At 32.9% G+C, this 144,179-nt stretch overlaps 3 protein-coding genes and 1 long non-coding RNA gene across 4 annotated transcripts; 2 read left to right on the forward strand and 2 right to left on the reverse strand.

The window, feature by feature from the left end:
- Positions 1-3,992: 3,992 nt before the first annotated feature.
- Positions 3,993-15,868, forward strand: LOC110098526 (eukaryotic translation initiation factor 3 subunit M). The gene is made up of 10 exons (XM_020825383.2): positions 3,993-4,231; positions 4,634-4,763; positions 5,240-5,378; positions 5,460-5,672; positions 5,786-5,924; positions 13,219-13,369; positions 13,447-13,556; positions 13,630-13,727; positions 13,864-13,933; positions 15,583-15,868. The coding sequence occupies exons 1-10, from the start codon at positions 4,139-4,141 to the stop codon at positions 15,673-15,675; spliced, it is 1,236 nt and encodes a 411-aa protein (XP_020681042.1). The 5' UTR covers positions 3,993-4,138; the 3' UTR covers positions 15,676-15,868.
- A 32,193-nt stretch (positions 15,869-48,061) lies between these two features.
- LOC110098528 (transcription termination factor MTERF15, mitochondrial) lies at positions 48,062-56,298 on the forward strand. The gene is made up of 2 exons (XM_020825387.2): positions 48,062-48,668; positions 55,464-56,298. Exons 1-2 carry the CDS (start codon positions 48,099-48,101, stop codon positions 56,223-56,225), a joined length of 1,332 nt encoding a protein of 443 aa, XP_020681046.1. The 5' UTR covers positions 48,062-48,098; the 3' UTR covers positions 56,226-56,298.
- Positions 56,299-57,691: 1,393 nt separating this feature from the next.
- LOC110098524 (ABC transporter B family member 25) lies at positions 57,692-110,975 on the reverse strand. Its single transcript, XM_020825381.2, has 18 exons — positions 110,781-110,975; positions 110,473-110,564; positions 109,103-109,153; positions 108,956-108,991; positions 108,812-108,886; positions 99,024-99,148; positions 97,681-97,780; positions 97,422-97,593; positions 87,755-87,873; positions 74,125-74,235; positions 73,897-74,041; positions 73,601-73,733; positions 73,426-73,501; positions 71,229-71,294; positions 70,963-71,070; positions 58,623-58,730; positions 58,346-58,543; positions 57,692-58,264 (listed from the first exon to the last, which is right to left on the reverse strand). The coding sequence occupies exons 2-18, from the start codon at positions 110,530-110,532 to the stop codon at positions 58,061-58,063; spliced, it is 1,887 nt and encodes a 628-aa protein (XP_020681040.1). The 5' UTR covers positions 110,533-110,564; positions 110,781-110,975; the 3' UTR covers positions 57,692-58,060.
- Positions 110,976-114,366: 3,391 nt separating this feature from the next.
- LOC114580677 lies at positions 114,367-115,710 on the reverse strand. The gene is made up of 2 exons (XR_003702202.1): positions 115,421-115,710; positions 114,367-115,046 (listed from the first exon to the last, which is right to left on the reverse strand). It is a non-coding gene; the product is annotated as an uncharacterized LOC114580677 (long non-coding RNA).
- Between the last annotated feature and the right edge of the window lie 28,469 nt (positions 115,711-144,179).

The following is a 144,179-nucleotide window of genomic DNA, read 5'->3' on the forward strand; positions in this document are numbered from 1 at the left end:
TATAGAGAGATAGACTGATATATTAATTAAACTTCTTACTATTACAAATAAAATTTGATGATTAATTAATATAGAGAAAATACTTGATATACATGGTTACCTTTGTTGGTTTTCATTAAAGAAATGAGATTAGGGTCTCTAGCAGTTAACTAAGAGACAAGATGGACAATTGTTCCAAATTTAGATTTTAGGGCATTATAATGACCATAGTAGAAGGGTGACCAATGTTAGAAAGACCATAATCATGTGACAATCATTTGAGGACTATAGTGGGGCAATTGTGGTCCAAGATCATAATCAGTGGGTGATGGTGGTCTAAGGACAATATTCAGGCAACCGTGGTTTGAGAATTGTAATTGATGGGTGGTCCAGATTGGAAGGACCATAATTATGAAATGGTGGTCTGAGAGTCATAGGTAGATGGATGGTGGTTTGAGGACTATAGTTGATTGTTGACTGAGGTTAGTAAGACCGCAATCGGGCCAATGTGGTTAGATGATCATATTCGGGTGATGGTGTGTAATAACTCTAAATTTTTAAATGAATAATTATTAAATTAAAATATTCTAAAATATTATAACTTTGGCTAGGAATGTTGTAGTGATGTGCTTTCAAGCTTAATGATGTTGCCCTCTTTATATGAGAATTATGGAATAAGAGTCATTGGATTTGAGCGCTATGGCGCCAATCTCTCGAGAAAGCACTACAACGCTGAAGATTTGAGCAATGTGGCATTAAGTCAAAAGTTTTATTTTCTTATAATCTTTCTATTAAAATCATCACCTTAAGCCATTCCTCCCATTTCATAAGCATGTTGGGTGATAAAAGAGAGAGGAGAAGAAAAAATGAGGAGAATGAGGAGAGAAGAGAGAGAAAGTGTGGTTAAGGTTGGTATTTTATGTTGCTTTAGTTATGAAAAATGCTCCGATCATGATAGCAAATCTTAACCCTACATCCGTTTTCAATAATTTTGAGTTTTCTCTATTTTCTCTCTCCTAAATTAAATTAAAATATAGTATTTCCCATTCTAGTGAACTTTCATTATGTAAATTTTGATATGCGGTAGATATTATCACCCTAAATATTTTCACAAGCTCATATTAAAATTTTACCGATCATTTTTACATGTTATTTTATTTTAAAGGTGTAGAATAACACCGAGTACGAAATGATCAAGTGTCATCTTGCTAAGTGAAGTACATGATATGCATTAAGTCACTGTTCATTTAGCATAACATGCATTTTGACATAATACATATATATTGATGAGTATAATGATATGAAATGATCACAAGTCAGTATACTAAGTGTGGACATGAAATACATGATATGTATTGAGTTACTGTTCATTTAACAAAATATTCATTTTGGCATAAATACATGTATATTGATGGCATAATTGTATTTGATGTGTTGTTTACTATTATAATTTATATGATATGATGTGTGTAAAAGTAAAAAATACTTCCTAGAAATTATTGATTGATACAAATTGGCTGGAGACATATTACCCTGTATAGGAAGGTGGGCCGATAGATTTTATTTTAAGTAAGATTTGTGGTGTAATCTTGAGTGATATGAAAATGAATGTATAATTAGATTGGCTAATAAGATATGAAACGTCGACCAACAAAAAGTGATGTCTTCTTACATGAAAATTATCTATCTCCTATTAAACTATAATATCCTGTCAAATTTACATTGGATGAACTTAATAATATAATATTTGTAAAATTATTTAGCCCATATATAGAAGGCATTCATTCACGTCGAGACACCTCATTTATAATGTAAATATATAAGATTTAATTAGATTCTTCCCGAACCATAAATTCATAAAAATCCTTGAAAAAAAATTCATGGAATCCAAGGCAGTATATCTTAGGGGCTATTTGGCAGCTGTTTGGCAACAAGTGAGATTTAGTAAATCCAATATATACAGATTTACTAAATCCGAATTGTGTTAAATCCTGAAAACTGTTTGATATGACAAATGATGATTTATGTTAAATCCTAAGAAACTGTTTGGCAATATATATATCAAGATTTATGATAGTTAGGATTTAAATTTAAAGAAGATATCATTGCATAAAACATAATAAAATCAACTTAAGTTCATACAATATTACAAAAAATTCAATAAAGAGCAAATGACAAACTAATATTGAACAAACTGACAAATGAAATATTAAATAAAAGGATGCTTCAAATTTCCAGTTAGCTTCATATATATTTCTCAGGAGATTAATTTTTTCACGATGTTCGATTTCTTTTACTTACAATCTGAAATAAAGTACATGTTCAATACAAGTTACTTACTAATTATTATATATACTATTAATTATATATTTAATAATATATATTTAAGTTCTATTACTTAAACTAATTATATTAATATTTAATTACTAATTATATTACTAATTATTCAATTAAGTCAAATTAGATGATTAATTTATGAACTAATTAGACTATTAAATATTTAATTAATTTACTTAATTATTAATATTTTAAATTATATATTAATTAAGTTAATCAATAATAACGTAGAGCCGTCTAGGGTTTGCCTTTCCATCTTCTCTTTTCATCGTTGCTGTTAGGCTTCGTTGCTTCGCAGGAGGTTTAGAGTCCTTCCTGGCTGTTTGACTTCTCTCCTTCGACGATTTTCCCTTCCTGTTGGATTGGACGTTACGACATTTATATCGGAAGCAACAACGTGAGCTTGCTGGCTGTGAAGGTAACTTTCAACCTTTTTGCGCGCTTCTTCAGTCAAATCCCATAAATCCGCCGAACCGAGGGATTTAGTAAATCCGGGATTTAAGCCGTAAATCCGTAAATCCGTAAATCTGGTATTTATCCAATCCCGGATTTAACGCGTGCACAAAAACAGTTTGGCTAGATTTAGCGTAAATCCGACTTAAATCCCATGATAAATCCGATACCAAACAGCCCCTTAGGGGGTGTTTGGTATCAGATTTATTTCCTATTTTAAGTAGGATTTATGGTAAATCCAGCCAAACACAAAAAATGGCGCTGTAAATCCGACAAATCCGTAAATCCAGTATTTGTGGATTTATGCCGTAAATCAGGTAAATCCTTGTAAATCCAAATCCCGTTTCTACTCAGATTTACTGGATTTGGCTGAAGAAGCGTGCGAAAGGGAGAAAGTTACCTTCACAACGAGCGAGGGAGCTCCCGTCGTTGCTTCAGATCAAAATGTTGTAACGTCCGATCCGACAGGAAGGGAACGCCGTCAAAGGAGCGAAATCGAACAACAACGAAGTAGCGAAGTCGAACAACAACGAAGTAGTCGAAGAAGCGACTCGTGCAATCTCAACACTTCCTGCGAAGCAACGAAGCCGAACATCAAGGACGAACAAGAGAAGATTAAAAGCAAACCCTAGACGCCTCAGCTATTACTGGTTAACTTAATTAATATAATTTAAAATATTAATAACTAAGTAAATTAATTAAATAATTAATAGTAGAATTAGTGTATAAATTAATTATCTAATTTAACTTAATAAAATAGTTAGTAATATAATTAGTAATTATAAATTAGTATAATTATCTTATACATTATTAAACATATAATTAAAAATATAAATAATAGTTAAATAATTAATGAGCAGTAGAATTCTTAAGTGATTAATGAGATAATTAATAATAAAATTTATAATTAAAACTAATAAAATAATAATTAAAATATTAATTAAATAAGAAGTTATTTCAAAATAATTAGTTAATTCAATTTTAAATCTCCAACCATTTTAAATCCTGTTAACTATTGCCAAATATCTTTTTGGATTTAACAGGATTTAAAAATTGTCATACCAAACATAATTCAGAATTTAAGAGTCCAGAATTTACTAAATTCGGATTTACAGAATTTAATAAATCATACTAAAATTGAATCCAATCCTATACCAAACACCCCCTTTTGATTCTCTTAAACCTCAAAATGACGAATAATTCTAGATTTTTTATCACTTAAAGCCACATTTTGGCCGTGAAAGCCCAACCCGGCATGTTCCTAACAGAGCAGGGCGAGGCTGGTTAGGGTTTTGGGGCACCGTTCCGATTGCGCCTCTTACAAGGTTCTTGTTCCAGCTTCTTTCTAAGTCCTACCTCACCGCTCTAGATGACGACGATCGTGCCGACATCAGAGGACAATCCTGTAATCTCTGTCGTGCGCGTCACGTCTGAGCTCGCTTGGGCCGATGCAGGTCTGGAGGTATGAAACTTCTCCTTTTTTGGTAGATTTATGTTTGCGCGTTACATTGGTCTGCTAATCTTGCAGGGTTTTGTCAATTTCAGCCGAAAGGTTGTTTCTTGACAGTGAAAGGTTGTTTCTTGACAGTTTTTAACTGAGATTTTTTGTGTTTCATAAGTTTATATTGGTATGGGAGTAGGTTTTCTCTCAGAAATACGTTGCGGGTTCATTAAGTATTTCCTTTTGTTGATATCTTAAGTAACGTAATCAGCTCATGGAATTTCTGATGTGATTGTTTCTGGAACTCCCATCTAGGGTTAGAGGATATGCCATGGTTCTATTTTTGTCTTGGGGCCGATTTACTGTTTTTCGGCACTTCGTTGCAATTAATTAGAAATATTTGTCCTTTTTGTGTGTATTTAGGTGGCAGAACCTCAAGTGGCCAGGCTATGCATTGAAGCCCAAGAATGCATAATGATGGGTAGGTGGGTAGATCTGGCATCTCTCATGCTTACTTCGGCTGAACTGATTACTTCGAAAGTCTCTGAGAAAGGTACACTTTTTTAGAATTATTAATGCTAGTATGTCTAAGGCAAGCACAGTTCTTACTGATAAGGTCCAGTAGCTTGGAAGCAATTGCATTAAGTTCCTATGGGTTTTGGGTGTATAATACGCCTAATATGCAGCATAATACGCTTGTTTTATAATCTTGTTATGACAATGCTGAACTTATGGGTTCAAGCACTTGCTGTTTATGTTTGAGGTATATTTCTGCACTATTTTTGTACACTACTGAGTTCTTCCTTTCTGCCTATTAACTTTTCCATTCTTATGGTCATATAAGCTAGAGTTGACAGTTGACACCATATGAAGTTTCTAATAGAGCAAATAGCATTAAGGAATTTATTTATGCAACTGAATTCGTCATTGCCATGATATTATTATTTATTATAGAATAGGACTTTGTATCTGCCATTTCCTTTCATAATTTGTTGTGTAAAAATTGAGATATGTTATAACTTGTGCCAGATTTTGAGTGCATCTTTACTGTTATATGTTCCCTTGCAACAAGAGCTGGTAGTCCAGATGAAGCATTGGAGATTGCAAAACTTATTTCAACTAAGATTATCCAGCAACCAAGTGACAAAACTGCTTTACGCTTGAAGATGTGAGAGGAAATAGCTATTACTCTTTATAAGACAATCATATCATAATTCACTACTTATAAATCCATGCTCTTTACAAACAGTTTGTTCAATCTGTACAATCTATTGGAGGACCCTTACAACAGGTTCTTTGTTTACACAAAGGCATTAAATTTGGCAGCCAATGGAAAGATGATTGAGAGCATCATTCCTTCATTGAAAATGATAGATAGTTTTCTACAAGAATGGAATATCGAAAAAGAGGACCAGAGAGATCTTTTTTTGACTATCTCAAACATTTTGAAGGATAATAAAAGGTGCCTATGGAAAATTTGATCTTGGTTTGCTACTTTTGTTTGCATAAGTGTTTTATTTTGTTACTTTTGTTTGTATGCCTTCTAACATTAGATATGTTTTTCCTACTTTGCAGTATGAGTAAAGAATCCTTCATCTTTCTATCCAAGTACTTAACTACCTTTTCTATGGAGGAAGCTTTTTTAATGAATGAGGAAAAAGAGGAAGCTGTCCGAGCTATAATAGAGTTTGTAAAGTCTCCTGACATGTTCCAGGTACCATATAAACTATGATCTTAGTGTATGTGGTTACCCATTTTCTTAGATTCCTGAGTTGAATGCAGAGGCGCATCATTTGATACTACTAGAGTGTGGTAAACAATGCCTTTTTTCCATAGTAGGAAAGGAATAAATGACTCATCCTATAGGAAGGTTGTATGAGTCATTCAGACCATAGTTGTCATTTATTGTAGATATATTGATTGTCTTCCTGTTGTTTATTGTTCTTTGGATGATTCTTAATGCATTATTATCTAATTATGAAGATGATACATTTTCTTTGGAATGTTGAGCGGAAAGTTTGCTAGCATGGCTCTAAACTTATGCCCTCTCGAAGGGGAGTTATATCCCTAACCACGAGCAATCAAGCAGCCCGAAGATAGGACCTTTTTGTTGCCTTTTCTTGTTTTTACTTGGTTCCTATCTTAATGTAGTGTGATAAGTTTGTGATTATTTATTTCATGGAGTTGCTTTGACCTTGTGTTCATTGGAGTTGTATGAAAATGTCTATTTTTTATGGTATATTTTTTGATAAATAGTGAAAGTAAAGAGAATAGTAAAGCAAGAGATTTTCTATTGTATAAAAAATTTTGTATTCTTCCATTATAAAATCGAAACACATAAAGATGAAGAAATGTTTTATGTGGAATCCTTTAAATGTGCCTGAATATTGCTATAAAAAACAATTTGTAAATTATAAACATTTAAATGCATGAAATATATACTTAAATGCTAGCTATTTTACATAACAACTCATATCAAAGGAAAGAATGGCTCATGTCAACTCTTCCCTTAACTTTGGTGTAAATATTATATCACCCCTTTGATCAGCTGTCTCAATAAACGAACCCCTTCATGAAGATTTTTCTTTATGAAATGTTGATCTATCTTCACATTGCTTGTTATGATAATACATATAGTATGACAATGTTGGACATGGTTATGGGCTAATGCAATTGCACTTTATTATGACAATACATGCTTTTTTTTATTTAGGGGTTAACCCAATTTAATATAGTAGTTTCCTAAGCCAAAGTAGCTAACACAACCCTCTAGCAATTCCTGATACTCGACTTTATCAATGGATAAAGCCTTTACATTTTACTTCTTACTCCTAGTAACTAAACATCCGCCAACTAATGTGAAGTATTTGACTGTAGATCACCTTCTCTTCCCAATTATATCATTAAGATATCCCTCAACATTTAGGTGGCCATTTCTTCAGAACATAAGTGCCCTAATGAAGCCAATTTTAAGCACTGGATTATCTTTACCACTGCATTCATATGGTCTTTACCACGACAATGCTAAATTGATTGAGAATATTGATTGCATGGGAGATGTATGGGTGAGTATGAGATTGGTATTTAAGCTTCCCCATCGTTGATTTATAGCTCTCCTTATTTGTTAGTACTTGTTGAGTATAGTCTCCAAATATCTAGCTATGAGCCCTAGCGGTGTTGATAGGCTTATAATTGAGCATCCTAACTTTAGCCTTATGGGATGTACCTCCTCCTCAAGGTCTCCATGAAGAAAAGGGGTTCTTCATGTCAAATAGGTGTAAAGGTCAATCTTAATTTACATCTAAGTATAATAAGACCCTGATTGTGTTTAGTTTTGCTACTGTGGAAAATGACTTATTGTCCACCAAATAAGTTTGTTTAGCCCTTGGCCATCAAGCTTGCCTGTGTCATTCGATAGATCTATTTGCATCATGCTTGATGGAGCATATCTACTTGCATCCAATTGTTTTTATTCCTCTGAGTAGTGGAACAAAATCCCAGGCTATGTTCTTTTTTGGTGCTTCTATTTCTTTTTAGATTGCTTTGGTCTATTTTGGATCTGCAATAGCCACATAAAATTTATTTGGTATATTGTTTGAGGGCAACTTGTACTCATTAGAAGGTGGTGAAGTTGCATCATGGACATTCTCCAATGGTGGAATATCATTATTAGTTGGAGTAAGGAGTCTTTGTACTGGGTTAATGTGGGTCGACTCCTTGAATTAAAGTGCCGAAACTTGTTTGATTTTAGGTGTTGTGAATTGTGGTTGTTGTGCTTTTGGTTTAGTCCTTCAAGACCTTCCCATGGACTTGTGGATATTGCTGCTGATGGTTTTGCACTTGGAACTATTGTTTCTTCAGTGAAACTATCACATGGAACAACTTTTATAAAGATTTCCTTGCTCAAGCACTGCTATCACTTCTGCGCTTCCTCACAAGTCTTCCCTTGAGAAGTGGATATATTTGGGGAGTCTAAATTTTTAGATTTTAGCAATGTGGAATGCTTTGTGGTATGATGATAGAATTTATATCCCTTTTTGTTTGTAACATACAAACAAAAATAGAGCTAAGAACAAATAACTTGAGTTTTTTTCCATTATTTTGTATGCATAGTAATAAACACCGCACAACCAAATACACGTGATGAATACATAGAACTGAGGATAATATAATATATTTTTACATCAGGGCTGTTTGGTTGCCTGAAAAAGGAATACAATATAAAAGAAATATTTGGAGTTGTTTGGATGATTGTAAAATGAATGTATGATTTTATTTATTTATTTTGGTTTGAAGTAGAGTGAATGCAATGTAAAGTGTTAAAAGATTGTGCCCCAGGTGGTCTGCGGTGGATAGCGGCCTGCAGCCGGCGCTGGAGGGCGGCGGCGGGTGGTTGGCAGGGCAGGAAGGTGGTGGTGGTGGGTGGCAGGTGGCGGTGGGTAGCAATGGAGGACAGGCGGCGACAATTGGTGGTGCGCGGCGGCTGGTCGGTGGTCATCGGTGGTGCTCAAGCAAGCTTTGGAGCGGTGTAAATGATTCTTGCTCAAAATTGGGCGATAATGATTTACCTAAAAAATGAACTAGAATGGAATACACTGCATTCACTTTACTTTACCTTGGATTTGTTTTTCATCCATCCAAACAACTCTCAAAACCCCTTCATTTACTTTACGTACACTCAATTTACTTCCAACCAAAAAACTCCTTTACCTGCAGTGTAGTTTTGAATCCCAAACTTTTAGAAGGCATCTAATTCATGGGGTGGAGGAATGCGGCCACAACATCATTTGCTCTAATCAATACTGCATGTGCAATTTTCTAAAAAATGTTGATTTTTTTTTGTTTGGCTACATTTGGTTGAGGTGTCTTAATTATATTAAGATTCATTCAATAAACCATCATTTTAGAAGTATTCTAAGAATTATTGATTCATATATTCTCCCCAATTATATGAGCGAGAATTCATATTTTACTTGGAATTGGTTTTGAATCATGGTGATAACAATGTTCCAATGGTTACTAAGAATTTTTGCTCCAATCAAGAATGCATGTGCAATCTCTAAAATATGTCAAATTTTCATTTGACTACATTTTTTTTTGTTGAAGAATTTGATTATATGAAGAGCTTAAAGCGGTTCATTATTTTTAAATATTTTAAAAATTGTTGATTCATATGCTCTCCCCTATTATTTGAGCAAATAATTCAGATTTAGTTGAAAATTATTTTGAATCATGGCATGGAATACATGAAATACACTAAAAATACTGCATCCTTCCTTTTTAATATATAAAGCCATGTCATTTGAGTACAATAATCCACATAGGTCGCGAACCAATATATACCATGGATAGTTGTAGTGGGAGAAGATCCTCTAGCATCATAGTGAATTAAAATAAAAGGAACATCACTTTCATTAAGATTGCTCGGAAAATATGCATGATAACTCTTAGCTAAGGTGCTAGCTTCTCATCTAAAATTAGAACAAATTAAGCTCGAGCACATCTTCAAAAAAAAGTGCTTCATGTAATAAAATTGGTGGATCTTCTAAGTGATAGTACCAAAGTTGATTTATCATTATTTTTCACTTGAAAGTGATTGTCATTATCTGTTCTACCTAATTGAAGTCATACATATGACATACCTCTTTCTCAGTACCACGTCCAATGATTTCCTTTACAAGAATATCGTAGAAAGGGAAAAAAGTATAGGTCATTAGTACTGCACAGTTTAAATCCAGTGTTACTTTTTCAACGGATAATTGTTTAGTTCAAAGAGAATGCCCTCATAGAGTAATATACAAGGTATTTATGATGAACAATCCATGGTTCTAGCCCCTATTATGGGGTATATGACCCATTCACATTCTAGATACTTGATCATTTTGATACTATCATCTCACCTAAATTATTTTGCTACATGTCATGTGTTTCATTGCACCTGAGTCAATTGTCCGATCACCAATGCTTTGGTTAGTAGAACAAATAAGGTGTTATTGTTGATATTGTAATAGCTTTTACCTTGACCATAAGGTGAGGCTCTATTCATAGCAACAACAGGGGCCAAAGGTTGCTAGTTCAGATTCAGTAATATCTTCTTTTTGTTTTCATGCCTTGAGGATTTATTCCTTTGGCATGCACGCGGGTGCTTGTTTAACCATTGGAAAGGCTAAGTTGGCTCACATCACTCTTAATGTTGTCAAGTCTTTCATTGAATCCTTCGAGGAAGATGTAAATGATCCTCTTACAAAATAGTGTTATTTTTTTTTTATCATAAGTATGGTCTATTAGATTTGGATGCCGAAAGTCGATCTCTCCCCACAATTCTTGGATTGTGTGTTATTAATTTCTATGTTAGAGCTCCTAATCATCACACAGAAAGGCACAAATTTCTCACATCGAACTGTAAGATCGCCATCATACTGTATGCTACATGTCGATCATCATGCATTGACCCTTCATTTGAAACCAACGACTCAGATTAAATCAGTTATTGTGGTTCGTATTGTATGAATACCTGTTGTACTGTACGAATGACATGGAATAAAAATTTTTGGGACAAAATTATTGTGGTTGGTACGATCATTATTGCATATTATTCTATACGAACACTTTTAAGAGGCCCAGGGATGAATGAAAAGACAAAGATCGTATTGCACGGTCCCAGATCATACTTGACAATTTGACTAGTCTTCGCATTGTTTCGTATGGGAGGATTTGGATTATACTTATTGTACTGTACAATTGACATCGTATGGTACGATCAAACAGAGGCTATAAACAGAGGGCCAAATCTCATTTTATACAACATCACCTCTTATTCAAATCCTTCTTCCCTCTTCTTCTACTCAGTATTCTCGATGATGGCCGGAAAGCACGCCCTACTTCTTTTAGGAGTGTTCTCTAGAACTCATTTCCAGTCGATGATCATTAGACCTGAGGAGTTGTGTTGAGTAGTTAGAGACGTTTCTTCTATGTAAGAGAGCTTTAGAGAGTGAGAAATGTCTCATTGTTTGCAAGAGAGTTCAAATAACTTGGGAGAGATAGGAGGTGAGGTTGAGAGAGTGTTTTCTTGAGGGAAAAACACGATTGTTCTTGTTGGTCTGTACCTTGGGTCCTCCATGTGGTGGTTTTGGAGATCTTGGAGAAGAGCTCTAAGAAGAAGTTTTTGGGCAAAAGATTTTACTAACCAAGGGGAGCAACATCTCCATTGTGTGAGGAGCAGGAAGATACGACATCTTCGTAGTGCGAGTAGGAGGGAGCTACTTCTCCGTTGTGCTAGGAGGTTGAAAGAGAGAGTCTTTTTGGGAATAGAAGAGTATAAAAGTCATTCTCCACTTGGTGAGGGAGAAGGGCTTCTCTACTTGTCTGAGTGCCAAAGGAGCGCTTTCTAGTGGAATACCCAAAGAGAAAGACTTTTGGGGAGTTGGATGTAGGACGATTTCGACCGGACCACTATAAAAATATGGTTTGTGTTTCTTTTATGTTATTGCATTTACTCTCATGTGTTTTGGTTTATATTGCATATCTTTTTAAAATTTGTGGATGAATTTTTTAGTTAAATTCTTGCATAAAGTTTCAAAAACAAAATAAATGTTTAAAATTTAAAAACAAAAAAATTGTTTTTGTTTTAAATATTTTATTTTCTTAATTTCCACACAATACTATTTTTGAGAAAAAGTTTTAAAATTCTATTTCATTCCCCCTTTATGTGTGCTATAACACTTTCATAATATGTTTATAGCCTAATCATGTGCTTTCTGAGAGAGATCTGCAGCCACTTGATTTACTAAGAAGGAATAAATTTATCTATAATTTTTTTTGAGTTTTCAAAGATTATTAGGGGGAAAATACATGTGTAGGGCAATGTTGGGTTGGGGATGGAGGGCCAAAGCATTTTAAATAGGGGAATCAAGCAATTGAACTAAGTTATGTTACAACAACAATAACAACATTAAGCCTATGTTGGGTTGGCTATATGAATCATTTTCCTCCATTGTGTCATGTTAACACAATAGGGGAGCAAACACTGTTGTTGCAAGGTCCTAAGTCCCAAATGAGAAAAGTGAAGAGTTGCGTTAGGTAGTCGACAACCAACGTAAAACTTGTCAAATAATCATGACATGAATCAAGTTACGTTATCAATATTAAATAGAGCTCTCCTCAACTTAGGAGTGAAGGCATTTCCATGTGTGAATGAAGTGGGTCGACATATACTAATATGGTTACATTCATGCACAATTGCATAAGAATATTCATATTTGTGTACATACAAACTTATACCGATCAAGAAATATGAAGTTTCCATCATTTCATGTTTAGCCCTTTTTGTAATGAGGAATTAAGCGTAATATCTCGATCAATCATCTCATTCTACACTATTAAAACAGTAATATGCGCAAATATTCAAGATTTATATTTTCTCATTCATTAATGAAGCTGGGATGGTGATATAGTAATCTAAATAAATAAAACTTTTGGTATAAGGTTACCCAACATTAGGCAACCTCAGCATAAAAGCACAACTGAATACCAATATTGTTCATGGTGTTAAATTCTTTATATTTCTTTTCTCTATCTCATGGAACCTGCAGTAATATGGGTTCTTGAAGTTTATCTTCTGATCAGTTCTTATGTTATTGATCAAGATAAATTATTTGACCTTGTATCTTAATGCTTTGGATAAAGTAACAACAAAAGCAGCTTTTATCATGCCTTGATGAAACTACTTCTCTCCCGTACCTAAATATTACCTGCGACAAAATTGAGTTCTAATAATCAAGTAATCTATAGAGCTTTTCTTTTGACGCAATTCGTGTAGAGAAGCTCTGATCTTTTTTCTTTTACTTTATTTTGCTTTCCAAAAACATAATTCCTTTTCGGTTATATGGAATCTTATAGTTATTTATTTTAGCAGCACTCAGTTGGAATAACTCTAACAATGATATCGTTAACTATTTTACCTACAACCTTTAGCTACGGCTAATTTCATATTCATGATTTACTTGCAGTGCGACCTACCAGGTATGCCTGCCATTTCTCAATTGGAGAAAGATGAGAAGTATGCTTTGGTTTATCAGCTATTAGAGATTTTTCTCAACAGTAGGCTTGATCGCTACTTGGATTTCCATGCTCGAAATTCAGCCTTACTTAAAAGCTATGGTATAATGATATATTAGTATTTATAGACTTATTTGGAGTAACCGTATTGATCCAATTTTACTGTTGGTTTCATGTAGGTCTGGTCCATGAGGAGTGCATCACAAAGATGAGATTGTTGTCCCTGATAGATTTGAGTTGTAATGAGTCTGGTGAAATTCCTTATGCAAAAGTGACGGAGGCTCTTCAGGTAACCTTCAACCTTTTTTGTCTCATATTTAATTTGTTATTTCTTACAAATTACCAACTATTTTTTCTTGCAGATCAGAGATGATGAGGTAGAGTACTGGGTTGTTAAAGCAATAATGTCGAAAGTTCTTGACTGTAAGATGGATCAAATGAATCAAGTTGTAATTGTTAGGTACGTTAGTTGCTTATCTATATATTTAACTATTTTTAATGTGCTAGAGCTTGCAAATGAATGAGGCTAGAAAGATAAAAAACTACTTTTGTTTCCAATTTTCCTGAAATAAGGATGGCTATCCTGTCTTATGCAGTCGGCGTACTGAGCGGGTATTTGGCCTGTCACAGTGGCAAGGACTTCGATCCAAACTAGTGAATTGGAGGGTAATTTTCTTCCCTTAGATTGATTACATGCGCTTGTTTTACCTTTGTTTAGTAAGTTGTCATTACTACTTTGTATTGCATATTGCATAGATAAATGAGCCGGACAATGTTGAACCTTATGAAAACTCTTCATGTAGTTCCTATATTTTGGCAATTCATATTCTTAAATATGATAAATTAGCCATACGATGTTGGACCCTTGTAATTAAGAGAGTCTTTTCACCTATTCAATTCAGGCTCATTTTTAACACCACCTTTAAGATAATAGTCCATCACCTCCTAATAACGAGTTCTTATGTATAGCACGCCTCATTGACCAATGTGTGGAAGATGTGCTAACTTTTCAAGTACGGGAAATATTGCTCTACGATAAAATTTTCTTGAAAGTTGTGTCTGCAATGCAATCCATGGCCTCTGCTCGTGTGTTTTAGATCACGCAATTTCTCCATAAGTTAAATGAGCCATATTTTGTTGAACTTTTATGACCGGCTCGTTTAGCTAGCTCTTTATGAAAAAGTTGTCCTGTGACAATCTCGAGCTGAAGCTCATATATTAAGGTCATGCATTTGCTTTCATGGGTGTTATCGAGCTCAAGCAAATTTAACGACTTACGAAGCAAATGTGCCAAAATGTTTTATGTTCACTTGCTTATCAAGCTGAACATGAGATATTTGTGAACACAACTTGAAAGCATTTAAATAAATTACAAATTTTACCACATACATGTATGAATGGGGCCCATGCACATATATATATACACACGTGTGCACACATTTGAACAAGATCAAATAAGATTATGCTTGTGTTTGGCTTGTTGAATTAACACATATATAAGCAAGATGAATTCAAGATAATTATCAAACTAAATACAATTATAAAAAACGACTAGCTTTTTTCAAGCCCACCTTGTGATAATTGGGCTCTAAGATGTTTCTTCGTGACATAATTATCCACTTGACACAATCAGGAGCCGCAGCTTTTATATTTAGTTCTCACATATTTAGGTTATGAATTTATCACACTTAATTTGTGGTGTAAAAGAATAGAGCTTGGCGAGCTAATTATTGTTAAACTCAGTTTATTAAGAGTAAACGAGACAAAAAAAATTATTTGTTAGATGTAATAGTAATTAGTAAAATGAAGTCTATTTCATAAACTTATATAAATTATAGAATATACATGTATGAGTATGAGCGAGCATAATCTATACATGTAAATATAAAGTACAGAAGAATACCTGTGCTCTCACTCACACTTATATAAATATTATCGTATTATTATTGAGCCAAATATGATCAACGAACCCATTATATTTGGCTCGTTGAATAGACAAACTTATAAAGGAAAGTCAAATTCAAGCAAATTACAAATCGAAAATGAAAATGAGCAATTTCGACTTGTGATAAACGAGCTCTATGATGTTGGATCTTTATGATCAATTCTTCATGATAAAGTTTGTCACCTGGCTTCAACAGGGCATTCGTTTTGCTTTCCATATAACTTCAGGAAAATTCTTCCTTGGTCACAGTCTTGAGCTGCAGTTCAAATGTTTAGGCCATTCATTTGCTTCTATAGGCAATAAACTGGAACTATCTGACTATAATTTATGGCATAGCTGATTTTGCTTTATCTGAAACTGTGTTCTTCAGGCTAATATTGCAACTGCAATCAGCACTATCCAATCTAGCAAAGTAGCTGATGAGGGTGTTCAAGCCGTGCAGGAAGGTGTAATGACTCGATGAATGACATCCACCAATCACAGCGTTTTTAATTTTTTTCAGATATTAGGGTTTGCAAACTGAGCTTTGTAATCTGTTGTCAGCATTAAGTCTAGGCTTGAATCTGAGAACAATTTTAGTGTTATTTTATTTCTTTTTATTTTTAAAATTTTTGGGAGAACTTGTTTTTATGAATATCGATCTTTTCATTTTTTTATTTTGATCAGCTTATTAATTCTGAAATAGAGATACTGATTAAATCAAATTAACTTTAGAATGATGTTTCTGTAGTTGTGTTTTTTTATGGTTAATATATTTAAAATTTTGTTAAAAAGATAATTTGTTTGTTTTTTGTGAAGTATAATTAATTTTTAGTTCTTTTCAATTCATTCAAAATAGAAAGGAGCTAATGACCTGTGTTGAGGTAACTTACGAGAACTTGATTGTTTTACTTATCTTTTCTTTTTTTCCTTTAATTTCATTCTCATATCAAACAAAATTTTTCGATTTCTCTTTTTTTGTTCTGTGATTGAAGTCTTTCATTCTTCTCCTTAGATAGATGAGCAAGATTTAATATATTATAAGAAAAAGGAAAGGTTGTGAATTTGAAAAAAAAAAATATAATATAAAGTGAATTTATGTTATATGAAATTTTGTAGTTGTTTGGATGAGTGTAAATAGATTGCATGTGATTATTTTATGTTTGATTTAAAGCAAAATATATGAAATATAAATAATGGCTGTGGATAGGTGGTTGATATAGATTGTTTGTGGTGGTGGCTATTGGTTGCGCCATCAATCAATGGTAAGGGTTATGGTTGGTGGCTAGTGTTGCAATTCAGGAGTCTGATCCTATATTTTGATTATAACAAATATTATTGATATTTATTTAGTTCTGTTCTATATAGTTTCTATGTACTATTAATATTTTAGGTTTAGTACACACCAAACATCCTTTGAATCATAGCTCAATGAGTTGTATATGATTGATTTATTTAAAAGAGAAGTTTTTTTAAGACTATATGTAAAATGTGTATGCTAGTTATCAATTGTCGAAACACATACAGGGGGAGTGAAAATTTAATTTTTTTTTTAAAAGATTGTACTGGACAATCTGGATCGTGCTTTACGATATGTGTAATTAAATATTAATTAAAATGTTAATTAAGTTAAATAAATTTAAAATTAAAATTAAATTAATCGTATTGTACAATCACACAATACTAAAATTTAAATTTAAAATTATAATTAAATTAAGTAAAATTAAAATTAAATTTTAATTTTAAAAATTAAAATTAAAATTAAATTAAATTGCTTAATTTAATCTAGTGATTAATTAATCGAATCTAGCTTAGTCAAGGATTAAGATTGTATTATACGAACTTGATCGTATTGGATGATCGACGGAGATGATTTTTTATCGTCTCAGGGTTCATCTTGTTTGAACTACAATTCATTTAAATTAATCATACTATACTACTATAAATTTGTATTGGTACTGCATTATTATTAATTGCACAGTACTGACATAAGAGAATTAAACCAATCATATTGTACGATTTATACATCATATTGTACGAACAGAGTCGACAGAATTGAATTATTAGGGTTTTTGGAAGCCCGCTATTTTAACTTTCTTAATAAACTTTGTAGAAGACTTTAGTAGTCTAAGGGTTGAATCTTCTGTAGGTGAGAGCTTGAAGGGAGCGCTTTGAGCAAGGGAGATAAAAGGTAAAGTTGTGAGAGTGGGAGAAGGTTCTTATGGGTTTAAAGGTGTGTGAGAGAGAGTTTCATACGATTACTCTGGCCAACTTGCATCTGAGTTCCTCAATGTATTAAGGTTCATTTTGAGGGAAACTCCGAGAAGACCCCATTGGTGTCAAATGATGAGCAACTTCTCCACTGCATTGGGAAGGTGAAAGTGATTCAGGCTATTGTCTCACTAGGAAGGTGAAAGTGATTCCAGCTTCTCCGCTAGTCCGATAAAGTGAAAGTGATTCAGGCTACTTCATCGCACGAGGGTGAAAAGTGATTACTACTACTCCGTCACATCAAGGATGTGAAAGGGATTCAACTACTCCACTGCACTAGGTCAGTAAAAGGGATTCTGCTACTCCACCACATCGAATTGGAGAAAGTTTTTACATTAGGGCTTCTCTGCGTAGTCGTGGGGGCTAAAGGAGAATCAATAACTATTTAGTGTAATATCCAAAGAGGAGGACTTTGAAGAGTTGATATAGGTCAAGTTGACCAAACCACTATAAAATATGATTTGCTTTTTTTTTTTTTGCATTTACTTTATGCAGTTTACTTTCTTGCATATTTAATTTTACTATAATCTGATTGAGTTTGATGATCATTATAGTCATGGGTGGAGCCAGAATTTTTTTTGTATGGGGGCACAAATTAATATGTCATTAAATTACTCTTAAAATACATTATTTTATTCATTGTTAACACAAGTCATGAGTCATATTTTTAATGAAAATTTATAAAAAATACATCTAAAATTATATGCATTTCAATTAAAAAAATAGATATATCATTATATATCTTATTATTTATTAAAATGAATTGATCGTTGCTTCAAAAAGAATACTTAATAAATACTTTTTTTGTTATTTATTTTCAAAATAAAAAAATAAAATTAGTATTTATTTTTTGTTATTTGCTTTCATTTTAAGATTATGAATTTGGTTGTTTAATTCAAAATTTTCAAAAAGTTCTGAAAAAGATTTTGAAACACCAATTCACCTCTCTCTTGATGTTTCATTCCATAGTTCAATTAAACATCGGACAATGTAATTACCTGTTCGTACTGCACGACCAGTATAGTAAAAAATTTTACAGAATACCCCTCAGGACAAATGCTTTTTACAAAGATTGTCAAGTACTATGACAATTTGACCTGATATGACTCAAAATTATACATGTTATACCATGTTATATTGTGGCAAGATTGACCTCAAGACCTGGTCGGAGAAGTACTGAAATAGAATTTCCAATTTATATGCTACCAGAGCCACTGTTTAATGAAATATAAAGTGGAAGACTACTGAATCTCAACATGATTTTCTATATATATCATTCAAAACATATATAATCTAAAATCTATTTATAACAGTAGTTGACAATAGAGAGCATAACAAAAATAAAAGTTAAGCGTGCAAAAATTAAAACTAATCAAAGCATACCTACAACACAAATCGGAGCGAGCTGAGTAGAGGAGCGTGCTATCTAAACTACTCAACTCGTTTCTTATCCTTCTCTAGGCCTGAAAACAAAAGCAAAAGTAGGATGAACTAACAAGGCTCAATAGGCTATCGTAGCCTAAAATAGAAATTAATAACTAAAATTAAAAGAACTAAGAATACTATGTTGAATCATATACTGAAATTAAATACTGAAATAAACTAAATTATAAACAAACACTTCATAATAGCACCAGCATAATAGAATCTTACCTCACAACACTTCGGTAACAAAATCTCACCGGTATAAAAAAATCCCATCCCGGTCGCCCACTAGCACTAGCATAATATAATCTCACCTCAATTGCCCACTAGCACCAGCACAATATAATCCTACTTCAGTTTCTCACTGGCGTTGTCATAATAAAATCTTATCTCAGTCACCCACTAGCACAGACAAAAAAATCCCACCTTGGTCATCTACTGGCACCAACATCACATCATAATATTTTTTTAATGCATTTCATTAATTAAAGTTTAATTGGATTGAATTAAAAAAATATCAAAGTGTCCCAATGGTAGACAACATAAATACTACTAAGTAAAAATTTACAATTTTCGAACATAACCAATTTACAATAAATTGCGTAAAATATCATTTTGAAACTTTAAATAAACAGAAGAACTATTTTTAGATGTCAAAATAAATTTTTAAGTAAGCAAAAATCACTATTTTTCAAAATCGCCCAATAAAAAATTTACAGTATATACTCAAAATGTTTATAATCAGAATCTCTATAATATATAAAAAGTTATATGCTGAAAGTCTTACCAAAATAAAGTTATTCTCATTTTTCGATAATAGAAATACAATTTTGATAAAAAAAATATAAAATTATTAAAATCTAAAATATACAAAAAGTAACTCACCTTGAGACGAGGTAATTATTTGTATGGGCCGATGACGAAAATCAGTCTACTGCTGCTATAACCTAACTTTCTTTTTCTCTCTCCTCTCTTTTCATCTCATTTTCCCCAAACGTTCTATGTTAACAAAAATAGATTAGGAAATGAAATGGCTGGGGGATTTATTAAGTGGGTTTAGATATTTAGGATAAAATAATAATTTAATATAATATTCTAATGAATGTTTGATATAAAATTCATAGAAATTATTTTAGAGATTTAAAAAATTATAAGAAATATTCATAAAATAACTTATTTTATTTCAAAAATTATAATAAAATCGATTTGTAAAACTGACACCTGATGGTCTCAAAAACCCCAGTTGTACCTTTAGGTGCCAATTTTTTTTTAGAAATTTCACTAGCGCCAAAAAAATTTAAAAATATTAAGAAAACTAAAATACAATAATAAAGATGTTATTGAGAAGATAGATTATAATTTGGGCTTATAATGACTGTTGAATAAATTCGTGATTGTTGTAGTAAAAAATACAGTTTTCAAAATTTTGAGTTATAACAATTCACCCACCTTAAAAAAATACCGTCCTTTGACATTCTCAAATCAAGATACATTAAAATAAACATGGATAAAACAATCTCATCCCAAATTCCTTCTTTCAAGTAGCCTCTCTGTACTTTCATTTTACATTGACCACCAGAAGTTGTTTGCTTCTTAATTTTCTAACATCTATTAACCTAAGGATAAACAACTAAAACCAGCTCAAATCCTGGATAAAATCCCACAAAATTTGCTTAAATCAAGCATACCTCATATCCGAAGGAATCATGTAGATCCTACGTAAATCCCACAATTCAGTCTCCTCGACGCCACTGCACTCAATTGATAAAAGGATACGAGAAAGAACCTTCGTCTCTTCTTCTACAGCAGCAAACCCCTTCGACCTCCTCAACTCCTCAACCTACACCTCTTCCGAGTCACCATCTACCTTACCTCCGTCTACAACCGACATCTTCTCCTGCTTCTTCTCTACCCAACCCCAGCTCTTTTGACCTCCTCTCTCGGTTCACAAGCCCCGACTGTATCATCCCTGACCTTATAAGCTCCAATAAAGCCTTCTTTGATCCCAACTTCCACTGGCATCTTCACTGTATCGAAGACCTGGCCGACCATTTTCTTCCTCAAGCCGCTGAATCTGACGCCGAAGTTGCTAGCCCGACGGCCTGCCCTGTCCCGTCGTCTCCTTCCCTAGATTTTGTGACTTAAACCTCTAGCAGTCGTCAGCCTCCCAACGATCCCACTTGAAGAGATCAGCCCAACTCCTCTGCCCCTTGCTCTTCCTCCAGCCAATGCCTCCTCTTTACAACCCATCCTAATCCTCTTTATTTGACTGATCCCCTCTCTCCCTTCATAATAAAACCCACTCAAAAGCCCACTTAAACTAAACCTAAATAGTCTATTTAACCATACCTTTGTTGACCTCTCATTTGTTTAATCCACACCTCCACTGGACCCAATGGGTCAGACCCAACCAATTGAGTCCAGACCTGTGCCATGGGTCAACCTAGTTGACCAAGTTAACCCAAGTTGACCCATTAGACCCTGTTGAGCCCAAATCGAATCCAAATCAATTCAAACATCACTTGGACTCAAATCTTCACCCCCTTTGACCTATTTGACTGGGTTGACCAAGTCAAACTTGCTAAAACTTGTTTAATATGAATTAGATTGTTAAATTTAAGCATATGTCCCAGCGGCTAACAAAGAGGGGGGTGAATTGATAATTAAAAATTTATCCATCTTTTAAAAATTTTATACCGAAAATAACTTTAGTGAATTTTGTAGAAAATATTTTTCAACCACAAGTTAAAACAATAAAAACAAAAGAAGCGAAAAAAATAAAATAAAAGACACAAGTTTTATAGTGGTTTGGTCAAACAAGACGTATATCCACTCCCTGTAGGCATCATCTGAGTATTGCACTAATACCACTAGTGACTCTACTTTTGCACCCACACCAAGGCAGAGAAGCCTTTACAAAACTCTCTTCCACCACTACCCGGTGCGACAGAGAACCGTCATCCTTTTACACTCTCCAAGTGTTGGCAGAGAACCGTTCACACTCTCCAGGTGTTGGCAGAGAACCCTTCATCCTTTCACAATCTCCAAGTGTGGGCAGAGAACCCTTCGCCTGTTCACACTCTCTAAGTGTAGGCAGAGAACCCTTCGTCCTTTCACACTCTCCAAGTGTGGGCAGAGAACCCTTCGGCTGTTCTCACTCTCCAAGTGCAGGCAGAGAACATTTCATCTGTTCACACTCTACAAGTGTCGGCAGAGAACTGGATCTCCCTAACATATCTTCTCACAAGAAATCTAGAAGGACGAGAGAAAATAGTGAAGTAATCACAAATCATAAGTAGAGATTCTTACCTTTGAGTACCAAGTGAATCCTTCACGCTCCAGTAGTAAGAATCCTCTTTTAAACACTCACACTCTCTCATTGACTCTCCTTTTAGTTGGCACGAAGATCAGTAGGTAAAATGATTAAGAGATAGTTTTATTTGGACTTTATATATGAAAGACACGAAAATCGTCCAAAGACTGCTGATTTTCAAGTCTGTACATAGTGGATTGTCCCGTACGAATCTACTTAAATCAGTTGCATATTAACCCAATGTATATTGGTACGAACTGACTTCGTACCCAATCATCGTCCCATATGAACTATGTTCGTCCGGTACGAACAGTTATTTCATGGGTTGGTTTTGACAAACTGTAGGACATTACCAAAATTTCAAAAGACAGAGCATTTCATCCTAGGACGAATGGGAGTTCGTCTGGACGAAAATTTTTTAGAGAGCATTTCATCTTGGGATTAATAAGAGCTCGTATGGATGAAAATTTTTCAGAGAGCATTTCATCCTGGGACAAATAGGAGTTCGTCAAGACAAAAATTTTCTCACTTCCTGTTCGTTCCATTGCTTTTTCGAGGGTATTAACTGACTTGATCGTCCTGTACGAATAAGGTTCGTCCCGTACGATCAGTGTGATTTTTAAAGATCTCCCCAAGTGTGTGTGTGCTAAGCTTATTTAATTAAAATCATATTTTCTCAAACTCAATTACAATAAAAATTACAAACTTTAATTTATAAATTATCTCATGCTGAATGTTGATTTGAAGTCTTCATAGTCTGGAGTTTGATTATCCTGAAATGTTAGTCCACACACGAGCAAAAAATAATTTTTCCAAAAAGTGTTAGGTGAAAAACAAATTTTAAAATAATAATATTTGTAATCATCAAAACTATACAAGTTGCAAGAAGATAAAACATGCAAATAGCAACTCTCTTAACAATCTCCACCTTTTTGATGATGACAAAATAATTATTGTTTGTATAATTTCAAATTCTAAGAATCTCCTAAACTCCCCATGAATTGATGAACGTATGAAAATAAGGAGGTATTACATCAGAGCCCTACATTGGGTGCCCATACCCACACCCACCCACGTACCCACCCATTTATTTAAAAAAAAAATACAATACGAAACAATACGATAATAAAATACAATATAAACATACAAAAATAATAAGATAACATAAAATAATACGATAACAGAAAACAATACAAACATTATTTTCTTCCTCTTTTTGACAAGAGCAAAAAGTGAAAAAAAAGAAAAAGAACAAAAATGTAAGCAGTCATATGATAATCCTTTGATAATTGATCCTTGAAAGTGATTGAAATAAATTTTGCAAATAAAATCAAATCATTAGGTAAATAAAAATGATTCATAGAATTTAAGAAGAGATATAACATCGATAATAAAAAGAATATATCAAAAATATGAATCAATTTAGACATTAAGATAAATAATATCATTGCATAAATGATGAATATAAAATTTGTATATTTCAAATTTCAATACGAAATAGAGATGTACAGAAGATCAATTTGAATTAAGAGATTGAAAGATTGTGGAAAGAAATAACTACCACATGTGACGCTTTGCACATCTTCTTCAATAGTTTGTGACATATTTTTGTGCATCTTTTTACTTATGGGCTTATTTTGTGCATCTTTTTCAAATTGCGAACCATTGCACATTCCTTTTGATTTTTATACATTTGTACATTTTTCAAGAGTAATATTGATCTTTTCAAAATCAATAATAAAAAAATTTAAATTTTTCTAAGTACAGCAATATTTATTGATAAGTGAAATACAAAATAAGAAAATATCACAATTGTAATAATAATATTAAACATTAATATAGTCTAATAAGAGACATAAAATTGACATTCTTAATTATATCAAGTTATAAGCAAAACTTAAATTTAAAAAAATTTGATTTTTCTAATGAATTTAATTTTGTATTGCACTTCAAGGTAAAGCACTCTTATGATAAATTTTTTTAGAGATTTTCATATAGGCTAACATACATTTCAACACAAAATTAAAACCAAGACAAGAAAACTTATATTGATATCATGATAATGAATATTATAATTTTGAGAAATAATATCAATACATCATAAAACATAAATGCTAAAACATAAATGAAAACTGACACAACTAAAATATATCAGATCACAAACTATCAAAGTACAATCACATCAACTAAAGAAGATCATAAGCAAGTACATGAATCACTTTGATGGGCCCTGATCTTAAGGAGGAGGAGGAGGTACATTATTGAATAAATTAAAATAACTGCTTATCATAACCATATTTAAACTTATATCATTTATCTGTTCTCATATATATATCTCATGTCTTGATTATACTAAACATCCTACTACTATAAGTGAGTTTCAATTTGATCAAATCTTTGATCAAAATGAGACTCTAAACGATCAAATCTCTGAACCAAATCTTGATAATTTGGTTCACTAGCATGTGCAGGTTCAGGTTCCTCCTTTGAGTCACTAATAACATGTATTTTACGTGGTTCATCTTTATTGAAGATTGCTCTAAAAGAGCCATCGTTGTAGTAGAGAGGTTCTTCAAAATCTTGAACTGGATGAACCAATTCATACTTTTTCTCCAAAATATAGGCAACAAGATGTCCTAAGGCAATGTTCTTTTTTCTTTTATGGGCGACATGACCAATTTTAGAAAGTCCATAAAGATAGTCAATGATTAGTTGGGCTTCATCTATAGGTTGGTCAGTCATAATCAAGTAGGTTTATGTAGAAAGAAGAGGAGTAATGTTGAATATATCACCAGCTTTAGAAATTATGAAAGTTCGAAGAACATGCTGGATGATACGAGCATTGCGAATAAGATAGGACACTTTAGGCATATGCTCCTTAAATATAATTCCTCTAATCACTTGATTAATTTCAATCCAGTCAAAATCAGAAGTAGTGATCAAGGTATGGGCTCTAATCCCTTCAGTCCTTAAGTTCAGAAAAATTTCTAAGTCTGCCTTTGTGATTTCTACTTTCTTTTTAAAAACATATGACCTAATCACAGAATGGTCAGAATTAAAAGACATATTTGCTAGGAAGTAGTGAAAGGTCTCTTTATTGTAGAAGTAGACTAGTGTGAGAATGAGACCAAATTGAGTGGAAGCAAACAAATTCATTACCTTAAAAGTCAATCATTCTTGAAGAAGAACTCTAGAAGGGGTGATCTTAGCAGATACAAATCTAGGAAATGACTCTTCGTTGGCCTTAGACATAAAGTTATCACTAGTATTTTTGTGTGGACCCTTGGCTAGAACCTTTTATCTTTTGCTAGAACTTGCCATAAAGAAGATCTAAGAGAAAAAGGGTTTGAAAGGGATATTTGAAGTGATGACTTATGAGTTTAAAAGCCTTCAATTTAATAAAAAAACTATTTTTGTACAGACGAAAATAATTTCATCCCGTATGACTTTTAGTTCGTCCCGTACAAGAAAATTTTGTATGGACAAACGAATGAGTCCAAAAATGAGACGGCTTTTCATAACCACACAAGTAACGCTGTGTCCTTTTGTATAGACTTTTGACCAAATGATCGTACAAACGAACAAGTGTTCGTCCTGGACGATCATACATTAAAGATCATTTTGATGACAGTTTAAACCGTCCCCCACATCGAATCGCCAAATGTTCATCTGTACAAACCAAAGGTTTGTACGTACGATCATGCATATTAAAAATGACCTTATATGTTTAACTGTCCATGAATCGTACAAAGGTTTGAAAATTTTGTCCGGATGATCGTGACGATCATACAGATGAAGTGAAAAATAAAAACTAAAAAACTATACGCAAACCATTCAAATCCGACATTTATCACACTACACAATTCGTCCCGTACGAAAATTATTTCGTCCTGGAAGATTTTCATTCAATTTTTCAAAAAACATGCAATCCAAAGTCTAGATGTGAGAAATTTATAAAACTAAAACACAAACTCAATAAAAAACAATAAATAAAAACACAAACTCAAATACAGAAAATCATAAACAAAAAAAAAATACACATAAAAATACTAATTAGAAAAACACACATCAATGTTGCAGAAACATTTTAATTAAGCATTCAAATCGATTACACCAAGCCTTGTTCTTAATGCACTGAAAGTATCAAAGGCTAAATATTTTATAAAAATGTATGCAAGTTGATTTTCTATAGAAACATGACTGAGTTTAATTTCTCATTTAGATACATGATCCCTTATGAAATGATGCCTGATGTCTATATGTTTAGTTCTTGAATGTTAAATAGGATTTTTAGAAATGCAAATAGTACTAGTGTTATCACAATAAATTGGAATAGTGCCTATAGTTAATTCTAAATCAATCAACTGTTGTTTCAACCAAAGTACATGTGCCGCACAACTTCCTAATACAATGTATTCAACTTCAGTAGTAGATAGGGCTACTGAATTTTATTTTCTACAAGACCAAGAGACTAAAGAATTTTCAATAAACTGACATGTACCAGAAGTGCTCTTTCTATCCACCATACAACCTGCAAAATCAAAATTTGAATAACCAATTATTTCAAATAAAGAGCTAAACTTAGGATACCAAATTCCTAAGTTCTGAGTTCCTAACAGATATCTTAAAATCCTTTTTACTGCTGTCAAATGTGATTCTTTTGGATCTGATTGAAATCTAGCACACAAATAAACACTAAACATGATATCGGACCAGCTAGCTATCAAGTAAAGCAAAGATCCAATTATCCTTCAAAATTTCTTTTGATCAACAGATTTTCCTTTAGGGTCTTTATCCAACTGAACTAAGAAACTCATTGGTGTACTAACAAGTTTAGCATTATCCATATCATACTTTTTGAGGATGTCCTTAACATACTTTAATTGACTAAAAATGTACCATCCTCAATTTGCTTAATGCTAAAGCCAAGAAAGTAGCTTAAATCTCTCATTAGACTCATTTCAAATTCACTACTCATTATTTTAGAAAAATCATCACAAAAATTTTTATTTGAAGATCTAAAGATGATGCCATACACATAAATTTGTATAATGAGTATATCATTTCCAAATTTCTTCAAAAAAAGAGTTGTATCCACACTTCCTTTTTCAAATGATCTTTCAAGTAGAAAGGTGCTCAATCTCTCATACGAAGTCCTAGGTGCTTGTTTCAATCCATATAATACATTTTTTCAATTTAAATACATGATTTGGGTATTTAGAATTTTCAAAACCTGGAGGTTGTTATACAAAAATATCCTCTTGAATTACCTCATTTAAAAAGATACTTTTTACATCTATTTGATACAGTTTAAATCATCTAAAACAGGCAAAGGCTAATAAAACCCTAATTGCTTCAAGTCTAGCTATATGAGCAAAAGTCTCCTCAAAATCAATCCCTTCAATCTGATTATACCCCTTATCAACTAATCTTTCCTTATTTTTAATGACTACACTTGAGTTATTCATTTTATTTTTGAATACCCACTTAGTTTCAACTACACTTTGATCCTTTGACATTGCAGTCAATTCCCAAACTTTATTTCTTATAAATTAATTTAACTCTTTTTGCATAGATAAAATTCAAAATTCATCCGAAAGTGCTTGATCAATATTTATGGGTTCTATGGTTAACATGAAGGCTGAATAATTGACTTCCTTATTTAGTCAACGCCTAGTCCTTACACCCTCACTAGGTTCACCTGTTATCAACTCCTTTGGGTAGTTTTTTAAAAAATATCAAATCTCTAGGCAAAGGGTTTTCTATCTCTAAATTTTCTTCTAAATTTATTTTATCAATCTTTTGGGAGTTAATCTCAATCTCTTATTCTACAATATTTGGCTCTTCCAAAATTCCAGATTCATCAAATATAATATGTGCGATCTCCTCAATTATCAAAGTTCTTTTGTTGAATACTCTATAAGATTTTTCAACACTTGAATATCCTATAAAAATTCTTTCATCTATTTTGGATCAGATTTTCCTATGACAGATTTTCTATTGTTATGAATAAACACCTTGCAACTAAAAATATGCAAATGTGACAAATTAGGTGTTCTTCTTTTTAGCAACTCATAGGGTGTTTTATTTAATTTAGATCTCACATTCATCCTATTAAGAACATAACATGCAGTGATAACTGCCTCAGCCCAAAAATATTTAGGAAGTGAGTATTCTGCCAACATGGCTCGGGCGGCTTCTATTAATTTTCTATTTTTCCTTTCGACTACCCTATTCTGCTGAGGGGTTTTAGGTGCAGAAAAGTTGTGATCAATTCTTTTTTCATTACAAAAATCTTCAAATATTTCATTCTCAAATTCTCCTCCATGATCACTTTTTATAGTCATAATTTCACATCCTAGCTTTCTTTGAATCCAAGTCGAAAAGTTTCTGAATTCCTTAAATAGTTCACTCTTATGAAATAGAAATCTAACCCATGTGAATCATGAGTAATAATCCACAATCACAAATCCGTATACCTTCCATCATAAACTTACAGTTCTAACTGGTCCAAAAAGATCCATATGCAAAATCTCCAATGGTTTACTAGTTCTAAGATCCTTATAGGAATGAAAAGAGGACTTCACTTATTTTTCTAATTGACATGCATCACAAAGGTGGTCCTTAGTAAAGTCTAGTTTTGGTATACCTCTCACTAGATTCTTTTGGGTAATCCTCATAAGATTTTTCATGTTATAGTGACAAAGTCTCCTATGCCAAAGACATGACTCATCAGAAATAGTTTTTAAACAAAAACCAGTAGGAGTTTTAATGTAATTCAAATCTAGCATATACATGTTATTTATCCTTATACCATTCAAAACATCATTTCCATTTAGACTTATTATGCAGCTAGTGGGAAAATTTTTTACACAATATCCTTTGTCATATAGCTGGCTTATACTTAACAAATTATGCTTTAAGCCTTCTACCAATAACACATTTTTAATGTAAAAATTCTTAAGATTTCTAATCATACCTGACCCAACCATCTTCCTTGTGGTGTTATCTCCAAGTGTAACCTTGCCTCCACTCCTAGCTTCCAACGATATGAATTGTGCAGTATCTCCAGTCATATGCTTTGAGCATCCGCTATCCAGGTACCATATGCGCTCATGAGGTCTTATGTGAGAGCGACCCTACAAAATTATCAAATGTTAGACCTGGGAACCCAAACAAGTTTGGGTTCTCCTTTTGGCAATTTATAAATAGATGCATGTATGACATGTCTAGGTTTATGCATCTTAGATTTCCACACCAAATAAGTTTTCTTCTTCAAAGTACAGGTGTGAGCTATATGTCCAATCAATCCACAATTATTACATTTGACTTTTGAAAAAGTATTCATAAGTGTTCTACTATTCATTTATCTATTTAGGGATTGTATAAATTTAGGATACAAAATAGGATTAGTGAAATCTTCAAGTTTATGGGGTATCATATTATCCTCAAGAGCTTTTATCTTAAATATATAATATGAATTCATATCTTTCAAAATTTGATTTGTATAATTAGATCTATAAATTTTGCTTTTAGATTTATTTTTAAAAATTTTAAATTCTTTTTTAATTTCTGCATAGGATGATTTTAAACTTTCATGATTTTTATTTAAGTCATCATATTCATCAACTAATTTTATGTTATTGTCATCAATTAAAGCATGATCTTTCCTAAGGATTTCATGTTTTTTTTGTAGTTTCTCAAATTCTAAGCTCAGACTTGTATGCATCTTCTTTATATTTCTATATGCATCATGCATGTATTCAGAAACTTTAAAAAGTTCATTGTAAGTCAAGTCACATACCTTTTCTTGATATGACTGATCAAGATTAGTGACTTTCTCTTCCTTTTCCGTTTCTGACGAGTCTGAAGCTGAGTTTGCACAGAAAGCTTTTTGGAATTTCTTCTTGCCCTTCTTCATAATTGGTTTCTGCTCTACCTTCTCCTTGCTAGGAGTGGCTTTGAGTTTTGGGCAATCGGTCTTAATATATCCAGGTTTCCTACACTCATAGAAAATAACATCATTTGAAATATTGACATTCCTATTAAATTTACCTTGATTTCATTGCTAGCATCTCTCCTGCTTCCTCTTCAGAAAGCTTCTGAATTGTCTAGTCATTAGTGCGATGTCATCTTCATCCTCAGGTTGTGAGTGTTCACTCTATAACTTCTCCACTTTTAGTATTATGTTCTTTTTCCCTTCGTGGTTCACCTGCATCAATCTTTCTTTGACTAACTTCTTGCTCGTAAGTAATTAGCGAACCAAGAAGATTATCAATAGAGTAAATGTTTAGATCTTTAGACTCTGTAATTGCAGTAATTTTAGCATCATAAGCAGTAGGCAAACAACAAAGAATTTTATTAATCATTTAAGTATTTGTTAATTATCTATCCATTACATGTAAAGATGTGACTATTTGTGTGAATCTTGTGTACATATCAGGAATGGATTCAATTCATTTCATGCGAAACAGTTCATAATCATGCAATAAGATATTAAGTCTAGATTGCTTAACCTTATTAGTCCCCTCATAAGTTATACAAAGTCTATCCCATATATCTTTTCCACTCTTGCAAGTAGAAACTCGCATGTAGTCTTCTAATTTAATAGCATAAAAGAAACTATTCAAGCATTTGGTGTTTAGTTGTGTTAAGTCACGTTCTTCTATTGTCCAGTCCACAAAAGGTGTTTCAACTCTAACTTCGTCAATTAGTCTAGTTAGTTTTGTATACTCTTCTTGAATTAAGATCCACATACGATAATCAAGTAACTATAAAAATATAGACATGCGTGTTTTTTAAAAATCAAAAGGAATATTGTCGAACAATGGAGGTCAAGTTATAGAGTAAACCTCATGTGTATTTTGATTTCCAAATGTAGCCATCTACGTTAATAAAAAAGTAGTCTAAACTTATGATTTTGAAACAAAGCTCTGATACCACTTGTTGAAACTCGATCACTATGAATTAGGTTGTTAAACCTAAGCTTATGTCTTTTTTTTTTTTGGGGGGGGGCGGGGGGGGGGGGGGGGGGGGGGGGGGGGGGGGGGGGTAAATTGATAATTAAAAATTTATCCCTCTTTTAAAAAATTATATCAAAAATAACTTTAGTGAATTTTATAGAAAACGTTTTTCAACCACAATTTAAAATAATAAAAATAAAAGCAGCGAAAAATTTAAAAATAAAATAAAAGACACAAGTTTTATAGTGGTTCGGTCAAACACGACCTACATCCACTCCTCGGAGGCACCATCCGAGTATTGTACTAATACCACTAGTGACTCTCCTTTTGCACCTACAGCAAGATGGAGAAGCCTTTATAAAACTCTCTTCCACCACTACCCGGTGCTATAGAGAATCGTCGTCCTTTTACACTCTCCAAGTGTTGGCAAAGAATCGTCCGTCATTTCACACTCTCCCGGTGTAGGTAGAGAACCCTTCGGCTTTTTACACTCTCCAAGTGTGGGCAGAGAACCCTTCGGATGTTCACACTCTACAAGTGTAGGCAGAGAACCCTTTGTCTGTTCACACTCTCCAAGTGTCGGCAGAGAACCGAATCTTCTTGACAGATCTTCTCACAAGAAATTTAGAAAGACGAGAGAATAGAGTGAAGTAATCACAAATCACAAGTAGAGATTCTTACCTTTGAGTACCAAGTGAATCCTTCACGTTCCGGTAGTAAGAATCCTCTTTCAAACACTTTCTCACACTCTCTCCTTTACTCTCCTTTCAGTTGGCATGAATATCAGTAGGCAAAAAGATTAAGAGAGTTTTATTTAGACTTTATATAGGAAAGACACGAAAAACTGTCCAAAGAATGCTGATTTTCAAGTCTGTACATAGTGGATCGTCCCGTATGAATCTACTTAAATCAGTTGCATACAAACCCAATGTATATAGGTATGAACTGACTTCGTACCCGATCATCATCCCGTACGAATTATGTTCGTCTGGTACGAATAATTATTTCATGGGTTGGTTTCGACAAACTGCAAGACATTACCAAAATTTTAAAAGACGGAGGATTTCATCCTGGGACGAATGGGAGTTCGTTTGGACAAAAATTTTCCAGAGAGCATTTTGTCCTGAGACTAATAGGAGCTCGTCTAGATGAAAATTTTCTAGAGAGCATTTCATCCTGGGATGAATAGGATTTCGTCTAGATGAAATTTTTTGAGAGAGCATTTCGTCTTAGCACGAACAGGATGAATTGTCTGGACTATTCAGCACAAAGTGAGAATCCAGAGCAGATCGTCCCAGGACGAATTGAGAAATTCGTCTGGACGATCGGACTTAGAAAAATTTTCTCACTTCATGTTCATTCTATTGCTCTTTCGATGGGATTAACTGACTTGATCGTCCCGTACGAACAAGGTTCGTCCCGTACGATCTGCGTGATTTTTAAAGATCTCCCCAAGTGTGTGTGTGTGTGTTAAGCTTATTCAATTAAAATCATATTTTCTCAAACTCAATTACAATAAAATTACAAACTTCAATTTACAAACTATCTCATGCTGAATGTTGATTTGAAGTCTTCATTAGTCTGGAGTTCAATTATCCTGAAATGCTATTCCACACACGAGCAAAAAATAATTTTTCCAAAAAGTGTTAGGAGAAAAACAAAGCTTAAAACAATAATATTTGGAATCATCAAAACTATACAAGTTGCAAGAAGATAAAACATGCAAATAGCAACTCTCTTAACAAAACCTTGACTAGGTTAACCCAAGTCTTAAATAGGTCAATTTGACCTATTTAGGTCAAATTAAGGCTCCTTAATGAAATAAAGGCATTTCTAATGCTCCCTTGGTTCAAATCTCGTGCTAATCACCTGATTTCCCTCCTATTTAGCTTTGATTTCATCCCAACCGTTCATGATAGGTCTAGGAGCTTAAAATAGGAGAAATTAGGGTTTGTTTTGGACGTTTTGTGATTTCTCTTTCCCTAAGTCTTCTTAGCATGAGAAATTTTATTCTTGAGTTTGCATAATCCTTCTCCACATCCTTCAAGTCAAATCTCATTGCCAAACCCTCGCCGGCGGCGAGATCTCTAGCCAACCAAGGAAAAATAAGTTCCAAGTCATTTTGCGTGCGATCTAGGTGTCGAGAGCACGTGGAGTCTTCTACAACTAGGACCGTGTAGTCTACAAGTGCAACAAGCCCATAAACGAATTAATCCGTCCATAAACCGAGATGAAAACTCTAACCTTAGTTCACTACACTTAGATTTGAATAAAATTTTATAGAGGGCATTTTAGAGCTTGAAATCCCCCTCCCCCATGAATGCTCTTCATCTCTATTACTCGTGTTTAAAATTTCATGGAATTCCATTCAGCTGTTTGTGAGAACGAACCAATTATTCGTTAAGGGTTTCATTCTACCATGGGATATTATTATCGGTGATCCAGACCATTGATCCTACGATCAACGGTCAAGATCCCGCTTTACTGCTCGTCCATCCGATTGCGGATGTCCTCTGTCAGATCGAGTCCTCGTGCGGCTCGATCTTGACAGTTGAGATCATACGACATGGATCCAACGGCGGTCACAAGCCACTAACGCGGATTAGTAAAAACACGTGGGTCCCACACACTTTTTAATCATCCTGCTATGATTGTGCGGCGGCACAATCATTGGCAATGATTGCCCGTCGCCGTTACGTTTTGCTTTATCCAGTAAGAGCCCGCCGCGTGGCCTGCCCAAGAGCCACCGTTTTATTCATTTAAAAATGATTTTTTAAATTTGTTTTAATGCATTTTAATTTCATATTAATTTAAATAATTATTTAAAAATATTTTTAAACTAAAAAATTACATATTATATATCAAAAGTTCTAAAATTTAATTTTCTTTAGTTTAAAATTAAAATTATTTTAAAAAATTATATATCTTAGTTGATTATTAAACACAATTATTTTCATTATTATTATTATTATTATAATTATTATTAATAATAATATTATTATTATTATTAAGTTATTATTATTATAATTATTTTAAATTATTTTTGATCATATTATTTAATTTTTATTATTTTGACCATTTTGTTATATTTTATTAATATATTTATTATTATTATATTTATCATTCAATTTATCTAATTATTTTACGGGGCTTAATTTATCTTTACTTTTATCACTATTTTCTTATTAAATTATTTTTAGTTTGAGATTTGCTTATTTATCTTATATATTTTATTATTTATTTATTTAATAATTATTATGTATATCAATAATATTTACTGGTATTTTAAAATTATCAGAAAAATTCCTTTTTTTAAGTTAATTTGTGTAATTTAGATTATAAATATTTGGTATATTTCTATGGAAAAACCCATTTTTATTAGCTAAATTATTTAGGTGGCATTTTAATTATAAGTGAATTGAAATATCTATAGAATTAAATTTATATTTTTAATTTATTTTGTTCAATTATTATCGTATCTAAATTTAATTGGATAATATTAATGTTAGAGCTTATTTTGATATTTAATTTTATGATTAGATTTCATTAATTATATTTTTAGTATATTGAACTTTATTTTTTTAAATTATTTTTAAGAAGATCTCATTTTTGGAATTACTTAAAGTTTAAATTTATTATTATAGCTTTTCTTCGTTTCAGAATATGTGATTTTCTATAACGTATATTTGATGAGCCCATACTACAAAATATCTGTCTATTTTCAACAATATTATTTAATATTTTAAAACTTTATTTATAATTTAAATGTATTTAAATATTAATGAATTTAATAACATGGCTATGAAGGATTAATTTTGAATTCATTTAGTTATTAAAATTGATTGTAATTACTATATTTATAAATTTTTTTTGGAATAATTTATTATTTAAATAATGTATTATGATAATTATTTTAAAATTAAGTGGTCCCACGCACTTTGTTATATCATTCCTCTGGGTATTGACTTGTGTCAGGCAGGATCATTTTTGATAATTTATCTATTGTGATTTGGATGATAAAATGTCGATCGATTACGCCTTTGTTAGGTGCTGTTATTTTTGCTTAGCCATGTAAGAGCTTGCCAAAAGGCAGACACCTGCAGTCTGTGCCATTGAGCTACCGATTTACTACATTTTAAAAATTATTTTTTTAGTAGATTTACGGTTATTAAGATGCATTTTAATTTATATTGAATTATGAAATAATTATTTAAAATATTTTTAAACTAAAAATTACATACTTTAATGACTATAAAAGGACGATTTAAAATTTACATTTTTTATTTAGTCTTAAATAATTAAAATTATTTTAAAAAATTAATTATAAGTCTTAGTTGATTATTAAACCACAGATTATATTTCAGTTATTATATTATATATATATTATATATTATTATTATCCTATTCATTACTTATTATTAATTATTATTATTATTATCCAAGATTATTAATTATACATATTTTAGGATATAATTTTGATCATAATGTATTTTAGGATTATTAATTATTGAATTGACTTTTTGTTATATTTTAATTGATTATATTACATTGTTACTATTTATTATTATTATTATATTATATATTATTTAGGGATTAATTCATCCAATTATTATATTATTATTCCTAAATTATCTTATTTTCACATTTTCTTTTAATTATCTAAAAGTTGATTTCTTAACTATCTTCATTATTTATTGTATTATTTTTAAAATTATTGAATTATTATAAAGATATATATTTTGAAATAAAATTATAAATATTTTTAAATTGATGATGTAAATTTAATTATTTTCTATTTTAACCATCTTTATTAGCTAATTATTTAAGCCATTGAATTAATAATAAATAATCAAAATTAAATGATCATCATTATTTAAATTTATCTTTCAAAATTATTTCTAAATTAAATTAAATATAATTTAAAAAGCTTTGATATCTTAATTTTTAAGAGAATTTAATAATATTTTAATTGAAAAACTGACTTTTAATTTATTACTAAGATCCCTTTTTAATTACTTTAAATTTTCAAAAAAGTTCCATATCTTCTTTTTTTCAAATAATTGGATTTTACACGATATCATACACTCTTCTTTAACTAAAATATTATTATTTACTTAAAACTTACTTCAATAATAAAAACTCGCGCTTATTATTTGATTTCTCATTGATGTAATTATATTTAATATACTATTATTAACATATTAGTATTATTAACATAACTTATATATGATAATTATTTTAAAACTAAAAATTTATTTTCAAAATATTACATTAACAAAAAATCCTACAAAACTTCTTATTCGAGTGCTCTAATGGTCTCGTTATACACAAGTGAAACTGAAATAATTATTAATTGTATTGATTTATTAATTGCTAGATATACTTATAATATTTAATATATTGTATTTTAACCTATTTTAAAATTACGTATTATTAAATTACTTTAATTTGAGGATCCACTTTATGGATTATAACATGGATTGTATACCATGATAATTCATGTGGCAGTGTAGTTAGTGTGATGGTTGATGCTAATCTTATTCATAATCATTCATATAAGCCTACTTATCTTGTCTTTTATCATCTCTTTTATTTATATGTAGGATGCTGATCGATGAGTTACTTAGTCTAGGCTAAATACTATGGATCAATGGAATGAAAAAATGTTTACTATTATCTTTATTGTACTCCTTTCACTTCATCGTTCCATAATGAGTTTAGTCGTTCAAGAATTTCCTATATACATCAATCGACTCGTATCGACTGCATTACACCGAACTTGTATATTAGTCGATTAATAATTAATGTGTACTCATTCTAGGCGAATTTCAAAAAAATTCTAGGAGCTAGGATAGATCCTTGAATGACTTTAAACTCTCAAAATTTAAACTTAGTGACATCTTAAACCTCTCAAAATTTTCTAGGAATTTTTAGGGCCCTTTAGACCCCTTAATTAATAAACCCTAATTTACCTATTAATTAGGCCCCAAAAACTTCAGAAAATTGAAATAAATTCTTTTAAATCAAAAAATTCTACATAATACCTCTAACTCTTTCAAATTCATTCCTTAACCTTAGATAATTAGGGATCCTTAGTTGGACTTTAATCTGACCCTTAATTCAACTTTAATCAAAAATTACTATTTTGTCCTTATTAGATAATTAAAAATTTTAAAAAATTTCAATTTTTTCTCAAACACTTGAAAACACAATATTAGGTCATTTATGACCTTAGGGGGTGATTCCAATTAATTTAGAGTAGATTTGGATCAAAACCATAAAATCACCCTTTATTAAGCAATTTTAATAATTCATTAAGTGCCTAAAACTTTGAAAATTCATATCTTTGCTTAGGAAGCTCCAAATATAGCAAACTCAAAGCCTAATTAATCCTTATAAGCCCTAATATTTAATTAAAATGTTAGGAGCCCTAAGTTTAGCTTATTTCCTATAGTGGCCTTTTTGACCCTATTACCTTAGCACCTATGAGGACCCGGGACTTTTTAAAATTAGTTAATACAATTTAAACTTCAATATTACTATCCTAAGCATTAAATGAATAAAAAAACTAAATTAAATATAATGGATTCTAATTCATTAATATTTAAAATTTAAATAATGTTTCCTAATATTTAATTAAAATGTTAGGAGCCCTAAGTTTAGCTTATTTCCTATAGTGGCCTTTTTGACCCTATTACCTTAGCACCTATGAGGACCCGGGACTTTTTAAAATTAGTTAATACAATTTAAACTTCAATATTACTATCCTAAGCATTAAATGAATAAAAAAACTAAATTAAATATAATGGATTCTAATTCATTAATATTTAAAATTTAAATAATGTTTCATTTTCAGACCTTCAATAAACCCGAACTTTAGGTAACATGAATTAATTACCCAGCTTAAGATCTATCCTAGCCACACAGACCTTTACACACACATATAATTGTTTTATAGGGCACCACTTCTAGACCTAGACTAAGCCAGTATTTACTTTTCTGTTGTGTGCCGGGCTTTCTGAGATTTTACTGTATGTGTGAACGAAATTGATGTTGTGTTTGCTTACTTTTACTGTACTATGGGAATTGATGTGATTTTGCATTAGATTTACCCATAGGTTAGGGTCAATATTTTGATACTAACGATATTTTTTACAGGTGGTCATACTCATGTAGTGTTAAATAAAAGGGGGAAATAATCATGATTTAAATACTAATGATGGCTTATGCAGGCACTTCAAAAATTACTCAGTCTCCCTAAATAAATGAGGGCTAAATAAAAATCATAATTATAATTACTACAAGTGCTCCAGAGACTGTTTAGCCCTCAAAATAATTAAGAGCTTGGCAAAGTGTGGCTGTGATGAGTATTTTTATTTTCATATAAACTACTTGGGATGTTATAACTACTTGGGATATTTTTCATTAGGATAACATTGTAGGAGAATTTAGAATTTATTGTTTTCTATTAATGTAATTATTTGTAATATTAGTTTGAGTTGTGAAAGTGTCTTTGAGTTGGGATATCTTTATCCAACTTGAATTCCAAAAGAAGAAGGCGTCCTCAAGAGGGAGAGTCTTCTTCCATTTGGAATATTGAGTTTGGATGTTTTTTAGATATCCAAAGAGAAAAGGCAATACCCCTTTTAAGGGGTAAATTGTCTCTTCGTTTGGATATTCAAGTCACGATGAATCCAAGGAGTCTAAGGAGGAGAGATCCAAGGAGTCCAAAGAGAGGAAATCCAAGAAGGCTGAAGACATAATATCCCACTCAAAGTCATTTACATCATTCTTAGGTTTATAAATCCGAGTTATTGGTAGTGATGCCCAGCCACTTTATTTTTATACAGATCCTGATTTGTAATTAAGGGCAGTTTGCTTATGGATATTTATTAATTTATTTAATTATTTTGATGTGTTTTATTTATAAATGATTGCATCTAAGGTTGCTTGCTTTTCTTAGTTTATTGACGATTTGCATGCCGCTTTTTTTAGCCTGGATTTTGTTAGGCTCTTTATGGACTAAAAATCTTTTCTACTCATAACTAATACTTACAATTTTAAGAAATAAATAACATAGAAATCTAATGAGTTATAGAATTGCCAGAACTGTCTGGAGTCGCATGTATATTGAATTCATTCTTCTCTCTCCTTCTAATAAGACACCTCTCCTGCGAGTAGAATCCAGATAATATGGCTTATGAGGATGAAGTGCCTGACCTGGAGAGGCACAGTCTTTCTAAAAATTATTTTTCTATGAGCCTATTTTTAAAATCTCAAGCATATTTGATTTAGACTTTTCAACCAGCATGCATTGCATTAAAAAATCATTAAATTAAAATTTAATTGCATTAGCTCTATGAGTATTCACCCTACATAAGTACAAGGCCACTTAGGAGCTCTCTAGATGTCAGCCTTAATTTCCAAAACTAAACCACCCATCTATCTTTCATAAATCACTAAACAATATGGTTTTAAATCTATTAGGTGGTTAGCTGGCTCCCCAATCCAGGCATGAATAAGTCCAGGTTTTACACTGCATTAGTTAGGATATTGGTGTTAGTGTTGCGTGTAGAACACTAAACCTAATTTAAATTTAGGATTCAAGGCTATTACATTTGGTCTCGTAGTACATCTCATCGGTGGGTAAGTTTCCTATTTTCAAGGACTATAAATCCTACCTATCAGCATTACACAGATGATGCCACTTCTATCTTTATCTCCTGTATGCTTGGAGTGCTTGACTTTTTTTTTTTCCAGTTTCTCCTTAGTGCCTTAGTTCCGAATGCTGGTATGAATCATACGTGTTGACTAAGCCATTTGAACCCTTTCTTTCCTTTTGAGTAGGATTTCTTAGTCTCCACCCTGTACCAATCCCATTCAAAAGAATAATATAGAATTCATAATCGAGAGTCTTCTTAGGCTCCAGCCTAAGATGTAATTAACCATGGGGGCTTGCGCCCGTGAGAAACTGAACTCCACCATTAAATAAAATCCACTCGAGCTGATGTATTGGGTGGGGAAGCCCATGACACTGATCAGGTCGTATATATTACTACCCATCGGGGTGCGCTGGCGAGAGCCGCTATCCTCAATAATTAGTCGTATGTATGATCCATTCCGCCCTTCCATCGACCCTTTTGTGAGGAGCACGGAGGCCCGCAATCGTCTCTATCCCTCGGAGTGATGCGATCGTATACCCTTTGCACTTTGCAGCTGAGCGGTGTCCTTTCAGAGATCCACAATCTTCATAATTTTTTTTGAGTGGCAAGTCTTCATTTTTTTATTGATGTTAATTAATGTAATTACTTAGCCATTATTTTTAAATAATTCCAGTAGAATTTATATCATAATTATCATTAATATATATAAAAAAAGTAGAGAATATTAAAAAAAAGAAGAAAGTAAAAAAAAAGAGAAACGAAAAAAAATGTTTGTGCATTCGTCACCACCTCGTCAACATCGCTATAAAGGTAAAAAATTTTGAACTTAAATCCCACACTCGATGCTTGCGTCGAGCCAACGTAACTCCCTATGAGCTCACATAACATGTTGGGAGGGAAACTGGTGCAACACTTGTGGCAAGGAGGGTAAGCCTTAGAGTGCTACGTAGCGTAACGAGGTCAAAAATTAAGTACCCTTAAGCGTTAATATAGAGTAGAAGGGGAAAGAAAATAGTTGAATTTCAAAATAGGTAGTCAAATACCCTTAAGCACTCATATAGCATAGCGGGGATTGAAGAAAATGCAGTCGCAGTGTCACCTGACACCTACCTGAAGCACTCGTATAGTGTGGAAGGGAATTCTATGTCTCTTGGGTTTTCCCCTAAATGGGGGAGATGCTGAGAGGCTGCCAAAATTCAGAGCAAATGTAGGGGACTTGATTTTGATCCATAGGGAACATATTTTAAAACTCAAATGAATAATCAGAAACTTGGATCCAAACTGAATGAATAATTCAAATTGCAATCGAATGACTTTGAACCTAAGTAAATAATAACGAACAATGTTACATGGAACTCAAATATGCTTGGATTACAGGGGACTTGTTTATGAAACTGAACTTGAATGATTTGGACTGCATGGGGAATTGAATTAACTTGGAAATCTTAGCTAAACAAAGAATCCAAATTGAACTCAAAATGAATGAAATTATAAATGAATGAAAAAGAAACTAAGTAATTAGACTTGAATATGAAGGGACTCAAACTGAATGCCACTTGAACTATCAAGACAAACAACCCTCTTACAACATATCTAAGAAGATGAAAAGACAAACAAGTTTGATTTTAGAATGTGAGTTCTAATAACTTTGGTGTAAAAAAAAAAAGGTCATTACAGATATGTTGGAACCCCTTCAAATGAAGGAAAAATTATTCTGTCAGGTTACCTGACTTAGAGCTACATCAGATAGCTTATAATATGTCGCCACGTGTAATTAATCTTTACCGCATGGCCCGACGACCCGACTCGAACCGAATCCGGGATTACTATGTTCGTGTATTGCTCGGTATTTGCTCGGTATTGCTAGGTATTACTCGGTATTGCTTGGCAATAACAAGAAATACCGCTATATGAAGACCAATACCGAGCAATACCGAGTAATACCTAAAAGAACTCGGTATAGCTCGGTATTGGTCTTCACATAATAATATTTTTCATTTTTGTCGAGCAAAATCGATCAATACCTAGCAATACCGAGCTACACAAACTCCCGGGTCCGTTCCAGGTCGGGTCGTCGTGCCGCGTGGTAAATAGTAAGTGCATGTGGCGACATATTATAGGTTACCTGATGTAGCTCTACGTTAGGTAACCTGACGGAATAATTTTTCCAAATGAAGAGGACTGATTTGGAGGCACTTGATGCATCTCAAAGGCCTCTCAAGTTTGAGATAATGTCTAAGAAACTCTAACTTGTACCAAGTGACATTTGGAAGGAGAAGAAGCAAAATAAAATAACCAGGGGAGTGTGTTTGCCCCTCTGGTTCTTGGGAGCATGGGAAATAGAATCTCACTAATAATTTTGTGGGATTATGTTGCATTGATGATATCAAAAGTGATTAATAAGAAGAAATATATATTGACACTAGAAGGCTTAGAGAATGATGATTGTGTGCAGCATCCTCAACAACCCTGCATTTGTTAAAGAAGGGAACTATAATGAGTACCATAGTAAGTTAAGGCTCATTGCTAAATGGATAGTTAAGAAGCTTTCATAATCTCCATTAACGGCAAGAGTTATAGAATTCTAAGTATTAACCAAAAGATTGGAAAGTTTAAAAATTAAGTATTAACCAAGATATTTATTTTATAAATTCATTTTGGGCCTTCAAGGTCTTTGAATAATAAAAATACACAAACAAAGGCATAAAGTCTATGAAAAACTCGATCATCTGTCGAAAAGTAGACAAAGTCGACAAAGTTCAATCCATAAATAAAATAATCTCAAACACCCTGATGATGACCATGTTGAACGTGTATCACAACCAGAGGGATTTATCCATAAATATCACCCGAATGCTCGTGAAATTCAAAACTCCAAGAAACTTCTAAAATTACAAATATTTAAAAATTAAAATCAATCATCAATTATTTAAAGCAAAATCCATCCATCATCCATAATAGTTTACTGAGATAGATAAACTTGAAAATTCTTTCAGCTCACAAAAAGCTAATGTCTGGTCAAGAATATCACTAGGATTCCTTCTCAAATAGTCTCTTTCCAACAAGGACGTGGTACATGTTATCTAACCAACGATTTTGTTATCAAATGGCACCGCAGGATAAATGATTATGATCGGAGCCCTCTAAATTGGGTGATTTGCCGCCAAATGACATTGTTAAATTACAGTCATGACTAGAGCTTAAATTTATGCTCCCCAATGGCATCAAATTCTTGAGATATGAATCAATATAATATAATTGATAGGGAATAAAGCCCTATGTTAGCTAAGGTGAATTCAAATTTATCCCCTTAGATAAATACCCAATCTAGGTCTATAAGGTACCCTTGGATGAATCAACCCATGGCTACTGATAAGGATCCATCTATATCTTGCACCTATAGAAAACCAGAACTTAGATCATAAAATCTTCACAAAAATGAGGGAAAAATATCTTTGTAGTGTCTTATCTACAAACCCAATCTGTCTTCCTAAAATTTACCCCATAACCTAATCTATTAAAACTTCCTCGAGGGCGGGGGAGGCCGGGGTGCAAATTTTTTCGAGCCCACAACATCGTACGCCAAAATCCTCTCTAGATGTTCTCTGTATTGTAGACTCCGATGAACCTCCATTTCATAAACATGTAATCTCTTTCTAAAATCAGATATACACTTTCTCAAAGAAGATACATGAAATAAACTATGTATATCAAACATATGATTAAGTAACAACAATCTATAAGCATAATTACTAATCCTCTAAACAATCTCAAAATGTCTAATATATCTTAGACTCAACTTACTGATTCTTCCAAATCTACTATCACCTTTTATTGGGCTAACTTTGACATAAACAAAATCACCAACCTGAAATTCCTTTAGCTTGTGTTTCTGATTATAATACTTCTTCTACCTATCCTATGTAGCTCTCAATCTTTCTTTGATCAGCTAAAATTTTAATGTAGTGTAATCCACAAAAGTTGATCCTATCACCTATTTGTCACACACCTTTGTCAAAGATAAAGGTATCCTGCACTTTTTACCATACAGGGCTTCATAAGGAGCTTGCCAATGCTGGACTGAAAACTATTGTTATATGCAAACTCTATAAGCGGGATATGATTCTCCCAACTATCGCCAAAGTCCAAAACATAAAGTCTTAAAAGTTCCTCCAATACCTGAATAATCCTTTCATACTGTCCGTTTATCTGATGATGAAAAGATATAATGAAATGTAATTTCGTACTCACTCTCTACTGAATGCCTCCATAATCTGGAGGTAAAACATCCATCATGATCAGATATAACAACCTTCAGCACACCAAGCAATATGATAATGTCTCTGATATATATCTGTGATAATCTGTCTACCAGATTAGTCTATCAGATTGGAATAAAATGTGTTAACTTCATCAAACGATCAATAACAACCCAAATGACATCATGTCCCTGCCTTGATATGGGAAACCCCATAGCAAAAGTCCATCATCACCTCCTTCCATTTCCACTTAGGGATAGGTAATGACTACAGAAGACCACCTGGTTGCTGATGCTCTACCTTCACTAACTGACAGGCCTTATACTTTAAAATAAACTTAGCTATATCCTTCTTCAATCTAGATCACTAGAACATACATTTCAAATCTCTATAATTCTTGCTACTTCCTGGATGAATGGTGTAGCTCGAGTAATATGCCTAATGTAGGATCTCAGCTCTCAGGTCACCAATAAAAGGAACCCATAATCCATCATTGCAGAAAATGACTACATAATCTGATAATGAGAGTTCAGGTCTCTTAATAACCTTAATTTGATCACTTAACTTCAAATACTCTATATCTGGTTTTGAGCTTGAACTTTTTCTATGAAGTGGGCTGAATAATCATCTGAGCTAATAAATTTGGATATGTATAAGCATATACTACCTCTATGTCCAATTTCCCCAATCTCGAATAAGAAAGTCTATAGAAGTAAACAACGAAAGAGAAGTACCTGAAGACTTCCTACTCAAAGCATCTGCTGCCATATTTACCTTACCGGGCTGATACTAAATAGATAGTTCATAATTCTTGATCAGTTCTAACCATCTTCTCTACCTCAAATTCAAATCATTCTGAATTAAAATGTACTTCAAGCTTTGATGGTCAGTAAAGATCTTGCATCTAACTCTGTATAAGTATGCCTCCAAATTTTTAATGTAAAGATCTCACATGTCGGATATTTCCTCTAATGTGGTTTCAACTGCTGAGATACATAATCAATCACTCTACCATGTTGCATCAGCATGCATCCCAATCATCTCAATGATGCATCACTAAAAATTTGAAACCCCTCAATACTTGAAGGAATAGGAAAAATTAGAGTAGAATTCAAATGATCCTTCAGCAGTTGAAAACTCTCCTCACACTCCATAGTCCATATGAAAGCTACTAACTTCTAAGTCAATCTCATCAAAGGCAAATAAATATTAGAAAACTCCTAAACAACTTTTGATAATAGCTAGCCAATCCTTAGAAACTACAAACTTAGGGAATTGTAGTAGGCTTAGGCCAATCAGAAACGGTCTGAATCTTCTAGGAATCTACTAAAATGCCTGCACAACTCACTACATGCCTAAAAATGAAATGCTCCTTAGCCAGAACTCACTCCGAGAACTTTACATATAATTAATAATGCCTTAGAATTTATAAAGCAGTCCTCAAGTGTTTTGCATGCTCCTCCCCATATCTAAACTAAATTAGAATATCGTCTATAGAGAAGTTCACAAACTAGTCCATATATTTCCTAAAAATTATATTTATCAAATTCATGAAGACTGCTGGGGCATTAGTCACTCTGAATGGCATGAATAAAAACTTATAATATCCATACCTCGTACTAAATGCAGTCTTCATTACATTCTCTACCCTTACCTTTAACTGATGATAACTAGATTGCAGATTGTTCTTAGAAAATATTGAACATCCAGCCAGCTAATCAAACAAACAATCAATCCTATCCAAAGGATACTTATTTTTGATAGTGACTTTGTTTAACTCCCTATAATCAATGCATATGTACATCATACTATCCTTTTTCTTCACAAATAGAATAGGTGTTCCCCATTGAGACACACTAGGACAGATGAATCCAATGTCAACTAACTCATGAAGCTTAACCTTCAACTCATAAAGCTTTAGAGATCAGAGCAGTACCCGAAACAAGATCAATACAAAACTCTATCTCTTTATCTAGCGATAAACTCTATCTCTCTGTTTAGCCGAATCAAGTAATAAAGTGATAAAGTAGAGTGTCGAACCCATGAGGAAGTATGCTTACTTGCAACAAACTACATCCATTTACCTTAATTGTAATAATTATCCAGCTGAATTAAAATAATAATTTTGGAGATTCATCAGTTAATAAAATTTATAAAAAATATTGGATAAAAATATTTAGTTAAAGTATTTTTGGAATGATGAGTATAAATTTCATATCTTTCATAATAAGACTTTTAATTATCGATGTGATTCAGAAGATATGCATCCATACATCTTTGTCGAGCTTATAGGGGTGAAAAGATATCTGCTACCCTCCTACACTTATAGTATCTTTAGGGAACCAAGAATATTTTATATCATATGTCTAGGCATGTAAACATGCTATTTTAATATTTCTGGTTTTTGTTACATTCCTTCGTTGATGCTATAAATCACATTATATTTTAACTATATATATTACCACCATGTGCATTAAATTAAGAACGGAATAATATTGAAAATATCATTTAATATTTATAGAACAAGTGTCTTCATTAATACTTAACATACACTTCACTTTATCATTCCAAAATAAGAGAATTAGCGAGGCATTAAATAAATGACAAGCAAACTCATTTTTATCAAGCTCATGGAAGAATGAAAATAGAAGAGAGTGATATCACCTGAAAGGATCAAAGTATCTCCTATGCACTCCTCCCTTAACTTAGATAGTTGCGTCAAGAAAAATAGGCTAAACACTCTAATTAATTGTATATTGTATTTTTCTCGCATCCCTTAGATTTTATTTTAAGAGAGAATTAGAGAAGTACTCTAAAAACAAGTACTAAATTTTACTTAACTAAGTTAACTACCTTATAAATATAACATCATAACTATTTATAGCACAACACAAAAAAGACATATAATGCCGCGGTGCTTGAATGAGTGGCGTCGCGACACTATTGAGGTGAACTTACGCATCGGCACTTGCTAATGTGGATTGGTTATTTAGTGAATAGTCATATATCCTCACTAAGAGAACGTGAACCTTTGAAGTTACAACTTCAAAGTTATGATGCTGTTGACATTAGAGCTTTGTGGCGCCTGAGTGGCAAAAAAATGGTGCCAAAGCGTAAGAAAATTTGGCGCCATGACATTTAAAATCTCTCACACCTATGTAATCACTCCCATCAACTTAATTTCTTCCTCTGCATAATATGTGTAATAGTTTTACATTTTCTTAGAAAACGTGAAATCATTTTTGATATTTGCTCCTTTTAAATTTTTTTCTTATTTACACTTCTTTTACTTAAAAATTTTTTTATCAAGCTCGTTTTTAAATTTTGAAGTAAGCACTTCAACATGTTATAATTAAAAATATAAATTAGATATATATGCTATTTAATTAACCACCGTAAGTTTTGAGTTAGATTGTCAAATAATTTTATAAGATTTATAAAAAGTTAATATCTTTCTTATCAAATAATTTTCAAAATATAATATTATCAAAACTTAATAAATTCAAATTATATGTACTAAATTCTATTTGAATTAAATCTTAGACTTAGTTTGAGAAGATTTTTTAAAAACAGAATTTTTAATAATTTTTTTTTAATTTTCTATTACTTTTTAAAAAAATCGTCCCAAATCAAATCTTAAAACTTAGTTGAATCTAAACAGTCCCGTAATGTTGGGCAAATTATTAGGTCCGGTCACCAAATCTATTTCTAGGTCCGCACATCTACTAAAAATTTGCCACGTGGATTGTGCTTTGACTCAAAAAAGCGTAGTCAAAAGCGCAGGTAAAGTGCAAATAAAGCGCAGGTAAATCGTAGTTAAAAAAACGTAGTCAAAGCGCACAATCAAAACATAGCCCACATGATAAGTTTTTATTGAATGTCCCAATCTATTTCTAAGTCAGATGTCCGGACCTAATAATTTGCTGTAATGTTGGCCCTTATCTTTTAGATTTACAAATACTAGTTAAATCTTAAATAGCTTTGCTTCACCTGAAACCCTTCCTCCTCAAAAAATGGCGACTAGGGCATTGTTAGCTCGGCGACCTCTCCATCTCCTTATCTATGGATCACCACATCAGAAGCTCCGATATATCTCAAACTCTCCTGAAATTTCTCTCGCGAATCTCCTTGGGAAACACATTTTCCCCTTCTCCTCCCACCTCCACGAATTAATCCAACATAACCCATTTTTAATCCGGACGCCCTCTTCAGATCTATCCAAACCGATCTCACTCCTCCAATCCCTGGGGTTCTCCAAAACTTCTCTCCTCTATGTCATCCATGCTTGCCCCAAAACTCTAGACTACGAATTTCTGACAAAATGGAATAATGGTTTCTTCGAACTGGGCCTCACTAATGCTGCCTCTGCTTCTACGATTCAGATGATTCTGGTACAATCTGCAAGTAACAAGATTGAGCCGGAGGACTTTATTCGGACTTTGCGGCAAATGAAAAGTGTGGGATTTAGCGCAGAAACGGTGATAAGGGTTTTCGAGGCCATTCCTGCCGCATTTATGAGGGACGGGATCCACATCAGCCGTAGAATCGAGTTCTTGAAGAAATCCGCTGGGATTAAAAAACAGGTAAGGGCGATATTTCAGTAGAGTTTAGGATTTATTATAGATTTTATACATGTAATATTATTTGAAGTATTTCTATAGAATTTGATATATTTTGAATTTTTTCGTGAAAATAATAATTTATTCAAAACATTATAGATGATTAAAGTATCTTGAAAAAAGAAGAAGATTGTTGTCGACCTTATGCCAGGTATTTGAAATCCTAACGATATTAATAGGATTTGTGATATTTTTTTGGTATTATTTATAACATTTGTTGTAAAGCCTAGCATGATGTTATATCAGGCGTCAAAATCTTTAAAAGTACTAATTGAAATCTTAATAGTATTGGCGAAGTTTCATGAAACCCTAACTTAAGTTTAGGATTAGTTGTACTTGTTCGCTAAAGAGGATAATTTGTTGTCGTTATTTACAAATATTTGAAACATTGCCCGTTTCCACCAAAAAATCGAACTATAGAGAAATTATTACGTGCATAGTCTAGGCATAGCTTTGTGTCCAAACTCCAATCAAATGAAGACACATGTATTTTTAATATATTTTTTCTTTCTAGCGTGATTCAATGTCTGCCCGGCCTAGAGGTGAAAATAAGGTTTAGGGTTCAGGGTTGGCTTTCGTTTTTAAGAAAAAAATCCATGAAAGCTCTTCAGTAAAACTTTTGATACCTGTTGAGAAAGAATAAATGACGAGCAAGGCAATAAGATGGATATTGGTTTGAATGGCATTACATTCTCCGAGGAGTTGACATGTTCATATAACGTGGAGGCTGAAAAGCGGTATGCAAACGTCTAGGAAGAGTTGAAGATAACAAGACTGTAGCCAATCATGGATAGTTTATAGGATAATGCGGAGATTGCAAGGTTGAATGAAATGAAAGTCAATTTAGTTGGAGGTGCTATAGATTTGAACTTGTTATCGATAAATTTTGAACTCTTACCAAAATTTTTCTGTATAGTTTTTAGAGTTTACGATGTATTCTTCAATTATTGAAGAGACATGCTTTTGTACAACAACTATTTAAAATTTTATGTAAAATTATAATTTTGAAAGTTCAGGAATTCTCTCATTTGCACAAATATTGTGGCATGCTAATTATGTGTTTTTCTGCTTCTCAATGTTTAATTTAATTTGTACATAGGATTTGTATAGGGAAATTATTTTTAGAAAATCGTCTGATCGTTATACACATCCTATGTATTGCATGTTAAACGTTTATAAGGATTTATATTTTTCTTATTTTTTAATGCTTTCTACACTTTTACACGGTGCATACAAGTTTGTACCAGTGTATGAGTTGTATACAAGATGTGTACAAGCTTATACACACCTAGTGTATAAGTGCACAGAAAGTGCGTATAAATTTTGCTTGTACACTCATTGTGTATAAGCTGTACACAGGGTGTATATATCATGTGTACAAGTGTACACAAACTGCGTATAAATTTCCCTTGTATGTATCCTCTATACAACTTATATGTAGTGTGTGTATAAGCTTGTATATATTCTATGTATATACGTAGTGTGTGCACAATGAGAATTTATACACTCTGTACACTTCCACACAATATTTGTGTAAGGGAAATTTATACACCATGCTCAAGGATTTCTATTGTGTTTTTCCTATTTGTAATGCTTTATATATTTCTATTCTTGGTGTGTATAAGTGTGAGAATGATGCATATGAGGCGTACTACAATTATGCCCATAATGTTGGTTTTAATGTTTGTAAGGAACATCATAATTACTGACCAAATTTTAGAAAGATAAGTGATAGAGCTTTCTCTGTTCAAAATTTGGTATCAAGAAGGGTATTGATTTGAATTCCCAAATAAAATTTCGAAAGCAAATACCAGAATAGAGTGTCTAGCTATGATTAGATATACAATTGATCAAGATGGAATTGAAAGGTGCAAAAATTTATAAAAAGTCACAATCATGAATTTGCTAGGCGAGAAGAACAACATCTACTTAAATCATGTAGGAATATTAGTAATAATAAAATATCAGTTCTTAAATAAATGATAGAAGTCGGAATAAGAACCATTGATGCATTTTCCTATCTTGCAGATGAAGTTGGAGGTATCGAGAATGTTGGATTCTCTAAAAAGGATGCATATAACTACATTCAGAAAGAGAAAAAATAAAGATTAAATTTAAGTGCACTAATTCATTAATTTAATTATTTAAAGATAGATAAGTTGAGTACAATATGTTCACATGGAACGTCAAAATTGATGAATTTATTTTTGGGTTGATGGGATGTGTATGATATATTATGACTAATTTGAAAATATGATAATTTTTTAAACTAACTATATGTTTAATAAATATGATTTATTATGTGCACCATTTATTGGAGTTAATAGTCATTGACAGAATATTCTGCTTGGGATGTACTTTCTATTAGAGGAAACAGTTGGATCATTTACATAGATGTTAAGAATATTTATACGAATAAAAAGTGGTAATATGAGTCCAATGTTTAAAATTGCGTAATCGGGTATTGAGACGTTTTTCGTTCGTGAGGCGAGGCGTAAGCCTCAAAATCAAAAGATTGCGTAAACATAAAATGATAAAATTTTTATATACTGATGAGTAAAAAATATAAACATAAAAGACACAAGATATGAAGTGAAATCAAAATATCCCAATAATAAGATAATATGAAATATAGTTCAACTCAAATTCTATCTTTCCCAAATCACAATATTCTTTTCATTAACATATAATTACAAAAATAAATAGCAATGGCATATCATATTAGAGCTCATAAGTCATCAGCACTGTCATCATTAAGGGGGTTTTCATTTGATTCATCATTATGATGAACTGCTCTCTCCCCTTCCTCCTCTCCTATAGAGTCCAATGTCTCCCAATTAGCTCCTTCCTCGATATCAGTTATCTTCATATTCCCTAAATATTTTTGAACAATATCAAAATTAATAATAGTGTAATATATTAATAAAAGTCTAAGAAAACTATATTATTTATATACTTTTTTTTATTTATTCTTGAGTTGTGGTCGATGTAGATGCTTTATGACCATCAAATAAATCAATATTTAAATCTTCATATTGTAATTCAGACGACATCACTTCAATTTCATCATGTACAAACCAGTCTTTATCAGATGACACATCCTTGCAAAACAAATGATCTTTATCATCTATTAATCCTTTTTTCTTCAAATTCCTGTCTCTAAGTCTCCTATTGTACATAATGTATACTAGCGAATTCATCCTTAATATAGACAAACGATTTCTCCTCTTTGTATATACTTGGTTGTAGGTACTCCAATTTCATTCACAGCCAGATGAAGAACATGTCAAGCTCAAAACTTTCACAGGAAAATACTACAATTTTGGAGTCCCATCACCAAACTAAATCCACCACTCAATTAAGATATATATAAGTTTAATTAGTGCTCAAAAAACAACTTTTAAATAAATGTTTAAAACATTAAGTGAAATTACCTGGAGATCGTTTGACAATTGTATCATTTACTTGTTGTAATTCAAAGAAGTATTCTTTGTTCCTAAAAGGTGCCAATTGCATGTTAGCATTTGATCTTTCAGTTGCATCACTTATTAGTTGATCCATGCAATGATACAATCCGAACTTTATTTCAGGGTTTACAGACTTATTCTTTGCATATTGATATTGAGGGTTTAAATAATAATCTGCTGCATGCAAGTGTCGGTGAAGCTGTAGCTCCCATCTATCATCAATAATATTTTAAATTTTCCTAAAGCTTTCCTCTTCGCCTCCTAAGTTACAGGCTCTTTAGCTTCATTCATAGCATTGTAGATGAAACCCATTACAGGCTCCTAATGATTCCACCTGGATGATTTTATCAGCTTTAGGTGCTTTCGCAGGTGGTTCCTCTCCCTTATTTGGCTTCATTTTTCTCTTCTTAACACCTACTATAAATGGTGATTTGATGGTCTTCTTCACTCAGGAATGCCTTCCCTTAACATTTGCGGGTGAAGTGCATGTTGTTTCTACATTTTGTACACTCTAGTATTTCTCTGTGGTGCTAGTTTCCAATTGTAGTTCACTTGAGCTGTTGTCGACAGTAGCTGATTCTTGGCTTATTGTGGACGACTTTGCCGGAAGTTGTGTTTTATCAGCTTAATACACAGAACCATGTTCCAACAAAGTCCCTTCAATATGTGCAACTTTCGTTTCAAGCCGCTCAACCCTCATGCCAAGCTTAATCCAAGTTTATCCATATCATTTCAAAGAGTCTTAAATAATGTACTCATTTCGGTGTGCATTTCCGTGAGTTGCTCAGAGATGCTAGCGTCGGCATAAGTGGTGATTGGGCTGCCAAATGTCTCGGTGGGAGATGTGACTTGCTAAGGAGAATAAGGGAGAAGAGGCAAAGAATGTGTGGTCAAAGTTTGGAGGCTATGTGGGGTTGGGAACACCTCGTGAAGCATTTTTGCTTCCTCTTAAGTAACATCTTGAAAGGGATAAAAAATCTGCACAGAAGTGAGCTCATTGTCAGTTGAAGTATATATATTTGAGTTTATTAAATTACATGTCATATTATATGTGGGAAAGCTTGTGTACCTGCCCATCATTGAGTTCATCAAATAATTTGGGGACCTGGATGGCAATATAAAAATTGTTCTTGCCCCAACGAAGGAAACGGGGTCCTGAGTTACCCATTGTAGGGGCAACAATAGATGTTTGCTCCAGAAGTTAAATATACATATGATCAAGTCGTAAACTTTAAATTAAGTAATAATTAGAAAAATGTAGATGTTGTGAGTACTCATCTTTAACAAATGTACAAATTCATTTATATAACCTAGTGGGATGTCATCAACATACTTCATCATCTCATTAAGCTGAGAAATTAAGAAATTCTTATTAGCCCTTGCCCAATTGAACCTTAAAAGAATAAATTGGATAACTTGCTTGCTCACATCCCATAATGATAGCAAAATGTATATCAGGGGTGTATTATACTAAAACGCAGGGAATTCCAAAAATTATAATGTGTAACTTCTTCAAAATGTCCTAGATTTAATTGACGAATATTCTGACCAACAAGTCACAAATAGCTCTAAATATTGAGGGTCAGCAATGAAAAATAATCGTTTGGGTGTACATCCGTAACGAAAAATTGTCAATATATGTGTATTAATTCCTCTTGTACATAGCATATAAGCATATGTTGTACACAGGATGTATAAATTCTCCTTGTACACAGCCTGTGTACAAGTTGTACACAGTGTGTACAAGGTTATACACACCCTAAATACAACTTGTATATATGTTGTGTATAAATTCCCTTTGTACACAGGCTGTGTACATGTTATACACAGGCTGTGTATAAATTTCCCTTGTACATAGCCAATGTACAGGTTATACAAAGGGTGTACAAGCTTGTACACACACTATGTATAACCTGTACACAATTTAAATATAAATTCCCATTATACACATAGGTGGTACACATGGTGTGATTTAATTCTCCTTGTGCACACATTGTGTATAAGTTGTACATAGGGATTGCACAAGGAAAATTATACACACTCTGTACACAAGTCAGGTTGTACACAGTCTCTGTTACACATACTGTGTACAATATGTACAAAATTTATGTATTAATTTCTTTTGTACACATATTGCGTACAAGTTGTACACATGGATTGTTCAACAAAAATTATACACAACATATGCGCAAGTGCATAAAGCATCAAAAATAGAAAAAAGATAGCATATGCCGTTGAGCACAGTGTATCTATATCCCTAAGTTTTTCTTTTGCTAATATCTTAACTATTTTAGCCTTGGAACTACCTGTTGGCTTTCTTTAACTGCATAAAATTCCTGTTTCCTCCCAGTTAAGTGATATTCCAACATAACAAGTTGTACACACACTGTTTACACGATGTACATAAGATGTGTACAAGCTTATGCATAGTGTATGTACAAGTTGGATTATCACTTGCCAAGAAGAAAAAAAAAATTTTATGTACTATTTACAGAGAAACTTCAAATAGATTATGTAGCTTCATCATTCATGCCTTCAACAAATACAATGATAAAATTTCACCTTAATCAAGCTCAAATCCCCTTATACACACCTGGTACAAATGCAAATGCGTTGATATGTAAATAATAGAGAAATACATACTGTGTAAAAAGTATATATTTACATAATATACACATTAGTTCAAAAAAAGACCCTAAACTTAATTTGTCCTTCATACTAAATCCTAAACAGAGAAACCCTAAAGAGAATGAGGAGAGTGATGACGAAGCGATCCTTGTTCGAAGATGAAGAGTGTCTGAAGGACACGAGAGCAATTGTTGCTCGACGATGAAAAGAGACTACACAAACTCGAGGATGTTTGATCTGCTGCGATTTTAAAATTGAATGGGATGGTGATCGATCGCCAATCCTAAAACTTATTTTCACCTCTGGAACGGGCCAGGTTGTCAAGGCCATGCTAGAAAAATATATTAAAAATTCACTTGTCTCCATTTAATTGGAGTCCTGACACAGAGCTACATCTGGATTCCGCATATAATAATTTCTCCAAACTATAGGGGGGCTGTACAAATGTCACTTAAATAACATATTTATATTTCATGTGTATAAATATGTGACCCGACTTTGCAAATGTATGCATATATTATGTCCATCTCAGGTTGAATCAAAATTTTTTTTTTGTGTGCAAGCCATCTTTAGTAAAAACAAATCAATTTTAATTTTGAATCAATTAAAATTCAGGTGAGTTTCAAGTTTGGGAGATAATTCTGATTTCCACCCTTACACACAGGAGGAATTGAACAAGATTTGCCAGTCTTACCCAGAATTCTTGGCATTTAGCATCGACAACACATTGAGGCCACTCTTTGCAGAACTCTCTGATCTGGGATTTGATCAAATTGAAGTTAGAAAGGTCTTAATTCAAAATCCTAATCTGCTCTTGAGCATGGAATTTGGAGAGCTCTCACGTTATGTGAACTTGCTTGAAGGCCTCAAATGCAGAACTCCAATAAAAAATCGAGTCCTAGCAAGAGGCCGCCTTTGCGCTGTTGTCGACATAAAGATTAGAATTGAGTTACTATGCAAGCACGGATTGATCCAAAGGGATGCGCTGAAGATCCTCCATGTTGAGCCGAGGTCAATTTTGTACTCACAGGAGGATTTGGAGAAAAAAATACAATTCTTATTGCAGCAACTAGGGTTTAATATTGATCACTTGTTTGAATTCCCCGATTACTTGGGTGTGAATTTGGAGAAGCAAATCATTCCCAGACTACAAGTTGTGGATTTTCTGAAATCGAAGGGTCTACTTGAGATGGTGGTGGAATTGAAGCATTTTGTGAGGCTAAGTAGGAGGAAGTTCTACAACTTCTTTGTGAAGCCTTATACCGACTGTGAAAAGATTTTTGGAGGGTTGATGAGAGATGTGAGGGTGAACGATGAAAAGTTGAAGAGGAAGCATCCCACTGGTCTGTGGAAGTTGTTCAAGCCTCAGAAGTATTTTGATTCTGAAGACGATGTGAAGAACATAAAACAATTTATGGACATTTGACATTTCTTTCATTGTCAAAAGAATTATTGTTCTTCATTAATTTACTTGTGATAGAATTCTTTACTTATATAAATCTACTCTCTTCAAATAATTTTTTCATAAATAACTCAAATTTTGAGATTTGAATCTTACTCTTAAAAATATTTTTATTATCATTCTTTAAAACTCTCATCTAATCTTAAAATAATATTTTATTTTATTTTTTCATTTGTTAACCCCCTTAATGTAATGTAATAGGCCATATAAATCAATTTTCGATTAGAAAAATCATAAATCAAAATATTTTATAAATTATTTTTATTATTTTTGCACAATTCATTATGATCTATTAGTTGGGAGTTTTGATTACTAATTAAGATGTTTTTAATTTGAGTCTTATATATGTGATGTATATGTGAGTTTCATTAGCCTAAATGTCTAAAAAAATTTATTTTTACATATTTTTTTTATCCGAAGACATGTAAGGCCAACCATGATACATTTTAAAAGGAAGTGCAAACAAGTGATTGCAACTCTAATTCCACCACTTCCCTTTTTTTCCGCCAAAATTATCTGTCCAAAAGACTATAATATCTATAAATATAGTCTAACATGCTTTGTGATTTTTTTTATTAAAGAAATTATTCAAATAACAAAAATATTCTCTACATTTTATTTGATGCTTTATAATTTTAAATTTATATTTTGTTATAAGATAAAATAAATTATCATTTTTTTAAACTCCTCTCAACTTTTCTTAAATCTCATTCCACATCCATAGCAACCTCTAAAGACCAACCACCATGTGCAAACCAACCCTTACAACCACTCCAAATGCCATCTATAGCACTCAACCAAGCTAAATAAGGCAAGAATATAATATTGTTCCCTACCTCCCAACTCTCATCTAAACTCCAACAAACCTATTACATATCACAAGCAGACAATCTAAGCAAACTTTTCACAATCATTTCCATCTATTTACTTCACCTAAAATTCATTCATCAAAATAATCATCCAAATTAATCCAATTTGAAAAAAAAATGTCGACAATCCTATCAATACATATTTATCATCTCATCCTTCCACCAAAAACTTCAGAGCCTATCTATATACACTACACACAAGATAAATAAATTTTTTCTAGCCCTTTATCTCATCAAAAGATCACCCACTACCATTATCTTCCTTGCTAAAATATATTAAAAAAACTTCTATAGCATAGAGTAAGAATTTCTATAATGGTCAAGCTCTTTGGGCAAATCAAAATAAGTCAAAATTTCTCAAATAATAAATAACTATTGATTTTTATTGGCAAGAGCATATAAAATAATTATCAAAATAGTAAGATTAAAACCTCCTGACATCTGAAGTCAAAATAACACAATTCGAATTATATTAATAAGAACAAAAAGCACAAGTGAAACCCATGCGGTAGGCTTACATCGATTGCTCGTCACTGAGCTGAAGAACCATAATAACTTACATTTAAGGTTTGGAAAATTCTCATTTGTACTAAATTCTTCGAGTAAATTTGTATCATGATGATACAAATCTTATCAAAATAAAACGTTGAAGATATCAAATTTATTTTAAGATAAAGATAATAAATGATTAAATTAGAGTCAGAGTATTCTCACCCAAATTACATCTAATTTCTATTTGAGCCTTCAAATGCATTGCTGTTTTTTTTTTTAAATGAGTTGGCTGAACATCTGCTGCAGCTGACATAAGACTGCAAATTTGCAGAAGTATATCTCCAAAAAAAAAAAAAAAAAGAGTATCAAATACTGGTTGCCTGCTTGCTTCTGCTCCCCAGGAGTCAATCAGTAATCACTGAATCAGAAATCTGGAATCTATATTTCAACTTTTGGTGCCTGCAGCTGCCTCTTTACAAGTGCAGTGTAGATGCCATTCTGACTCAAAAGCTCATCATGAGTGCCACTTTCAGCTATCTGTCCATCCGACACTACTGCAACAACATCTGCGCTTTTAACGGTTGATAGCCGATGTGCTATCACAAGCACGGTTCGTCCTTCCATTAAAGAATCCATAGCATCCTGTACATGCAATGATTGAGGGTTAAAAGGTACAAGGAACTTGCTTATGAAGAGGACTATAAGTTTGCTTATCATAAATACTTGAACAAGGTATTCACTCTCAGCATCGAGAGCGCTTGTAGCCTCGTCCAACAGAAGAACACACGGGTTCATCAATAGAGCCCTCGCGATAGCTATCCTCTGTTTCTGACCACCAGAAAGTCTTATCCCTCTTTCACCAACAAATGTTTTGTACTGGTCTGGGAATTTGGAGACAAATTCATGTGCATTTGCCATTTTCTGTATTCAAAGTTAGTTTGGTATTTAGTAAACATAAGCAAGAAAAGTTCATAGGAAGAGAGAAAAAGTTAGTGCTTACAGCTGCATTTTCTATGTCTGTGCTGCTTGCCTTTCCATCAAAGCCATATGCAATATTTTCTTCAATCGGGCAATTAAAAAGGACAGGTTCCTGGCTCACTATGCTCACCTACAAAAACGAGACCGCTCATAATTTTGTTTTAAAAAGTTTTATCAAACAACATTTTTTGACAGTTAAATGTCTTTGAACATTTCACTTGTCATTTTTGGAAGCTCAAATAATGAAAAGATATAAATAACATTTTGCAAAACAAATGTGAAAAATCGAACTGAAATAATTGAAAAGTTGGTCTCATTATTTCAAAGGTTATATGGGGCGATACTCAATCAAGTTGGAACGAGCAAGAGCAAAAGTCAAAAGCAATAATTTCTATTGAACTAGCCCAAGTTTGAATCAAGTAACAATGTTTGACATCGAGTTGAGTTTCAAGCTGATTTGAATAAAATTTATTAGTTAAATAGAATTTTTTTTATCACTAATCATAAATATTATTCATGTAATAATATTTATAAATACATATTATTCAATATATTACATAGGTAAAGAAGATGATTAACATAATTTCCTGACTCTTTATGAAAGATCCAAATAATCTCCAATAATATGAAAGTCTCAATTTAATACCTCGACTGTTTAAATGGAGACCTAATGATCTAATCATCCAAAATAATGGATGTTCGAGTTAATTGTGTTAATAGTTGTATTTTTGGATTTCTTTCTTATTGAATTATTTAGTAAATACAATTTTTAACTAATCATATTTTCTTATGTCCAATAGCTATATTTTTATGCAAGCATGGGTGAATTGAGATTGTGCATAATGCTAGTAAGTTTATTTAAAAAAAAATAATTGACTTTTTTATTTATTCTAAATTTATTATAATGAATGAAAGTGAGTTTTAAAGTGGTACATTAATTTTATTGGGACTTTTATTTCAGAAAAAATGGATCTATATTCAGTTGATAATAATTATTTTTTATATAGAGCAATTTTTTTTTTCCCTTAGATGAAATCGGATGAAATATATAGTTTATTACTCGATCTATTTCAAGTGGGTAGGTGCATGCATGTCGTCTTCTTAATTGAGCAGAGGGGTGGCAACTCCATGGGAAGAAAAATATCCTCACCTGCTTGTGGCCTTGTGCGTGCTTGTCACAATGTTGAGCAGGGCCTCATTGTTGCTGGGGTGTGAAGTACAGAGTAAGTATAAAGAGTTGAAGGCGTTGAGTAAAAATAGGGTCGCATGCTCGATGGGAAAAAGGGAAGAAAGGAATCCTCAACTACTCATGCGCTCGTCTCCTAGCCGAGGAAGGTCTCGTCGCTACTGCGATGCCAAGAACAGAGCTGCGAGCAAGTGCTTAAATGAAAATACAGTAGCGTGCTTCTGCTTAGTCCCATCTCATTATTTAGGATTTAGGGTAATTAAAAACTTGCATTATGAGAATAGCTTTTCCAAAAAAAATTTCAATAATTTAGTAACCTCCTTGTGGGCTCCAAAAATTCGACGCTTCGCCCCCAACTCTCCGTACCATCTCTTTTCTTGTTTGTTTATGTGACGGCGAAAAGTTTTAACTGATTTAAGTTCACGGTGAATTTTCAGATGGCAGATTGGGTTTTAGATAAGACACTACCCAGATATTTCGCCCTCTGAGTTCTGGTATCCTATAGGCGCAAGCCCCTATATTTAATTACGCCTTCCGCTAACAAGAGAGAACTTTTGATTAAGGCTAGTTGTTAAAGAGATCGCATAGGTTGTAAATCCAATATATAATAGCAATAGTTTTAGGGTTTGAATTTGGGATATGAATTTTGGAGTTTATTATCATGAACTTAAAACTGGTGGTGGGGGGAATGAAGATGAGCCCGATCAAGATCTCATGGTTCCGTCGTCCAGGGAAATCATGGTCCCTGGTCTACTTAGTCAATAATGCAATTAAAAAATTGTTGCAAAGACACAAATCTTTCTTTCTTACAACATAGATAAATATAAAGGCTAAGGTTGCAAATTAAGAGACACAACATCAAATACAAATACGTCTTCCTTAAACATAAACAACTTTTTAGATAGCAAACACTAACGTCTTCTTTTAAACACAAATAAGACAAACATAAACCATAAAACTTATATATAATTTTGAGAAGAAGGATACATGTGGAGTGGAAACCGTGGAGAGAAGAAAAAAGTAGAAGTCCAAGACGAAATAGAAATAGGGAAGAAAAGATAGCTCCCAAGCTAGATAACCCGTAGGTTATACCTTCCAAAAATTCATCTCTAATATCTCTTTAAAATAATAGCAAACACCCCCTTAAATAGGAAAAAAATAGAAACCAAACCGCCACTCATTCATCCAATCAGAACAGGGAAACAAACTCAAAGAACAAGGCACGACCAGCCCAGGAACCGAACAGCCAAGCGTCACAATAGATAGCCCATGAACCAAATAGCCAGGAAACTCAACAAACACCAAGGAAAGGCACGGCCAGCCCAGGAACCGAGCAGCCAACTTACCCAACAGCCACCAAGGAGAGGCACGACAAGCCAAAACCCATCAGCAAAGAACTCCAAACACCAAACAGCCAAGGCCAAATGGGCCATGCCCAAAGAACCAAATTGAAAATTTTTTTTGCCTACATCAATTGTCCCCTAATGGAGAAATCTCATATCCTGATGATATCGTCTGTATAGAAGGTTGACTTTCACCATCTACAAACTCCTTTGCTTCTTGAGGTAAGACTTTGGCATGTTGAGTGTTTGGCTGTCCATTTTTTTCGATTTTGATTTTTTTTTTTAAAGAAAAGACATGACCTACAATCTAAAGCTTTGATACCAAATTGATGCAATAAAAAAAATTATTGCAAAGACACAAATCTTCCTTTCTTACAACATAGATAAACATAAACGCCAAGGTTGCAAATTAAGAGACAACTTCAAATACAAATGTCTTCCTTAAACATAAACAACTTTTTAGATTGCAAATACTAACGTCTTCCTTTAAGCATAACTAAGACAAACATAAACCATAAAAATTATATATATTTTTGAGAAGAAGGATACATGTGGAGTGGAAACTGTGGAGAGAAGAAGAAGTTAGAAGTCCAAGAAGAAATAGAATAAGTAGGGAAGAAAAGATAGCTCGCAAGCTAGATAACCCATAGGTTATACCTTCCAAAAATTCATCTCTAATCTCTCTTTAAAACAGTAGCAAACCCCCCCTTAAATAAGAAAAAATAGAAACCAAACAGCCACCCATTTATCCCATCAAAATTGGGAAAAAAACCCAATGAACAAGGCATGGCCAGCCCAAGAATCGAGCAGCCAAGAGTCACAACAACCAGCCCAGGAACCAAACAACCAGGGAACTCAACAGACACCAAAGAAAGGCACGACCAGCCCAAAAACCGAGTAACCAGCCTACCCAACAACCACCAAGGAGAGGCACGGCCAGCCAAAACCCCATCAGCCAAAACACCATATAGTTAAGGGAAAATGGGCCAAGCCCAAAAGAAGAAAAAATAGCCCACCAATAAATGCCCAAAGAACCAAATTGATTTTTTTTTTCTTACATCAATTCTCCCATAGTGGAAAAATCTCATCTCCTGATGAGATCGTCTGTATAGAAGGCTGATTTTCACCATCTACAAACTCCTTTGCTTCTTGAGGTGAAACTTCGGCCTATTGAGTTATCCCATTTTTTTCATTTTTGATTTTTTTAAAAAAGAAAAGACATGAACTACAACCTAATGCTCTGATACCAAATTGATGCAATAAAAAAATAATTGCAAAGACACAAATCTTCTTTTCTTACAGCATAGATAAATATAAATGCCAAGGTTGCAAATTAAGAGACAACTTCAAATACAAATATGTCTTCCTTAAACATAAACAACTTTTTAGATTGCAAACACTAACGTCTTCTTTTAAGCACAAATAAGACAAACATAAACCATAAAACTTATATATAATTTTGAGAAGTAGAATACACGTGGAGTGGAAACTGTGGAGAGAAGAAGGTAGAAGTCCAAGATGAAATAGAAGAAGTAGAGAAGAAAAGATAGCTCACAAGCAAGATAACCCGTAGGTTATACCTTCCAAAAATTCATTTCTAATCTCTCTTTAAAACAATAGCAAACACCCCCTTAAATAGGAAAAAATAGAAACCGAACAACCACCCATTCATCCAATCAAAAAAGGGAAAAAAAACACAAAGAACAAGGCACGGCCAGCCTAGGAACCGAGCAGCCAAGCGTCCCAACAGCCAACCCAGGAACCAAACAGTCAGGGAACTCAACAGACACCAAGGAAAGGCACGGCCAGCCTAGAAACCGAGCAGCCAGCCTACCCAACAACCACCAAGGAGAGGCACGACCAGCCAAAATCCATCAACCAAGAACTCCAAACACCAAATAGTCAAGAGCAAATGGGCCAAGCCCAATAGAAGAAAAAACAACCCACTAATAAATGCCTAAAGAACTAAATTGATTATTTTTTTTTTGCCTACATCAGACAAAGGAGGTAGTCGACCCAACCAGATAGAAGACAACTTATCGGCAGCCATGGGTTGCTTCGTCCAAGAATATCTTGTAGATCTTGGTTGGTGTTTGTCTAATGGGATAGATCTAAATCCAACTTAGCTGACATAGTGTTTTATGCCTATTAAATATACCCTATGATTTATTACTCAAGGGTTTGATGCCATTAGGGAACATACGAGCTTTGACCGTTATCGTAATATAATGATGTCATTTTGCGGCAAAACCACTCGATCAGAGGGCACGTGCACGTCCTTGTTGGCAAGAGACTATTTGGGGATGAATCTTAGTAATACACTTGACATGACATTCACACTTTGTGAGCTAAGGTTAATTTCAAATTTATCACCCTCGACAAACGGTTGCGGGAAATTGATGTTTTGTAATTTTAAGTTTTTAGATGATAAATTTTATTTTAAGGATTTAGATTTTAATTGGTTTTGATATTTGACCCCTCCGATTGAGATTTTATGTCAACACGACTATGATGCATCGATACCAACACGACGACACGGACACGAAACACGACATTTTTTAAAAATATATGACACGGGTGTGGCGTGGACACGTCATAATAATTTTTAATATAATATATAGAAATTAAGGTGACATTATTTTAAAAATGACAAGCAATAATAAATCAATTTCATGATAACTTGTTTAGCTTATAACATAAAGATGTTTAGTACAAAATATTTAGTACAACCACAAAAATATAAGCAAAAAATTATTTAGTACAACATGAGGATCTAACTACTCAATAGAGGGAATGATAGAATTAGATTCAGAGGTTGTTCTTTGGCCTTTAATATTATCATCATTGAATATCATTGCTTCCAACTCTGATTCATCTAGAGAAAGATTTGCAACTTTCAATAATCCCATATCATCAAGGCACTTGAACCCATCTCCAGCAACATCCCACATCTTGTTATCACCTGTCATATAAAGTGGAGTTTTCCTTGATAAAAGACAAAGATGTGTATGCACATAAACTAAATCTTCAACACGTTGTGGAGTTATTTTATTCCTCTTCATTGATTGAATAAATGAGTATGTGTTTCAATTTCTTTCACAACAGGAAGAGGATTATACTTAACCAAGAAGTTTTATTGCTATTGTTTGAAGAAGCGGTGCTGAAACTCCATGAATTAACCATCACATTTTTGGATTCATCCTCCATCTATCAACCAAAGATTCTTGATCACCAAAATCCCCTAAACATCCAAAGAACTTTGTAAGTTCTATATTAATTTTTCTCTCCTCATTTGGGAAATATCTTTCCAGGCATATCTTTCTCATATTTGAAACTTCTAAATCTTTTTGTGGTGAGACATGTTGAGTGTCTTCTTAAAGCTATTCTTTACTTAGATACTTTCAAATAATACAAAGCATATAAAATTATATGTTCATTTACTAAGAAATTTCAATAAATTTAAAAGATTAATACAAATGTACCTTGGACTTACTAAATAGGCCAAACAATGCAGAGGTGTGTTGCTTTTGCTCCACCTATCTTTAAAAATGGTATAGACAATGCTCCAAAAACTTAAGTCTTCTTCATGTGACTTTCTTTCATGTCTGTATATAATTTATTTCACTTTTGCTAACATAGAATCTCATATCTCATAAATCAAATGTAGGCATGATTTATCTGTGTCAGCCTCTCTCAACATGTCATAAATTGGATCAGTGAAAGCCAAAATGTAGTCTACATTATCCCACCACAAATTTCAGCAACAACTAACATTCTCAATTCAGAGAAATCATTAAACATTGAAAGTCTCATCGAATGGTTCATAATAAAATTTCTGATCAGAACAGCATCATCTGCAATCACTGTTATCCAATGACATTCAACATAAATGATTTCATTAGCCTCTGTATTCTTTTCTACATAAATATTTTTTAGAGCAAGATTTAAAGTGTGTACAACATAGGGTGTCCAAAATATATGAGAATAAGTTTGCTCCACTAATAATCCTGCAGCTCTACACACCGGTGCATTTTCTATAATAACCTGCACAACATTTGAAGGCCCAATCATGACTATCACCTCTTTAATCAAATTGGCAATTAAATGTTTATCCTTGTATTCTCCTTCACAATTCACACCTTTAATGAACATTCGGTAATTCTCAATAACGGCAATGAAATTAATAAGGGGTTTTCTTTGAGGATCTGTCCAACCATCACATACCAAACTAACACATTTCTCTTTCCACACTCCTGTTGGTTCAAGCAATGTCTCAATATGTGCTTTCCCTTTCAAAAAATTTTGATTTTAATGCATTGTAGCCAGGTGGAACATATCCTGCAAGGTTGTTGTTACATGCAAAAATGAATGCATTTTTATAATGAGAATTCCTTGCAAGGTTGAAAGGAAGTCTTGCTGAAAAAAACATCATTGCTATTTCACCATCCAATTCCTCTCGCTGCTGCAAAGCCTTCTCTAGAGGACTACTGGCAACTCCTTTTCTTTTCTTTGTTTCATATCCTTCACTTCTAAATGATAAAGCTTGATCAACTCTCACAGATGAGGAAGAAGTGTGGGATGAGCCATGAGTAGATGGTAAATGTATCTCTTTAGGGAGTGTCCTTTTGATCCTAAATTCAGCTTCATCAACATGTTTGTTCAATTGAATCAACTGCGACATAGTAATCTTAGGACATTTTAATTCCATGGCCAGAAATCTTAAGTAGATGTGCCTTCACCCTAGAATAAGATCCTTTGTAGATGCCACCACAATAATTGCATTTAAATGGCACATTCCCTCCTTCAAATGTTTTTTCTAACTTTGTAACATGAATCCATAACGGCTTATCAGCTTCTACATATGGCTCTTTTGAACCTTCACCTAATCCACTCCCGCCAGCAGCAGAGCTAATTTTGATTTAAAATACACTGGTGTAATAAACCAATTATACATAACAATACATCAAGTTAAATTTATATGAAGTGAAGTCAAAATAACCCAATAATAAGACAACATGAATACAACAATATACTGGTCTGCCGGGGGTCCAAGGGGTCGCTACCCATGGCGAAGTTCGACCTCTGTGGGGGTTTCCGGAGGTAGCGCCCCCAGAACAAATTTTTATGGTAAGAGTAATTTTGAAGTTCAGCTTGTTTTTAAAGTTCGTAAGTTATTTTTATGGAAACATATCGAGCGGTACCAAGCATATACAGAACAGTACCGAGTATGTACTGAATGGTACCGAGCATATACCTAGCGATACCTAGCGGTACCGAGCATGTACATTAGCTTTTTCAACAATGAAGAAAAGAAATGGCGAAATTCACTTACAAGTCTTGGCTCTCTTGCGCGCAGAAGGTGCTATGTTTGGCGTTGATTGCGAACTTTGCCTCGGCTGACCGCGAAAATCACACAGGAACGAAGGAATGGGAAAGACGAGCTCGGCTTGGCCTCGGCTCGAGCAGAAATGATGGAGGAATGGGAGGCGAAGGCAGTGGGCTCTGTTTGGCGTCGGTTATGAGCTTGACCGATCCGCCCTAGAAGTTTTCTTTCGTGGATCAGAAAAATAGGGCTTCTCGTTCGCGGAAAAGGCTAAATAGAACGAATCAGACAATTTTCTTATTTGTAAAGCGGACATGTGCCCGGTTTTAATTTTAATTTTTTAAATTGCGACACCCAATGCCGTGTCGGACACGTGTCCATGCAGTGTCGGACGCGTGTCTGTGTCCAACACGTGTCCGACACTGCTTACCCTCTTTAAGCGGAGTGTCGGTGCATCATAGCAACAGGAATATCATCGAGGTGACATTAAAGTCAATTGTATTTTCGAAGGAATTTGGGAGGAATTTTATAATTCAAGTCATGTCGACTCTAGTCCTTTCGAGAAGGAGACTTGAGTATTTGATGCGTGCAACATTCTCAGACATAGGTGTTTGTAAATTTATCGCATCTGACAGAGCATATGCGAGTTTTGTTTAGTTTGAAAATAGAATGTTATATTAGTGAGCATTTGACCATACGTAGCATTCTCATATATTTGTGTTTGTAGCTTTAACACATTTGTCGGAGCACATGCATGGGTGTTTTTTTAATTATATAGTTTGGAGTTATTACAGGAGTATCACCTTCTGTTTGCTCGTACAAATGTTACAGATCCAATGGCATTAAAAAAAATCCCTCTAAATTAGGTTTGAGTTATAATACGTAAAAGATGTGCTGTTTAATTTATTCAAGCTTGTCATATCATTTAATATAGCATGTAAGGAATGTTTATTCAATAAATATTAGAAGTTCGTGTTCTTGCTTGTAAGTGAACTGCATTGATTGGTACAAGTCTTCTGTTATCTCCTATAGGTCAGTTATGTACACTACAAATTCATTGCTTCTTTTCCTTATATATTGGTGATATGCCTTCTTTTAACAAAATGAAGGATAATTATCATTAAAGAGCACTGGAAAGAAGCCAAGTGAAGCTCCTATCAAGATGCTAATAGCATAAGAATGGTCTAATGTATTTGAGTCAAAGGCTATGTTGCACCGATACGGATACGACACGATACGTATACGGGACACGTCAATTTTTAAAAATACAGGATACGGGTGCGGCGCGAACACGACATCATAATGTATAAATCATACATAAAAATTAAGAAAGCAATCAAAGCATAATATTTTAAATTACAAAAAAAAATGGCAACAACATCATTTGTAGCCTTGTAGCTTATAATATCAAAATATAAGCATTAAATGTCTAGTACAACAACAAAAGCATAAACATAAATTTTCTAGCACATAAAGTTTCAACTATTCAATAGAAGGAATGATATGATTAGCTTCTTCAGTGGTTTGTCTTTGAACTTCTATATCATCTTCAATAAATATCATAGCTTTTAATTCAAGCTCATCAAGAGAAAGATTAGTAATTTATAATATTCTCATATCATCAAGAGACTCAAATCCATCTAAAAAATGAGAGAACTTTGCTCGCAGCCGCAGAAGTAAATACGACGCATCTTTTTTTTTTTTCGGATTTCTTTTTGTTTTTCAATGGACACGTGTATCGGATACGCGTGTCCTTTTGAAATTAAATAGTATTTTTTAATTGGATGCGTCTTTGGCGTATCCGTGTATCGGTGTATCGGATACAGCACGCCTTCATAAATTGGTGTATCGGTGCAACATAGGTCAAAGGAGACATCTCCTGGCATTGACATAACTCTTTGAATAGATCTTCCCAAAACTATTGTTTGCCTGTAAGAAGAGATTTATCCAATAGAAAGAGTCTAAAGATGCTTCTAAGATTCTTAATTTGAATAGAGTTTCTCAAATTTCTTAAAGAACTGAACTCTAATCATACATTGCTAAGACAAAGGGAAATGAATGATGGATGTTTTAAAACAAAGACTAGAGGAAAAATTCTAATTTGGCTAAAGGATGCATATGCTTTTAGTCTTATATTATCACAACATTGTATATTTCAACACATAAGTACTAATATTGAGGTCAAAGCAAATGACTAATTTTCTGTCAATTTTAGAAACAGGTTGGGCCATTTTGCCATTGAAACAACCTACATTGTCACATCTAGATTGATGTAATGTTATTTTCTGATTAAATTCAACCACTTCAAGTGCCTTTTGAATCACTCCACAACCATACATTTGAAGATTCAGGGGCAAGACACACCCTTCAAACTAACTTGCACATTTATTCCTTCTCCTTAACACTACAGCTTTCAAGTTTTTACAGAATAAATTAGTTTCTATACTGATTAGTATTGGATTCAACAATGCATCCAGTGATTTCAGATTACCCATATAACTCATATCTATAGGACTAAATTTCAATTCTTCCATAAGTGAGTGGTAATTTTGAAACATCCATTTTATCATGCAATTTTGGATTTTATCATCTAGGATATGCCTCATCATCCCTTTTTTATTTGTTCATTTTTATATATATTTAATTTGCTAGAAATGCCACAATAATTATTTGAATTTAATTATGTGAGGGCTTCGGGACATTCTCGGGTCTCGGAATTGGTTTTGATGATCCTTGTTGCGTGTGGCCTGTTGATTAAGTGACTTGATTTTATTTTAAAAATGTTTTTATTCCTCTTGAAAATTCGGCAGCCTTCTGATACCCCCTCCCCATGAGGGGAGCTTCGGGAGGGACTTTCCCTTTCAAGTCCGACCAGTCGGAATATAGTCAACGGCCGAGGGCTTCGGGACGTTGATTGGTCCCGAAATTAGTCTTCAATCCACTCGGCCGGATCAGATCGTCAGTTGAGGGCTTCGGGGAACCGAATCAACTCCGAAAATTCCTTCAGTCTTCCCTTGTTGCAGTGCTTATTTGAAAATCCTCTCATTTCTCTCTCTCACTCTCTCTCTCCTTTTTTATTATTTAATTTTATTATATATATATATATATATATATTATAATACACATATAACAGATAGGAAGAGGGAGCCTGATCGGGCATTGATCGGAGGCAAAAACCGCACAGGAGTTGGCTGCGGGTCGACGTTGGGTGTAGGCATTGGCGAAGAGGCAACCGATGGAAGGTTAGGTTCAGTTTAGAAGCAGGAGTTTGGTCAGCGGTGAGTGTAGGCGGGAGGTCTAGATGTGTCGAAGGGGGAGGTGGCTCGGTCAAGTTTGTAGGCAGGAGGTCGGTATCGGCGGGAACAGGACGAAGTTGAAGTCGGATCGAGCGGCTGGAGTCCGACGTGTGGTTGGCATCAAAAGAGGAAATTATCTGTGCCTCCGTTCCTTCGTCCGTGAGTTTGAAGTCGTTAGAGCAGAAAATAGGGAGTGGGAGTTTGCGGCTTTTGTCCGTGCCTTCGAATGAACCAAAATGAGGTATTTTTTTTCTTCTATGCTTGTGAGGGAGATATGTTGAGAAGAGTGGGATCGTCGGAGTGGTTGAGTCGTGGGGCTCGATCGTGGGTAGTGGGTCAATGGTTGAGTCCGGTTGGAGGTTTTAGGTCAACACTTCGTTAATTTTGAAGTGCAGACTATTTGAGTCTTTATTTAAAGAGTCAAAGAATTAAATTAAGACTTTTAAATAGTTGAAGACTATTTTAATCCTTCATAAAGAGACTAAATCATTTTGGTCATTTTCTGTAAATATAAGTATGCATATGCATATACTACTTTATATGTTACACAATATAAGAATTTGAATTGAATCAAACTTTATTTTGAGCTGGCCATCATTGAGTTGGAGCATATAGATTTCAATTTCAAAGTTTATCAAAACTTATGCAATCTTAACTCCTCAGATTTTCAAATATAATTACCAGCTCTGGGCTCTTTCAACCGGAAGAGTTTGAGTCAAACTTTTAGTCATTCTTGACAGCTGAATCATGTTTATAAATTTTATCACCAGTGCACATCTGAGTCAGTATTAAGCCTTACTAGACTGATAGACTCTGTTCGTATTGAAGCAAATGAAGGAAATGAAATGAAATTTAAACAATTTATAAGTTGATTATACTTTATAGACAAACATTGATTTAGGCTTTTCAACCTCATATTTCATTTTCTTTCACTCAAATTCCTAGCATTCAAGCACAGCCATATAGTTTGGATGTGCTAAGAGATGATTTCAGACTTATAGAAACATACCTGCCCAACCAATATCCAATCTTAGCCACTTATCTTTTAAAAAATCACTAAATTAACTTAAAAGGACCAAAAACATATCCCAAACAGGATCTTGCATTTTCATAATGAAAACAACCAATTGATTCTCATCCTACTAATGAAGAATTTCAAGGGTTAGTGTTGCCTGGAAGCACTATAAATTATATGAGAATAGTTAAGAAAATACCTGTCGGTGAAGATACTGATGCGATATTTCCTCCAGAGGGACTCCATTCAATAGGATTTTACCCTTAATTGGGTCATAAAAACGCTCAATTAAGTTTGCTATAGTAGTCTGCAATAAACATGTCAATATAAGAACATGAATACTTGCATTTGGTTTCAGAAAGTAGAAAAGCTATATACACATAGGCAGGATAACTATATCAGATGGAGAAAAAAAAAAGCTGACGATGATTTGTGTACAAAATTGAAAGAAAAAAAAAAAATCACTTTTCCACCACCACTTGGTCCAACAAGTGCGATCTTCGAACCAGACATCAACCTTAAAGTAATGCCCTGCAATTCAAGAAATCATCTCAGTCAATTATTCTTAATTAGTTTAACAACCTTGCAAACTCAACACTAATATGCTGAAATCATTTTAAAATGTTTTATGACAATAAGGTGACAATCTCATCTTTATTCAAGCACTCTATCAAAAACAAAAGCTAGAATTCATTAAATAAAGAGTACGCTCATGTTACGCATCAAATAAGTTTTCAAGAGACATAGATACTACAGTTTAATCCCTATAAGTTAGAACGTCGTAGATGAAGAAATTTCATTACATAAACAAATACTCGTAAAAACAGTAGATATGCTTAATTTTATCCTTACATTGTAAAGAATCTGTTTTCATGATTCGAATTGTGATATTCAGACAACTTAATTACCCTCTATGCTGTCCTAGTATTTATTAAAAGCCAACCTTTTTTTAATGATCATTGCTCGAGGCTCCTCACTTAAAAATCTGTCTTCACGCCACAATAGAAGCAATATTACCGTTATTCCATGCCGCACTCAGCTTTCATAATAAGGAACAAATAAAAAGCACCGAATACCAAATCCAAAGATGGCTCATAACAAGGAATAATTAAAAATCACAAAATACCAAATCAAAAGATAAAAAATGCAACATAGATAGTTGCGAAGCACAGAAAAAACAATTAAGACATTTAGCATCTATCTTCTTGACTCCATTCAATATAAGAAATATCAGTTTTCACACCATTAACTGCACGTGATGGTACATAATATCCAGATTGAATCATATGTCACATCCTGAAATCAATGAATTGTTAAAATGTATACATGCGAATTTTCAAAAAATCAAAGAGAATATTTTCAAACAATAGTGGACGCGTAATAGAATAACCTTCTACGATATTCCTATTTCTGAAGTGTGCCATTGTTTGTTTTCCTCTAGGTTTTCTAAAATACTATTTTGAGTACCGCTCTTATATCAATTGAAAGTTCGATAAGGATGTTAAGCCTAAGTGAACTTATCCCTAGGCATACCAAGAGGGGTGTGAATTGGTGAATTTAAAAACTAATTGGTAACTTCAAAAAACAAAGATGATATTTTTTTCGTGTTTTTCAGTATTTGGAAACAAATAACAATTATTACTACATGCAGAAGCGAACGAATTTACCAAATCATCAAAACAAAGATGATATTCTAATCAGTAGAACAAAGCATTAATCACGATTTTTCACCAAGCAGTTAATACAAAATTAAAATGCAAAAAAAAAATAATAATGCAAAAATAAAAAATTAGAATAAACACACCAGAGATTTATAGTGGTTCGGTCAAACAATGACCTACGTCCACTCCCCAGTGTCATCCACTCCGAGTATTGCACTATCACTATAATGTGTCTTCTTTTGCCCCCATAACAAGGTGGAGAAGCCCTAACACAACTCACTTTTTGTGTTTTTTAGTATTTGGATTTTATCATACGTAGATCCTCCTTATTCTCTCTATATTTCTCCATCAAACCTCTCAATAAATGTATGGCTTCCATAGTAGACCTACCCGGCATGAATCCAAATTGATTTTGAGATACATCAGTATCACGCCTCAACCTATGCTCCATAACTCGCTCCTATAGCTTTAAAGTATGACACATTCACTTAATTCCTCTATAATTCGCACTCCTGTGCATCACCTTTATTCTTAAAAATAGGAATTAACACACTCATTCTCCACTGATCTGACATCTTTTTAGTCTTCAAAATAGTATTAAAAAGTTTAGTAAGCCAAGAAATTCCTTCATCTCCTAAGCATTTGCACATCTCTATTGGAATATCATCAGGTTCAACAGCTTTTCCACACTTCATTTTCTTCAAAACCTCTCTAATTTTGGCAAAAATCTTTATTTTCATTTAGGGTGATATGGTCACTAAAGTCAATCATATACAACTCCCTCTTTAGTTTTAAAGTATGAACCATGGCTAGAATGAAGTCAAAATTAATAATAGCTAGGAATTAAAATATTTCTTCCCAACTACCTTTGAAGTTGGCAAATATTGCGGATAGTACAGGGAGACTTACCCTAGAGCTTGGCATCTTGATTTTGCAGCCTTGACAAGATAAATATGCAATCAAGGTAAATAAATCTTAAGCTACTAGCATTGAATGCTCACCTTCAATACCATATGACTAGGACGAGAAGGATATGCAAACCAGACATCATTAAGTTCCACGTCACAATCTTTTTCACTGTAACAAAACAAAATATGTAATAATGAGGCTGTAGAAATAAATATGGATCAGACAGGACTTATATTCAGTAATAAAGTTTTCAGTATTTTGATTAACCTATTAGGACATTTATCACCAGATTTTGGCATAGAGGACACGCGATCAAGAAGCTGAAAAACTCTTCTGCTTGCACCTGCAGCTTTCATTGCTGTTGTATACAACCCTGACAGGGCAGAGACTGATGAACCAACTGCAAGTGGACAAATAACGGATATAAGAAGTCATCCAAAAGGTTATAATATGTAAACAACAAGCATCTATGAACTTCAGCATATGAAGTTCCACAAAGTGCAGATCAATTTTTTTCTCTATTTTATATCATAGCAGATTTTCATATTGCTTCATAAAAATACCTGTAAGGCTGTAAAGGATGAAAGAAGTTAGGTCTCCAGTTGTCATGGATCCCTTTATTGTGAGGTTGGCTCCATACAAAACTACAATGGCCACAGACAACGTAGATGCTGCATTCATTCCGCCAGCAAAAAGACCAACAACTTTCTGAAATAAATTCATTTAAAGTTCAAAATCTATATATCTCATCTACAAGTGTAAGAATGAAATATCAAGCACACACAACTCACGGCTTGTTTGAGCCCAAGGTTCAAAGTCTCATCTACTTTAGCTGAATAGCGTGAAATTTCATATTCTTCCTGAGCAAAAGACCTCACAGTGCGTATGGCTCCAAAAGATTCCTGCACAAGGGAATCATATAAGAGCTTAAGTTCTCATTTCATTTGCCACATCACTTGTTTCTTAGAAAGTGTATTTATAACAGAATAGTGATAACCTTGGGGTGGTGGGGAGGTAACAGTCAAGAAGAGGGAGTTTTTTAGGAAGGTTCATAATTTAGAGGGAGTTGTTTAAGAAAGATCCTAAATTCCTAATTAAAAGAAATTATTTAAGAAGCATCCTAATCAAGGGGGGATTTATTTCGGAAAGTTTCCTAATTGTGTTAATGCAATTTATGAAGTATTTAATTGTTCAGGAAGGTTTCTTAAAATATGTTTAATTGTTTAGGAAGGTTTCCTAAATCATGCTTAATTGTTTAGGAATGTTTCCTTAATCATGTTTAATTATTTAGGAAGGTTTCCTAAATTATGTTTATGTTGATTAGGAAGATTCTATTTATTTAGAAAGGTTTACTAAATTATGATTATGCTAATTAGGAAGATACTAATTGTGTTATGGTGTTTTAGGGCAATTTAAGGGGGAGTTTGTCTATGATTAGGGAGGAGATTACTGAGTTTTTTTTCCTAGTGTTTGTTATGAGTTCCTAGCGGCGTCTAGGGTTTGTGGTAGAGCTAATCTACCTCTAGAATAGTAAATCAATTGTACTTTTGGTTTATTATTTAAGGATAAATAAGAAAATCAGCCCTATCTTTGTGTTCCTACGCTGTTCTTCTCTTTTATTTGCTGTTTCTACTTCTAAGACATCAAGTAGTTGAAGAAATTCAGATGTTGTACAACAACTGGAACGCGCAAATAATTCTTCACGTTTACGAAAAAAAAAGGAAAATCAAATGGAACTTTAACACAAAACATGTAAAGGCTACCCTTTTCATTAAGGTGACAAGTTAGAGCCATATTTGATTACTTTTCATTAAGGGGATAAATTAGCGCTAAATTGGATCAATTCCACATAAGATAATTGTACAACAAATAATACATTATATGCAGAAGCCTGATATGAAACAGATAGCTCAAAATATTCAAATCATCCATTTATTAATGTTATTACCTGTCATAGTATACTAACATGAACCTCTAAACCTCATCACTTTATTGATCTAATATACTTATTTGTGCCTCCTAAATTTGTTAATGTTGATGAAGCTAACCCAAGAAGATGGGATGTTGCTAAGGATAACAATTTGTTTCATAGAAAAGCCCAGCAAGATTAGCATGGATATCGAAGCCACGTAGATTTCAAGGGACCTAATTGGCATATTGACTAGTGGTTAGAGAAAACCAAGTGATATTCTGATGCAAGCAAAAATTAGGAAGACCCTAATTTTGCAAGCATACTAAAAGACTTCCTAGAAAAATAAGAAAATACAGAAATTAAGACACAAACATACTTAAATTTAAAAACATAACATGACACTTACAAACTTTTGAAATAAAAGTCATAAACTTGCTTTTAAATCGCTTGAGAAAAAAGATACAAATTAGGTGGTCACTTGCGGAGAGAAGAAAGAGGTAAGAAGCACGAGACGAAGAAGAGGCATAGCTCGCAAGCTATCCTAGAAGAAGGAGAAAGGGATACATAGCTCGAAAGCTATCAAAGAAAACCCTCAGGTTTCTTACAAAATATCCATAATACTCTTTTTATGCTTACAAAACATCACATATATATATGAGAAATGAGGCAGCCAAACAACCCAAAATACCCCCAAATAAATCAATCAAAACAGGGGAAATAAAAGGCCAACGGGCTGTCCAAGAGCAGCAGCCATTGGCCACACAGGGAGCCCAGGGAACAGAACAGGCAGCCAAGGGGGAAAGGAACGGGCACCACATGGAGCCGTAATAGGCAGCCAAGGGGGGAAGCAACGGGCACCATAGGGAACTGGAACAGGCAGCCACAAGGGGGACAGGAACAAGCACCAAAGGGAACCGAAACAGGTAGCCAAATTGGGACAGGAACGGGCACCCCAAGGAACTAGAACAGGCAGCCGAAGGGGGGAAGAACCAGCCATAGGAAGGAACCAGGGATAGAGAACCGAAGGGGAGCAGGTGGGGGAATGAATCTAATTAATTTCAATTAATGAGCTAGAGCACAGCAGCTCACATCAAAAAATCGGACAGCCAAGACCAAACCGAGAACCAGTAGCAGCCCAACTGTGAGCTTGCTAAAGCGATAAAACACGTTGGGAACTAGTGCTCAAAGTGATGTGAAGATGCTGCCCGTTAAACAAGCACAGGGTGAGGTGGCTGTAGCAATTGATGGATGAGGAAATAGGACATATGGCAGAAGATGATCATGGGATTGAGGCAATGTCAAACAAAATCATAAGTCAGTTTATGCTATGGAAAGTAGTTGAATGGGAGGAATGCTTTGATACTATTTTTCTTGGACCGTAGGAGGGAGGTTGAAAAAGAAATAAGACTTAATTTTTAATTCATCCAATACAAGCCATATCATATTTACAGAATATGGTTTGTAGAACAAGAATGATCAAATTAACTTGAATTCAAAACTAATTCTATTCAAATCCAAAATAATTCAAATTCAAACTAAATATTATCCGAAAGAATATTTAATACTGATTAAAATTGAAATAAAGAAAAAAAATCTATCTTAATGAAATATTTGAAATAAATCCAAAACATAATTTTACATGCTACATCTCACCCAGGTTGGCGATGTTCAGCTAATGCAATAGGTTCATTGATCAAACCCTTATTGGGCATATGCTTCAATGAAAACATAGGATGGATTGTAATAATAAACCTAGCTTTATTACAAACTTTTGCATAAGATAGCTCAATCAAACCTTTATTGGGCATGTCTTTCGATGAAAACATAGATTGTTTTGTAATAATAAACTTGGTTTTATAATAACCTTTTGTATAGAAGGGGCATTGGTCAATCCATTTATTCATTCCACCAATTAACCTCTCAAATTTAATAGTTCTACGGGTCAAAGAACTATATAGTCTAAGAAAATTAGAGTAGCACGCAATCTCACACATTGTTAATGAGTGAATATCATACACTCGAGCACGAGTCACCCCCCTTGCACGATTCAGGGGAGAGAAGGATAATGGAAAATGGGATTCATCAAGCAAAACTTATTTGTATTAATGGGAGAGGGCCTTGTGCATGGAATGTGGGGAAGATATGAGAGAGAGAGAGAGAGAGAGAGAGAGAGAGAGAGAGAGAGAGAGAAGATGTGTGCTAATTATTTGGTTAAAATAATAGTTATTAGAGAAAAAAAGGGTTGGTGATCAAAGCAAAAGAACTAAGAAAAGGAGATGTAGAAAAAAAAACTGCTGATAGCCTATTAAAGTCGAATCCCTCAGGAGGAATGTTTAAAAGCAGCTCTTTAATGCAATCACTCCCTCTCCCTCCTATAGGCCTCCTAAGACATCCTTAATAAATGCACCGCCCATGCCTAACAGGTTTGCCAAGAATCAGAGAGCGTGGAGAGGATGGCTAGAATATTACATGTCAAGACATGAGATCAGTAAGTGGACATTTTTATGTGCCATTTTGGAGTTGGGGGGTTACATTAACATGCTACTATGGGGGACATGCAGGACTTAATTTCCCAAAGTAATGCTAGTTTAAGCAGATGTTGATTTGGGAGGTTGGCTTTCATCCTAAATCAACTGGCAAACCTAAACGAGCCGAATCTCATGATATATTGAATAGGCTTCTTTTGAATGACTTTGAAAGTATTATTCAAATTTTTTTTAGAAGGTAATGTTAAAAAATCCCAAATTTTACACCTTATTCTTTGCACCCCTAAAAAATGACACGTATTTTTATTAAATTTTATATTTGATAAGGATCATTCTGATAATTAATTAAATTAATTTTCATATTATTTAATTTGATTATTTATTTTATTAATTTCACTATTCATTCTATTATTGCACTGTAGCACCGAATCCAATTCCACCAAAACATGTATGCATCGGTTGATGTAGGAATGGAGGGTAGAACTTCCCATCACCCTCATTCTATCAGTTACAATTAGTGGAAATAGAGGGCTCACGTAAGGGCAGCGCCAAGACGAGGAAGGGATTAATGGGATGAAAAGGAAGGAGAAACTAGGGTCTTACGTAAGAAAAGTAGAACTTTGTGTATTCTTCCGTAAATCAAGGTTAAAGTCAAGTTAGTATACCTCAAGGCTTGTACGAGAAGTAATTTTAAGGTAAAAATATTATCTTGAGCAGGAAGTTAATAATATGATTTAATGCAAAAAATATATTTTTAGATTGTTTAAAAATGAAAGAGGATTCAAGAGACCATAATGAGAAATTTTATTACGTGGTCGATCATCTGTTAGATAAGATACTCAATTTTATTTCAAAAAATAAATTTATTTGAACAATTGAGCATAAATTTGATAAATCAAACATGCACATAAGTTATATATAATGAAATATTCTTCACATTAAAGTATAGTTTATTAGCTTATTTAAAATGAAAGGTGTATGTATTTAATGTTCCAAGAAATGAAAATGGATCATACACACATCAAGATGCTCAAAAATAAAATTGAATGATCTTTATGAAATGTTGTGTGTATGAATTGGTTGGCAAATATATATATATATATATGCATACTATCGTTGCACACTGTCATTGTCAAGTCCCAAGTCTCGAATGAGAAAAGTGAAGGGTTGCGTCAGATAGTTCACAGCCAGCATGACATGATTCCTTTAATATATTGTATAAATGCTAGGGCGTTCCCTAGATGCGACGCGTTGTATGACCTAAATACAAAGAGAAGTGTGCAAGGGTCACTACATCAATGCTCGGGTGCAGGGATAAATAGCAAGGCTTCCCACATCATTGATGGATGTAGGCAAAGAAGGCAGTTTGTGACGCTAAAATTATGATAGGAATTTGGAATATAGGTTCTCTTAGTGACAAATTAATGGAATTAATAGATATTATAATTCATAGGAAGATAAATATTCTATGCATTCAAAAAAATAAATAGGTTGGAGAGAAGACTAAAGAGATTGCTGGTTTAGAATTTAAACTGTGATATTCCGGTAGGCGTCGTATTAGAAATAGTGTAGGTGTAATTATAGATAAGAGTTTGAAAAATAATATTGTAAAAATTAATAAAATTGAAGATATAATTATAACTTTAAAGATTATTGTTAATGTTAAGATTACTAATATTATAAATACTTATGCACCTCAAGTATGTTTGGATATGTATTCAAAATTAAATTTTGTAATGACTTAGAAGAATTAATAAAAAAGATATCTCTTGAAGGAGTTTTATTAAAGGAGATTTAAACAGACATATTGATAGAGAGACAAATAATTTTAAAAACATTCATGATAGCTATGAGTTTGGGGCCATATTAAAATAATTATCAACACATGATTTGGAGTTGGTTTAAATAATTTTTTCTAACAAAATTTGGAGGCATTATTTTTATGGGATAATATGTGAAGTGTGCACAAATCATAAAAGTTTGAAGTATATTTTTATTTAGAAAGTTGAATTTGAGACAAAAAAAGATAATTAGAGATGATTAAAAAAACTATAAACTTGATATACAATATTGTCCTAGAAAGGTAAAGTAGATATGCTGAGTAGAAAGTCTAGTGGACATACAAGCTAGCTAATAACACAGAAAGTAGAATTGATCAGAGATATTTAAGCTTTACAATTAGAGATTACAATATAGAATGACCAAAGCATATGCAGTTTACATTAGATGATTGTACACGCTACTCTAAAGGAAAGAATAAGTGATGCATAGAAGGGCTAAGATGAATATCAGAAGTTGATCGATCAAGTTCAAGTAGGCACAAAAAAAAATCCAGTATGGATGAGAATGGTGTGATCAAAAGTAATTTGCATCTTTGGATTCTAAGTAATTCTGATTTAGTTCAGGAAATTCTACTTGAAAATTTTTACTCGGGCTATTCAATTCATCCAGATAGTACCAAAATATATAAAGATTACAGTCATTATTTCAATAGCAAAAAATGGAGAGTGATATAGCTGAATATGTGATAAAATATGAATCATATCAAGTGGTGCAAACTGAACATAAGAAGCCTAGTGGAATATTATAGTCATTGCCAGTTCTAGAGAAGAAATAGGAAGATATAACTATTACTTTTTTTTTAATAAGTTTTTCCATATCTAGATAAGGGCATGATTGTATTGGGATTGATTAGCAAAATCAACACACTTTCCGCCTATTCGTCAAGCTGATTCAGTTGTTATGTTGGCAAAGATATTTATAAAAGGATTTATCACACTCCATGAAATTTCTAATGCTATTGTATCCAAAAAAGATGGCAGATTCACATATAGACTGTGAAAGAGCATTCATAAAAGTTTGAACAATAAATTATATTTCAACATAATATTTAATCCACAGAAAAAAATGCTAATTAGAAAGAGTTATTCAAGTCTTAAAAGATCTGATAAAACTAAGTATTTTGAAGTTTGGAAGTAGTTAGAAATATCACATTTTATTGATATAATTTGCTTATAATAATAACCACCATACCAACATAAAACAATAACTCATGAGGCGTTGTATGGCAAGCAATACAAAACTCAACTAAGTTGGTTTGAAGTTGGAGAGAGATAATTAATAGATTATTTTCCCCAAAAAAAAAAAAGAGATAATTAATAGATTCACAGCTAGTGGATCAGGTTACCAAAAAAATCAAGATAATCAAAGACATATTAAAGGTTTCTAAAATCATTAGCAAAAATATAATAACCCAAAGCATAAAATAGTTAAACTTTTAATTTGGTGAATGTGATCTTAAAAGTTAGACCTATGAAAGGATTATCTAGATATAATCAAGAAGGGTAGTTGAGTCCTACATACATCAGGCCATTTGAAATAATTAAAATGGAAAAATTTGCCTATAAATTAGTATTATCGATAGATATGTCCACAATATATAATGATTTTCATTTATCAAAACTCTGAAAATGGCTCACAAATGAACTTTAGAAAGTATCACAAGAAAAAATTGAGGTGCAAAGAAACTTATATTAAAGAACAATAAAGAATAATCTAATATTAAAGAAGTGAAGTGAAAAAATCTCTTATGTCAAATAAATCAAACAAATAAGTAATTTAGGAAAAGGATGAAGATATGAGACAAAACCCCCCTCACTTGTTAAGCTGATTACAAAGTAATCAAATTTCAAGAATGAAATTCAATCAAGTGACGAAGAATTGTAATATAAAAAATTTTTAAAATGTAATTATAAAAACTCCAAGTTTTTATACCTCATTTTTTTTATTTGCTCCTCTTAAAGATAGAATGTGAAATGAGTATGTACGTGAAAATGTTGGAATAGCTCCAATGGTAGATAAAATTAGAGGTCGCCTTATTGATAGTTTGGACCTATGCTGGACCGGACCGGCCCGTTAAACCGGTTTAACCACAAACCGGCCGGTTGCGGTTTGCTTCAAAACCGAGTTAGCGGATAATCAGGTTTGAACCGTTCGAACCGGCAGTTCGATTGCCTAACCGTAAAATCGGTCCTGGTTTCTGATAACCAGCCAGTTCAGCTATAGCTCATTTTGAGTCGTTTAGTGAAGATCAGATGGCTTAGATCAAAGAAGGCGAAGCTTATACTAAATAGTAAAAAAACCGTATAATTCATTCCCGGTATCACGTATCTTCCTCCCTATTCTTGTTTGGAGTATCTTCTTCCCGTCGCCGTCTCCTACTCGCTCGCGAAGCCAACATCGAACCGAAGGCTTCCCTCTCATGCTCAACTCCTCCTCTCTGACCCAATGTGAGTCCTTCAACTCTTCTCTTCGCATTCGGTACTCACCCTTGTATGCTCAATCCAAGCTTCTTCTCTGTGACTCTGATTCCTACATAACTTCTATTTCTCTTTCCCTAATGTTGCATCCTACTTGTCATACTATATTAGCATTACTTGAGGATCAAGGGAAAGATTTGATTGGACCCATTAGGATGAACTTAACATAATCTATCTCAAGAAGATTCCTCTAACATTGCTCTTAGGATTTCTTAGGAAGATCTTATAAAAAGTACAAGAGGTCCTAGAAAAGTGTTTTAGAATTAAAGCCTACAAAAGATACATTTCCTTGGGAAAAAATAAATGATTTATCAGGTCTTAAGACAACCTATCCATAGGCTTAAGTAAGTCCAAGCTAGAGATATATGATTTTTCATGAATGAATTTATATTGCTCACAATATCTTGTAGTTGTATTAAGCTGACTTACATCAGTGAGGTGTCAAGCTGCATTGAAGTTAATAAGTTATGCCTTATAAGAGAAATGTTGACGTTGATTGGAGATTTTCTTGAAAATGAAATGTCTAGTTAGATTGCAGTTGTCTTCTTGAAATGAAATGCAACTATTTTTTCAATAACAAAATTCTTATTTTCTTTGTTTCCTTGAACACCATGATATATCATTTATGTATTCAAATGTCTCATTATGTTATACTTTCTTTATATAAATTGTTTCAACAAATTCCTTACAACAAATTTCTTCTTATGCCTTTGAACATTTCCTACAAATATTAGCTGCAATGAATGGATGAAATTTTCAAATCCTTTATTTGTTTTGGTAGATTAACCGTATCTATATGATTGTTTTTCATTAGTAGTAATAATTTCTATTTTGTAGAAATCTCTATATTTAGCTGTTATGCTGTTGAAATTTTAGGTTGAATTAGGAGTGTTTTAATTAGATTATTCATACATATAAACTCATCAGTTCTAGAACTTTCAATTTCTATTGAAGTTCTCTAATTAGGACAATCATCAAATCATTGTTTGGTATTAAGTTTTATCCATTAGTATAGTCCCATTCCGATCACTTTTTTTTTGTTTTCTCTTTTTGTCTTTAGAAACTTTAATCTTTTTGTATTATTCATACCTTTTAGTTAATCAAATTAGAATAGAAGCACCCAGTAATCAGACTTCACCTTCCAGTTATAGTGTGCGTAAGAAAGTAGAAATATTGCTTGGAATCAATTCACTGAAGTTAGAGAAGCTGATGGGAAGAAGTAATTCAAATGTTTGCATTTTGGCATTGCATACAAGGGAGGAGAAATAAATAAAAAGAAACATCATTTAGCAGAAGCTAAGGGAAACATAACTTCTTGCAAAAAGGTTTTACACAACATTCGATATCAAATGCAAGAGAATTTGAAGGAAATTTCAAGAAAAAAACAAGCACAGGCAGAGTTGAATAGTACATTGTTTCCTATAGATGATGTTGCTGAGGAAGAAAGAAATTCTTCTTTTCCTAAAATACAATCTTCCGAAACATATATATCAAAACTTGTAAAGGAAAAAGAAAAATTGATGATGTGGACACTTTCTTTACTACTAGAATTAAAATAGGTTCTCAACCATCAATTAAGAGTGTTTTAGCCATCTAAGGAAGCAATTCACCGCGCATAAATGGCTTTAACAAGATGGTTTTTAGATTGTTGCATTCCATTTAATGATTTAACTTTAATCTATGCACAAAAAGCTGTAGATGTCATTGCTGCTATAGATCCTAGTTACAAGCTCCCCACCTATCACAACATGAGAGTAAACCTACTTAGGGATTGTAAAGAGGAGTGCATGCTACTCATTGATAACTATAGACAAATAAGAAAGGAAACAAATTATACACTTATGGCATATGGATAGACTGCTAGTATAAGCAAAACATAATTCAATTTTCTCATATATTGACTATGTGGCGTATCTTTTTTAAAATCAATTGATGTTTCAGACATGACAAAAGATGCTACAAATTTGTGTAATTTATTTACTAGGTTGTTGAGTGGGTTGGTCCAGAGAGTGTAGTTCAACTAGTTACTGATAATGTTGCTAAGTACAAGAAAGCAGGTCAGATGTTACATGAAAGATTCAACATCTATTGGTCACCTTGTGTTGCACATTATATGAACTTAATTTTGAAAGATATTGGTAGTATGCCTCTCATAGAACAAAAAAAAACATCAAAGATTATAATTTTTTTTATAATCATATATTCGTACTTGCATGACTTAGGAAAAGACCAGGTTGGAAAGAGATTGTACGTCCTAGAACAACCCGTTTTGCAACAACTTTTATAACTTTGAAAAGTGTCCATGAAGACCATCATGACCTACAAGCACTAATTACAAGCAATATCTATACAAATTCGAAGACATCCAAAACCTCTAAGGGAAAGTAAGTAGCTTCAATTATTTTAGACTTGAATTTTTGAGATAATTGTCTTATCATTTCAAAGATATCGAGTCCTTCGATTCGGTTGTTACGTATTGTTGACTTGGATGAGAAACCGTCACTTGGATATCTATATGATGGCATGTACAAGGCACGTAAGACAATTAAAACTATGTTCATAAAAGTAAAGAGATCATATAAGTCTTTCACTATTATAATAAAAAGAAAATCGGATACTCAATTAAGGCAATGCACCCATGCAGCAACATATTTTCTCAATCCTCATTTCCAGTATGATAAAGAGAATTATTGTTAAAAGTAAACAATTTTACAAGGTCTAGTTGAATTAATTGGAAATAAAAACATTTGTTCTAAGCCCACAATTACAATGAATGAAGTCAGATTATTCCGTGATGACTTAGAAAGTTTTGGAAAACCAATTGCACTGACGATAGTAAAAGAAATGCAACATGGTAATTCTCTTTTTAATGTCAACATGTATATATAATTATATTTGTATATTTATATTTATAAATATGCGTACACTAAGCTCTCTAACTTAATAATTGGTAGATGAGTGGTGGAAGATGTTTGGATCAAGTGCTTCAAATATGCATAAAGTAGCTATAAGAGTTCTAAGCCAAACATCAACGTCATCAGGATGTGAGAGAAATTAGAGTATTTTTTAACAGATTCACTCAAAGAGAAGGAATTATTTGGAGCAACAACGGCTCAACGATCTTGTATATGTTTGGTATAATCTAAATTTAAAGAATATATATAATATATTAATATTTATGTACAAGTGTCAATTTAAAAAATATGTATAATCTTAATCTAAAGTTATTTCTTCATTTTTCAGGTTTCAACTTAAAAAAAATCATTATGATCCTTTGAACTACACTTGTGTTGAGTTGGTTGATTTCTGGATATTTGAAGATAAAACAACTCCAAAACTTGACTTATAGGACTTGGAAAATGAGAAATACAAAGAGGATGTAATGTTAATTGTTGAAGACCAAAATATATCATCCAATCGGCCAAGACATAATAAGTTAAAAATGAAATATGAATATATCATTTAAATTAAAGAAAAATAATGTTTTATTTTATATTTCTTATTTATTGGTAAAGGTGACTTAGAGAATGAAGGAGATGTAGGTGACATAATCGAGTTTGATCAATCGGATGTATTTGGGTTCGAACATTTTGATGAAGCGAGACTGAAGACTAAACTTATGTGAATAGATTTGATGATGCAAATTTATGAGATCTTTAATTTTTCTCTTGTAAAATTATTGAAACTATTGGACTGAGAAAGTGAAACATAGTTAACTTCATCTCCATATCATGAATATATTTTCTTTTTGTTATTAGTTGATATAAAGTGTTCAAATCTTTTTATGATTAATTGTCTTTAAATGAAATATATTATTATATTTTTCTTATTTACTTTATATTTGATTATTTAGTTTACAATTATAATAATTATCGCATATTTATTTTATTTTCAGAGTTTCACCAGTTGCATGTATAAACCATAAGATCTCAAGAAAAATTTTGATTTCATCTCTCAAGTTATGACTACAAAGAGGTCATTTGCTTAAAATAATAATGTATTTAATTTTAAATTTACTAAATTTATTTGTTATGTTTTTTTATACTTCATATTATGATTATGTTCAATTTTTTATATATTTACAAATAGTTGTCATTATTATAATATTTAAATATAATAAGTATTTATTATTTCATTCGGTATGACCCCAATCAAACAATCGAATCGCTAACCTCTCCTTCTGGTTCATTGTCCCATCTGATTTTCAAAACCTTGGTTTGGACTTTGGACACATAAAAGGTCGTCCTTCCAATGACCCGGTCAGGAGAGTAGATGTATTGGATTTGACCTATGTTAAGAAATGTAGAGCTGTTGACCACTTGTTTTAATTTTTGTATTGCGAGAAATGTATTCAAAATATAGACATTCTTCTTTCCTTCAACTCTTTTCGTATTAAAAACCATTTGTAGCATAACAAAAAAATAATGATAATTCTATCCTAAAATTATATAGTTTGATAAGTCTTAGTGAATAACATACCAAGAAAAAATAATAATAAATACTAATTATTCGCCAATAAGTTATAGTATAATAATGGCAATTATCTTCCTTTGTGAATGCACAATAATATAAATAATAATCATTCACCAATAAGTTATAGTATTTTGGTGGGCCCAACACTAAGGCTATCTCATCCTAGTTATAGAATCATGCGGTGTTAAGTAAGCCAAGCTCAAGCAAGCACTCCAGTGTGGCAAAAGGTCTTTATGAAGTTAAAATGACAAAAAAATGGAAACCAATCAATAGCACCACCTTTAGTGGCCCGCAAGCATCCCCTTGAAAAATAAAACTCATGAAGTACCATTCTATGGTACTAGCTCTATCACTAAGCTTCCACTTTGATGAAGATGAGAGTTTAGACAGAGAGAAGGCGGGAAGAGTGAAAGTTATGCAAAGAATTGATTAACCCCATTGAACTTTCTATATCATTTCTTCCATCTTTGTTTAATAAATATACCGATTTATTACTCATCTTAATAGCCATACTCCTCACACAAATTAAGTGTTCCACTTTTGGTTGGCTTTGCAACTCTAGCATATTCCTACATTGATATTAGTGTTCCACTTTTGGTTGGCTTTGCAACTCTAGTTGAGATGAAATACGGCATCATGATGAAATCAAAATTTCATAATATTAATCTTTCCCTTCCAACTCCATTAGAAACAACTGAGCACCATCAAGTGCTTGCAAAAACTCCGTGCGTGCTTAGAAACCTCAATCAACTCATTCACTGATCTGCAAAGTGATTTCGGAATTCAACGGGCCATCAGGATGCAATACATATGACACAAGAAAATTCAGAATTAGGGTTGAAGACTAACTATAAGATTTCATCTCTATTGAAAAAATTCAAACCACTGTTCATATAAGAACTATTGTATCCTCAAGATAATGTTTTTAAAAATTTATGCAGAACACAAAGATGAAACAATACACAAAATAAAATTTGCAACAAGCAGTGCAATGATGACGCCCAAAAATATAAAGATGCATAATTCAATATAAAAGGAATCTTATGGGGATTAAAAAATTTCTCATAGTCCCAATATACTGAAGGAATTTAATAGATATGCACAGATAAGGGTCAAACTAAACATTTTTTGTAGCACAGGCTACCTAACTGATAAGAGGAAGTTATAAACAGTAAAAACTAGTCCACAGTGTAATATTTTAAAAAAATTAAAAAAAAAATTAAAAACCAACCTCAGCTATTGAAGCAGCTACAGCAGCTGCTGCCTGAGTCTTATGGGATAGTTCACGAAGGAAACGCCCAAACTTACGCACAACCACAGATAGAACAGGAACTATAGCTAATGACAATACTATAGAAAGATAAATTGTCAGTTTGATTTTAATGAACAGCACATATAAAACAATTCAGAATAGGCACTACAAAGAATGGGAAACACCGGAAATTTGAACACCGAGAAGAATCGATAATGTAAGACCGTGACAATATTTAGATTTATAGAATAGTTAATCTACAGGACAGTAACAAAAAAAAAAAAAAGTGGATGGACAAAAAGCAAGATAAAATTCATAAATCATTAAAGCTGACAAAAACGAAAAATAATGTAATCAGAGCTACATCAAAACATTAAAGTTGCTCCATTTGGAAGTGAAAAGATATGTCATTTTTTCATATAAAAATGCTGAAAGATAAAGACCACTTGTTCATTAAAGCTGGCATATGTAAATATTAAATAAAAAAATTCCTAAAGCTAACTTCGATATTTTACTATTTTATTCTAAATAGGGAGTATTTACAGGATAATATCTTAACAAGGCATAATGCATAAACAGCCACATGTCACAAGGAGGAAGATATAGAAATCAATCGCAAAAGGCAAATTATGTCAGAACATTTGAAGTATATAGAGCCTTTATAGGATATTACATGAAAATCATAATGCATATAGAAAAAACCATGGTGATATGAACTTGCATACTGGCTTTTACAGATTTTAGCTGAATGAGACAAAAAATAGGAGGCGAGCATCAACAAAAGTCACTGAGAAATAATTGAGATAGCAAGGAACCTTCGGAAAGGAATTAAATAATCAATACCATGGTGATATGAGCTGACTTGTATAAAAGAACTAGAAGAAAGTAGAACCTAAAGAAATGTGGGTGGTTCCCAATCCTAATTAAATAATCCATAATTTCTCATTCCCGAAGGGGGTGGTTCCCCCCAAGTATCCCAATCATCCCTTTTACAACCATACCCCAACCTTCCATCAAATTCCCACCTCTCAAATTCAGCACCCCTTGTATCATAACAAACTCTTCCCCTATGAGAAAGTAGAACCTAAAGAAATGTGAGTGGTTCCCAATCCTAATTAAATAATCCATAATTTCTCATTCCCCAAGGGGGTGGTTCCCCCAAGTATCCCAATCATCCCTTTTACAATCATACCCCAACCTTCCATCAAATTCCCACATTCTCTCAAATTCAGCACCCCTTGTATCATAACAAACTCTTCCCCTTTCAAATTCAACCCCGCTTTGAACATAATTACCCATTTCACTTTCCAATCTCACCCTCTCCTCTCCAAATCAGTGCATCTTCATTATTGCCCTACCTTATCACGCCTCTCAAACCCTCTATCAGGCTCCTCCATAGAAATAGGCTCTATGAGAGGTATTTTCTCTTCTCCCTTTCGAGTCTCCACCTCCTGATCTCCCATTTGCCTGACTAGCTTAGGGTTTTTCCCATCTCCATGGTTGTCGGCGCCTTCCCTCACCTTCGACGGTGATATTTTGGTTCGGCCCTCGAGCACTTTCTTCAACATCTCCTCCAAGATAAAAAATTTCGAATCGAACTTATCATGGATGGATGAAACATCTTTTTTTAAAATCTGAAACTTGACTATAGAGATCTGAAATTTCAGATTTCATTTGTCCAATCTTCACTTCGAGGCGTTCCTCCAACGCATCCATTTTCTTGGCTGCCATTGATGCCCATATTTTTGTAAAAATAAAAATATGGATTTCGACCTTCAAAAATAATAATTTTCTTCTTCGAAATCCCAAGAACAGCCGCTGAAATTCACCAAAACAGCCCATAAAAGTCCCAAAAATAGCTCTGATACCAATTTGATATGAAACACTAATAGATCTCAAGTATCTCCTATCAATCTTTAGAAAACAGCAAGAAAACGCTTCCAAACTCCAATGAATCAGGGAAAATATTAGTTTTTATTGCACAAAATCAATTAACGAAAGAAAAATAACAAAATAAAATTGATCCACTAGACCCCGCTAGAGCCCAAAGGAAACCTAAACCTAAGAGATCCCAAATTCAGCCAAATTCAAGATGCCCTAAGCCTAGGAAAACAAACTACTTAATGCATACAATTTAAAGGAAATCTCTAAACAGTCCCTACATTCAATTTCTCTTCTAAACTTTCTCAAAAATCCTTCCTAAAAAGTTATGTGGAGATTTGCGGTCCGCTCGACCTCCGCAGGAGAGGCAAAATTTCCGCCTCTATTCGCCTGGGCCGGTCTCGTATGAACCGGCTGGACTGGTCCAATGGACCAGTCTAATAGATTATCAGTCTGGAGGAACCCAAAGAAAGAAGAAAGAAATAAAGATTGAAGAATTTCAAAGCCATAATAGGTACAGGATTCATCGTAGGAGGCTATCCTTCCATTCTAGTTTGATCTCAACCTTAATGGAACTTGTTGAAACAACTAAGACTAGGAAGCTATGCAATGCTAAATAAGGAAGGTACTGTGCAATGGATTAATATGCAAACAAGGAAAGCAATAAGCCACGGATTCATAAATTGAACAACGAAAGAAGAATGTCACCGATTGGTCTCTAGATATAAATTTGGGAGGCTAAAAGGGGTGGATTGTTAGCATGCCTAAAACAACATTTTTTTAATTTAAAATTTTTGTAATTGCTTCTTAGAAATTATGTAGTTTCCAATTATTATCTTGGCACCTTTCTATCTACCCATTGGAGGAATAAACAAATAAAGTTTCCAAACAATTTCCCTTTGTTTTAGATGTATTAGAGAGAGATTAGGGGCTTATTTTCAACTTCTTTTTTTTTCTTCTATTCTCATTCTCTTCTCCTAGTCTTGAATTTTTTTTTTTCTTCTAAAGAGTCAATCTTGATGAAAATCAAACCAATCCATCCAAAAGTTAGGAATCTTTCATCATTTGAATAGAAGAAGCTATATAAAATTTTATCACCATGATAAGATTTTAGTTTAGATTTAACGTTAAGAAAATAAATGCTCGAGATAATTTTAATCAAACCTTCTCTATTTCCCTCAATAAATAGGGTAATATCCACAAATCCTCCTGCCCTAACACTCAATAAAATAGGGTGGCAAAAAAATTTAAGGAAGAAATCAACATCTCCTAGAAGTTATCATAACTTTTCTCCACTAAAATCAAGCTTTCAAAAGCTATTGGAAAGAAGTTGTCCTAACCTCCACATATTTAATTAATTGATACCCTAAAAATGATTAATTTCAAAAATCTTCTAAACTATCTTGTTGAATTTTTTCCACAAACATTTTTTTTCTAAAAGATTCCTTCAAAAATATTTGTTGTCTTATTTTCACATACATAAACAAAAAGGGGGTAAACTTGATCATAGAGCACGTAAGTGTGTTTTTATAGAGTATTCAACCAATTAAAAAAGGAATAAAAGCTATCACCCAATCGCCAAAGAATTCTTCACTTCAAAGTTATTACATTTGATGAAAAATAAAATTTCTTTAATCAAACTCAATATTCAGTGAGAGAACAGTCAAATGTAAGAACTTTTTGATGAAAATCATCTGTCTTGACATCCCCTCAATAAAAACACAAAAACAAAATCTAACCTTCGAAATCACTTAAAGTCCGGACAAAATGCATCCAAAGTCTCCAATAAACTCAAGACTTGAAGCTTCACCAAGTAACTCCCATAACCATAATTCACCCATTACTACATATTCTCTCCCATATAAACAGAGAGATCACACATTTACCATAAAACATTCCACTAAAAGAAAAGTGTTAATGATATAATTGTTAAAGATGATGATAACGAAGGAAAGTTACTACTTAGAGAAAACTTATCATAGAATTTGAAATCAGAGGACTTGGCAAGCACAAGTGTGGATATATCTGAGAAATAAATTTTCATTTCCACAAAAATATGTTATGGATCTTTTGGAAATAGCAAAAATGATTTATTGCAAATCATATTAAACTCCAACTGATTCAGGTCAGAAACTAAACGAAGATGAAGAAAGAAGATTAATATTGGACAATGGCAAAGATTAGATTAAAAACTAACCTACCTATACAATACCCCTCAAAACATCACTTTTAAGAAAGTTTCATAAATCAATTTATGCAAAAACCGAAGGAACCTAACCTTCAAGCTACTCATGAAGTTCTCAGGTATTTAAAATTAAATCTTGAAAAACGAATTCTCTAAAAGAATATGACACTCTACAACGTGAAGGTTATGCTAATCCTAACTATGTGGAATCACCAGAGGTTAACATACCTACTTCAAGATAGTGTACAATACTACAACAACATCAAGCCAATATCCCACTATGTGGGGGTCGGCTAAATGATTCCTTTTTCTCCATTGTGTCCTGTTAAGGGTCAAATTCTCATCTAAATTTAATAAAGAAAGGTCATTTCTAATATTTTCTAACCAAGTCTTTTTTGGTCTACCTCTACATTTCTTAATATTAGTCAAATATAATACATCTACTTTCCTAATCGGGTTATCGGAAGGCCGTCGTTTTATGTGAGCAAACCATCTAAAGCGACTCTCTCTAATCTTATCTTCCACTGGAGCTACTCCAACCTCTTCACGTATATGCTCATTTCGTTATCCTGTCTTTAAGAGTAAAGTCACTCAACCACCCGAGCATCCTCATCTTTGCAACACTTAACTTAATATTATGCTTCTCATTTAATGGCCATCATTCCACACCATAAAGCATTGCAGGTCTCACTAACATCTTATAGAATTTTCTCCTAAGTTTGAGAGGGACTTTCTATCAAATAACAAGTCTGATGCACTCCTCCACTTCAATAATCCAACTTGAATTCTACTAATAATATCCCCATCTATTTGACCATCACTCTGAACAATATACCCTCTGAACAATATACCCAAGATATCTAAAACGTGTGCTCTTATTAATGACTTGATCGCCCACAATCCCACCACTAGATCTATTATAACTAAAATTACACTCCATATATTCAATTTTAGATCTACTCAAATAAAAGCCATTAGACTCTAAGGTTGACCTCCATAATTAAAGTTTACCTTCAACTCCCTTTCTAGTCTTATCAAGAAGAAGAATATCATCAACAAAAAGCATACACCAGGATACAACCTCTTGTAAATGTCTAGTGAGAACATCCATGAATAAAGCAAAAAGATATGGGCTTAAGGCTGATCCTTGATGTAATCCAACCAAAATAGGAAAATACTTGGTCAAACCACCTTGTGTTTGAACACAAGTAACAACTTTTGCATACATATCCTTACTGACTTGAATATAAGCATTATTAATCCCTTTCTAATGTAGAACTCTGCATAGCACTTCTCTTGGAACTTTATCATATGTTTTCTCTAAATCAATAAAAATCATATGTAGATCCTCCTTATTATCTCTATACTTCTCCATTAAACCTCTCAATAAATGTATAGCTTTCATAGTAGACCAACCTGTATAGAAACTTTAGTGTTACGCCGCAACCAATGTTCCATAACTCTCTCCCATAATTTTAAAGTATGACACATTAACTTAATTCCTCTATAATTCGCACAATCTTGTGCATCACATTTATTCTTAAAAATAGGAATCAACACACTCATTCTCCACTCATCCGACATCTTTTTAGTCTTTAAAATAATATTAAAAATTTTAGTAAGCAAAGAAATTCCTTCCTCTCTTAAGCATTTCCGCATCTCTATTGGAATATCATTAGGTACATTAGCTTTTCCACAATTCACTTTCTTCAAAGTTTCTTTAACTTCGATTTTACTAATACGCTGATAAAAACTAAAATCTTTATTTTTATTTAGGATGTTAAGGTCGCTAAAGTCAATTGCATTCTCATAATCTTCATTAAAAAGCTTAGCAAAATATCTCATCCACCTTTGTTGAATATCCTTTTTTTAATAAAAATACTTTTTTTATCATTATCCTTAATACACTTCACTTGAACTAAATCCTTACAACTCCTATCGCTTTGTTTAGATAACTTATACATATATTTTACCCTCCTTAGTATCTAATATATTATATAAATCATTAAAAGATAAAATCTTTGCATTGCAAATTGCTTTCTTAGACTCCTTACGGGCCTCTTTATATCTTCATTTATTATCAAAGTTTTTTATAGCTAAACCAAATTTTATAACAAATCTTCTTATTTTTTATCTTTTCTTATACATTTTGATTCCACCAGTAACTATTTTTATTATTAGTAGCTTTTCTCTTTGATACTCCAAATGCATCTTTTGTAATATTTTTAATATCACTAGCTACTTTTTACCACATAACATATTCTTAACTTCCTCATGCACATACAAAATCCTAAGATCTAAAATCTTACTCTCAAAAATATTTTTGTTAATATATTATTTAAATGCCCCATCTAATCCTAGAATAACGATTTACTTTATTTTTAATATTCTGCCCCTTCGGCTTGAAGTCCAAAACTAATAAATAATGTTGGGTACATAAACTTTCATTCAGAATAATTTTATAATCTTTGCAATCTAAATGATTTATTTTTCTTAAAAGAAAAAAAATCAGAGTTTTATTATATCCATTCTTATAAGTGATGAGATGCTCGTCTCTTTTCTTTAATAAGGTATTAGCAATTACAAAATCATAAGTTAAAGAAAAGTCTAATATGGTCTTACACTCTTACCACCTTCATTAGTCACTCCAAATTCATAACCATCATGAATGATTTTAAAACTACCAATACATACATTTAAATCTCTTCAAATAAAAACTATTTCTTTGAGAGGTATCTGATAGAACTGGATGCACTTTTCCCTGAAATCAGTGAACGACAATAAGAAATTAGGAAGAAAAACACACCAAAACCATTTTTATGAGAAGATATATAAAAGAAAATAGCAATATACAGTTGGATCTTCAATTTGAGAGGAAGATCCGGCTCTCCCAAATCCCTAGCTTCCAGCTAGAGCCCAAATAACCTACGAAATTCTAATTTCAGCAAACTCCAAACATAATCATAAAATCATCCTATTGTTAGCCTTAAATAGGCTTCCATAATTCCCTCCCAAATCAGCCCCCTTTTCCTAAATAATTATCTCTCAAATTTGATTTCAAATTAGATTTATTTCCTATTAATTCCCTCCCAACTATAATTAAAACTTTCCGAAATAATCCCCCTTAATTACTCCTCTTCCCTAAATAATTCTCTCTTAGATTTTGAATTTAAATTAGATCTCTTGCACTAAATAATTCATTTCCAATTGTAATTAAAACATTCCTAAATAATTCCCCTTTGATTAAGAACCTTCCTAAATAGTTCCCTCTTAATTAGGAAACTTCCTAATTCCCTCCAAATCAAATCGGTCGGTCTATCAATACTCCCCTCCCAAAGTGTCACCTTGTCCTCGAGGTGGAACGAATAAAAATATTGTTGAAGCACTGGACAAATAGCACTAGACTGAGAAATGAACTGTCACTAGATCGAGTGATTCCTGCCTCTGGCATCTCCTTGATCAATCTCTCCATCTTATCCTCCTGGAGTTGGTGAGAATGGTATACACAAACACTAATATGTGAGATTCCATCCTTCCAAAATATAGCATACTTGTGTTCCCACATATCGTGCTCTGATACCAATTTGATAGGAAGTGGATGCACTTTTCTCGAATCAACGAACGACAATAAGAAATTAGGAAGAAAAACACACCAAAACTATTTTTATTACAATATATATGAAAGAAAATAGCAAGATACAGTTGGATCTTCAATTCGAGAGGAAGATCCGACTCTCCCAAATCCCTAGCTTCCGGCTAGAGCCCAAATAACCTAAGAAATTCTAATTTCAGTAAACTCCAAACATAATCCTGAAATTATCCTATTGTTAGCCTTAAATAGGCTTCCATAATTCCCTACCAAATTAGTCCACTTTTCCTAAATAATTCTCTCTCAAATTTGAATTCAAATTAGATTTAATTCTCTAATTAACTCCCTCTTAATTATAATTAAAACTTTTCTAAATAATCCCCCTTAATTCCTCTTCCCTAAATAATTCCCTCTTAGATTTTGAATTCAAATTACATCTCATGCCCTAAATAATTCCTTCCCAATTATAATTAAAACATTCCTAAACAATTCCCCTTTGATTAAGAAGCTTCATAAATAGTTCCCTCTTAATTAGGAAACTTCCTAATTCACTCTCAATCAAATCGACCGGTCTATCAGTATCATTTATATTAATTCTTCTAGGTCATTTCAAAATTTTAATTTTGAACATATATCCAAACATACTTGAGGAGCATAAGCGCTTATAATATTAATAACCTTAGCATCAATAACAATCTTTAAAGCTAAAATTTTATCTCCAATTCTATTATTCTTTATAATATTATCTTTCAAACTCTTATCTATAATCACACATACAACATTTCTAGTACGACTCCAATCAGAATACCATAATTTAAATCCAAACTATCAATCTCCTTAGCCTTCTCTCCATCTCATTTAATTTCCTGAATGCAAAGAATATTTATCTTCCTATGGATCATAATATCTATTAATTACATTAATTTACCTGTAAGAGAATCTATATTCCAAGTTACTATCTTAATTTTAATTTTTTGTACTAGCTTCTTTGTCCACATTCGTTTATGATGTGGGAACCCTTGCCTATTTAACACTGCACCCAAGAACCGGTGCAGCATCCCTTGCTCACTTGTCGTTGTATTCAGGCCATACAACGTGTCACTTTCAAGGAACGCCCTAGCATTAACTAAAGATAATGTACAGTGCTAGGAGAAAATCTTGTAACATGAAGAAGCAATAAATAACCTGGGTCTCAATGTCAAGTGTAAAATCTAAACTCAGAGCAATCACTCAATATATTTTTGAACTCTTATGGATTAAGTTTATATTAGAAGATTTAAAGATCAACATAAAAGACCTACGAAGATATACTATGACAACAAATCTTTCATTAGCATTGCCCATAATCTAATACAACATGATCAAATCAAACATGTTGAGGTGAACATGAGTTTCGTAAAAAAAAAAATAAAAAGTGGGTTAATTTGTACTTCGCATATTCCAAATTTCCAATTGGTGGTCAACTTGCCAAAATATTTATTGAAGAACTTTGCAACCTTTCTTTCAACAATATCTTAAGAAAATGACTATGATAGATCTCTATCATTCAGTTTGATGGGGAGTATTGAAATTACGTAGAATCAACAGCTATGAGTTGCTAAATAAGGAATATAATGTGCCATGTATTGAACCCTAAATGGAAATTGGAAGGCAACAATGGGTAGATTGCTAGCATGCTTGAAACAAGAATTTTTATTAATTTTAAATTGTTGTGATTGCTTCTAAGAAATTGTATAGTTTGTTATTTTTTATGAGCAACTTTATGCACAAATATCCATTGGAGGAATAAACAAATAAAAATTTCAAACCACTTCTTTTTAAATAGAACTTATCTAAAGTATTTGCATTCATAATACTTTCTAGAAGCACTAACTTTTAAAAAATAAAAGAGATTGAGATATTCCTAATCATGCATCTTTACCTAAAGTACCAGAAAATCTAACTATGATGCACATAGTGAATGCTTAACAGATCTAGTATGTAATACTTACAGGTCAACTTCCAAGACGTTGAAAACATAAATCCAAGACCAATAAATGTGGTTGAAAGGTTACGTAGGGCCTCTGATAGATTGGTAGTAGCAGCATTTTTTAAGATTTGCGTATCTTCCGATAGCCTGCTTAAAAGTTCCCCTGTCCGAGTAACATCATAAAATGCTATCTCCTGGTGAAAAAATATTCAAAATTAGTACTAACCATGATTATGATATAATGTAATTATCTATGATATGAACTGAAACACCCAACTTACTTGATTTATAAGATGGCTGAACAAATTCTTTCTCAAACGAGCAACTACTCTTTCACTAGCAGAACTAAATAACCATGCTCGTATTGCAGCAAAGATTGACCTAAAATGGTACAGATAAGTTCTGCCAAGCTAGGCATAATATCTACTGAAAGGGAAAATTTTGCTTAGTTAAGAGAATGCAGTACTTTAGACCAGTCAGGTAACTTAATTTGCAAAAGCTTAAACTTCCTCTCTCTCCCTATATTCAACAAATTTAGATTGAATAAATAAGCAAGTGCTTATTTATCCTTCAAAACAAGGATGAAACAGATTTCTTAGGGGCTATTTGGTTGAAAGTAAAATGGGCGTAAAGTATTTCAAATGCAGGAGTATTGAAAATATTAATGTTAAATTGAATGACAAAGGAATGTAAAGTAAAATAAAGTATATGTAGTATAACCATTTTAGTTCATTTTTTAGGTAAACTAAACTCGCCTAGTTTTGAGCAAAAACTGTTTACACAGCAAACAAGAAAGCTCGCTTTACAGCCGCCACCCATCGTTGGCCACCACCGGCCATCACCGCTGACTACTGCCGCTAACTATTTCCACTATTGTTGCCGGCCACCACGACCACTGGTCACCGTCACCAAACTTCGAACACCACCACCGCCATTTGCCGCCGGCTGCCAACATCTTTGGACTTTACAATGCATTTATTTTACTTCAAAAAAAAAGCATTCACCTGCAATTACTTTACACTCATCCAAACAACTCCAAAGGGTTCTTTTTTTAGCCAACCAAATAGCCCCTTAATATGAAATATGCGAGTTGAAACAAGTTTAGCATTATGTCTTCCCACCTAAGATGATGCACATTATAATATAGTATGATTATATTTAATACAAGAAACTGATGAAAGAGAAAATAATTTCTCAAATTGAGGAAACACCATGGAAGATAACTACATAGACTAATTTGGAAAAAACAACTCCATCTTAGAGTTGACACTCTTAAAAGATAATGTGGCTCTCTCTTCTAGTAATAATAAATATTGAACTATCATGTTACAGCATTATTGGTTACTCTACCCAAATTTATTATAGGTTGAAAAATTTATTTCTCGCATTTTTCAATAAAATTTCAAAATCTTTCTACTATGAGAATTGTCAACTACCCAAATATGTTCGCAGTACCCACCCAAATCAATATTATAAACCATCTCACCTTTTTTATGAACATCAATTGCTTCATTAGTAGAAAGAAAAAAGCCATCAAATTTTCTATGGCTGGCATTGAATAAATACCAGCAAATATGAACATAATCTCGAGTATGATGCTCTTGACATAAGAAAAAATGCATACCCTCCAATAACTACCAATATGATCTCTAATATAGTGTTCTTGACGGCGTCTAATGCTTCCTCTCGTTGCTCAGGCTCGCTGATATCCTTTGAAACAATGTCAATAATCTTCCCACCATATTTCGGCTGCAAAAATGGGAGAAAAGTCCTTAAGACTTTATTTTTATACATCTAGTAGTAATCACAAGTTAACGAAGAACAGGCAAATTATAAACTCTGCACTACAGGTTTAAGCCCACTCCATAATATTCTTAACACTGCTAAATGAGGATGAGCTTAGAAAATAAAAGCTCAATTTCATCATCAATTAATAAAAAGGATCTTAATTGATTATTTAACTAGGGATCAAAACAACAAATCACTGCAGCCATAGACGCACTACAGCCCATAGAGTGGCATAGTGCATCTCTTGTGTTATTTGAATGACAAGACACAACAAAGCAAAATAGCATGCATTATCTGCCCTATGTGTGAGCTAAAACCCATAGTTCATATGACGGGTTATTTATTTTCCAAGTTAATATTTTATTTTTGGTTGATTATGAGGATGTTCAGGTGGATGAGTGGTTTTACCCTTAGAGATAGGATATGAAATGAGCATATACGTGAAAAGGTTGGAGTAGCGTGATAGGAAACACTTGAAGATTTCAAGTAGATCTTATCAATCTCGGGAAAATAGCGAGGAATATCCACAAATCCAACGAAAAATTAGAGAAAAACATGAATTTTATTGCAAGAATTAAATAGACGGAAGAAAATAACAAGATATAATTGATCATCTATTCGAGATGGGGACCTTTCTGTCCCAAATCTCTATACCCCACTAGAGCCCAAAAGAAACCTAAACCAAAGAGATCTCAAATTTAGCCCAACTTCAATATGAAACTGTAACCCTTATAAGATAAACTATTTAAAGCAAAGAATATTACAAAATCCCTAAACAGCCCCTAATTCAAATTTTCCCTCCCAAAACAATATTTATTGAGTTGTTCCCTCCCAAAGCAATATTAATTGAGTTGTTCCCTCCCAAAGCATTTATTAATTGAGTTGTTCCCTCCTAAAGCATTATTTAATTGAGTTGTTCCCTCCAAAAGTAATATTTAATTGAGTTGTCCCCTCCAAAGCAATATTTAATTAAATCCCCTAATTCAAATTGGACCGGTCTAACATAGCGCCAGTGGAAGATAAGATTATAGAGAGTCGTCTTAGATGGTTTGGTCAAATAAAACGGCGGACTTCCAATGACCCGGTTAGGAAAGTAGAGGTATTAGATTTGACTTATGTTAAGAAAGGTAGAGGTAGACCTAAAAAGACTTGGTTAGAAAATATTAGAAATGATCTTTCTTTCTTAAATTTAAACATAAATTTGACTTTTAAAAGGACACGATGGAGAAAAAGGATTCATGTGGCCGACCCCACGTAGTGGGACAAAGGCTTGATGTTATTGTTGTGTTTGTTTACATTACTTGTATGAAGAAGATAACTTTCTCGGAGTTCAGATATATCATAATGAGATTACTTTTTTATATGTGTTCTACAATATTTAAAGCAACATGGTAAATTTATAGAAAGCAGACATTTTTATCTTCCTTAATACATCATATTTAGCCTAAAATTTAATTATTGTTTTCTAATCTCGTGGACAGGGTTTATAAAATGGATAAATGATTATATTTGCTTTTCTAGATGATAAACAAAGCTATACCTAGTTATTAATGTTACATAGTGATCAAGTTCTAGTGAAATCTTTTCAACTGGGCTAGGCCCCGTGGTTTTTCCCCTTTTAAGGGTTTTCCACGTAAAAAATCTTGTGTTCTCTGTGTGTGAACTGGATATCCGTATAACGCTAAGACGAACAATTAAATCTCTATCGCCGCGTATATTCTAGTCCACAACAAATATCAATATGAATCATATGAAGAGGTATGTTTCAAGCTTCTTATGTTTAAACTTGAAAATATGTTTGATAATTTGTAATGCATTGACTTAATATTCATGCATTAAACACATAGTGAGGTAGGTATTCTTATGTTCAAACTTGAAAATATGTTTGATAATTTGTAATGCATTGACTTAATATTCATGCATTAAACACATAGTGAGGTAGGTATTAAGCTTCTTATGTGAAAACTTAAAAAAGAATTAGGTAGTTTCGCATTTAGTTGGTGTATATATAGAGAGAGAAAGAAAAGGACCAAAATGGTCCATCAACTCTTTATGAGATACCAAAATAGGCTGCAACCCTTTTGAGATACTAATTTCGTCCTTCAACTCCTTAAAAAGGAGACTTTTTGGTACTAACATCAAATTTTATGGTTAATGATGTTAAATCAAGGGGTATTTGGTCATTTTTTATTTAAATTATATATTAAATGTAATTTTTAAGTAATAGTATTTTTTTTATTAAACATTTTTTATTAAAACAATTATTAATAATTCTAGTTTATAATGATACTAAATTAAAACTAGAATTATTAATAATTTTTTTAAATTAAAACTAGAATCATTAATAAATTTTTTATTAAAGAAATGTTTAATAATTTAAAAAAAATACTATTACTTCAAAATTACATTTAATAAATAATTTAATTAAAAAATGGCCAAAATACCTCTCGATTTAACACCATTAGTCCCATAATTTAATGTTAGGAACAAATTGGGCCCCTTTTTAAGGAGTTGGGGGATCAAATTGGTTCCTCAAAAGAGTTGGGGACCATTTTGATCCCTCACAAAGAGTTTAGGGACCATTTTGGTCTTTTTCTCATTTAATTCTAATATTATCTGCCACTAGAGCAACTCCAACCTTTATATATATATATATATATATACTTGTTTCGCATTCTATCTCTGAGAGTGAAGCCACTGATCTATCTAAGCATCTTTATCTCTGCAACACTTCTCTTAATTATATGCTTGTCTTTTAATGATTAACATTTTGCACCATAAAGAATTGCAAGTCTCACCACAATCTTATAGAATTTTTCCTTAAATTTGAGCTGTATTTCTCTATCACACAATAGGTCTGAAGAATTCCTCCGCTTCAACCATCCAAATTGAATTATACAAATAATATCACTATTTATTTTACCATCACTTTGAACAATAAACCCAAGATATCTAAAACGTGTACTCTTATTAATGATTTGATCACCCAAAGTCAAAATCCCCCCACTAGATTTAATAATACTAAAATTACACTCCATGTATTCAGTTTTATATACTCAAACTAAAATCTTTAGATTATAAGGTTGACCTACATAGTTCAAGATTATCTTAAACTCCCTCTCTAGTCTTATCAATAAGGAAAATATCATCAACAAAAAGCATATACCATGGTACATCCTCTTGTAAATGTCTTGTAAGAACAACCATGACTAGAGCAAAAAGATATGGGCTTAAAAGCTGGTCCTTGATGTAATCCAACTAAAATAGGAAAATAATTGATAAAATCATCTTGTGTTTGAACACAAGTAGCAGCTCCTGCATATATATCATTATAAACATTATATCTTTTAAGAACTCACCAGAGCATTTCTCTTTGAATTTTGTCATATGTTTTCTCTAAGGGGCTGTTTGGTTGCCTGAATTAGGAGGGTAAAGTAAAACAAATATATGTATTTATTAAATTCTGTTGTTTGGTTAATTTTGAGTGGAACAAAAGAAAATTCTCGGAAGCATTAGGCGTGTATTACAGGAGCCCGATCCCGTGACTTCCAAAGCCGCTCAAAATGAGCGGGTTTGAAATTCTTCGCTGGAGAACCAGTGCCATCCCTCCTGCGAAGAGTGAAGTCGAACAGCCAAGAGGGAGCCGAAGTCGATTAGCAACAAAGGAAAGGAAGGAGCGATCCGTGATGTGCCATTCGCCCATCCCGGCCGCTCCGCCCACTCCTCTACTAGCCGTATGATTCGACAAATACTGCTGCACCCCCTCCGCCGCCGCCGTCGGACTGTTCTCCGCCCGCTCCGCCGCCACATCCCCCAAGTTACCCTCTCCCACATACAGTCGACAATACTCACCAGAGCATTTCTCTTTGGCATAGAAGGGAGAGTTTCATGTAGGGGCTGTTTGGTTGCCTGAATTTGGAGGGTAAAGTAAAACAAATACATGTATTTACAAAATTCGGCTGTTTGGTTAATTTTCAGTGGAACAAAAGAAAATTCTCGGAAGCATTAGGAGTGTATTATGAGAGGCCGATCCCGTGACTTTGGAAGCCGCTCAAAATGAGCGGGTTTGAAATTCTTCGCTCGTGCCATCCCTCCTGCGAAGAGCGAAGTCGAACAGCCAAGATGGAGCCGAAGTCGATTAGAAACAAAGGAAAGGAAGGAGCGATCCGTGTCGTGCCATCCGCCCATCCCGGCCGCTCCGCCCACTCCTCTACTAGCCGTATGATTCGACAAATACTGCTGCACCCCCTCCGCCGCCGCCGTCGGACTGTTCTCCGCCCGCTCCGCCGCCACATCCCCCAAGTTACCCTCTCCCACATACTGCTGCACCACCAACACCGACGTCGTCGCCACCCCCGCCCCGCAATCCAAAGACACGAACAAATCCCCGAAGGGGCCGAGCTCCGGGCACTCCGAACACTCCTCCATCCCTGTCGTCAACTTCGACTCCCCAATCCTTCTCCCCACCACACACAAATCAGGGCTCTCTCCTTCCATTAATCCTCTTATTACCTCCACCGTCTCCTCACTGTTACTCACAACCTTCTCCACATATACCACGCTCTCATCGTTCACAAACTTTACTCGGAACTCGCTTACATACTCTTCCTCCTGCTACAAATCTCAGCAAGGTGAGCGCGACGGCAGGGTGCTCGGCGATCCGCCAAGAGAAAAGCACCACCACGTGCCGTTGATATCAGGTTCCTAGGGTTATTCCTAGAACATGATTTGATTTTATGATTTTGTTTGAATGGATGAGGTTGTTGGATTACATGAATTAGTTTATTTCAGCTCTATTTCCGCTCCATTCTTGATTTTCTTTGATAGGGTTTTTCTTTTGTGATTTTGCTTTTGCTTTGAATAGTTCGGGTTTTGATTTCTGTTGTCTTATTCTGTTTATTGTTATTTCTGGCATTCATTCTCCTATGTACATTAAATGCTTCTAAAATTTGCTATTGCTTTTTCTTCTCTGTCGATTTGGTTTTAGTTTTTTTTTAAGCATGTTAATTGGGCGTTGCATTGTTGTAATGAGGCACATTTTTTATTTCTATCAAATTATTTTTTAAAAAATAATTTTTACTTTACTCTGGATCTACCTAACCAATCAAGGGAAACAGTTCTCCTGCGTTTATTTTGCAAACAACCAAACAGTCTCAACGTATTCGGAATGCAATACATTTACTTTACATTGCATTTACTTTAAACTGCATTTCTTTTTCAGGCAACCAAACAGCCCCTAAATCAATAAATATCATATGTAAAGAGAAGCAGAAAAAAGAAAAAATCACAAAAAGTTTATTTCCAACAGTTATCTAAAGTGGGTAATTTATAGAGTTTATTTAATCTTCCTTTATTATCTCTATAAATTTATTTTTCTCTCATCATTCCTCCTATATTATTTCTCTTATTTTAGAGACTTGAAAGTTTTTTTTTTTTCCATTGTTGAGGGACGGGATACTCAGGTTTTGGAAATGGTTGGTAAGTATCCCTTTATTGTACACCATGATTGTCATTTTTATTAGTGAATTAAATCCTCTATCATCTCTTGGTGACAGAGTCTTACCTAAGCCAAGCCACATGAATTTTATTTTCGCTTTTTGTAGAGCTTAATTTCTTTGCAAGTACTTTGTAGTTTATCATACTAATGCATTGATGCTTCGATATAATAAAGTTTGGAGTACTTCATTCCTAAAAATTGGTATCAAAGAGGATTTTTTGAGGAACACAATGACCTCGAAGTTTAAGATCAAGGTATTTGAGGGCTCAAAGTGTATGGTATTCTAGTCCAATTGTGATTTGTGAAGGCACTCATAAGACGTACTAAGATGGTAATTGCAAAATGCATGTAGTTCAAGGAAAAAAGTCGGTCCATATGATAAATAGCATTTCCAAGAAACTTTATCATAAGTAGAAACTTTACTTGCTTTGCATGCATGGCAATATACCTATTAAATTACATCTAACTGATTTTGTTTTCATTATTTAAGATTTGAAAAGTATTGTGTGATTATTGATGATAAAGATTAGTTTTTGCTGCTTTTGCACATTTTACCTGTTTACAGGCAATTTCAAGACATCATGTTTTATAGGGCATGATACTCTAAAGGATGTAAATAATTCACTTATTTCACATGAGGTGTTTGCTAAGCTAGAAGTAGATGATCAATCAACTAAATGTTATTGACATTTTCATGAGAAAAGGATCTGGGTGTAACTATTAATTAAGGACAATTACTTGCGTAATTCTTTTGTTGGGAAGAGTCAGGTATATGCCAGATTTGAGAATGATTCTAATATCCTTAAATACTCCCAGTGTTGTAAGACATAGGTTCTCTATTGTGCTGCAGAGTGCAACATTGAATGTTGATGCATTGGATTCGATAAATTTGATGAATTAACACAATTTGGGGAAGTAAAAGAAAATTAGCTTCCAGGCTACAAGAAATGGTACTAGAAAAAAAATGCACAAGTTGAGGGGGAAAATTCTGGGTATGATTAGGAGGATTGATTTTGCATTGCACAGCCTGTCCCAAAATCAAGTTGTACCATTGTAACACTCATGGAGAGATACAACTACTTCAGGGACACGTAATGGAAGTCACACAATCAAGTTAAATGTTACAATTTCAATGAGACATTTGTGCTACACAAGTCACTTACAGGCACTCAACTCAGGTGGCATTTAAGTTTGATGAGAATGAGACATTGCAATGCTAAGCCCCCCTTCAAGGCTATGGAAACTTAGAGTGCTTGACTTCAAAAGGAGAAACATAAAGGACATCCAGGTTTTATCACAATATTAAGTTAAGATAAAAGATTGCAATGTATTTACTCAATCATGCGATCACATAATGAGATAATTTTTAAGCTTCTTCTGTAAAAACTTGAAATGTGTCAAATATTAACTTAATATTTATGCATGAATCACATGGGGAGATAGCCATCCCACTTCTAATGTGAATGTTGAAATTGAGGAAGGTAGCTTTGCATTTGGTTGGTAGCCATGTATATAAACTAATTTATGCGGAATATGAAGTTAAGAAGAATTGAGAAGAGAGAGAATATGAAGTTCATTTTTGAGAGACTAAAATATCATCTCAACGAAATGATGGTACCCTTTTTGACTTATAGTGGGTAATTTTTTATATTTGTTTAATCATCTTTCTTAGTCATCTGTTTTTAAGTTAACTTTCTCTTCTCATCTCTAATAAATTATTTATCTTTTGTCTTATGAGACTTGTCTCTCTTTTTATTTGTTAAATGAGGTTGTACTTGGACTTAGAAAGGACTACTGAGAGTTCAATTATTGTATAAGATGATTGTCGTTTCTTTGTTCATGAACCAAATCCTCTCTTGTAAGTCCAACCAAATAAATTTTGATGTATGCTCTTTGTGAAGTTTAGTCACTGTTATAGTTACTTTGCAGTTCATCATATTTTTCCTAACAATTGATGCATTGATTAGGAATGTTGCAACCCTTAGGTTAAGCTTATTGTATATATTTTCTTCTTTTTCATATAATGAGGTAAATGCTCTTTTCCATGAAATACTTTCTTCATTGTTAAAATTGAGCAATGTGAGGCGCGCCTCAGCACAAGTTTAGCAAAAAATGCCTTGAGGCATATGCCTCAAGCTTTTTATGAGAAGTATACGCCTCAGTTTGGCAGAGGAATGCCTCGCCTCACTAACATGAGGCATACACCTCATCTTATTTATATTTTTTTAATTAACTTACATAAATACTAAATTGAAACCCCAAACAAATCACTCATTCAAGCACCCCAAGCCACAATAGCTTACTCTAGATTAAAACAACCTCCAGCTCGTCGCCTCCACCACCACATTTGCATACTAGTTTAACTTCGGAGGCATTGGACTCCGCAAGTAATAAGACAGAGAAGAGAGCAATTGGTTACAATGATGACCCAAATGAAGACCCCCTCAGTGATTACACTGTATATGACTTCTAAATTGTTGTCATACTATTTCATCTTTCTTTAGAAATTAAATGTGGATGAGTAGGGAACTGAGAAAGAATAAAGTTGGAGTTGGACTTCATATTGAATGATATTTTTATGCAATTACTATATTTAATTTTGTTTTGCTCTAGTGATGTTTGAATTTCAATTCTATTTCACGCAATTGTTAGTTGTCACTTTACGTCTTGTGCAATTTGTATTTCATAAGAATGTCAATTTATTACTCTATAGTTCAATAGAAAGTTAATATGTCATCCTTTAACATATTATTTGATTATTATACAAAGAAAATTACTTTTAACGTTTATTTTCATTTTACATACTTTTTGAATTTTGAGGCATACTCCTCGCCTTACAAACAAAAAACACATCAATACTCAATTGCGCAATTTTAATCCTTGACTTTCCTTATATCATTGCCAACTTCCCTGTCTTTTTTTTTTAAGTTAGATAAACTCTTCAACCTCTCAAATTTGACCAAAATAACTTGCCTCTTCTAATATAATCTTATTTACTCTTTGGCTTGAGGATATGAGTACCTAGGAAGCATCTTTAAAAGTGTAAATATATTTTAAAAAGATAAATAAACTATAAGAACCTTTTCAAGAATGAACAAGTATTATGCTTAAGTTGTAATTAATTATAATTACTAAAGGGTTTAATATTTATCCATATACACCCTTTTCCACCTTAAACACTATTCATGATTATCATGTTATCATTTGTCTGTCATATTTAAGTCACATAAATTCTTCAATCTCCCAAAGCTTTTACTCTCGCCAAAATAACTAGCCTCTTCTAGTATAAACTTATTTACTTTTTAGCTTATGGATAAGAGTACATAAGAAGCAACTTTAATAGTGTAAATATAATTAGATATGATATGTAAACTATGCATCCTTTTTAAGAATGAACACATATCATGCTCAAGTTGTAATTAATACTTAGTGCTAAAAGGATTGATATTTATCTATATACATTCCTTTCCCCTTTAAACTCTATTCATTGTTTATCCTTTTATCACTTATCTATCATTAGTTATTAAACTAAACACTCGAATGCATAAACTAAGGGATTACAGATTTAAGTTGTGGATCAAATATATTTGACAAAAGATTGACGTGATTCTAATTATCAATTAATTTATTTTGGTAAGGAATTGATACTTAGTCATGTACAAATCAAATTGATTGGCATTATTACACGATCTTATTGCTTAACCTTTCTATTCTCACAACTCAATAGCCTTCACATGAACTATACTATACATGTCATAAAATCCTATGATATCATTATTAATTTATATGATACTCAAAAATTTACACAAGCCTTAATGTACGTATTAATATGTTAAACCATATTATATGACATGGATAATGCCTTTTTTGTGTTTGGATATTTTTCTTTTATATTTTAACTTTTTTTATAAACTCTTCATGATTTTTAAAAGTTTTGCGCTATTGTTAAAAAAGAATGCATCATGCTATGCATTATGACTCGACTGGAACTTTGCACTATGGTGTACTATTTTTTATTAACAAATATGTGATATACAAGATGGAAAATGGTGATCAATGCATATTTAGCTAGAAATGAATCTCAAAAAAAGAAGAAGAAATGGAGCTCAATGTATAGGAATACATACAATCAAAATATTGGTTGTAGATGCAATCAACAATGCTATAGTGGCAATAATTAGCTTCCCTGCATCTGGTTTTGCCTGCATACATATGATAGGTCAATATTTTAAATATATGCAGGGAAATAGTCAAAAATGCCATCCACTTACCAACCTTAGAACTCTAGAAAACCCAATATTTGCTGGCTGAAATAAAATATGTAACAGAAAGAATATCAGTTAAATCACCCAAGCTCTACAGCTGAGACAATTTGAAAAACACAAGGGATGATTGAGAACAGCAGAAAACATCATCACCTGAACTGCATCGCCATGCTCAAGGTCAGACACAAGGTGGCTTGATGATTCCTAATAATGAAAAATGTCATTAGCTATCACTTTAAAATATGAATCCATTTCTTGCTTTACAGATAATCATAGCATAGCCTTCCCAAAACAATTCTAAACACAAAGGAAAATAAAGAAAGCCAAAGTCTTCATAACCAAACCAAAAATATGACTCAAGTTGTGAATCTAATTTAATTTAGATATAAATGAATAGCTCAGCAACTCACACACAAAAATAACCCTGCTCAGGCACCACCACCAGTTAAACATTGTCAAAGCTTAGGAGGAAAAGGATTACTATAAAAAATCATACAAAGCCAAGTAAATAATGAGCTCAAAAATTTTTGGGTTAGGATACAACAAATTTGGCCAGGATTGGACTTGAGGCGTTAGATTTGCTTTGAAATGAGTGTCGTACATGTGAATCAATCAAAATTTATCTTACAATCAACTAAAAGCAAATCCAACAGTTTTGAAATTCATCCTTACAATCATCTCAAAGTAAACTTTTGTCATAATATCCTAAGCCAATTTTTTCTTTACGCGGACTTCTTTTCATAGTGTAAACCACTAAACCTTAAACCTAATTCAACCACATAATACTACTTATGACCGTTCAACAAGCAAACAATTCTTTGAACTTTGAATAGAAGTATCAAAAAGGATTTTTTATGAAATTAATCAATTACCCACTACATGAGTAGTCACAAAAGAATAACATAGGAAACAATTCCCAACCCAATTATTTCATCCTTCAATCTGAAACATAATTTCACGTGAATCAAATACAGCGAACATCCAAAACTGAAAAAAAAAATAAAAAAAATAAAAAAAAAAAACACAATGATTCAAGATTCAAATAAAATAGGGTTTAGGATTGAATCACAAAAGACAGTACAACACGAAAAAATTAAAATAAGAAAATGCTTTGACAGGGCCGCTCACAAAAATACAGCTCAAGTCGAAATACTTTCTTCAAAAAGATCTCACCTGAAACCAACCCCAGAAGAAACTTACCTGCTTACAGTGCTCTTGATCTTTAGCTATTCAACAGCCAGACAATTCATTGAAGTTCGAATAAAACTACGACAAAAGGAAGTCCCGTAAAATTAAGCAACTAAACAACAAAGGAAAGTTATTAATCTCATCTTGAACACTGCAACACCCACAACAATTCAAGAATCAGACAAAATCCAACAAAATGTAAGATCAAACCAGACCCTACAGCAATACGACTAAAAAAACAAAAGAAAAACAGCACACTTATCAAATTTGAAGAAAAATAAAAACCATTACATTTCCTAGTAAAGATCGCACCTTAAACCATAAACCATACTCACTTCGCCGTTCAAGAGAGGTATCGTGTTGCTTGGAGCGCTCTTGATCCTTAGCTTCCCCATCGATTATCGTGAATTTCCTTCAAACAATCTTCCTGAAAAAAAAAATTACTATCGTTGAATTGGGCTGATCGATACATGATTTATGTTAAATCCCGCCAAACGGAATTTGAGGACATTTTAAATCTCACGCCAAAATCCTCCGTTTCCCTTTTTTTTTCCCGTAAATCCCGGATTTACTGAATCCCTGAGTTAGGCGGATTTACAGGATTTGGCAGAAGAAGCGCGCGAAAGGGAGAAAAGATGTTTACCTTCTCAGGGAGCGAGCTCCCGTCGTTGCTTCCGATCCAACAGGAAGAACGTCGTTGGGAACTTCGTCGAAATAGGCGAAAGAAATTTTTAGCGACTCGTTCTAAACTCCACCTCAAGCGAAGCAGGCAAAGCCGAACAGCAAGGAAAAGAGCAAAAGCAAACCAAGTCGAAAAGCAACGGGTCGTTCCGATTAAAAAAAAAAACTGTAATACAGGAGAAATTATTCTGTACATAATTCGAGCGCATTTGAATGTTGCGTATTTATGTTTATTGTGTTGCATATTTTTTTATATCAAATTTTTTTATGTTAAAAAGCAACACATAAATAATACTCATTAAATACACAATTAATATGCAAAAAATATGTAGAAAACAAATGTATCAAAAAATACGCAGTAAAATAAGCAGTAAATACACAGCATCCGAACCCAATTCTGTGTTCGGACTACGTACAGAATAATTTCTCGTAATACAGTCAGGCAAACAACTGAGGAACTATTATTACATCCTCTGACCGGACGTAGCTTTACGTTCGGTCAGAAGATTGTTACTCGATTTTTGCTCGGTATTTGGTCGGTATTGATAAGTATTATTTGGTAATAATGAGGAATACTATTCTGTGAAGATCAATGCCGAATAATACTGAGCAATACTGAGTTTTCCCAAAAAATATCGAGTTTTTCTAGAAAAAACTCAGTATTTTTTGGGATTACTCGGTATTTTGTCTTCACATAATGGTATTTCTCGTTATTGTTGGTATTGCTCAGTATTTGCTCGATATTTCTCGTTTTGTGCCTGCGATCTTAGTGCTAACCGAACGTAGCTCTACGTGCGTTCACCGAACCAAATAAAAGTTCAACAACTGAGGCTTTGTTTGGGCGATTTTTTTATTGTTTTTAATTTTTGTTTTTAATTTTTTATTAAAATCTTATTTTAATAAGTAATAAAAAAATCATTTTAAACTAAGTCTAAAGCATCATTATGTTGGATTGTTTCTTATCTAAAATGGAATTTTAAAAACAGACGTTGAAAGAAAAGAATTTAAAAAACTATTGTTCTAATAATGAGTTTTGTTTGAATCACATTATTTTTAAGTACTTCCTAAAACGTACAAAATAGATAAAAATTATTTATATAAGCATTCAGCTTTCACTCTTTTTTAAGAAAATACCTAATTACCCATTCCTAAAATTTAAGTACATTTAATTAAATTTTTTTATTAAGTCAAAATACTTCCAATCGATGGTCCTACAAAAGTACATTATTAAATATTTACACAAAGCAATATAATGATATTTCTTATTTATTGATTATATAAATAAGCTGCCATTCCATTGACAAATCGCAACTGGCCATCAAACATCCATGCAAGCTTTACCAAGGATTGTTTGGTAGTGCCGGCTAAAATTATGAAAAATATAATTTTCAAGTCATTATGACATATATTTCTTTTAATATTTCATCTGTTCGAATAATTTAAAATAAAAAAAATTAACTATTATTTTATTAAATACTTTTTTTCTTTTACATATAGAAATGCATACAAACATTATATACAACCACAAAATAGAAGTGGAACAGTTCTTCAAATAGACACCTAGATCCTGAAAGAGGCTGCTACTTCAAAATCAAGTGATTCTTGTCAACAAATTCAAGAAACAAATTACTCCAAAGTACAAACACTTAAAATTTCACAAATTGATTACATGATATATCACCAAGTTCTAAAGCATCTCAGGGTCCTATCAAAGAAATTAGACAATTACAGAATTCCCAGTAGATTCAATAGCTTTTATGTTCCAGGAACAATAGTTGAAAAAAATAGTAAATCTATATTTTCATTTCACTAATTTCTTTTCTCTTTAAAACACAGATAAATCAAATACATTTTCTAACAAACACCAAACAAAAATAGAACTAGATAACATCAACTAGGGGCTGTTTGGTTGCCTGAAAAAGAAATGCAGTGTAAAGTAAATTTAATGTAAAGTAAATGTATTGTATTCTGAATACTTTGAGACTGTTTGGTTGTCTGCAAAATAAACGCTGTAGAATTGTTTCTCTTGTTTGGTTAGGTATATCCAGAGTAAAGTAAAAGTGGTGTATTTGTAATAATTTATTTTGACATTACAAGTAGTGTATTTATAAAAGCATATTTATAATAATTAGTATTATTTGATATTATAAAATAAAATCAGTGTATTTATTTCTTGCACTATCTTATTATAAATTTTTTTTTAGATTACAAGCTATATCAAAGATATAAAATTCTATATCAATATTAAACATAAAATTTGTATAAATAAAAATGATTTTATAATTGTCTTATAGTTGAATTAAGATAAATTGAAATCAAATATTATATATATATAGCAATCAATGATTATCTAGAGTGGTAAATGTTGGAGATGTATCAATTTATCTGCAAAGTATGTATTATGTTGTTTTCTCCTTAAAATAGCTGATTGAACGGACCTATGAGCAGGATCTAAATTGGAAAATACCATGCAGGGAGGAAGAGTTCTTATACCAAGAACCATTGCACTACCCTTAATATTAATTTGACCATAACATAACGAAAATGAGTAACTAATTGCAACTTTTTTAACAAGTTGATAAAATATACTTTACTGGCCATGACCTAGACCAATCATGCCATCAGCTTGTTGATTGAACAAATAATCAGATTCAGAATTTTCACATAAAAAAATGGCTCGTTGTGCCATAAGTTCAATTTGTTTAACGAATCATATGACTTGTTGAGAAAGAAGCCCACAGCTGCAGCTAATTTCAGCATAATGCCTCTCATAAGTACAATGCCTTTTCTTCTTATCACAATTGCAATCAATATTGCATTTAACTAGCTCATATGTGCTTGAATGCTCAAGCCTAAATCTTCGATACTGCTAAATCAAATTGTAATTATTGTTGTTGTATATTTCCTTTGACTTTCTCCCTACCATTGGAAGTAGGGAAGAAAATATACATTCAATATTCTCATTTGTATAAAAAACATCAATATTTATAAGACTTAAAAAATTATGATTCTTTATCTACATGACATGCTTATATATTTATCAATACAACAATTAACTAAAAAATCAAGACCAACATATAGCTGTATAAAATTACAAAATCACACTTATAAAGCCTCTAATAAACCTTATGTCAAATCTGCTATATCATTTATTCACAATTGATAAGAGTATGAACTTAAAACAATGACACAACTTGAACATTAAAAATTTATTCTATAGGAGCATCAGCTGATAAGAGGATGAGTAGGAAACATATCAACATAACTAAAACTTCATTAATATAGAAGTAAACAATTCAAACAAAAACGAGATGAATTCAATTCCATAAATTTTTATTTGATTCATAAACTTACCAATTAATATAGAAAGTACCCAGGAAAAGCATTTGATGTTAAATCATTTATTTTAATCATAGTTACATGACAACCCTTAAGTCCAATATTCTCAAGCAGCCTCTTTGAGACAGTAATATCATCACAGCTAGAATTACATAACAAAGATAACCATGATGAACTCATAGGAGATCATGATCTCCAAACAAATGCAATTTAGAAAAATAAAGCACACCTTCCATTAAAAAAAAAAAAACTAGTTCAAGAATGCCAAAACGATCAATAAACTCATAAAAAGTACCCCTTGTAGGATAACCAGCACAGCTTATCCTAATAGCTTCTATCACCCCTATATATAAGTATATAAGAATGTCTTGAATGGATGTGGGATGATGCTATATTGCATATAATTCAAAACATAAAATAACTTACACCACATCTGAACTGCTAGAGCACATTGTGATTCTAAAAAATTGCTGGCTTAAGAAGATTATCAGGCTTAACACACCATATGTAACGGTCAAGGCTCAAACCGTTACACATCACTGACTCAGCAACAACCACTACTTCTGCCATCTGACATATGAAGCCGAAATGCTCATGAGCAGGAAACTACCAGCACTATCTCAGCCATTCAGATATATTCTGTATCAACGGCTTGATCATACTTTGCATTACTACATCTACTATATATAAACAGGACTACTGTTTCATTGAAGAGAAAAAGAAGATATCATAGCTGCTATTCTCTGTGTCTTACTGTCTTCTTCATCTTCCTATGTTTATTTTCTCTTAAAGCTTTTGTTGCAGGTTTATGGTATCTTAACAGTAGTGAGGTTCGGTTGAACTCAAAGTTTGAAGCAGATCTTGCAATTGTTGTTGTATGGCTAAAAAACTAATCAAAATGCTATGTCAAGCCAAAGATGATAAAAATAGAGTTTTCTTGTGATACCTAGTAAGCCAAAGATGTAAAAATAGAGATCTTTTTAAAAAAATAAAAAGGCAAGTATGAAATCCAACAAAGTTCCATCCTAGAAAGATGAAATATAGAAATATTCCCTGGCAGAAAAATGAATTGAAGACTTCAAAATTCAATTATGTGAAAATTTTAAGCAGAGAGATGAAGTCAATAAGAGGGTTTTCAATAGAGCAGTGGGGAGGCAGAATGAGATCAACCTTCTGGAGTAAGATGGAGCATTGACCCTCACGCTCTTACGGGATTTATGGGATTTGGCCGAAGAATCGTGCAAATGGGAGAAAAATAGTTACCTTCACAGCGAGCGAGCTCACGTCGTTGCTTCCAATCAAAATGTCGTGACTTCAGATCCGACAAGAAAGGAACATCGTCGAAGGAGCAGAATAAGTGACTCGAAGTCGAACAGCAACAATGGAGCTCAAGAAGCAACGACGGATCGAAACGAAGAAGCATCCTGCCTCTCCGCTGTTCAGTTGAAAACCCTCACGCTCTACAAACTTCTCATTATTTCACGCGAGAGGATCCTAACCCCCTCAATTTGAGCGGGTTTCGAAGTCGCCCGAATGGGCTATCAAAATACACTGATAATGCTCTGAAAGAATTACTTATATTCTGCTCAAAACAAACCAAACATTCTAATTTTTAAAATGCAAGTAAATAGATTACTTTACCCTCCTAATTCGACATACCAAACAGCCCCTAAATAATTTCATTAGCACAGTATTTCAAAATTAAAAAAAATGTGATTCAAAATACATAGGAGTCGATTAATCCCTTCATTCTTGCAGATGTAAATATGTTGAGACTCTGGATCTTCAAGAACATAATCTCCATGTAAGCTATCTTTTGTAACTTGTTCAGGCTCCATTACTGATCTCACTGAACTAATACTGCCTACAACACTTTCAAAGCCTGCCATGCCTATACAAATTAAAAAAAAAAAAATTACAAAGATGGATTTATAAAATGAATTAAAAAGTATGATATGTGAAATGCTTCCCTGATCAAGCATTGTATGTGTCATTACTTATTTGAGTTCAACCATGAATTGAAAAACAACAACTATAGCATTTTAATGAGGTGATGGTAATATTATACATGCATTGACCCGTAATTAGCTTTATTGCAATAACCAAAGGTCAAATTCTAACCTGGGTTCAGAGTTAAAGTAGGAGGTTCGACATTAGCACTAAGTAGCAAATAGCAAGCAGCTAAAAATAAAATCCCAATCATTCTTAAATAAAATATCCTAATACAAAACTTAATGCACGGTTATACTACAACAATTAAGGTTTTGTAAATTGGAAAGAGTAATCATTTACTTGCCAAATAAATTCATACATTAAAATCAATATTGTTGTGGATGCATGTGGCCTCGTATAAAATGAAACATAAATTCATTTAAAATAAAAAAATTTGCATATTCATATTACATGTTATAATCGCATAATTCAAATGCAATTCTACTTCAGTTTCAACATAAAATCATTCTCTTAGTTCAACCATTTCGTGCACTCCTTCAACATCACTAAAGTCTACTTCAGCTTCTAAGGTAGTACTTTCTTCAACTTGCTCTCCTATTCTATATTGATATGCTTCCGGATGAACAAAATTTTCTTTAACGTCACATTCTTCAAATTCTGGATCATTTCGCGAAACATGTCGCTGAATATGGTTATGTAGTGTCATTGTACCCTTAATAATAAGACGTTGCTTGTTAAAGGAATATTTAGGCATATCTCCTAAAATTCCCCATTTATTTTTCCATACACCAAACACAAGTTCAATAACACTTCATAGTGAGGAATGTCAACTATTAAATACCTCATGATGTCCCTTTAATGGTCTACATCCTCTTCTAAAATCAGGTATGTCATATCTTGTTCCCATATATGGCTTCAAAAATCCCCATTGCAGAGGATAACCATTATCAACTAAGTAGAACTTTCATGTTAACAAATTTGCTAATCAATATACAATATCCAAATATAAATGTATATAATAACTTGCTTATTTAATTATAAATACATTGAGGTGGTGTAGGAAAATTAGATTTTAGATCTATCACAGTATGTTGAAATTTATGTGCATCATGAGCTGAACCCTCCCAACTAGGTGCAATAAACATGAAACACATGCCAAAATAACATGCAACCATTACATTTTGTGTAGGTGAATAATGTCGTCACAATATGTATCAAATCAGCAGGGATGCGTGCATTGACGTGTGTGCCATCAATAACACCTATGCAATCTTTAAAATATGGCATGTATTGTGCGTCATTCAGAATTTGTGCTAGAATATCATGGAAAAACTTAACGAAAAGTGCAATAATCTCCATTCCTAAACGAACTAACACTTGCAGACCATTATAAAATAATATACTAATCATCTTTGTAGAGTGCTGTAAATATTCACATGTTAATTTAATACTCTCATTATGTCCCAAAATGCACAAAATTATTGCAAGTACCTTTCTACTAGTAGTTCTGTGAGATCCATGTAACCCATATGATGATTCCAACAAAGAAAGTATGCCCACAAAAATAACTTGTGACATTCTGAAATTGTTATGAAATCTAGTTGGATGGCCATGTAATAACTCACACACCCACTTATCCCCACTTTGAGATGATGTCATGCAAGGACTCTTACAAATATATAATACATAGTAATCATGAATTGCACATGTTGTTGTAAGTAATATATGAGTAAATTCTGCCACACCCTTATGCTCATTATCTTTTGACATATAATCATCAACTTTGTCTTCCCCAAAGATTAACGAAGCTTCTGACATGTTTCATCTGAAAGAGTACATATGTTACATATTAACAAAGGATATATATGAGCTTACCTAAAATAGTACATATGTTAAATTGCTAGAGCAATAATATTAGAAACACTAAAAATTATCATCTACAGGGTGTGATAACACATTGCATGCAACAAAATTGCTAGGTCACATGTTCCACAATGCTTCTGTGGTTTAATCATGTGTTATTTAAATAAGAAGCAACAACAGGCTCAAGAAATATAGAACATCAAACGAAATTATTCATGTAGGCAAGCATAATCATTAATAGCAAATCATGATATCAAAGAGATGACAAAGTTTCAATTATTATTATTTTAATACATGCCTTTTTTAAAGTAATCAAAAAAGAAAAAATTAAAGCAACCACATTAATTAACAATAATGTAGTTTTCAGAAAGAAGTTATATTACTCAAGAATCTCATCAAATCTCGCATGAATCTCATCAAAGTAAGCAGGAACCTATTCAACGAGTTCAGATCACCAAACCCATTTAACATACATTTTACTCAGCATTTAAAGTGTCAACAATTACTTGATATTTCAATGAATTTAGACTTTTAGTTTTGCATCAGCGCCTCATATCAGACCACCCTGACAAATAGGTATTGATTTGATTTTAGCAAAATAGTTTACTTAATAAAGAAATCTCTAGCAAATGCTGGTTATTCCAACTTTGCAGTTTTTTTTTTTTTTTTTTTTCTAACTTATGTTAAGTTTGTTACCCATATTCAAGGCATTGAGCAACTTCGATATGGGATGGTTTGAAAGCTAGCAGGTGGATCTGAAGGCAATTATTACAAGTATATCTTTAGTCTAGTTGTTGTAACTATATATTTACAACATATGTGAGGAGCAGATGATGAATTAATGGTTATGTTATAGGATAAATTAAGATTGTTATGTAACAACTTTACATACTTTTATAAGGATACATGCAGATACATGTTGCAATTATATCGTATACCAGTATAATAAACAAGGTTTAACCAAGCAGAAATTTCAACCCAAGAAATACTATAGGCAACGTCGAGCCAACGAAAAACCTCCTAAAAAATCACCTTCAGATTTAAAGTCTCACCAAATTCAATCAAGAATCTAATACCAGTATAATAAACACAACCAGCAAAATCAATAGCTGATTCAATCCAATGGAGATCCTCCGTCAGGATAAGCTCTGCCAAAACTGACCTCAAATCGGTCGCCTTCGCAAAATCAACAGGCCAAAGGAGAACCTCTGCCTGACAAATCTCTCCGCATAAATCACCTTCTCCGCAAAAATCCCACCAAGGAATTTCGTCTGTCATACCAGGCCGACGGAGAACCACCGATTGCCAAGATCCGGCAAAATCGCCAAGATCGCCTCGTCTCCCAAAAACAACCTCGAGAATTTCTTATTGATTGGATGGTAAAGATAGCAAAAATTATGAATGCGGAAATAGGCAAAGGTTATATTAATGATTCTATTTTTCATAGAACAATAGAAGTCATGAAGGATTCATACATAAGCAATCTTCAATCAACCTTGCATTGCCAACTATGATTAATAAACTTCATTACACAAATAATTGCCATGATTTAAAAAAAATATATACTTCAAAATATTATAGTAATATAAATCTACCTTTAGGACAACATAATATAACATAGAATTGTAACACCCAACACAATAATAACAATTCATTTACAACCTCCTGAAGTACATGAACAATTTGGAAAGCAATTGAACATAATTATATCCAAAAGAGTGATAACAAACAAGTTTCAAGCTAAACAAACACAATGTACATATATAAGTTATACAATAAACTAGACACATGAACATCAAGTACAAGAACATAAAATCTACTTCGATGGGTTACTAACATAAATTTCTATCAAATCTCCTTCAAAGCCACCATAATCTTCTTTCAATAAGCATTCCCATGAATATCTCCTTGTTATTCTTATCTTTAAAGTATTTTGTGGCAAAGTCATATAACTTAAAATCATCAAAGAGATTAGGAATTTAGAGATCTCTTCTAAAACCTTTAGGATATAAAATGATTAACGTTGGTCATTTGATGTACTTATGGCAGAACTTATAGATTTTATAGCCTCAACGAGATCCACAACATGATTTATAAAAAGTTGTCTAGTCCCCGACTTAGGAGTTCTAATTCTTTTTCTTCTACGCAACAATGTGACACTTTATTGTGATCTTTGTGAATCATAGTTTCTTGTAGGATCATTTATAGTCACTTGTCAAAGATGTGTTTGCTCATCTTGAGTGTACTCTATCTCATATGAGTTTGTGTTATCATCATTTAGTTCTACAAGATGTACACCCAAACTAGGAAGCTAAACATTCTCTCCAGTTGCAACAATACGACTGAACATAAGATCTAACTTTTCTTCCAACTCTAGTGGTATTCCATTGTATTGAAACTTCTTCACATCTGGCATAACCTAAAGTACAATAAATGATTAATTAGGAATCATGTGGTTTGATACATAAGAGTAATTTTGAATTTAGATTATAAAGTGAATGGTTCCAAATTTGTGAGGTACCTGCACCTTTTTGTTCCACCAATCATTAGAAGCATCAACTATTTTTTTTTTTATTGGATTCCAACCAATTCCAATTTCACCTTGCAACAAATCTTTCTATAGCTTCTAGTCCTTCTTTAATTGGCCCCACTTATTTTTTAAGTTGAGTTTGGTCAAAAGTTCTTCCAGTCATTCATTGAGATATTTAAGTAGGTTTTTACAGCCTTCTTTAGTAAAATGCATAGTCGGTCTATTCCCAAATTCTATTTCTCTTATACATATATTGTAATAAATTAAAGTAGTATATATGTCCCATGTTGCAGGTGCATATCTTTATGTTTGGTTTTCCATGTTGAGATAAAAATAATAATAGTATGGTGCTAGTATTATTTAGTGTGTATGAGCTTGCCTTAAGTGGTCTAAATGTAAAAATAATAATAATAATAACGTTTGTTTGTTTTAAAATGAAGGGGCAACTCATTTTTAAATCTCAAGTTCAATTAGATTAAATACCTAAAAGAAGGGTCAGCTTAGTTTTTCAACAACTCTTTTAATTTCCATATGAATGTTTTTGTTATAAAATGGTACATGAACATGATTTTAAATTGCAGCTACTTAAATTTGGAACTCACCAATTTAATTTATTTCTATCACTATAGCTTATGTGTAATAATTACACCTTCAAGCATGATGGTAATAACCAAAATTTCTAGCCGAGGGCTATTATATGCATTAGAAAATGGAGAAGTAGAAAAAAAAAGTAGTGAGATAGAATAACGAGAGTCATAAAAAAACTAGGGTGGTGGAAATGACTTGAAGTAATGTCGGATAGTTAAAGGAGGTGACGATCAAAATAACTTAGGTTTAACCACTTGAAATAGGAAAAAAATCAGTCTAGAGGAGGATCTAGGTTGTTGAGGGAGAGTAGGAGGCTAGGCCGTTAGTGCTTGGAGAGGGCTGGGACTGCTTTCCTGAATCGATCGGTAGCAGGCAGCTTCGCGGTTGTCATGGTTGGCTTGGAGAAATGGAGTGGGAGTCAGCCCTTGCTTGCGAATTACAGCCAAATGGGGAGTCTTTTAGATGGAGTGAGATAAGAAGAAATGAAGTAATTTGTCATGCGACTTGCTAAAGAAGATGAAAGTCACGAACGTGGGGGTTGGACATGCGAATGTGGCTGGGTTAATTTGGACTTTTTGCTGTTGAAACTTTGATTTGTGATTGAATAAGTAGACAAGTAAAGAATTTTGTAACTAACAAGAAAACAGTTTAGCAAAAAGGAATTACACTTAAGTTTTGATTCCAAACAGGTGGACGCAGCTGATTTCGGATTATTGAGACGGAGAATTAGGGAAAAAAAATCTTATCAAATGAGGCCTAATACTTATTAAATGATGATAGCCAACTCAACCTCTTCGACTGGATTGGAACTTTTAACTATAAATTTAGAGGTTATTTTTTTGGAAGTAAAGTGTAAATTAAATCAAATATAATTATTATTAATTTGACATGGAGTAAATTTAACATGTTAGTTTATTCTCTACATAAATTAAAATCATCCAATTTAAACAAAAAATGGAATTCACGAGCACATGCCAAAGAAAGAAATATGTTTCACACTAGCATTTCTTCCTCCATTATTACTTGAACCATCATTATTTCTTCTCTATCATCATAAAAACTTTCATCTTTTCTTCGCTCGAGGTAAAGTTTTGCTCAAGTTGCTTCATTGATTCCTTCATATTATTTAACTTCACCCCTTCGACGATGTTTCATTCCTGTTAGATTGTAAGTCATAGAATAAATTATAGGAGCTCGCTCGTTGTGAAGGTAACTATCTTTCTCCTTTATGCACAATTCTTTGGACAAATCTCGTCAATCTGTGAAATTTTAGGATTTGATTTATAGTCTAAAGCGGAGATGGAGGATTTATTCTCGCGTTAGGGTTAGTATGTGCTAGACAACTCGCGAAGCATCTCTAGTCTACAAAAGCTAATTTGGCACTTTATTTATTTTCATTCTTCTCACCCCTTTGTTAAGACAAGCATTAACACTTTATTTTCTTTAAAACTCTCTTCATTTATTTTCTTATCCATTCTACTTTCTTATAAAGCTACTTTATGAGAGCTACTGTCATAATCCAACTTGATCAAGATAGGTCCTATCATGTTGAGAAGCGACATGCTAATCCCAAGATTTAGTTTTGAAATATTCCATATTCTCTTCCAATATTCATTTTAAATAAATTATAGATTGTAGAGCCACTAAAATATCAAAATACTAAAAATAAACTCATCCACAATGTTTCTTTAATTTCATCATAATGTATATATATTACAGTATATGGTTTCATGCAAAAGATACATAACTAATAATAAACTAGCCATGACTATACAAAAATCAAAATAGAGAAATACCTATAAGCTTAGATCTAATCATAAAATATTAATCCACAATCTCGTTTTCATTCTCATAGCCTGAAAATTAAAAATAAAATCATAGTGAGCTACAATAGCTCAACAAGCCACATAATTTGATCTAAATTTTCAAATTCATTTATTAAATATTTTGTTCAATATTTAAAAGAGGTTAAATAATGTCTAATAAATCACTATACTGAAATGTAATAAGAGCGTATCAATTATCCAATTATTTAAATAATAATATTGAGCAGATAAAAAAATTATAATGCATATCATATAGTAGTTCATATCACATTTTTTGAACTCAAACAAAATCTTAAAGAATTTTGACCCCTTATAACTCAATTTTATACTTATAGCACCAAAACATACATCTAGGCACCAGAATATAGCTTATAGCCACCAAAACGTGCTTTATAAGCACCAAAATATTCTCTGACATAAATAGAACCACAAAGAATTTTAGCCCCTTTTGGCTCCCAAGAGATATAATTTGATCACATATACATATTATCATCATATTATAGTAATTAAAGAGTAATTGAATATGTGTTGAAATTATATAATTTTCTATAATGGTAGGCAACGTAAAATCCTACTAAGCAAAAATGCACATTTTTAGAAAATAACTAAATTACCAGGAATTGTGTAAACTAATATTTTAAGACTTATATCGTACTACAAATTTATTTTTTAACATCCAAATAATTTTTATTCAATAAAATACCACAAATTTAAAACCCCTATTATAAAATTTCTAAAAAAGATTCTATTCTATCAAAACAAGGCTTTTCTCCTTCTCTCTCTTCTCTCTCTTATTTTTTTCTCCTAAGCCCTCTCTCTTAACTGAAATAGGAAGAAAAAATGATTTTTTCCTCGGGATGAAGAATTTTACACTAATCGTATTATAAGATACCCAATTATATTGTATAATTTGATGATTGACAAATAGTAATTTATGTCCATAATTATATTGTATAATTTGAAGAACTTTCTAGTTAATATTTCTCCGTCTTTATTTTTCTTATTCTCCTTTGTTCATAAATCTTTTCAAGAAATTTTACGCTCTTTGAATTTGTTGGTGTAGATAGATTTTATGTCCATCAAGATATTTAATGTCATAAAGTTGATAAAATATAATATAGATATTTATATAATATTTTTAAAATAAAATTCTCATGTTATATTGACTTTTATAAGACTTAGTTTCTCTCATTTCAATCTTTACTATTTATCATATTGTGAGGGTGTTTTGGGAAGGAATAATTAATGATTATTAGAGGGTTTATTGACTTGTTTTCCCTCAATAGTCTACCATGCTCTAAAATAATTTCAATCATTAATGATTTGAATATTTCATCTTATTGATTCCTCTCATCCCCTCATATGTTCAATTTTTCTTTTTAGGAATATTGAATAAACATTAAATTTATAATATTTTAGATATTATTGCTTTGTTACGATGATAGACATTTCTTATTAAATTTCATGATGTTTTCAAATTATAAGATGGTTATAAATGGTAGTTAAAATGAATTTTCAAGGTTTGAAATGGTTATTTTCATGATTATTAGACTCACATGGTCCATCTAGCACATCAAGTGCCAAATCTAAGGAGAGAAAAAACTTTTTATGGAGTTTAATATTTGGTTATTACATATAACGTGCGAGTATGTTGATGCTAACATGAAAAGTGTTAATGGCTTCAAAGATACTATTTATCAAGGTGCTGCTCAAAAGTAAAGAGAAATTTGGTACTGAGGTCACAACAAAGTAATGCAAGAATTAGATTAGATTTAATAGAAGTGTTTGGAATCACATTCAAGAATTAAGAAAGAAGTTTGGAGTGTCTTGGGATAATAGTGTGAAAACAATCTTAATGGTTCTATCATATATCCAAGTAAAACTTTAAATTTAGATGAGTTTTTACAAAGTGATATCTTTAAAAAATAGGGAGAAACCTTTTTATTTTATTTTATTTTTAATAACATGGAAAAGCTTAACCAACACACAAAAATTGGAAACAAAATAAACTACTCTAATAATGAAAAGGATTACAAACCAACAACTTATAATTAAGTTTATGGTTTAGTTACTTGCTTTATACGTGAATATACATTTAACTTGAATTGAGAAAAATGCTCCGTCTAGGCATCCTACGGGTGGTTATATGCAAGATGAGGGGAAGGCTATAGTGGTGCTTCCTTTGCTTCTTCTTCTGTTCACTTGGAAATGTCTACGAGGGCTCTATGATGCTCACCATAGATGATGTGGAAGGATTGATCGATGAAGAATGTAGTAATATTGTCAGGCTGTGCAAGATATGTCATGTTATATTGGTTTCTAAGATGTATCAAATGTTGTGTACTAAGGCTACATTTTGCTTTCTTCATGCACAAGGATTCCTAATGGATGCGAGGCTTTCAATGTATATAAAGATTATATCACAAGCGTTGAATTGTGTGCTTGACATAATAATAGGTGACTAGGGATATAAGAGGAGTGATACTAATTCAGTCATCATCTTTAGGAATGATTGTTTTCCAAAGAACATGCTGAATGATATTGTCATTGAGGATTAAGGAACTCACTAAAGGTTGGTGGTGAGATATGGGGGAGTTCCTAATAAGAGTGTTGACTTGGGTCCAGTTGTAATCTAAAGATCCATAAAAAAAATGTGGAGAATCCCCAGCATTTCAAAGGCGAAGATGCTCATGGAGGTCATCTAAGGTGATAGTGACCCATTATTAACAAACTTGGGACTGAAGAGTAGTGGAATGGAGAAGCAAGGAAAATTATGAATTTGAGTGTGGAGGTAGTAAATAGTTCAAGTACCTGATAGGAGAGTTTTTTTTTTATTGAGAACTTTTTAATCTATAATAGAGGCTCCTCTATATCAGACATAGGCATCTTCATCCTCCTCATATTGGAACTTGGGGTCCACCCTTTGATGGAATTACACATGACCTCGCTTTGGTGAAGCCATACATATTTGAGTGAGAACATAGAGTTAGAGAGGATAGGGAAATCAGAATTTGGAAGTGTGAATGAAATGGTTGATTTCCTCTTCCTTAAATAGCTTGAGCAAATCGTACAATATAATCAGTGGTTTGTATAGTATGATCAACTCCATCCAATATGTTTCATTAAGAATGTACTGTCAATCATCAAATTATACAATATAATTGGGTATCTTATAATACGATTAGTGTAAAATTCTTCATCCCGAGGAGTCGTTGGTACAATTGTTGATTAAAAGGTATCGTATAGTATGATGAGTAATTTATGCAATATAATCAACAATAATAAATCATTCATAATAATTGATATGAAAGAAATTAGGGCCAACGATCAAATCCAATGTGGATCATACAATGCGATGAGTGTATCGTACTATACAAAGTGAGCAAAATTTTAGGGTTTTTTGTGTGATGATCAGGAAAAAACTCTGCAATCTAAAATATGCACACAAATAATCACCATTCATAACAGAGATAAAAAAAATATGTAACATAAACAAAAAACAAACAAACACAGAAATATGTTGCAAAAATAAAGCAAACAAATAAGCTCACATCAACTTATCTCTATCCTAATTTTTATACATGAATATTAATAACAACTAGTCTAGTTCTATGTGTGTTGAATGTGCCATAATTGAGGGCAATGATAAAAATGTCTGCTAATTGATTTTTAGAGTCCACATGATGCAATTCTATCTCCTTTTGGTACATAATCCCTAATAAAATGATATCCAATATCAATGTGCTTTGTACAAGAATGTTGGATTAGATTCTTTAAGATATAAATTGCATTAGTGTTATCTCACATGAAAGAGATATTGACTACAGAAAGATAAAGGTCAAGAATTTATTGATTTAACCAAAAGACTTGAGCAACACAGTTTTTCTGTAGCTATGTATTCTAGTTCAATGGTAGATAGGGTTAAATAATTTTTTTTATAAGACAAAAAATTAAGGATTGCCCTTGAAATTGATAAGTTTCATAAGTATTTTTCCTATCTACTCTACATCCAACAAAGTCTGAATTTGAATATCCTATAATTTCAAAGGTGGTATTATATATATAATATTATATGCATAAGTTTTGGGTGACTATAAGATATCTAAGAATTCTCTTTACAGTTATCGTATGGGATTATTTTAGATCAGCTTAAAATATATCACAAAGATAAATATTAAATATAATATATGGTCTACTGGCGGTCAAATAAAGAAGTGATCATATTATTCCCTTATGTTTCTTCTAATCCACAAACTTTTTATTTATTTCTCTATTAAGTTGGATGGTTGAGCTCATTGGTGTATTTATACTTTTAGAACCTTTCATAATAAAATTTTTAAGATCTCCTTAATGTAGTTTATATGACTAAGTAATACACCATCCTCTCTTTGGTTGACACTAAATCCAAGAAAATAGCTCAGGTCTCTCATCATACTCATCTCAAATTCTTTAGTCATAGTAGTTAAAAATCCATTACAAAGTCTTTCATTGGTAGATCCAAAAAGTATGCCATCAACATGTTGCGACCCATGACCCCGAGTTTGTGATTCTGATTATGACAAATAATGTTTCCTGAACTACTGTTCATTGAATATCTTTTATTGTTTGTTATAATCCGTGAGTACTAACATTTCAGGAATATCACAAGCCACTTAGGACAACGGGAAGACTCAAGACTAGTTAGATTAGGAGTATGAGTCTGACAATATAATTTGTTATTTATTTTATTTTTATTTTCTTGAGTCTGGCCACAAAATACAGGTGAGTCTGAGCAATCATGCACACACACAGGGGGAGAGGGTTTTTAAAAGTAAAAATATTATTTTTCATTGTCTGTTAATCATACTGTACGAAGTTATTTCGTACTGTACGATATTATATTATAAACGTGTTCTGTGAACAAATTGTACAGTACGACTAATATCGTAGTGTACGATGTATTTCAAATCCAAAACCCTAGCCATCACATTAACTTAAGTAAGTTACTCTACACCGTTCGTATTGTACGAAGACCTTCGTACTGTACGATCTATTTTAAATACTTACTTAATTTAACTCGTGATTAGTGCAAGAAATCAAGGCTTAATTACAAATTGAAAATTATACTGTACGAAAACATTCGTACAATACGATGAATAGAGACAAATTCAGATCATCCCAGAGATCGTCCTGGATGATCCCTTATTTTTGTCTCATCGTACTTTACGATATATATCATACCATACGATAAATAGAGACGACATTTGATCATCCCGGAATTTATCCTAGACGATGCCTTGATTTTAACCATTCGTACTGTATGATGTGTATCGTACCATACGATGAACAGAGACGACATTTGATCGTCCCGGCTATCGTCCAATACGAGCAGTAGTGTTGAGGATCGTACTGTATGATTTAGTCTCGCATCGTACGATTAGATTTTGAATTGTTCATACAACTTTGTACCAGGACAAAGCCTCTTTATTCATGTCGTACTGTACGATTAGAAATCATACTATACAATTGTAACGGCTAATTCAAAATTTTGGGATTTTGGAGCATGTTTTATGTGTAAAAATTATTATATTTTGAGAGAGAGACAAGAAGAGGAAAACATGATTAGAGAGGAAATCCTTGGGAGAGAGCTCTTGAGAAGTTTTGAGGGGTTGAGAGAGGAAGGAGAAGGTGAGCTTGGTGAGGGAGAAGAGGTGTGAGGGAGATCACACGGTTGCTCCGATCTTGCTGCATCTTGCTCCTCCTGTGGCCCGGGAAGAACTTGAGGGAGGCTCTCTAAGGGGGAGACTCTTCTACATCCATGACCTCAAGGTACTCTATCTTCTCCATGAGGGAGAAAAATGAGAAGGTTCTCTACCGTCACTAGGAGGGTGAAAACAGCGCTTAGCACTCTGCCACGTCGCGTTGGTGAAAGGGAGTATTGTAAGGGCTTATCCCCCTTGCCGAGGGGGGCAAAAGGAGAGCTATAGTTTGTACTGAAAAAATTCCCGGAGCGGAGGACTCCGGGGAGTGGACGTAGGTCATGGTTTGATCGAACCACTATAAAAATTATGGTTTGTTTTTTTCTTATCGCTTTTTATTCTTGCGTGCATTTTATTTTCATAATACTTGCTTGGTGAAAACTTGTGAAAGAAAAAGGATTCTATTGTTACACGTTGAGTACAATTGTTTTCCTTTGTAGTAGTTTAAATTTTATTGTTAAAAATTTAAAAACATCAAAAAATTAGAACTCCTGCTTAGGTTTTAATTATTGCATTAAAATTTTTACAATTCACCCCCTCTTGTCCATCTAGTAATTTCATTTGGTATTAGAGCCTGCTTTCAAAAATAGTATTTTAGAAAACCTTGAAAAATGATCATGTCGCATTTTGGTAATTGTAGCACCACGGAGGGTTATTCAATAACCCGTCCACCTCTTTTTGATAACATTCCATTTAATTTCTGAAAATTTAGAATGTCTACCTTTCTGCAATCTATTGATTACCGTATGTGGATGTTAGTCAATGATGGATATATTGCACCATTTAAAATTGTGAATGGAGTGAAAACTTCAGTACCTTTTAATGAATGGAGCAATGAGGATAGGGAATTAGCTCAATTTAATGCTAAGTGTTTAAATTACTTTTTCTGTGCATTAAAGTCTGAGGATTATATGAGAGTTTTTACCTGTGCTACTGGTAAGGAGATTTGGGATAGAATGTGCATTACATATGAAGGAACAAGTGAAGTAAAATAGTCTAGGCTTAATATTCTATTGCTTGATTATTAACTCTTCTGTATGAAACATAGTAAAACAATATCTGACATGTACACTAGGTTCACCCAAATCGTGACATCCTTGCATGCATTATGTAGAGAGATTTCAAATTCTGAGAAAGTTAATAAGATTCTGAGATGCTTACCTAGTTCCTATGATGCTAAGATAACTGCTATCATTGAATCTAAAGATCTTAATATTTATTCTATTGATAATCTCCTTGGGTCACTCATTACATACGAGCAAGAAGTGAGTCAAAGACAAAGTGATGCAGGTGAAAAGAAGAAGGAGCAAACAGTGGCACTAAAAGCAAACAACTCAGAAAGTGACAACTCTGTAGGGGAGGAAGAAGATGATATACCATTGATGACCCGAAAGTTCAAGAACTTCTTAAAGAGAAAACAAAAGCGTCATCAGAACGGTTGGAATAAAGGTAAAAGCTCGAAGTCAAATAAAGTTTCATCTGATACAATCTATTTTGAGTGCAGGAAGCCAGGTCACCTTCAAGCTGATTGCCCCAACTTGAAGAGCCAACCAACTAAGGATAAAGGTGTGGAAAAAGCCAAGTACAAGAATGGAAAGATTAAGTCACAAAAAGCTTTTTGGTCCGACCTGCCTCAGAATCATCAGAAGAAGAGCAGAGGAGGAGGTAACAAATTTGTGTCTTATGGCTAATGATAACTTTGATCAATCGGATCAAGATGAGGTATGTCAACTTTCATATGAAGAATTATTGCTTATTTCTGAGAATATCCATGACTCATATAGGAAGTTGAAAAAGATGCATGCTAGTCTTAATATTGAATTCAATTCCTTACAAACTGAGCATGCTAACTTAGTTAAGGAAAATTCTGATTTAGATAGAGATCATATGCTACTTCTTAATAAGTATGATACATTAAATAAGAAGCATATTGAACTAACTGAAATGCATGAAACCTTGAAAACCACTCATGTTGAACTAGAAGAGGTTTTTCATAGATTAGATAAACTTAGATTAGAAGTAGATTACAGTGAGCATTTGTTAAAAATAGAAGTTCTTGGATTGACATATCAAAACAACACTTTTCAAGAAATAATCAAAGAATTAGAAAAAGAAATTGCATCACTCACATTAGCCCAATCTAGTCAACCCCCAACACAGCATGCATCACACAACTTTAGGAAGAGGCATCACCACCTAAATAGGTTAGTGAATCCATTTCCTGGTGTTAGGTGCTTCTCTTGTGGCATGCTAGGTCAAATAGCCCACACATGCACAATTCACCATAAGATACAGTTAGTATGGAGACCTAAACTACATCCATCACAGTATAGCATGCATACATCTAATTCATGCAAGCATAAGGATGAACCAAAACTCACTTGGGTTCCCAAATCTAATCTTTTAATGAAATTATAGGGATGCTCTCACAAAAGACCTAGTGAAAGCATGTGGTACCTGGATAGTGGCTGCTCGCGACACATGACTGGAGATATGAAGAAGTTCATCTTACTAGAGACCAGAACTGGAGGCAAAGTAACATTGGGAGACAACATTACCAGGAAAGTGATAGGCTCAGGTACTGTTGGTAATTCTAAGAATTTTTTAATTAAAAATGTTTTATTAGTTGATGGTTTGAAGTATAACTTACTTAGCATTAGGCAATTGTGTGACAAAGATTTTGATATAAAATTTCTGTCTGATAAATGCCTAATTAGTTTAAATGATAAACTAGTTTTAGAAGAAAAATGAACGAATAATGTTTACATGTTAGACCTTGATTTCATTGATAGTTCAAATTCATTTTGTTTGAAAATAATAGTTGATGACTCGTGGCTATGGCATAGGAGACTATGCCGTGCTAGTATGAAAACACTTAGAAACATCACTCAGAAAAATCTAGTTAGAGGCGTACCTAAGTTAGACTTTACTAAGGATCACTTATGTGATGCTTGCCAACTAGGAAAAATAAGTCAAATCATCCTTCCATTCAATTAGAGATGTGATCACCTCTAGGCCATTAGAAATCCTACACATAGACTTATTTGGACCCGTTAGTACATCTAGCCTAGGTGGAAAATATTATGGATTTGTGATTATAGATGACTTCACTAGATTCACATGGGTAAGATTCCTAGCATATAAGAATGAGTCTTTTGAGGAATTTAAGTATTCTCCATATGGATTCAACGAAAATTGGATTGTGAAATCTCAACAATCCATAGCAATCAGGTGGAGAGTTTTAAAATGATAGATTTGAATCATTCTGTCAAGAGATAGGAATAGAACATAATTTCTCAGCCCCTAGAACACCTCAACAAAATGGTATAGCAGAAAGGAAGAATAGAACTTTGGTAGAAGCTGCTAGGGCATGTTAGCGGAGTACACCCTTCCTAGATACTTTTGGGCAGAAGCAGTCAACAAGCGTGTTATGTTTTAATAGGGTAAACATTAGATCTAAGCTGAATAAAACTCCTTATGAACTCCTATAGGGTAGAACCAAAACCTTTCCACTTAATGTATTTGGGTGCAAGTGCTTCATCTTGAATAATGGTAACATCCCTTAGGAAAATTCGATCCCAGTCTGATGAGGGTGTCTTCTTAGTTATTCATCTGTAGGTAAGGACTATAGATTCTTTAATAAGAACCTAGTAGTAGAAGAGTCCACCCATGTAGTATATTTGATGAATCAGATAAGTCCTCTGAAAATAAAAATGAAGATGATGAAATAGAGGAATTCAAGGGTAGAGGACATGACCTTAGGAGAAAGAGTAGAACCTCAGGAAGATTTTTCTAGAGAATGGAGATATTCTTCTAGTCATCCTAAAGAGTTAATTTTAGGAGACCCATTAGAAGGTGTAAGGACTAGGCATGGACATAGGAAAGAGGTTAGTCATTCAACATTTATCTCTATGATAGAACCTACAAGCTAGTATAGATCAAGCATTAGGAGATGAATTCTGGATTCTAGCAATGTAAGAAGAGCTGAACCAATTCACCAGGAATGATGTTTGGGAGTTAGTCAAGAGACCTAAAGAAAAAAGTGATGTTGGAACAAAATGGGTCTTCAAAAATAAGGTGAATGATTTAGGAACAATAATAAGACATAAAGCCAAATTAGTAGCTAAGGAGTACAACCAAATTGAGGGAATAGACTTTGAAGAAACCTTTGCTCCTGTTGCTAGACTAAAAGCCATAAGAGTGCTCTTAGCTTTTGCTTGCTTCAAGAACTTCAAACTATATCAAATGGATGTAAAGAGTGCTTTTTCTTTTTAACGGGATAATTAAGGAAGATGTCTATGTTGAGCAACCCCTGAATTTTAAAGTTCACAATTTCCAAACCATGTGTTCAAATTAAAAAAAGGCACTTTATGGATTAAAATAAGCACCTAGAGCATGGTACGAAAGACTTAGCTCATTCCTATTAAATAAAGGATTTAAAAAGGGTAGTGTAGATACTACACTCTTTTTATAAAAGATCAAAAATGAAATTCTCATTGTTCAGATTTATATGGATGACATTTTATTCGGATCTTCAGATAAAATGTTATGTGATGAATTTTCAAAAATAATGAGTAATGAGTTTGAAATAAGCATAATGGGAGACCTTAATTACTTTCTTGGCTTTAGTGTAAAACAAATAGATAACAGAACTTTTCTTAGCCAAATAAATTACAATAAGAATATTTTGAAAAAATACGAAATGGATAGTGCTAAACCCTCACTCCAATGAGCTCAACAATTCAATTAGATAAAGATGCTAGTGGAAAATCAGTAGATCATAAAAAATATAGAGGAATAATTGGATCCCTTCTTTACTTGACTGTCAGTAGACCAGACATAATATTTAGTGTATGCCTCTGTGCCTGTTTTCAAGCCGATCCTAAAGAGTCTCACTTAATTGCGGTCAAAAGAATCCTTAGATATCTACTAGGCACCCTGAACTTAGGAATTTGGTATCCTAGGCATAGCACTTCCTTTTAAATCTTAGGGTACTCAGGTTCTGATTTTGCTGGTGTAGAATACATAGAAAAGCACCTCTGGTACATGTCAATTCATAGGATAATCATTAGTTTCTTGGTCCAGTAGGAAGCAAAATTCAGTAGCCCTTTCCACGACCGAGGCAGAATATATTACAGTAGGAAGTTGCATTGCACAAGTACTATGGTTAAAACAATAAATTCTTGATCTTGGCCTACTTGTAGGAACCATCTCAATCATCTGTGATAATACAAGTGCAATCTGCATATCTAAGATCCCAATTCAGCACTCTTGAACGAAACACATAGACATTAGACACCATTTCATAAGAGATCATGTTGTTAAGGGAGATATAGAATTGCATCACATCGCTATAAAAGATCAATTGGCTGACATATTCACAAAACCACTAGCATTCGACACCTTTAATACCTTGAGGACTAGAGTAGGTGTCATAGACATCACTTCATAAAAAAAAAACAAAAAAAATCTTCTAAGGCTGTTCCTGATCATTACACACTCACTACACAAAATCATCAAATGTGACATTTTATTATCGTACTGTACGATACACCGATCGTACTGTACGATATCTTCCAATCTACCCAAGCACAACCTACAACCAAATTTCGCCTCTGTTGATCGTACCGTATAACCTACATCATACTGTATGATGCAATAGTCATTTAATCCATCTGGTACGACATTATTAAGCATCGTACTGTACAATATCACCTCTTCATACTGTATGATCCACGTCAGAAAAAGGATTGGGATGAATTAACTCTGTTTGGTACGTTATTATTGGTGTTAGTAATTTACGATACCTCCACTTCGTACTGTACGATCCACCTCATCAAAATGGATGAGGACGACATAAAGGAGTCTGATACGATATATTTGTCGTTTGTACTATACGCTTTGACCACCTTTTCCCGAAATGGTCAGTCAGATCATTTATTACCAATCGTACTATACAAAAAATGATTGTACTATACGATTGTGCAAAATTTCTATAAATTGCCTGGCTAGGCAGATATCTTCACTTGCAACTCACTTCACTCACTACACCTGTTTCTTCTCTCCCTTCACTCAACCTCTACACGATGTCTAGTTCCAGTAAGAGGTGTCGTTTGGTAGCGGGAAGTTCGTCTTCCTCTAGCCTTCACAGCGCTCGGTTTCTGAGTGCTGAAAATGAGGAAGCTTACCATAAGTATAAAGCCTATAAAATTACACCTTCCAAAATGCTCAATCAGGCTGCCCTGAATTTTGAGGTAATGAACCTATTTGCTTCCACCACCTTTCAATTCCTCCTCACTCTGGCCTTCCCCTATAACTTTGAACTTCTTTTGGAATTTCTAGCCAATCTAACCTACACCATCGACAACACAACTTTCCACTCCTTTATTTTTCGTCAAAACATAGAGATCACCAGAGCTGACATCGCCCTTTATATTGGGATATCCACTGAAGGTACTAGGGTTCATTCCTTTCTCACAAATGAATTTGATTGTAGTGAGGTCAATCAAGTCCTTAGGAACGCCGCATTCTATCAACACCAACCTCTCATCCAATCACTAAATCGAAATGCCAGAATTATTCAACATATCCTTAGAACCTCTATAATGCCCAAAGCTAGCGACCAGATCAACATGACCCCAATTTTATCTGTCGATACCTACCTTATCATGTCCAACACCAAATTCGATGAGGCCGATTTGATTATTGATTACATTTTCCATATGACCTTCGTTCGCCTCCCTACTACTCGTCGCAAACAAAATCTAGCTCTTGGACACCTTATAGGATACATCCTTCAAAATAAATACCAACTAACCTATCGTGGTGAACCCAATAATCTTCCAATCTTTTATACGGATGCCTCTTTCCATATTCTTTTCCATCAGGGATAAGAACTTGAAGAATCTGTCTTTGATGAAGAAGAAGGAGAAGATGCCCCCCACAGCAACTCCAGCTCATCCACGATGACTTGTTACCCCGAGCTCCTACACCAGCTTATCCTCACGACAATTTGGTCGAACATTTTGACCAACTTCAGACTCGTCTCGATATGCACATTCAAGAGCAACATCAGCAACACGAGACCGACATGCAATAGTTTGGGGAACGCTTCAACGCAATTGATCAACGATTTGACATAATCCTTCACTATTTTTAGCCACACCCACCTCCACCTCCAAGTGATCAGGATCCTTCCCTTTGAAGTGTATGTGTTATATTTTTTTTCGTAGTGTTTGCTCCTCTATTTGGTGCTATCAAAATGGGGAGAAGGTTGTTGTAGTTTTCCTTATGTTGTAATTTGATTGCTCTTATGTTAAATATAATGCATTTCATTTTATTTCGTACTGCATTTTTCTTTTTAGTATTTTTTCTTGTTCTTATGTTTAATTTTAAAAAAAAAAATTAAAACAAAAAAATCTATTTGACATGATCAAAAAGGGGGAGATTATTGTGACCCATGACCCTGAGTTTGAGATTTTTGATGATGACAAATAATATCGCCTGAACTACTCTTCATTGAATATCTTTTATTATTTGCTATTGTCCGTGAGCACTAACATTTCAGGAAGATCACAAGCCACTCAGGACAACGGGAAGACTCAAGACTAGTTAGATTAGGAGTATGAGTATGACAATGTAATTTATTATTTACTTAATTTTTTATTTTCTTGATTCTGGCCACAAAATGCAGGTGAGTCTGAGCAATCATGCACAAACACAGGGGGAGAGGGTTTTTAAAAGTGAAAATATTATTTTTCATTGTCTATTAATCGTACTATACGATATTATATTATAAACATGTTCTATGAACAAATCATACGATACGACAAATATTGTACTGGATGATGTGTTTCAAATCTAAAACTCTAGCCGTCACATTAACTTAAGTAAGTTATTCTACGCTGTTTGTACTATACGAAGACCTTCATACTGTACGATCTATTTTAAATATTTACTTAATTTAACCCGTGATTAGTATAAGAAATCAAGGCTTAATTATAAATTGAAAATCGTACTGTACGAACACATTCGTACAATACGATGAACAAAGACGAATTCAGATCGTCCCGGAGATCGTCCTGTACGATCCTTTATTTTTGTCTCATCGTACTGTATGATATATATCATACAATACGATGAATAGAGACGACATTTGATCATCCCGGAATTCATCCTGTACGATTCCTTGATTTTCACCATTCATACTGTATGATGTGTATCTTACCATATGATGAACAGAGACGACATTTGATCATCCCGGCTATCAACCTATACGAGCAGTAGTGTTGAGGATCATACTGTACGATTTATTATCGTACAGTATGATTAGATTTTGAACTGTTCGTACAACTTTGTACCAGGACGAAGCCTCTTTATACATGTCATACTATACGATTATAAATCGTGCTGTACGATTGTATTGGCTACTTTGAAAATTTCAGGGATTTTGGAGCACGTTTTATGTGTAAAAATTGTTAAGTTTTGAGAGAGAGAAAAGAAGAGGAAAATGTGATTAGAGAGGAAATCCTTGAGAGAGAGCTCTTGAGAAGTTTTGAGGGGTTGAGAGAGGAAAGAGAATGTGTGCTTGGTGAGGGAGAAGAGGTGTGAGGGAGATCACACGATTGCTCCGATCTTGCTGCATCTTGCTCCTCCTATGGCCCGGGAAGAACTTGAACGAGACTCTCTAAGGAGGAGACTCTTCTATGTTCGTGACCTCAAGGTACTCTACCTTCTCCAGGAGGGAGAAAAATGAGAAGGTTCTCTGCCGTCACCAGGAGGGTGAAAACAACGTTTGGCACTCTGCCACATCGGGTTGGTGAAAGGGAGTATTGTAAGGGCTTCTCCAACTTGCCGAGGGGGGCAAAAGGAGAGCTATAGTTTGTAGTGAAATTCCCTGAGCAGAGGACTCTGGGAAGTGGACGTAGGTCATGGTTTGATAGAACCACTATAAAAATCCTGATATGTTTTTTCCTTATCGCTTTTTATTCTTGCGTGCATTTTATTTTCATAATACTTACTTGGTGAAAACTTGTGAAAGAAAGAGGATTCTATTGTTGCACGTTGAGTACAATTGTTTTCCTTCATAGTAGTTTAAATTTTCTTGTTAAAAATTTAAAAACTTCAAAAAAATTAGAACTTCTGCTTAGGTTTTAATTATTGCATTAAAATTTTCACAATTCACCCCCCCCTCTTGTCCATCTAGTAATTTCACAACATAGATTTAAACTATGAGTATATCAACTCCTATTTTCTTAAGGAATAAAATAGTGTCTACACTACCCTAAACAAATGATTTATTTAAAAGAAAGGTGCTAAGTATCTCATATCATGCCTTATATGCTTGTTTCAATCCATATAAAAATTTCTTCAATTTATATTATATGGTTAGGAAAAGTGGAATTTTCAAAGCCTAAGGGTTATTTTACATTAATATTTTCTTTGACAACCTCATTTAGAAATGAAATCTTAACGTCCATCTGGTATAATTTAAAGCCTCCAAAACATGTAAAGTCCAGTAGGACTTTAATGGCTTCTATAACTACAGGAAAAAATGGCTCCTCAAAATCATTCACTTCTATGTGATTGTACCAATCAGATACTAATTTAGTCTTATTTCTAATCATCGACTCAGAGTAATTCAACTTATTTTAATATACTAATTTAGTGCCAACTGTACTTTAATTAGTGGGTCTACTAGCCATTTTACTGTAGGGCCCTATGGGCAAAAAATTATGATCAATTATAGAATCTTTGCAAAATAATTCAAATATTTCATTATCAAATTTACCACCATGATGACTATGAATAGTAGATATCAAAAAATCTTACTTCTTCTGAATGTGAGTAGAGAATATTTTAAACTCATCAAATAACTCATGCTTATATGCTAAGAATCTAACCCAAATAAATGTAGAGTAGTCATCTAATATCACAAATCTGAAACTCTTACCACCTAGACTGACTGTACTAATAGGTTCAAATAAATTCTTGAGTAGAATCTTTAGTGGTATAGTGTGTAATAACTCATATTTTAATCCAATCAAATAATTTTTTTAAAAGTTATTGTAAGTAAAATTTGAAAATTATATTTTCCATAAGGTATATATTATTTTGTTTTAATTATAAAAATTTATTCATAATTTTTGGGTACAAGTATAAATCACTAAGAATTTCACACATGTCGATACAAGTGAGAATTTTGAGATCATTAAGTGTCTATTTTGTAAACCGATTTCACTATAAGTTTTTAAATAAAATAAACTATTTTATAGATATTTTTTAAGAAAGTTACAAAAAGATTTGCATGAATTTTATACTAAAAATTTAAGTACAGTTGGCACTAATATTTAATATTAATTTATTAAAATATCTTAAAGCATTATAAATTTACTTAATTCCTCTTATCTTATTCGTTTGGCTGAATATAGAAATAGGAAAAAAAGAAATAAGAGAAATAGATGAGAGATAAGAAAAGAGAACTTAAGTAAGGGGGCCATAGAGCGATTTTTGTCTATCGACCCTGTTGAAAAATTTTCTCGTCTCATTATAAATAAACATTTTTTATTAAAAAAAATGATGTTTTTAATATTTTTTGTATCAAATTTATGTTTTAATTACAAAAAAATGTGGATAATTTTGTATTTATAAAATTTTCAGCTAAGAACTTTTGGTATATGATAAATGTTATCAATATGAGCATTTTGACTAAATCATATTCAATTTTCAATGATTAAATTGGAAGTTATGATTTTTTTGAAGTAAATGAGTAGTAGATAAATTTTGTAGACTTATTATTATTATTATTATTTTATTATTACATTTTATATGTGGCATTGACTTATATTATTAGCATTTATATGTAAGCAAGTGAGACTAGTTGTTAATAATATAATGAATACGAGTTGGCTCTTAAAATTTAATACCCTATGTAGGAGGGTGGCTAACGGGCTTTCCTTTAAATAAAAGAATGGTTGTGTAATGTTAATTTAACCTATAATTGAATGACTGAATTATGCCGACGGGTAGAGGGTGATGATCCTTAAATTATTATAAAAAGCCAACTGTGAAAATAAATGATTAATACAAATAAATGAAATATAAGATGATTTAGATAGATAGATAACTAATGACATAATAGATGGAAGTATTAAAATACCTCATTAAAGTTGGATGTCCTACCTTACTTTTCATAATTACAACATTTATATGATAGTGCACGCATTGAACTGATTGATTGATTGAACTATAGCATATGGCCACTATGTGCATTAAATGAAGTCTTGGTATATTGAAAACATCATTAAATTTTTTATGAAGAGAACTCATTAATACTCCATATTTCATTTACACCATCAATCCTAAATTAGAGAAAATTTAGTTAGACATGTAGAATAAGTAAAGCATATTCATTTTCATTAACTACACAATAGAAATAAAGTAAAGAAGAAAAAATATCACTAAATGGGTTCAATGTTCTCCTCTACACTCCTCCTAGAACTTACATAATTGCTTCCTTGAATACAAGCTTAACACTATGATGGAATGTATATTGTACTTCTCTGAATTCCCTTAGTTGTCACTCCTAAGGAAAAATCAGAGAAGCACTATAAATACTAAAATTAAATAAGTGACTGAAATAAAAGATATAATTATTTGGACAATGATGGCTAGCCAAATTTTGCATCACAATTGAAACATTATCTTTATCATGGTGAAAATGAATTTAATCCAGTGATAGCTTATGAATTTGAAGATGTGGAGGTTTAGAAATAATGTGATTTATTGTGAAAGATGTAAAGCCATATTAGGTAACTGAAGAGGAATGTTTAGATGTCGGTTTCAAATTAGATAGTGGAACAATAGGTGTATGAGTTGTGGGATTTGAAAAAGGTTTTTGCCATGATTATTATCGAATAGAAAGAAAAGTTTTGAATTTTAGATTCATGACGTCTAGCCAATGATATCCAAAAGTGAGGTAAGTTTTGCAATTAAAATTTTGTGAAATAATTCATTCTTAAGGATAGAAACAAAATAAATAACGAGAGTGGATTCAAACATATTAGGGACTTTAAAGGCAAGGTTTTTTAAAGAAATTTTGTTTTCCATAATAGAGTTTTGTTGAGTTAATTTGGAAAGAGTGCCATGTAAATCATCTTAGGTAGAAATCCAAATTGTTGTTGTAAAGAAATCATAAAATCAGTCCAAGAAAGTAACTATTATTTCATTCTTAACCATTGATAACAAGTGGCAGCTAGGCCTCCAAATTGAAAGGAAGTAATGTGTACAAGATGACATTTAAGTGTGTGAAAATCAAAGTATTTATGGGCATTAAATACCCAAGTTTCAACGTGAGGGATTCCAATTTTCATTGATTTAATAAAATAAAATTTTGGAAGTGATGGTTGTTTGATTAAAAAAGTATTGATCAGTTTGAAGGATTAATTTTCTTTTGGAAAGTTTAATTTCCATAATTATAGTTTTGAAATTGAATGCCTCATGATGAATAGTATATCGCCTTGGGAGGCAAACATATTGATCTCTAACAGGTTCAAATTTCATAACTTTGAATTCATCATGATTATCATAGTTAAACTCATGGAAGAATTACATATGACCCCATAGGGTCATAATGAAATTTGATCAAGTGTTTTACTATAATAACTCGGATAAGAGATCATTAATTTTATAATCAGAATCACGATAGTAATTGATATATCTCTTCAAGGAAAGAATATATCAATCACTATTGATCATTTGAGATTGACGATAATGATCATTGATTTTTAATTTCCCAAAGAAGATTACTTGAAGTTTTGAAAAGTTTAATTTTTAAAAAATTGGATATGAGTTATAAATCTCCTACGAGCTCAAGCCCTTGTAGTTAATTACATCATAGTAAACCGGAGTCTTTTAAGAAAACTCTTGATTAAAATAACGATAGAAATTTTATTTAAGATTTCATGGCTTGATGTCAAAGGAAGTAAGGGCTGGAAATTCAACAGAGATTGGATCAAATTTGAGCACTTATTTTTGTAATCAAATGAGGGAGAGTAGGAGGCACTTGGGATTCTAAAAAATCCAGAAGTGCCCCAATATATCCTAAGTCTTGAGCTTGAATTTGATTTGAAGAGATTTAAATTTGAATGTTCAATTTTATTAGAAAGTTGGGATTCAATTCTTGGAGGTTGAGGTCTTATAGCATGAGTCTGTCTTAGAACCTAAGTCTAAATTGGGTCCTAAAAAATCAGTAACCCGAACCTAGCTAATGCAATATAGGATATGGACTTACCCCAGCTTGGATGGGGGAGCTAGCTAAACCACTTAGGTGCTTTAAAACTTCGAGTCTGATCAATTATGTAAGAGTGGTAGGGACATTATATTAAGTTAAGTTTGAGGAATGCAAGACTGACATCTAGAGGATATCCTAATTGGCCCCTTAATATATATGGGGTATTTGATCCCTAAATAAATGTAATTAAAGTTTTAGATACATTTATATTTGTAATGAATACAATGCATGTTAGTTGACTCGATAAAATGCTTAAATCAGAATGAAGCAGTTTTAAAATTGGCTTAAGAAAGTAGGGTTTTCCTAGAGATTGCATAACATCCCATTGACAGGACTGTACCCTAATAGGTCAAGTGGCATGCCAGAACTCATAAATGGGGAGGTGCCTAACAAGCTTGAGAAAAGTATAATATGATGCATGAAAAACCTCAACGAGTCCGATCTTACTTCTTAATTTGTTAGAGTTACTAGTGAGCTAAAATTTTTAGTTGGTTTAAGTATAAGAATTTTTTAATGTACTCTCATGAGCCTCCAATCAAATTCTAGGCTAAAACAAATACGACTTGTAAGATCACCTAAAAAATATTAAAAACAGGCAAATCCTAATAATAATCAACATCAAATAATCAATTAATTAAATAATTAAATAAATTCTAAGTCTATGTGGCAAGTGCCACTTAATATTACAACCCAAAATTATGGAAACGTAAAGTGGTCAGGTACCACTAACAATAAGCCCAATTTCTAATCCTAAGACACGAGTGACTTTTGAGAATTGGGATTCTTTCTGTTCTTTTACTTCTTCATCCTTATGCAGTGGCTCTTTGGATCATTAGGTCCGGATATCCAAGTGAAAGGAAACTCCTCTCGAAAGGGGTGTATCTTTTCTCTTGGATACTCAAAGTATCCTCGCTTTAAGAGCTTCCGAATTGGAGGAGAATTCTCCCCTAATGATGTCCTCTCCTCTTGAATCTTGTAGATATCATAATATATATATATATATATATATATATATCCCATCTCAAATCACTTTTACAACTTAAACATATCTCAAATTACATTTAATAAAAATAGAAAAATCTAGATTAAACAACCTGTAGGGTTATCCTAAGCAGTTATAATAAAAACATCTCAAGTATGTAACATATTGAATTTAAAAAAAATGCTCAAACTAGTCACACTTGGTCATGCTCTTTTAATTTAAAGGGAGACTTAGCAATTTCTGAAGCACATACAGAAAACATCATCAATTTAAAGCTTAATTATTTTTGCCCCCTTAATCAGTGCCCTATATGAGCATGGCCATGTGTATAAGATTGAATTAATATAAATTAACCCTAAGCTAGGGGTAGATCTAACAGACAATCAATCACATCGTAGAATGAATAAAATAAGTAAACAAACACATCAAACAATTTTCAAATAGCATATAGTGTAATCTTAAAAATCTAGCACACAACAGAAAAGTAGACACTGGCCTAGCTTTGATCTAGAAGTAGTGTCCTAGAAAATTATCTAAAATGTGTGAGGTAGGCTGTGTGGTTTTGATATGTCCTAGGTAGGGCAGTTAGTTAAAGTTGTTTGATGTTCTAGCTGATTGTAAGGCTTAAGGAAGAATTTTAAAAAAAAGTTCAAATATTAATGATTTAAAATTAATTTTAAGATTGATTTTTTTATTTGTTGGATATCACCTTTCTTGCTCACCGAGGCCATGAAGTTTATTGTACATTCCTTGGGGATAAGCTAATAGCCTCGTAGGACTAGTTTACCTAGTGGTACCCGATAAGGTTAAGTGATTTGTTTTGATTAAGGTTAAAAAGTTAATAAAACTTTTTATTAAGTTTGATTGGTTATTGATTTTTAAGATTTAATTTGTTTAAGTTTGTCATTAATCGGTTTGTGGCTTTGTGCCACTAGGCTCGAGGAACAAAGCCTCATTAGGATATGTTGCCCCGCAGCATAAAGTAGTTCATCCTAAAAACTTCATCTTTGGAGTGTTAGTTGTCTATTAGAGGTTTGATTGAATGATTTTAATGTTAATTCAATATTTTTGGAATTTAAAATTAGTTATTAAATTTTGGATTTTTGGATTATTTTAATGATAAAAGTAAGGGGTCAAAATTGACTTTTTAAATAACCTTAAATTATGAAAAGTTAGTATTTTTATAAAAAATTAAACCTTAAGATGATCAATTAGACTATAAGTATGTTGGATTTATATTTTTTTATATTT

This window comes from Dendrobium catenatum, unplaced genomic scaffold, assembly GCF_001605985.2.
Source record: "Dendrobium catenatum unplaced genomic scaffold, ASM160598v2 fragScaff_scaffold_133, whole genome shotgun sequence".
In the NCBI taxonomy this organism is placed as follows: Eukaryota; Viridiplantae; Streptophyta; class Magnoliopsida; order Asparagales; family Orchidaceae; genus Dendrobium; species Dendrobium catenatum.

Excerpts from the sequence above, each read along its gene's own strand:
- LOC110098526 (XM_020825383.2), top strand. The coding sequence starts at position 4,139 with ATGACGACGATCGTGCCGACATCAGAGGACAATCCTGTAATCTCTGTC. Across the intron at positions 4,764-5,239 it reads TTCGAAAGTCTCTGAGAAAG|ATTTTGAGTGCATCTTTACT; the intron begins GTACACTTTTTT and ends AACTTGTGCCAG. Across the intron at positions 13,557-13,629 it reads AAGTGACGGAGGCTCTTCAG|ATCAGAGATGATGAGGTAGA; the intron begins GTAACCTTCAAC and ends TTTTTCTTGCAG.
- LOC110098528 (XM_020825387.2), top strand. The coding sequence starts at position 48,099 with ATGGCGACTAGGGCATTGTTAGCTCGGCGACCTCTCCATCTCCTTATC. Across the intron at positions 48,669-55,463 it reads CCGCTGGGATTAAAAAACAG|GAGGAATTGAACAAGATTTG; the intron begins GTAAGGGCGATA and ends CCTTACACACAG.
- LOC110098524 (XM_020825381.2), bottom strand. The coding sequence starts at position 110,532 with ATGGGGAAGCTAAGGATCAAGAGCGCTCCAAGCAACACGATACCTCTC. Across the intron at positions 97,594-97,680 it reads TCAGCCATCTTATAAATCAA|GAGATAGCATTTTATGATGT; the intron begins GTAAGTTGGGTG and ends TTTTTTCACCAG. Across the intron at positions 58,731-70,962 it reads ATCAGTATCTTCACCGACAG|GTGAGCATAGTGAGCCAGGA; the intron begins GTATTTTCTTAA and ends TCGTTTTTGTAG.